The sequence below is a fragment of the Panthera leo genome, chromosome A1, assembly GCF_018350215.1.
Source record: "Panthera leo isolate Ple1 chromosome A1, P.leo_Ple1_pat1.1, whole genome shotgun sequence".
NCBI lineage: Eukaryota > Metazoa > Chordata > Mammalia > Carnivora > Felidae > Panthera > Panthera leo.
This window is the reverse complement of record NC_056679.1, coordinates 47,507,313-47,651,491: the sequence shown is the minus strand read 5'-3', so window position 1 is coordinate 47,651,491 and position 144,179 is coordinate 47,507,313. Positions and strand designations below refer to the sequence as shown.

At 40.0% G+C, this 144,179-nt stretch overlaps 1 pseudogene; it reads left to right on the top strand.

Moving 5' to 3' along the window:
* Nucleotides 1-32,509: 32,509 nt before the first annotated feature.
* LOC122229322 lies at nucleotides 32,510-142,187 on the top strand (annotated as a pseudogene).
* The last annotated feature ends 1,992 nt before the right edge of the window (nucleotides 142,188-144,179 follow it).

Below are 144,179 nucleotides of genomic sequence, written 5' to 3'. Positions count from 1 at the left end.
TGAGTAAGGTTTATCTATATCACGTTAACGAAAGGGAGCCATTTTAGGGCTTTAAGTAAGAGAGTATGGAAAGTCCTACTGGGGTTTTTGCTGCTTATGGGAATGGTCAGTTTGTTTCCATGACACTGAATTTTCAGGAAACTCCTCTGAGGGAGGTTAATGACAGGTGTGCTTTCAGGAGGCTCTGCTTCAGTTAGATCAGGGAAAGTTCTGGTAAGATTTCTATTTGCAGCTTCTGTAGATCAAATATTTTCACATTAAAATCATCTTTATGCCAGGGTGCCTGGCAGACTCATTCGGTAAAGGGTGAGACTCTTGATCTTGGGTTGTGAGTTTGAGCCCCACATGGGGTATAGAGATTACTTAAAATCTTGAAATAAAATAATCTTTATATCAACTCTAGGGGCCCAAGTGGGTCCATGCGCTAATATAATAGTCTGTCAGGCAGGGAACAAGGATAGCAAATATGGATTGCATTCAAAATTAATTCAGACTAGCTTTAAATAATCTGCACATACTAACAGTGATTAGTTCCTAGTTAGTATGTTTGAAAGTCAGCAGTGGCTCTCGCATTCTCTATAACCTATATACAGTAACATAATGTTTGTTAATGTTTGGCCCAGAGGAGGTGTCAAATACATATTTATTGAATGAATAAAAGAATCATTGTAAATATTAAATTGTCTTGTGCTGATCTAAATACATAGTAGGTTTCCACATACTTATCGCCATCACTTGAAATATTGTTTTGCTCATAATCCTCACCACTCGAAGCCAGTTAGGTAACTTTAGGGAAAGATTTCTGTTCTCATACGTTGAATAAGAGATCAGGACCAGCCAACCATTTTCAAACACCCTTAGCTTCAAGCTCAGTGGCAGGGTTATCGACAAACCACAGACAGGCGTCTGTGTCAAGCCTCAGCCAAACTGCAGAGCCGGTAAACTCCACCAAATCATCCCCATCCATGTACTTGGCTTCCTCAGGCCCTCTCCCCAAATTGTTCTCTTCCACCTCCCCTGATAGCCATCATTTATTCAGTTGGCGGCAAGAGCTGAAACTGGTACTCTCCCCACCCCACCGAGAAGCGTGGATGTTCACAGACCTCAAAGACCTACCAGAAAAAAAGCACTCCTGGAAGTATTTTTTCATTCTTCCATCAATTCGACAAATAGTTGCTAAGCACATACCATGACCCAGGTGCTAGGAAAACATTGCAGGGAGCAAAACATTGCAGGGAATAAAAAGTAACTGCCTACCCTCTTGGAGTTCACATTCTACTGGGCATTGCGGCCAATGTCAGTCACGCAAAAAGCACTTCAAAGTGACAATCGAAAGAAACATCAGGGGCGCCAGCATGGCTCAGTCGGTTAAGCGGCCGACTCTTGATTTCAGACCAGGTCATAGTCTCACGGTTCGTGGGTTCAAGCCTACATCGGGCTCCACACTGAAAGTGCAGAGCCTGCTTGGGATTCTCTCTCTCCCTCTTTCTTTGCCCCTCCCCAGCTCCTGCTCACACGCTCTCTCTTTCTCTCTAAAAATAAATAAAAAATACTTTTTGAAATTAAAAAAAGAGAGAGGAAGAAACATCAGAATGTCCAGACATAACTGAAAACCACGAATCCACAGAGCACCTATGTAAGAACGTAAACATGGACTTTGGAAGCCGACCAAGCTGGGTTCAGACCAGATCACTACTACAAACCAGCTGTGTGATTGTCACAGGCAAGCTGCTGAAACAGTACCTGTCCTGGGGCTCCTGGGTGGCTCAGTTGGTTGAGCATTTACTCTTGATTATTCAGGTCATGATCCCAGGGTCATGGGATTGAGCCCTGCATCAGGCTCCACTCCCAGCATGGATTTTCTCTCTTTCTCCCTCTGCCCTTCTACTTGGCTCAAGCGCTCGCTCTCTCTCTCTCTCAAATAAAATTTTTAAAAAGAAAAGAAAAAAAGAAAGCAATAGTGCCTGTCCTCATGGATTTTTTTTCTCTAATTGGTGACAGGGACAATATGTAAGTAAACAATTAAATAAACTTATCACTGCAGAATGTAATTTGTTCATCAAGTCCAAAAAGAGCCCCTCCTCATCTGCCCTTGTCATCCTTTCTGGTTGACAAAATCCAGATGGGGTTCCCTGGGGGTATCCTCTATTGACATCTCATCTCCTTTTTCTCAAACCTGTCCAATTCTATTTAATCCCTTCCCTCAACATAAACGCAGACCAATGGCACCATCCAGGGAATCACATGCCCGTTCTGATGGAAAGCTTGAAGCCTGCACTTTTGTACTTTTAGATAGTGTTCTGCTCACTGCAGGCAAGGGTGCAGCCAGCCAGCCTCACAGTGACCTCCATCACTGCTGCTCTCACCCCCACCACACTGCCCTGGAAGTTGCCAGGTGACCTCTCAATGATCACCTCTAACATTCCGGGGCTTCTGTTGCACTTGATTCTGCGGGTCATTCCTTCACATTCAAAATTCCTCTTTTGGGGGGCGCCTGGGTGGCTCAGTCGGTTGAGCGTCCGACTTCGGCTCAGGTCATGATCTCACAGTCTGGGAGTTCAAGCCCCGCGTGGGGCTCTGTGCTGACAGCTCAGAGCCTGGAGCCTGTTTCAGATTCTGTGTCTCCCTCTCTCTCTGACCCTCCTCCATTCATGCTCTGTCTCTCTCTGTCTCAAAAATAAATAAAATAAACATTTAAAAAAAATTTTAAAAAAACAAAAAACAAAAAAAACCAAAATTCCTCTTTTGGCTTCATGACCTTGTGCTCTTCTGACCTCTGTCTAGCTGACTCTTTTTTTCACCTTTTTTTAGGATTCTTCTCTTGATCCATTTCTCTGCTCCTATATATATACATTCTCCTAAGAAATTTGCTTCTATTTTTGGGTTTCGCTTCATTTAACCTGTCTTTACTATGCAGGTCCCTCCGTTGTGATGACCCATCCCCAACCCTTCCTTGATATTATTCTAGTCAAAACTACTCCAAGGATGGTCTCCTAACCAAAAAGAAAAGTTCTTTTTGATGGTTCTAGTCTGCATCATGCACCTTTACCCCAAATGCTGTAACACTGAGAGCATTTCTTAGTCTCTCCCATCTTAAAAACAAGCAACAAACACACTCTTTTGACCTCGTATCTCCCTCCAACTATAGCCTCATTTCTCTGTTCTGTATCATAAATAAGGTGACCATTTGTACCAGTTTCCCCAGAACACATCTATTTTACACCTGCTGTCCTGGTATACTGTCCGGTTTACCATTTGTTCCGGACTTTTTCATTTTTTAAAATGAGGCAGTATTACTAATAGTTGCTTCAAAATACGTTGGAAGGGGTGTGAGAGAGCCCTCGCTTCATACTTTAAATATCTGCCTTGGTTACAGTTATTGTATGTGAACCACAGGCACAGCCGACAATTTCACTTTAACACTTGGTTAAATCTCAAAGACAGCCTGGTAAATCATCCCCTTTGCCCTGACCCTTTTGTGATACAATGTAACTACCACCTTGCTTCAGGGGCAACGTGGGCTGGTAAAACAAAGATGCTCAGACAGCAGCAGATGGGGATAATTAATTTGGGTAACTTTGGAGCAGATATGTTCTAGGAATTGATTCTGGTGCTCCCATCCTTCAAAACTGCATGCAAAAGCCTGTGGTCATCTGCTGATCATAATAGAAATATTATTTTTATATTTACACAAAGTAACTGAACTAACTACTAAATATTGAATATACAAATTATTTCAGCAGAGCAGTAAATTCTTCTTCACTTTAATGCCTGACAACAATTGGAGTTCATAAGTATCTCTTTTTTTTAATGTTTATTTCAAGAGAGGGACAGAGAGCATGAGTGAGGGAGGGGCAGAGAGACAGGGAGAGAGAATCCCAAGCAGGTTCCATGCAGTCAGCCCAGAGCCCGATGCAGGACTCAATCCCATGAACCATGAGATTATGATCTGAGCCAAAATCAAGAGTTGCATGCTTAGAAGACTGAGCCACCCAGGTGCCCCAAGCGTGTCTTTTGAAATTCTACTTTGCAAATCAACCAAAGTGTCCTGCAATGGTAATGTGCTTTCTGTAAACAAGGCTTCAGAATTTGGGTTGTATTTTGTTTAGCATCAGCTGGAAGTCTTTAATCAAAGCAGTCAATACATGGGGCATTAAAAAAAACCTTCAAATTTTGAGCTTTCACAAATTGCAGCGATTGGAACCAAAGCTTACAGATATGAAGGCACTGAAACTGACCCTTACAACAGCAAACAGGAACTGAATATATTCAGTGATAAGAGCTCAGTCTTCATCCAAGATTTGATTGCATGAATCTGCAATTGTGTTTTAGAATTTCTTCACTTGTGGGGAGAATATTTTGATAGAGCTCTTTTTTGTTATTGAAAAAAATTCATGTTTTATACGGAAGTAAAAAGAAATTGAGAGAGACTATAATTTTATGGCATCAACATCTGTATAATAATCAAAATAAGCATAAATGAAGATGAGTGTATGAGAGGGCTTTGTCTTACAAAAATAGTAGAGAAGAAAGATAATTTGCGTGGAGGAAAAAAGACAATAAGTGTAAAAAAAAAAAAAAAGCTCAAATAGTTAAGCAGTCTACTCTCCCTTCTCAAAAAGAACAAATGAGAAGTGAGGCTGTCCTCAATTAACAGGATCTGCTCTAAGCTTACCAGATATCCCAGTGTTAGAAGAGAGAGAATAGTCTTCATTTTAAATATACTGTTTTAGAAAGAAGAATAAATAAAGTGTCACAATTTCAAATTTTAAATCATAAAATTCAACACTGAAAAAGATTGCAGGCAGTTTTATGAAAAAACTCCAGACAGTAAGAATACATTGGAAAAAGCACGTTCTTTAGAAAAATAATGGAGAGAAATACAGTAAAGGACTCCTTCCAATTTTGTGAACATATGCCAAGAATAATTATCTTGCTTATGTTGTTTTTATTGTTCAGAAAATCAATATAGTGAGGATAAAATTTTTTGTTACACATATTTATTTTTAGAGAGAATTTTTTTTTAATTTTTTTTTAACGTTTATTTATTTTTGAGATAGAGAGAGACAGAGCATGAACGGGGGAGGGGCAGAGAGAGAGGGAAACACAGAATCTGAAACAGGCTCCAGGCTCTGAGCTGTCAGCACAGAGCCCGACGCGGGGCTCGAACTCTCGGACCGCGAGATCATGACCTGAGCTGAAGTCGGACGCTTAACCGACTGAGCCACCCAGGCGCCCTGAGAGAATTTTTTTTTAATGGCTCTTGAAAGAAACTTTTACAAATCCACCAGGTTTGCTAAAGCCAATTTGCTACCAAGTAATTATTTCAAAAGTTATGTAATTTCATTCATCAAACTGTGTGCCTGAAAGGATAAATTATACAGTATATAAATTACGCTTTGACAATCTGATTGTTTTTCATTACATAATTTGATTTATTCTTAACATACCCCCCCCACACACACTGCACTTCAGTCTCAAAACTGTCCAGGTTTGGATGGCAAATTACACGTTTACTTTTTGTAACAAAAATCTTAAGGGGCACCTGGGTGGTTCAGTCAGTTCAGTGTCTGACTCTTGATTTCAGCTCAGGTTCCTGAGTTTGAGCCCTGCGTCAGGGCTTAGCGTGACGCGAAGTGTGGAGCCTGCCTGGGATTCTCTCCCTTTCTCTCTGCCCCTCTCCCACTCGCACACTTGTGCACATGCACTCTCTCTCTCTCTCTCTCTCTCAAAATAAATAAATAAAAACTTTTTTAAAAAGGGAATCTGTCAAACCTTCCTATTCTTTATTTTTTTAAAACGTTTATTTATTATTGAAAGACAGAGACAGAGGGTGAGCAGGGGAGGGGCAGAGAGACGGGGAGACACAGAATCCGAAGCCGGCTCCAGGCTCCAGCTGTCAGCACAGAGCCGGATGCAGGGCTTGAACTCACAGACCACGAGATCATACCTGAATCGAAGTCAGACACTTCACCCACAGAGCCACTCAGGCGCCCCCAAATATTCCTATTCTTAAAAAAAAAAGTCTTGGGGCGCCTGGGTGGCTCAGTCGGTTAAGCAGCCGACTTCGGCTCAGGTCATGATCTCACGGTCCGTGGGTTCGAGCCCCGCGTCGGGCTCTGTGCTGACAACTCAGAGCCTGGAGCCTGTTTCAGATTCTGTGTCTCCCTCTCTCTGACCCTCCCCTGTTCATGCTCTGTCTCTCTCTGTCTCAAAAATAAATAAATGTTAAAAAAAAATTAAAAAAAAAAAGTCTTAAAAGTTTCTACCTTAAACTTACTGTCTCCATTTCCCCATGTCCCACTTTTCTCTTCACGCACATCAGTTGAACTTTCAACTCCATCACTCCACTAAAGCCACTGTTTGCAAGACATCACTGATGTGCATTCTGCCAGGTTGGTGTTGTATTGTCACTTTACTCACCTCTCTCCACTATTCAACACAGTTGACCAGTTTCTCTCTCAAAACTTGTCTTCGGTTGGCCTCCTCACCACCAGAGAATTCTTTTTTACCTCTCATCCACGGCCCACTCCTTCCTACTCTCTTTTGCTCAATCCTCTTCCTGAACTGTAAATGCTAAAGTGACCCAAGACTCTGTCCCTCTTTTTTGCCATTCTTTCCTTAAGTGACCACATCCTGTTCCACTGCATAAAATACCGTCTATATTTGGATGACTAGCAAGCATATATCTGGTCTAGACTTCTCCCCTGAGCACTTGAATTGCATGTCCCCCTACTGTATCTCTCCAATAAAGCTTCTCCTTTGCCTTTCTAGTGCAATAATAATAAAACCAAGCACAAAATTATTGACTCTAAGACCCTGTCTGATCTGCCCCTCTCTTACCTCTCTTATCTCATCCCATATCTTTACCTGTCTCTCCTTCACTCTGATTACTCCATCCACACTGGCCTTCCTTTCTTTCCTTGAGCCTGCCACATTCATTTCTACCACAGGACCTTCACACATGTTATTCCCTCTTACTGGAACTCTTTGAATGGCTGATTCCTTCCCATGATCCAAGGCTCAGCTCAGTATCTCCTCCTCAGAAAGCCTTTCTCCAACCATCCTACCTAAGGTAGCCCACCCACCTCTTATCCAGCCACACCCCCTCTTGCAGTGGAGTGAATCATTGTACCCCCCAAATTATGTCCAAGTCTGTGAAGTTGACCTTATTTCGGAAAAAAAGTGTTTGCAAATGTAATTAAGTTAAGCATCCTGAGATGAGATCATCTTAGATTTAGAGTGGTCCCTAAATCCAATGGCAGGTGTACTGATAAGAAGAGAAGACACACAGACACAGAGAGAAAAAGGCAATGGGAAAATGGGGGCAGAAAAGGTAGTTATGCTCCTATAAGCCAAAGAATGCCAAGGATTGCCAGCAACTAGCAGAAGCTAGAAGAAAAGCATGAATCAAAATGTCCCTCAGAACCTCCCGGAAACCTTGATTTTCGATTTCTGGCCCCTAAAACTGTGAGAGAATACATTTGTGCTGTTTTTAAGCCTCCCAGTTTGTGATAATTTGTTACAGCGACCCTACAAAACCAATACACCTCTCTAACATGACCCTGCTCTTCTCCTCTCACAGCACTTCTCAATATTTGAAGTCATCCATTTAATTATATGTGCACTAGTTTATATTCTGTCCTCCACCCCTCACATAGTCTCCATGAGGAAGCTTCTTTGACGTATTTATGCCTAACTACACTGTCTATGCCTAACTTGGAAGACACCTGTAAATACATGTAGTAAAAACTTAATACTTGTCAAATGAATGAATGTTGCTTTAACACTTACATCCTATAGAAACAATTTATGGATCTTTCTCCTTGATTTCACTTACGCTCTTTGGTAGAAAGAAGTTGTGTCTTTATTACCACTTTACCTCCCATCACAACCAATTAGTATAAGGCATAGAATATGTTTGGGGCATCTAATGTATCCTAGGCAAGCCTCTAAACACAGCCATTTCATTTACTTCTTCTTCTTCTTCTTTTTTTTTTTTTTTTTTTTTTTTTTTAGTGTTTATTTATGTTTGAGGGGGGGGAGGGGCAGAGAGAGGGGGACAGAGGATCCGAAGTGGACTCCATGCTGACAGCAGAGAGCCCGATGCAGGGCTCACACTCATGAAGCATGAGATCATGACCAGAGCCAAAGTCAGATGCTCAACTGACTGAGCCACCCCAGATGCCCCTCTCACTTACTTCCTAGAATAGTATCTATCTATATATACGAGATACATATAGATAGATATATACATATATAGATACATATATATATATGTGTGTGTGTGTGTGTGTGTGTGTATAATTATTATCTCCAATCTACAAATGAGGAAAGTGAAGTTAAGAACAGTTAGGTAAATTGGTTAGATCACCCAATTAATAAGTGATGGAGTCAAGATTTAAACCCAAGACTCTCTGATTTCTAACACCAAGCCTATTCTACTGACCTAGCGTCCTTAGCAATAAACGTCTCTGTGCAAGATAAAAATAAAGGACGAAATATTAAAAATAAATTAAAATTTTAAAGATTTAAAGATTTTAAAAATCGCTTCCCTCACTCAACTCCAAATGCCCAGTATTCCACAAGGAGATTGGTTTCCCTCTGTCCTAAAACAAAGAAAAGCATTTGCAGTATCATTGGTGGCACTCCCATTAAATCACACCTGTGACCTACAGTTCAGAAGAGCAGGTTTGTCAGCAAAGCAACATAAACCTCTGGGAGTCTGGAGAGGTTATTAGCTCAGTAGTTGTCAGAGTTCAGTGTGCAGAAGATCCTGGGGGTGGTGTTGGGGGGTGTGGTCAAAAATGCAGATCCCTGGACTCCACTCACAGATACTCTGACTCAGTAGATCAGCCAAAGCCTATGAAATCTATTTTGTTTTTTTTTTTTAATTTTTTTTAACGTTTATTTATTTTTGAGACAGAGAGAGACAGAACATGAAGGGGGGAGGGGCAGAGAGAGAGAGGGAGACACAGAATCGGAAGCAGGCTCCAGGCTCTGAGCCATCAGCCCAGAGCCCGACGCGGGGATCGAACTCAAGGACCTCGAGATCGCGACCTGAGCTGAAGTTGGATGCCCAACTGACTGAGCCACCTAAGCGCCCCTATGAAATCTATTTTCTTAACGATTGATGGCAAGTGCACTATTGCAGGTGGTTGTTAAGCCTTTTGAGGAACCACCTTTAAGGGACAGGGAGAGCAGCACACACACAAAAAAAGAAAGGGGGTACATACGGCAGGAGAATGAGCCAAAGTCAACCTCTGCCAACTTCCCGGCTGTGCCACAGGCTGGCCTAGTGAGGAGGCATAATTAGTGTGGGTAAAGGGGGTTGGTATCTTTGGGTGGAAATTCATGTGAGCATGCCAAATATCAATATTGTGTTTTATCTGAGATTCTCTGTTAGCTTTCTCCTGCCACACCTTTTAAACTGTGGTGATGGGAACAATAACAAGCCTGTGCTATTTGGTTCCAGCAGAACTACTTTTTTTTTTTTGGAAGTTTATCCATTTATTTTGAGATAGAGAGAGAGAGCGAGCACATGCAGGAGGGGCAGAGAGAGAGAGAGAGAGAGAGAGACAAAGAATGGAAGTAGGCTCTGCGCTGGGGCTCAAACTCACACACTGTGAGATCGCAACCTGAGCCTAATCAAGAGTCAGACGCTCAACCGACTGAGCCACCAAGATGCCTAAGAGCTACTTTTTATACATCTAAAAATCCTGTATTCATTGTTATACAAACTTAAATGTATTAGCATGAAGTGACTGGGAAAACAATGGTAGATATTTACTCTTTGGCCTTGCTCCACGATTATCCTTTTTTTTTTTTTTTTAATTTAACTTCAAAACTACACCTTATATGGTAAATTTCTAAGTAGCTTACAGTGCCTCACGTTTTTTAAATTGTTTTTTTAATGCTTATTTATTTTTGAGAAAGAGACAGAGTGCAAGCAGGGGAGGGGCAGAGAGAGAGGGAGACACAGAATCCGAAGCAGGCTCCAGGCTCTGAGCTGTCAGCACAGAGACAGAAGCAGGGCTCGAACCCATGAACCGTGAGATCATGACCTGAGCCAAAGTTGGACACTTTAACCAACTGAGCCGCCCAGGCGCCCCCAGTGCCTCACATTTTGATGTAACTCTCAACATTAACGTCCATGAGTTACAGGTGGAAATTGCAAACATTTTCATTACTGTGGTATCTCCATTTTATTAGTAAGCAAGGTAGATCAGAAAAGAAAAAGATTAAGCTTGTCTCTGAACCTGGGATAATCCCTTTATTTATCAAAGAGAAGTGGTGAAGCAAGGTAGAAGGGGAACTAGATAAAGAATCTCATCCTGGTGATGCCTCTGGCCGCTCAGAGAGCCTCTCTGAGCCTCTCTGGAATAAGATGGAATAGCTGAAGCGGACGAAGGCTAACGCTCTCCCACAAACTAACGTTGATAAGTCTGTGTGATCACATCGCTCCTTCAAGAAGAGTCCCACAAAACACTGTGAAATAGAAGTGCAGCCAATTCTTCATTATCTCTCCTGAGCGGAGGAAGTGTCTCTGTAAGTCAACCAAAAGCTGTGTTTGTCTGCCTTACCCTCTGAGGGTGTCACGAAACTACACCTGGCAGATCTAACACAAAACGTTCTGAGAACCTGCCCCATCTCTCCATCATTCAAAGCATAAGGCTGAACTGAGCGCTGCTGTCTTGGTTTGTCTTTTACAGCTCAAACCGAATCAGGAGGGAAGGGGTGTGTCATGAGGCCAGAGAAATAAGTGGGTATTTTGCTCTCGAAATTCTTTCCCGTTGGCCGAATTGAACGTAAAGAGAGAGCCCCAAGCCTCTTTCTAATTTTCTACTGGATTACAGATTGACCAACAGATAATCAACCAATAAATGGATAAGTACAGTATTTATGGGCCAGCTACACGGAACTGAACTAAGCACCGTAGGGAATTCCAGAATTATACAGGGTCCCCTAGCTTCACGGAATTTACGATCTGTTTGCTAAGGGAAAACACTAACACACCTAAGGATAGGCAAAGAAAAATTGTTAACAAACATGCCTTGGTGCAAATATTTCTAGATAGAGAAAAGGAACTAATGTCCATAAAAAGACTCTACTTGTACAATCTACAAGGTGAACTGAGATTTAAAGAAGAAAATGGGAATAGAACCTCCAAGTGGGGTACACCGCTTGGTCGCCTCCCATCTCCGTGCTCGCGCTGTCTAAAAGCGAGATCAGGGCAACCACTGTGAGGAAGGTAATGTAATGCTATTCAAGATTAAATTTCAGAGGCGGCTAGGAAGAACAGTTTAAAATTCTGATTTCCAAGTTCCCAAGGGGAGTCAACTTTTTAAGAAGAGTCCTTTAACATGTTTTTGAAATCTTTTGTAATCTCTAAAGAAATATTTTTAAATTGGACTGGACAAAGAACAGAGATTCTTAATGGCAGCTTTGCATTGTGCCTGAAAATTAGTTAGGAAAATGGACAAATCCTATGGGTTTTGTCTTCTTAGAGATTTTTTTTTTTCCGTAAACAAGAGAGAACGTCCTTACAACGGAAAACTAGTTCCAAGATATACAACTTAAGAGAAATATGGGGAAGGAATTATTTTTTTCCAAAATACTTCCCTTCCTTCTCATTCTAAATGATTATTACAGTGTGTTTTTTTTTCTGATAGAACAATAGACTCTTATTTCCACAAAACAAATGGTATAAGCAATCAAAAACTACTTCTCTAATGGAAGACAGATAAAAAAGAGAGAGAAAAAACCCACTGTCTAAAAAAAAAAAAAAAAACAATATCTCCAGCATTATAGTTGATATTCAAATGGAAGAAAATAAAATGAGCTTTTAACATAATGATTTCACCGTTTAGAGAGCACCATCCCATTTTCGCATTTCAAAACACGTGCCAAACAACTCAGAGGTACCGGAGGATGTGTGAGGAAAATCAGAGAACAAGTACTTCTTGGCATCCCGGTCCGACTGTGCCACAGGCACAGAGGATTATGAAATAAAAAAGTTGTTCCGCAAGTGGGAAGGTGTGCCTGTTTTTCCCTTGAAAATCAAGACTTCTGTTTGACTTTTGTTTTCCGCTGGATGATCGAAATGTCGAAAAGCAGATCTCGCTTCAGGGGAAACTGCGAAGTAATAAGTAATCGCCCTATGTAGTGAGCGCCAACTATATAAGGTGCTTCATGCAGTATACAGGTAAGTCTACACAACAATTCTCCAAGGGAATATAGCACAGTCTTACAGATTTGGAAACTGAGGCTTACAATGCCCTAATTAATTAATTAATGACCCATGGTCACACAACTTATCAATGGATCCAAGATTTGAATTTAGTTACTTCTGGCTCAAAAACCTTCATTTACCTGCCCTCTTCCTCACCATTACCATGTCTCCCGTGAAGGGGTTCAGAGCGCACCTCTGCAAAATGCCACTTTGACATACTAATTCTTTTGAGCTGAAGGTACTTGAGAAACAGCAAATGAGGGAAGGGCTTTCTGAACTTTCCCTTCCTACTTAAGAGCAGGTAAGCAGATTTCCCATGGGAAAGGTGCCCTTCCTGTGCCAGGAAAAGAAGAACGTTCTTATCACTGAAGGCAAGGAGTCCATGCCAACGAGGCCTCGTACAAACAGACCTACTAAAATAACCCCTATCATCCATTAGTTTCCCCCGTATGTTTCCTAGTCTCTATCCCACAATCTATTGACCTGAGCCCAAACCCCATTGTCTTGTCACATCCCCACGGTTTATCGTTCTTTGCTCAAAAAGGTATATAAGCTTCAGGGCCTAATGGCTTCTTTGGGTCTTCATTTTCCTTCGGAGACTCTTATGTGTACACAAAAATATTAAATAAAATGTGTATATTTTCCCCCTGTTAATCTGTTTTAGGTCAGCCCAATGCTTAGACCTGGCCATGGAACATAAGAGGTAAAAGGAAGTTTTCCCCCCAACCCCCGTCCCATCTACCCAGAGTTCTCAAACTTCTCTAGGGTCTTCCTGTGATGGAGGAAATAAAAACAATTCACATAACTTGTTAATGATTTAATGTGTTATCTGTCCAAGAATCATACTGGAGAGAATAATATTTAAACTTGGGTCTCCAGTGGCAACATTTCAAAGCATCTGGAAAGAAAGGATTTTTTAAGGCTGAGGTGAAACTTGGTCACACCTTTCAAACCACCCCACATGGGACCACTGTGTTGCACAACTCCAGGGTCAGGTACATGGGAATCCAAGAGAATGGAGACCTGCGGACTTGTGTAGGGCACTGCTGACATGGCTGTGTGGTCATGGGGGACCAGACCCCACGTAATTATCAATTGTTAGCAACTAAAGAGGCCATATTGATCATTTTAGGCAATGTCTGCTTATGTTACAGAATAGAATATTGAACTCTAAGAAGGTAAGTAACTGCTCTATCTATATCAGAGCTGGAACTATCGGTGTGGGAGAGGAAAATGGCAGTAGGGGCAGGGAGGAGGAAACCAAGACATGAAAGAGATGTCTGTTAGTCTTTCAATTGGGTCTTATAGTTGATGCTTGAAAAAAATGAACCCCATCAATTTCCCCTGCCTCCACTTGGCAACTCAAAAGGTTAGGGATTGACTCCTGTAGATCAAATTAAATTTATCTTGAAGACTGGAACAGAATGGCCATCCAGTTATAAGCTTTCCTTCTCCAAAATAAGTCATGGATATTACAACCTCAAACTTGCCAACTCTAATATCAATCTTCCAAGCTTCGCCGTCCAATTATTCCTCTAGTTTAGAGGGTATTTGTAACTTTTAGAAGGAACAGAAAGGTAAACAGTTTGGAAATTCTTCTCAGTCTTCCAACTGCAAAGTTCTAGCTAGAACTTTGCTGTAGTAGCTTTCAAACTGTGACTGCTTGGTTTGCAAGGAAGAGATTCAAGAGTTCTAGAAAACATTTGATTTCCTGATCACCAGATGACAGAGCTCAGGACAAAGAAAAGCTAAATCACCAGGGGAGTCAACATGCTTGAAAAGAAGTTGGGGGCTGGTTGGCCCACTTGCTTATTGTCAATTTCTTGGGCTCCTCCACCCAAGCCATGACCTAGCTATAAGGTTTACCTTCAGAATAGGTTCCACTCTTTTAGAAAAAAGTCTGTGGAATATCAAGTTACATGAAGAATCCTGTAGCTCCCAAAAGCTGCAATAAGCTTCCTGAGAGAAGTTTCAGCATTGAGGATTTAGCAGACTGCTCAAGATAGCAATCATGGTCACACTTGCTTTGAATACCCACTTTAAAATTGCTGTGCAGGGGCGCCTGGGTGGCTCAGTCAGTTAAGCGTCCGACTTCAGCTCAGGTCATGATCTCACGGTTCGTGAGTTTGAGCCTCTTGTTGGGCTCTGTGCTGACGACTCAGAGCCGGGAGCCTGCTTCGGATTCTGTGTCTCCCTCTCTCTCTGCCCCTTCCTGGCTCACACTCTTTCTGTCTCTCTCTCAAAAACAAATAAACACTAAAAAAAAAAAAATTGCTGTGCAAAACATGGACAATTGAGGCACTGGCACTTCATCAAAACAATAGTACTTTGTTAAAACAAGGAAATCGATTCTAGTATGAGCTCTACTAAGTACAAAGCTTAAGAGCTGAAACTGAGGAATCTGGATTTATGAAGAATTTTTTTTTTTAATTTTAGGGAGAAAGAGAGCATGAGTGGGGGAAGGGCAGAGGGAGAGAGAGAATCTTAAAGCAGGCTCCATGCTCCCAGCATGGACTCATCCCATAGCCCTGGGATCATGACCTGAGCCGAAATCAAGAGCCAGATGCTCATCTAACTGAGCCACTTAGGTGCACCAAGAATTTTTTTTTTAATAATTTGAATTTTGCTTTTAAAGTATTATTTTTCTGGGAGGCTATTGACTAAGATTCTTTCCTCTACAGCACAGAACTGTGGAGGGTACACATTATTAACTGGAGTCTAAAATCACTTTTAATCTTCTTTGCTATGCTTCCTCAATGGGATGTCAGTACCAACTTTCTTACTGAAAGACAAAAAGGCAAGAATGAACAAGATTTTAGAAAGATATAAAGATGTTTTACCTCCCAATCTTAAAAAGTGGTATATATAGAAGCCTGCATGTTCTATTCAGGCATTTCTCAAAAATGGGTCACAATGCCCTGGGGGTTGGAGAAAGTTTTCCAGAGCATATTCACACTGAGGGGGTTTTCAGAAAGCTCCCTTCTTTGTCCTGGAGGCCAGCACTACCTGTAGTACCATTAAGAAGGGGGCGGCTGACTGGCTCAGAAGAGGTTGTGACTCTTGATATCATGAGTTCAAGCCCCATGTTGGGTGTAGACATTACTAAAAAATAAATAAATAAAACTACAGAACTACAAGACAAGAGAAATATTCCACCCTTGCACTCATCTCCACACCCATTGCCATAAAACTGTTGTGTGGAGAAAAGGCAGATTAGCATGGTAGCCTGATGTTAGCCTGGTGTTTTAAGTCTATGTTGATGGGGTGGGCACAGCTGACAGAATCTATGAAGTCAGAAATGTTTTCCTGAACTAGAAAGAAATTTGAGGTAAATTTCATGAAGTCTCACCCCAACACACTTTCGCAGCACCAAAGGTAACAGGGGTATGGTTGCACCGATGGCGATTCCCCCCCACCCCCGACACTCGTACAAAATAAGACTCCATCTTAGAAAGCAGAAAGTGCCGAAATCATCTGTGACATTGCTCATTTCTTAAAGGAAAAAAATCTTCCAGTGACTGTGCAATTTGTCAAATTATTCAAAGATTTCAAACTCGTCACCAAAGAGCACTGAGCGTAACTGATGCCCAATTTGAATACAGTGCCCAACTATTAGGCAATCCCTTCCTAGAAGTTTGAAATTCAACCTTTCCTCCTTTCAATCATTTTACAGAGAGGGTTTCTCTAGTTAACTTTTTTCAATTCAACGGTCAACTCAACTGGCCATATAAATCAGGTACACAGGGAGATATGGTCCCTGCCATAGAAGGGAAATGAAAGTTGTAAACAAATATATTATCAAATGTGTGAAAAGTGTTATGAGAAAAGGAAATACAGGAAACTAGAGGTGAGACGGGGACAGAACTATTGAGTGAATTTTTTTAAACCAGTTTTCTAAATAAAATCCCTTTCCTAAAAGAATACTCTTTTAGCTATTCGATACCAGTTACTAGTGGAGTTCCTGACGGGCATACTAATTTCCTACATAAACCTTTCATCTAAACATCCAGATTGTAAATGAGTGCATCATTCAGTCATTCGACAATCACTTGAGCACCTACTATGCGCGCAGATAATTCAGCTTTCAATTTCTAGAGCATGAACCAAGGATGGATTAATGAGTCTCACACTATCCCGAAAATCCCAGTCCTTGAGCAGAAATATCTGAGGCTTTCGCTTGTTATTCTTTGCTCAGCTCCCTGGAAAGAATTTGACAAGAGTCTGGGTGAGACAGCTAAAATAAAAATAAAAACCACGTTACCGATCCAGGGAAATTTTTACATCAGCATATCAAATTATATCCAAATAGCCAATATGAAAATTACCATCCACATTTCATAGCATAATCAAACAATAACAAGAAAAAAAAGTTCCTTCAAAATATGATCTAGGTAAGATAACCACCAATGTTTATCTTCCCCTGAGCTATTGTGATGATTAATAAGATAATGTTCACAAAGGACTTTGAAGGAGTAATGTAATGTACTTTGAAGCATTATCCTTTTTTTTATTAATGAGTTTTGATTCTGACAGCTGCCAATTGCAGCGCAGCCACGGTAAACCTTCGGTCGTCCCCACAAAGGAAGGAAAATATGATCCAAAGGAGCAGATAGCGTGTGACGGCAGATAATACTTGCTCCAGGAGAAAGCCAAATCCTGTGAGAGACAGAAGCTTTAGGGAAAGCAACTAGAAAACGATCAGGAGGGACAGGTACTGTTAGGATGGGACCAAAGCAAATACAGAAAGAAACACACTCCAAATGCACATAGAAAGAATGTAAAGAGATAACCCAGTGTTGCCCGTAACAACCCAAAGTTAATTGCGTTGCATTTATTCACTTGTTCATTCACTCGTACCCTTATTCCAGATATTAAGCACCTCCATATGCTAGGCAAAGTGCTTAGTGCTAAGGATATAAAAACAAATAAAAGAAATTCTGTCTTCAAAAGGCTTACTCCTTACTCAGGGGTGTAGACGAGAAGGAGGTAGAAGATATGGACACTTGGGGCGCCTGGGTGGCTCAGTCGGTTAAGCGGGTGACTTCGGCTCAGGTCATGTTCTCACGGTCTGTGAGTTTGAGCCCTGCATCGGGCTCTGTGCTGACCACTCAGAGCCTGGAGCCTGTTTCAGATTCTGTGTCTCCCTCTCTCTCTGACCCTCCCCCGTTCATGCTCTGTCTCTCTCTGTCTCAAAAATAAGAATAAAAAAACGTTAAAAAAAAAAAGTAAAAAAAAAAAAAAAGATATGGACACTTAATATTGAAGAGTTATAGGGAATGTGAAAGAAATATGAAATACATACAGGGCAGAGGGAGGCCAAAGAGGAAGAAGGGCTCTGTTCTCAGGGAAGGGAAATACTTAGAGATATCCAGGAAAAATGTATCTTAAAAGAAGGACAAGGCAGAGAATGACACTTCAGGCAGAGGGAATGTCAGTAACACAGACTCCCTGTGAACAGCACCCCCCTTAAAGTTATACCAGCGACCACTCCAGATGCAGTGACCCTGGATAGGAGTAAAAGTTTAAGGGGCCCACAGTGAAAGATAAGGCTTGGTCAGAAGATAAGGACCAGCTCTAGGAATTAAGATTTATCCTAAAGGCATCGAAAAGCCTTTAAAGTTTTTTAAGCATGTAAGTAACATGGTCATGTTTGTGGTTTTGAGAGATATCTCTAATATCCGCATGAAATTCGTATTGGAGAGAAGTCTGGCAGGGGCTGGGGGGGAACGTCAGCGAGGAACCTGTTGTAATTATCCTTGTGAAGGATTCCAAGGCATAGAGGAGAAAGGACAAGGGAGGAAACATCAGACTCGGATACTGCTAAGAGTAGAGACGGAGAAAAGGAAGTATCACGAAAGTCATTCACAGGTTCATGACTTGGGTGGCAGAATTAATAGCCCAGAGGAAAATGAGAAAAGGGAAAAGCAAGTGGGGCAGAAAGTTTACATTTTCCTTCTTTGTATTCTTCATCTTGGTGACTGACCTCACCACTCATCCTGTCCCCAAGGTTTTTGTACACCTCAATTACTCATACAGCCAGAAGAGAAACACCAGACATGAACAGGAGCTCCAGAAATCATTCTCTCTCCTAATTCTCTCCCCATTTTATTGCTTGCTAATGCTACTCTGGAATATGCATTCAAAGGTTAAAGTCATTTTAGAGGCAAATTTCAGACAATGTTTCTGTCAGTCCCCTTTCAGAGTCCTTAATGGCACCTAAATGAAAATAAAGGTTCAAATGAAGTTCAGAAAACTTAAAAGCACTTCTTAATGGTGGAATTTTGGCATTAAGGGTTTATTTCTTACTTTGTTTCATGTGTTAAATATTAACTTGAATTTTGTAAGAATTAAAAGTTTTAACAAGAAGTATTTATACTGGCCAATTAAAAATGTGTCTATAGTAACAAGTATCTCAAACATCCTCAAAATGACAAATATATTTCCATGACATAGACTTTAGAACATGAAGAAATATCCCAATAGAATTAGTGTGCCATAATTACATGGGTATTCTACTTTTAAACAAATCGAATGTCCAAATTAAAAAAAAAATTAAGCCAAAACTTTGGGGTGTCATTCTATAAGAATTTGTCATGTCACTTTCATTTAAAAAAACTAGCATTTGACAGGGAGCTCAAAATGCGATTTGCTAAAATTTCATTTAGTATTCTCTAAAGTAAAAAAAGATGTGAGGAAATCATAGTAAACTTAAAAACGCCAAGTTCTATTGTGTTAAAATATGATTTTAAATGTTTAGGAAAAAAAGTTTAAGTTCTGTAAGAAGTGGAAGTCAAGTTGCAAAATACTGAAAGAGGTTAACCAAGAAACTCCAAATAAAATAAAGCATGTAGCACAGCTACTCTGTGAATACCCTAAACTCCCTGTAAACATTAGCTTCTCACCTACCTCTCCCTACCCATCCAGGTATGCAAATACATTTACTAGTTAGCTGGAGAGGACAACAGCTGAAGGCCAAGCCTCGTTGCCACGGTAGCCAAGAGTTCTGGAATAAGCCCACCATGGGCAACCAGAACGGTTGGAGCTTCTTCATTTTGCCTCATGTACAGTTCCACAATAAGAATAAAAGGACACAAGGGTTTCAAGCCCATGAAAATAAAAAGTTCTTTTGCAAAAAGGGATATAGAGAAACAAGCAAGAGGGAGAAAGATCTAGAAGAAATAGAGTTAAAGATACCCTTCCTCAGATAATATTAAAAGGGGGAAGCAATTAATGCCTTCTCTTTAGTAAGTTCTGTGGTCCTAATTAAAAATGCTTAATAACTATCGCAAAAGCATCATGCCCTCTCTAAGCTAGAACTAAGAAACTAAGCTAGTTTCCGCTTTAGGAAAAACTTCAAGGCAACTGAAGAATGTTCTCTATTTAGCCCAGGTAAGGAAGACAGTATCAAGTAGTTTTTAAAAATACTATAGTGACAAAGGTGTCATTCTGTACCAACGTGTCTTGCTGGTTTCATGAACCTTCTCACATTATTAGTGGTATACATATAAAAAATTTCTCTCTTATTGACTGCTGTGTTCATTTTTGAAGGCTGCTATCACAAAATCCCACAAAATGGGTGGCTTGAAACAATAGAAACGTGCTCTCTCCTAGTTCTGGAGGCTTGAAGTCCAAAATCAAGGTCCAAAATCAGCCGGGGTTCAAAACTGATTTGAAGTCCAAAATCAGCAGGGCTATGCTGCCTCTGAGACTGGATAGAGACCTTCCTCGCCCCTTCTAGCTTGTGATGGTCGTTGTCAGTCCTTGGCTTTTCCTGTGCTTGCGGCAGAATCTCTCCAATCTGTGCCTCTGTCTTCACCCGCTTTCTTCCTGTCTCTCTGTGTCCAATTTTTCCTCTTCTTATAAAGACCCCAGTCATATTGGATTAGGGTCCACCTTAATTCTATTAAGACTTCATTTTAACTTGATTACATCTGCAAAGACCCTGTTTCCAAATAGGGCCCCATTCACAGGTACTGGGGGTTAAGATTTCAACAGATATTTTGGGGGAGACAATTCAACCCACACTGCTGCTGTTACCGTAAATCATCAAATCCTCCTTTCTTACTGGATGGCAGCTCCCTGCAACGTTCGATTCCCCTGTCACCAGGCACTCACATTCATCAATCCAGTTCCATTCAGGTTTGTAAGGTCCAGTCCAGTTCATGTAGTTGCATGTCATCTAAGCTCACTCTCCCACCCCAACTCAGTCTGTTCCGCAGCTTGCACAGTCTGCTTTCTCTCACACCCTCTCCTTTTCCCAGAACTTACTCCTCTGGTATTCGGTTAAAATGGAGGGAGAGGTGCAGCACCTGGTGGCTCCGTCAGTTAAGCATCTGACTCTTGATTTCAGCACAGGTCACGATCTCATGATTGGTGAGTTCTAGTCCGGTCTCAGGCTCTGAGCTGACAGAGCAGAGCCTGCTTGGGGTTCTCTCTCTTCCTCTCTCTCTCTCTCTCTCTCTCTGCCCTTCCCCCCTCATTCTCTCTCTCACTCTCTCTCTCTCTCAAATAAATAAACTTTTTTTTTATGGAGGGAGGGGCACCTGAGTGGCTCAGTGAGTTGGGCATCCAGCTCTTGGTTTCAGCTCAGATCATGATCTCACGGTTCACGTGTTCAAGCCCCATGTCGGGCTCTGCACTGATAGCATGGATCCTGCTTGGGATTCTCTGTCTCCCTCTCTCTCTCTGCCCCTCCCCCTCTCACCCTCACTCTCTCTCAAAAATAAATACTTTTTTTTTTTTTTTTTTTTTTAATGGTGGTGCCTGGGTGGCTCAGTCAGTTAAGTGTCTGACTTCAGCTCAGGTCATGATCTCATGGTTCATGAGTTCAAGCCCCGCATCAGGCTCTGTACTGACAGTTCAGAGCCTGGAGCCTGCTTTGGATTCTGTGTTTCCTCTCTCTCTGCCTCTCTGCTGTTCATGCTCTATGTATCTCTCTCTCTCTCTCTCTCTCTCTCTCTCTCTCTCAAAAAATGAATGAACATTTAAAAAAAATTTTTTTTAACGGAGGGAGAGGCAAATATTCATTGCCCTCTCATATGACTGCACATGATACATTGGGGTGGTCTCCTTGAATGACCAAGCCTATGAATGGGCTTTTTCACAGGAGTCCCACATGGGCTCAAGGAGGACATGAGGTGGCCATGCCACTAGATGGTGATGGCCTCTTTTGAAATTCAATTACATCTTCTGGGTGAGTCTCAGCTGGCAAGAAAACACATCCCTCTGCTGGCAAATCTCCATGCTCAGTGCTGAGGTGGTTCTTAGCAAGCCTGGACTCCCATTCTCATCAATGTTCTACAGTGTCCACCTTGGGGGCACCAGGGAAAGGAAAAATTCATTTTGCATACATCTTGGAAATAAGAAGCTTGAAGTGGATTACCTTTGTCCCCCGTGGCTGACAAAGGGAACTGTCTGCATGTAGGGAGACCTATTTCCCGCTTCTTCCATGGTAACAGAACTCCAATTTAGTGAAGTAGCCAAGAGACCAACTACATACTTTTCTCCCCAGCCTCCGCAACAGCTCAGGGTCACCATTTGACACAGTTTTGGCCCGTGAAAAGTAAGCAGAGGTGGGAATTCTTAGATAGCCTTTGATTTTCTGGTGAAAGGAAACACTTTTGGCTGGTGCTTACCTTTCCCATTTGTCTACCTCAGAAGCAGCCATTGTGTTTAGAAGTACAGCAGCCATCTTGTGAGCATAAAGTACAGGCATGGAGAATCACCAAGTGCCAGCCCTGATATCATCCATTCATGGAATCAAAGCCAGTAGCAGCTTGCCTCCAGAAGTCTTATCATGTGGGAAAATTAAACCCTTATTTGTTTAATCAACTATTAGTTGGGTTCTCTGTGACTCGAAGTGAAAGCCTGTCTGGTTTGATTCCACCACAGCTGGTTTAGCGGATGTTCTTTTCTTCCCTTGGGTGGCTCTGCCAGATCAGGAAGAGCTATAGCTGAGAACACATGCAACAAGGAAACAAATGATCAGTCTCTCTTCTTGCAAGTTGAAAAGTTGTCGCATATTGCAAATCAAAAACCCTTTTGGTCCCTGAATTTAGTTTTTATATCCGTACCCCTTGTCAGTCCAACTCTCCAACCTACTTTCAATGACCTACTACCATATTTTCCTGATGAGTTTTATGACTGTTTTGGTGAGTTGTTGCTGTTTAATCATAATAATAATCCAGGTCCCCTTACATCTTTATTATAGCGCAGGGTCCTGAAAAGCACTCCCTTGGCCTGTCTGAACAGGAAATAAAATTGTATAGACAGTATGATCACATCCATATAAAAGCTCAAGTTAAATGAGTGAACAAACAAAAAACCGTGGAAGGAAAATCTACCAGAATATTAAGGTTAGTTATCTTAGGACAGTGGAAATTTTACTTCTTGTCTATTTTTCCTGAGCTATCTATATTGTTCATGCTTTTTCACAAAGGGCAAAAATAAGATAAAGTAATCTTTTTAAGCTAAGAAAATAATAATAAATAATTAAAACAAGGATTTTCCTCCCATCTCAAGTGCAAGAACATACACAATTTGTATGCTGGTGCTACAAATCTGGGAGAGAATATTACACCATATGTTAGAAATTTACTGCCTACAAAAATGGGGACCCACGTGCTTCTGTGAGAGCAGGTCACTAAAGCTCCTTCAGATTCCCTCCTCCACCCACCAAAGCCAAATCTTTGGTAAGTGCTCTAATGATGTACCTAATTCCCAATCACCTTAGGCCCTTCTGAAGTTAACTCTTCTTATCTTCATTTTTCTTGATGATATCTTATCAGAAGAAATCTTTGAAAATTTATCTTGTGAAATTCATCTATTTCGAAACCTTCTGATTTGGAAAGCAAGGAACCGGAAAGCACCATTGCTTCCCCGCTGCCTTTTTACCACCGTGTTCTAAGGGTGAAAAAGCTTTGAGAAATGTTTTCCAAATTTTAGTTCACAAAAACAATGTAGTGCTTCTGTAAATATCTTATTTTAATTTACATTTTGAAATATCTATTTGTGATTATGAAGAAAATTCGTTAAATGGTACAAAAAAAATTTGAAGATTTGAAGTGCATGTCTGCCTTCCACCTCAGATAACCCAACCCACCTCCCAGAGGTAAACTCTTTTTTTTTGGGGGGGGGGTGAGCACACACGCATGCGCATGCACAAGCCAGGGAGGAGCAGAGGGAGAGAGAGAGAATCTCAGGCAGACTCTGCACTCAGCATCAAGCCCGATGGGGGCTCGATCCCAAGACTCTGGAATCATGACCTGAGCTGAACTCAAGAGTCAGATGCTCAACTGACTGAGCCACCCAGGTGCCCCCAGAAGCAATACTATCAATAGTTTGCTGTGACATTTTTCAGACAGATGAGTATTGCACACAGATATGTATCTTTTTTTTTTTTTTTATCTCTCACGCACAAAAAAGAGGGTTTTGTACACAACTATTCTCTACCTTGTTCTTTTCACTTAATGAAATATCTTGGGAATCTTTCTAATCAATACATACAGATATATTCATTCTTTTAATCAAGTATATATTAATCTAAAGCATACGCATATGTAATTTTTTTGAATATTCCTATAGTTTTGGACACTTAAAGAGTTGCTAATTTTTTGTGAGTGTATACAGTGCTATAATTGAAGTCAGTTTACATATATAATTTTATATGTATCTGGGGAAAGTCCCAAGACATGTGGTCGATGGATCAAAGGATATGCATATTTAAATTTTTTTATTAAAACTGCCAAATTTCTCTCCAAAATTCCTACAAAAGTATGTACTCAAAAACAATGCAAGTCAGTGCCGATTTCCCACATCCTTGCCAAAGCTTGAGTTGTCAACTTTTATCATATGTGCCAATCTCAGAAGTGAGAAATGAGAATTCATGTTTAAAGTTACATTCTTTTAAGTATTTTTAAATTACAATAGAATCAATACATAGTAAAAAAAAAAAAAGCTAAATGCCAAATTTTAACACATTAGAGATCTCGAACATGTTAATTTATCCTGCACAAACCTACAAATGAAGCTTTCCCTGATGTTTTTGTGCATTTTTTGAATTTGTGCATGTACCTGCACATTAACTCTTCATTTTTATAATTCACACTTTCAGATGCCATTTATGTACAAACACAGTACTATAGCTGTTATGTTCTTGAGTCAACCACAGTTGTCACAGGTATCACCCATTAGCCTCTGTGCTGATCTTGGCATCAAATTCAATGGTGCCCCGTGTCACATAAATATCTTAGTATATAGAAGGGTTTTGCTCCTATGGTAGGTTTGAATGATTTTAATTTATCTGCCTTATATCTATGATAGGTTTCCACACTGCCTCTATTACCTGCTATATACATTGGGGTTATACACGAGATTTTGGGTTTTTTAAATAGCGTTCTTAGAGTTCATGATAGAACAATATGAAAACAACTTTAATATCCATCAGTAGAGAACTAATTAAATTAATTCAGTTGCTCTACTAAATCTATTATGTGACATTAAAAATAATGAGGTCAATCCAAATATGAGACAATAAATACATCACCAAGTCTATTGTTTAACTGAAAAAAGTGAAGTGCAGAATAGTTTTATAGTGTTCTCCCATTTGTGTGTGTGTGGTTTTTTTTATTGTTGTTTTGTTTTGTGTGTGTGTGTGTGTGTGTGTGTGTGTGTTTTAAGTTACGTGAGATTGGCAAAACAATGTTTGGCTCTGATGAGGAAGTCTTGGTGGTGGACAATAGAGATGGAAAAAAGGTTACTTTTTACTGTATACACTTTTGTACAGTTTTTTCCCTATATATTTGTAATCTTTTAAAAAAAAACACCATGTACAGTTTTTAAAAAGCATATTTATGAATACAGGGGAAATAGACCTTTGAGACGCGAGCAGCTATACACAAAGCCCACACTTCCGTAAAAGAGATTGGGTCACATTCAGGTGTTCACGCCAAACACTATTTATTATTTAAGACAGAGGATTAGAAATTAGATACACCTATAACATCCACAAGTAAGAACAACTGACAGCACAAAGAAGAAACAGAAACTATACGTTAAAAGCTAGGAGATCTATAAAAATATAGCAGCCAAATGTGTTTTTTTAATTGTGGCATAAAAAAACCACAATATAAGTTTATATAAACTTACTTTCAATGATTTTTAAGTGTACAGTACAGGATTGTTAATATATGCACATTGCTGCACAATGGATCTCTAGAACTTCTTCATCGTGCATTACTGAAATTCTACCCCACTGAGCAACAGTTCTTTGTTTCCCCGTCTGCCAGCCTCTGACAATCACCATTCTAGTCTCTGTTTCTATGAGTTGGATTACTTTGGACAACTCATATAAGGAGAATCATGCTGCATTTGTCTTTTTTGTGACTGGCTTATTTCACTTAGCATCATGTCCTCATAACATCCATGTTGGAGCACATGCCAGAATTTCCTTTTTTTTTTTTAAAGCTGAATAATATTCCACTGTATACATATACATATGCATATATATATATATATATATATATATATATATATGCCATATTTTCTTTACCCATTTACCCACTGATGGACATTTAGGTTGCTTCTACATCTTGGCTACTGTGAATAATGCTGCAATGAGCATGGATGCAAATATCACTTCAAGATCCCGCTTCCATTGGCTTTAAGCTTGCCTTTCTGCCAGTACCATACTGCTTTTTTCTTATTTTTTTTTAATTTTACTTATTCTCAACCTAGTTAACATATAGTGTAGTCTTGGCCTCAGGAGTAGATTCCAGTGATTCATCACTTACTTACAGCACCCAGTGCTCATCCCAACAAATGCTCTCTTTAATGCCCATCATCCATTTAACCCACCCCCCACCCCCTCAACCCTCAGTTTGTTCTCTGTATTTGAGAGTCTCTTATGGTTTGCTTCCCTCTCTATTTTTATCTTATTTTTCCTACCCTTGCCCTATGATCATCTGTTAAGTTTCTCAAATTCCACATGAGTAAAATCATGTGATATCTGTCTTTCTATAACTGATTTATTTCACTTAGCATAATACCCTCCAGGTCCATCCACACTGTTGCAAGTGGCAAGATTTCATTCTTTTTCATTGTCGAGTAGTATTCCATATTGTGTGTGCGTGTGTGTGTGTGTGTGTGTGTGTGTGTGTATACATACCACATCTTCTTAATCAATTCATCAGTTGGTGGACATTGGGCTTTTTCCATACTTTGGCTATTGTTGATAGTACCACTACAAACATTGGGGTGCATGTGCCCCTTCAAATCAGCACTCCTGTACCCTTTGGATAAATTCCTAGCAGTGCAATTGCTGGATTGTAAGATAATTCTATTTTTAATTTTTTGAGGAACCTCCACACTGTTTTCCAGAGTGGCTGCACCAGTTTGCATTCCTACCAATAGGGCAAGAGGGTTCCCCTTTCTCCACATCCTCGCCAGCACCTGCTGTTTCCTGAGTTGTTAATTTTAGCCACTTTGACCAGTGTAAGGTGGTATCTCATTGTGGTTTTGATTATATTTCCCTGATGATGAGTGATGTTGAGCATCTTTTCATGTGTCTGTTTGCCATACAGATATCTTCTTTGGAGAATTATCTATTCATGTCTTCTGCCCATTTCTTCACCAGATTATTTGTTTTTTAGGTGTTGGGTTTGGTAAGTTCTCTATAGATTTTGGATACTAGCCCTTTATCTGATACATCATTTGCAAATATCTTCTCCCATTCCATCAGTTGCCTTTCAGTTTTATTGATTGTTTCCTTTGTTATGCAGAAGCTTTTTGTCTTGATAAGCCCCATAGTTCATTTTTGCTTTTATTTCCCTTGCCTTTGGAGACATGTCAAGTAAGAAGTTTCTGAGCCCAAGGTCAAAGAGGATGCTGTTTGTTTTCTCCTGCAGGATTTTGATGGTTTCCTGCCTCACATACTTTTTGCTTTTTAATGTTTGTTTATTTTTGAGAGAGAGAGAGTGAGAGCAGGGGAGGGGCAAAGAGGGAGGGGACAGAAGATCTGAAGAGGGCTCTGTGCTGACAGCAGAGAGCCCAATGGGGGACCCAAAGTCATGAACTATGAGATCATGACCTGAGCCAAAGTCAGACAATTAATCAACTGAGCCACACAGGTGCCCCCTACTGTTTTGTTTACTGTAGCTTTGTCATGTGTTTTAAAATCAAGAAATGTGAGGCCTCCAGCTCTGTTCTGTCTCAAGATTGTTTGGATATTCCCAGTCTTTTGTGATTTTAAATTTCAGATAATTTTCTATTCTGCAAAAAACTCCATTGGTATTTTGATAGGGATTGCATTGGATCTGTAGATTGCTTTGGGTAGTACAGACATGTCAACAATGTTAATTCTTCCAATCCATAAACATGGGATGTCTTTCCACTTATTTGTGTCTTTTTTCATTTCTTTCAGTAATGTTTTGAAGATTTCAGTGTACAAGTCTTTTGCTTCCTTGAGTAAGTTTGTTCCTGAGTATTTTTTCTGATGCTATCATAAATTAAATTGTATTCTTAATTTCCTTTTTGAATTGTTTATTGGTTTTGTATAAAAATACAACTGATTTTTGAGCATTGATTTTGTATTCTACAATTCTGCTGATTCATTTCTTAGTTCTAACAGTTTCTTTGTGGAACCTTTAGAGTTTTCTATGTGTAAGAAATGTCATCTGTGAAGGAAACAATTTTACTTCTTCCTTTTCAACTTGGATGCCACTTTTTTTCTTTTTTTCTTGCCTAACTGTAATGGCTAAGTTTCCAATACTATGTTGAATAAAATTGAGAGAATAGTAATCTTTGTCTAGTTCCTGATCTCAGAGGAAAAGCTTTCAGTTACTCACCATTGAAAATAATGTTGGGCACCTGGGTGGCTCAGTCAGTTGGGCAACCGACTTCAGCTCAGGTCATGATCTCACGGTCCATGAGTTCGAGCCCCGCATCAGGCTCTGTGCTGATGGCTCAGAGCCTGGAGCCTGTTTCAGATTCTGTGTCTCCCTCTCTCTCTGACCTTCCCCCATTCATGCTCTGTCTCTCTCTGTCTCTAAAATGAATAAACGTTTAAAAAAATTAAAAAAAAAAAAGAAAATAATGTTAACATTATATTATGCTAAGGTTATTAACATAATATGTTGGGGTAATTTTCTCCCATTCCTAGTTTGTTGAGCATTTTTATCATGAAAACACATTGAATTTTGTCAATTGCTTTTTGCATCATTTGAGATAATCATGTGATTTTGTCTTTCGTTCTGTTCATATGATTTATCACATTGATTAGGTTTTGTATGTTGAACCACCCTTGCATCCCAGGGATAAATCCTACTTGGTCATTGTATAATTCTTTTAAGGTGCTGTTGAATTTGGTTTTTAAATGTTTTGTTGAGAATATTTGTATCAATACGGGTTTGTAGTTTCTTTTCTTGTAGTATCTTTGTCTAAAGACCCAAATGATTTTCATTATAAGGGAAAACATACTTCAGCCCATGAGAGTATCATGTTATTATACCAGTAATAAATGAGGTCTATAATAATGGCCCTGAATTATCAAAAAAAAAAAAACAATAGTAAAATAAAATAAATTATGTTTATGTGCCCCTTAAAGAGGCAGAAAAGTACATAGCTTCTAACAATAATGGTTAATTTTTTAAGGTTCATTATTTTTTTTTAAGTTTATTTATTCATTCTGAGACAGAGAGAGAGAGAGAAGAGGAGAGGGGCAGAGAGACAGAAAGAGAGAGAGAGAGAGACAGAGAGAGACAGAATCCCAAGCAGGCTCCACACCATCAGCGCAGAACCCCACAAAGGGCTCGAACATATGAACTGTGAGATCATGACCTGAGCCAAAATCAAGAGTCAGACTCTTAACCACCTGAGCCACCCAGGCGCCCCTAAGGTTCATTATTAAAAGGAACACTTGTCTGCTACCTGGAAAGGTCTTCTTAATGTTAGATTAATAAGCTATAACCATCTGTGCTTCTCAACATCATAGTAGTTTTCCTCTGCAATTCTAGAAACCAAAGAATGCCACAGAAACCAAGCTTATAGTGTGTGGTTTTAAGCCTAATTCATGTAAGATTAAGAGAGCTGCAGACCATAACACATCATCTTTCACTGTGGAAACACAGCTTCTAACATAGTGGAGAGCAGTGGCAAAGCTGTCCAAGGAAATCTACCCGTTTTGATCCTGTCCCTTTGGAGCAGAGAGTGATTTCATGCACTTGTTTAGAAAGTATTATATAGAAATTACCCATTAGTCCTTTCATCTAAAACTGCAAGATCAATTTTGGAATACAAAGAAAAGAAATTTCTTTGGCTTTTGAAATGAATTTTTTTCCCCCTCTTCACTTAATATTTGTTTTGCTAATTCTTCTGTGTCTCTGTTGATGGTATTTACTGTTCTGTTGCTAATGTAGTTTTTGGTCTTTAAAGCTTTTAACCTTTCATCTTCAGCAATTCAAGTGGGTTTAAGAAATCTCTTTCACTTTCCCATGTCTAAAAATGGATTTTCAATCAAATTCTCTTTCAGACGACCTAAACACTTTGTTACCTGTGGCCTTGGAATCACAGAGGTCTTTATGAACTGTCTGTTTAGTGACCTTTTTGAAGTGCTGGTTATTGTTATTTTTTTTCTTTTTTCTTTTTCTGGTTAGTATTCCTTCCATCCTTCCATCCTCCCTTCCTTCCTTCCTTCCTTCCTTCCTTCCTTCCTTCATCCTTTTCTACTCCTTCTTCTTTTTCAGATAGTATTAGGGGTCAGAGATTTAAATAGGGGCTGTCGGATTTGGATGCTGTGTTACAGTCATAGGAAAAAGGCAGATTTCAAGAAGTCATAATTAATTCTTTTCTTCTTTGGTCAGTTGGTTTATTACTTCTTAAAGAATTTATCCATTCAAGTCTAATTTTGAAAGCTTGAAATGTCTGGGCTTTTCAAATGGTTATTCACATCTCTAAAGCATCAAGGTAATCTTTGCTACAAATTATGGTAAAAGTTTTAACTGTTATTTCCCATCATGGCAAACAGCTTCATTGAGATGCTCGATTATCCCCTCAGCCTTCAAAAAATTCCAGTGTACCAAGATTGAATCCAATTTAAATTCCTTTGCGTGATAAATTCTTCCGTGATGTAACAATATTATCTTATTTCCAATGATGTAGAAGGTGTGGAAACCCATTTTTTTTCTACATCTCTCCTTTAAAAAAAAAAATAAACCTTCCTTCCAAAATTTTTGCAGCACATTTGCTCAAATATAGCATCCTTGGTTGTTTCTTTGGGGTTTTAATTATATCAATCTTTTTATAAAAGGATTTTGAGGTAGAGCCTAGCACATTCCATTCACGCACTGCAGTGATTAATTCCTATTGCTGCTCAGTCACTTGTTACTTTATTTTTAGGGGCAAATTTATAGCAAGTCCTGGATCACATGTACAATGGTATTTGAAGTATCTGCAGCTGCTTACATAGCAGAAGTTCCAAGCTACATTCCTGTTGTGAATCATAGGTTTGTGAGGACTGTGCCACAGCAGCAAGAAAAAGAGTTAGCCTTATGGAAATGTGCATGCACTCACACATACATATACGAGTCTCCGAAGAGTCTCAATATGCAAAATTAAGATCATCCTTTAAGTGTCTTATCAAGAAGATGTCACCTTCAATGAATGCTATTTACATCTAGTCAAGTATATTCTTCAATCAAGAATCTTTGATACTCCTGCATACATACATACATGTATATCTGTCTATATGTCACACAGAAATACACGTATGTCATATAGATGACCTAACCATTTTTCCAGTTTAAAAATTCTATGGTACAATATTCTCTCCCATATTTCACCATGGAGCTGTCATTGGGTGATTTGTATCGAGGACATCCCAGTGAGGTGCTGCTACCTGTCATATGGTAATTTATCTAGGCCTTTTTGGGCCAACCACCGAAACCCACTCTGCTTTCATATGGATTTAACTCACACAGAAATCATCACAAGTCACAGTGCTCATAATGGAAGTTAGGCATTCAGACTCTGGAGTTAGACTGCCTGGGTTTGAATCTCAGCTCTCTTTCCAAACTGGATGGCCTTGGGCAAGTACCTCCATCTCTCTAAGCCTCAATTCTGTCTTCTGCTTACCTCTGAGGACTGCTTTACGGTGAAATGAGATAATGCACATAAAAATGCTTAGGACAATTTGGGCTCTTGATAAGCCCTCAGTACATATAAGCTATTTTTGCTATTCTGAAGAAGCAGGAGAGAGGACCAGTGCTTAGGTAGTGCTCTTAACTGAGTTGAGTGGAGAGGCCACCGTAGGAACAGGTGCATTGTGGAAATGAACATGTGTCCCTTCAAGTAGTATCCAACAGAACACTTAAAATTCCTTAGTGATGGTACAATCTTTGAGGATGAAGGCCTCTTGACCAAAAATGGGCTCTATCTCAAGGAGAAAAGGATAATTGTCTCAGATGGAGGCTGGCTAAAACAGGGAAGAAAATACTTATCTCGACTTCCTTGGGACTGATTCAATGTTTCCTGAATTCAGAAGTTATGTAAGGAAAAGTATATGCCCCCTAACAAAAATTATCATGTGTCTCAAAATACAAAAACACTTACAATGACTATAAAACATGCTGATAAGTTCACCGTAATAAATCTAATATCAATCAACTATAACATAAGACCATAAGGGGTAGAGAAAGTTGTCGGTTATGTTCACAGATATTTTCTGGGGCTAGTACATGGGAGACACTCAGTAAAGTTTTACCGAATGAACCAATGATGCGTAGGCTTTAGGGGCCTGGCAAATTCGATCATAAAGTGACATTCTAGCATGTCTGATTTTTGAACCCTGATTTTGAGGACGACGATTATATAGATCGAGATATGGAGAGGGTTGTTTTTTAGGACTAAGGAATGGCACAAAATTAAAATGAATAACTTTTACATAAGAGAAGGAAATTTTTGGTTGGGTTAGCATTGTCCTACTTTAATGCTGTAAGCAGTTATACTGCAATTCCTGCCTTGTGACTGTTCCCTCTTGTTAGATAGTGTTAGCGTGGCCATAGACTTTTGGGCAAATCTGTCTAAGGCAGTGGTTCTTAAAGGCGAGGGGAGTGAGAGTGATTTTGCTCCCCAGAGGATGTCTGGCCATGTCTGGAGACCTTTTAGGTTGTCACCACTGCACATACATTATCGGAATCTACAGAGTAAATGCTGTTAAACAGCCTACAATGCATAGGATGGGCCCCCACAGCAAAGAACTACCTAGTCCAAAATGTCAGTGTAGCCATGGTTGAGAAACTCTGGGCTAAGGAGAGCTTGAGTGGAGAATATGTTCGGTTTGGATTTGGTGGGTATATTTTTTTATTTACAGTCACATCCCTCCTTGTGTAGAAAGAATGTCTGTACCTATGAATGCCTTGTGTAGAAAGTTAAATCCACTGTAGCTATGGACCCTGTGTAGTGACACCCAGGGACCAGACCAAAGGTTATTTTGCCCTATAAAAGTAGAAACGAGTCCTAAGATGTTCTTTTTGTAGGGGCCTAGGGCAGACTGCCCCAAGATGGACCACTTTGGCATAACAATTATTTCAAGTTAAAAGTAATCAAAATGCAGCAGATGCAAGAAAGCTCTCTGCCTCCCCCTCAACTGCCTAAATTTACATTGGAAAGGAGAGACTGTACCAGAAAGAGAGCGATTAGCAGAGACCCCTTCCCCCCTTATCCCCTTCGGCTTTGGCAAAAGCTTTAGACCCCACAAAATCACTCTGGGATGTATAGTTTGTGTTTCAAAAGGATTTATCTTTGTGAGAAAACCCTGCCAATGTGTGTGCGTGTGTGTGTGTGTGTGTGTGTAAAATATATGTAACTAATCTTTCCTTTTTCCTCTTTCCTTTCCTTTTCTTCTTTTCTTGTCTTTTGTTTTCATTTCGTTTTGTTTCGTTTCATCAACTTCACCCAGACCTGATCCTCATCAACCCTGAGACTCTTACAGTAGCCTCAGGCTGGCGTTCCTGACCCAGAATACATGCCCTCACACACCGTCCATCCTGCAACAACCTCAGTCCACTGAATGTTCATGAAATGCTGCTGTAAGCACACCACACAACGACAAACAAAGAGAACCGCCCTGGACAGGGTGCTCCCTTGACAGCCTGTGCATCCCTCTATCCTGGCCTTATTGCTGGGCCTGGTAACTGTCTTCCCCTCTAGTCTGTGGAGTCCCAGAACGACATGAGATCTTCATCTTAAAAAAAAAAATTTTTTTAATGTTTTATTTATTTTTGAGACAGAGAGAGACAGAGCACGAACAGGGGAGGGGCAGAGAGAGAGGGAGACACAGAATCTGAAGCAGGCTCCAGGCTCTGAGCTGTCAGCACATAGCCGATGCGGGGCTTGAACTCACGAACCGTGAAATCATGACCTGAGCCGAAGTCGGATGCTTAACCGACTGAGCCACCCAGGCGCCCTGAGATCTTCATCTTAAAGTGACTACAGCCGCGCCTGACTCAGAGACGGGCAACAGTTTGGTGTGTCTACTTCACATCTATTTCGTCGACAAGGAAAATCATAAATGCACATTATACTTGAGCCATCACAGCTTGCTATCCAGAGCCCTACACCTTTGCAACTGCTCTCTGAAGAGCCTGCTGCAGTTTGCAGTTCAGCCTTTTCCAGGTAACAGTGGCTCGAGCCTCGTATCAGGTCAAAGAGAATGGAAACACAGAGCCTCCTGCCGACTGGCCGTCAGGGACAATTGTTTCTTGGTCACCAACAGGACAGCCTCAGAGCAGTCCTGCCCTCCTTGCTAATGACAACCCCACCGCTGCCCCGCAGGCAACAGCTGTCTGCAAGCTGGCTGTCGCCCTGGCTCTGCCCTGGTCGGGAAGTGCGGGGCCACGCCTGGAGGAGACCAGGTCCCCTGCGGGCGCAGGAGCGGCGTGGGGGAAAGGCCCGGGAATTCAAGGTCGCGCAAAGAGAAGAAGCGGAAGTGACTAAGAAGGAATAAGGAAAAAGACTTTTCAAATAAGGCTGGGAAAGGACCTGTGTCAATGCACCAATTACACATAAAAGGAAAGCTGTTAACATATAATTCTTCTGCAGAATTAAAAGGCTGAATTCCCCAGAGGTAATATCTACACACACACACACACACACACACACACACACAGTTCTCTTCGTTGCTGGGGGCCACATTTGAGCAATCAGCTATAACGTGAAAGAGCAATCAGTATATTCATGAATTCCTATATTTACCTTTAAATTCCAAAAGCTGTTTATTTGTTTTGCTAATAGATTTGGGCCGTGATGATAGGCTATTGAGAGGCATTAAAAGGTGCCCAGATTTTACAAGTTTGTTTAAATTTCACAAGTCTGGAGTGTTAGTTGAGGAAATTCAAGCAGCCAGTGGTTTCAAATGCTAACACTTCCAATAAAGGCCCGAGGCTTTATTTAGATTAACCAATTAGCAATTATAATTCAATGGTAAACAGAAAGTGAGTTCATTAATTTGTTAATTGTGCTGCTGAACTACAGACATTAGCTTTTCAAACATACTTTTAACAGATACGTTATTTTAAATGTTCGGAAATTGTCAAAGATCTGTGTGAAAAGGCAAGCCCAAGATGTTTTCACAAAGAGCCAGCTCTTGACCTTGCCAGCAAAATCCTCTTTTTAGCGATACATTTATTCATAAAATTGATTGCCTTAACATCTTCTTGAGTTTCTGAAACTTACAGCAATGTGCATTTATTATCCAGGATCAATGAGACCGATAAAAAATTGCAATAACTGAAGAGAATATAATACTCTCTTTGAACTTTATTGTTGCTTTCCTTGACCCTCTTTCAATTTGACATTTTAACAACTAGGAGAAATATAGATTATAGAGGCTTGGCCGAAACAGCAAATGTTTTCTCAACTAATCCCCTAAGAATTAAACCATTTAATTTTAGTGAACAGAAAAAGTGATAAATTACTTGGGATTATACCTCAAAGGTATAAACCCTGTGCAGATGGGTTGCAAAATGATTGTGAGAGAGTAAATCTGAACTGCAAATATGCAAGATTATTCAGGCACTGACCTTCCTTATAGGTTAGGAAAGCCATGTATGCCTAAATGTCTATTTCAAACTTTAGTTGGAGGCAGTGAAATCAATTCACGTCAAAGCAGGATGAAATCTGATTTTAAAAATCGAATTATTTCAGTGATTTGGCCAAAGGTCACTAGTTAGATACGTTGAATAGCTATGTTAAATATTATTCATCTCATGATAGGAAACAACTTTAATCTCTGTTTATTATGTATGAACTACTGTAGCCAAGGACCAAAGGTATAAAAATCCCAAGGCCAAAAGCATGTCTAGTGAACGGGCATAATAAGCTATTTCTTTAATAGACTTGATAGCCAAATACAATAAAACTCGAATTTCCATCTGCACTCAGCTCTCAGGATCAGCAGGGAAATTCTGTGGATGGGCACAAGTGTCCAGTGTTTTGTAATCCTTGACAAAATGTGCAACATGCATTACTGCTTTTAGTAAATTCACTCCAAAGCCCAAGCTTACATCATCATATTGCAATATATACATTTTTTAAGAAGGGAGAGAGAGAGAGAGATGCACCTAATTTCATTTGTGCTCAGGGGTGAGTTTGGGGCCAGGCTTCGAGGCCCCACTCATGTGGGAAGAGCTGTATCACAAGCACACAGGTCTCCCTGTATGTCCTTTATCAGTTCTCTCATCCCCAGGCCACGCCAGCCTGTACCATTTGTTGTTTCTTTAAAAGGCTATTCTTACGGAATACAAAATATAATTCACTTAAAGCTAATTATCTGCATAACCAAAATCATTTTGTAACTCCCTCCGTTTTAGAAAACACTGAGAAGTCTGACTATAGGTTAAACAATCGCAGAATGTGACACTAAGCTACAAACTCTCTTTTTTATCTCCCTCATAGTACACAGTCTGATCAGTGTTTGAATTCGTTAAGCTGCTCTGCTTTCATTTTCCTATAATTAAGTTGTAAAATAATTACCATGATCATTAAGCGTCCATATAAGACTTTATACGTTCAAAGTGTTTCACAATCATTTATTTTACAAAGTATATCGTTCTGTAAATCAAGCTTTATCATGTCCTATGTTAGTCTGACAACCATGTTCTACATGATCAGATTAACAGGTGATATATCAATTTTAGAGGCAAAGGTTACTCTTTATTCAACATGCATATCCATTATTTATTTGTGTCCTTTGACCTTTGTGCAGCCTAAACACGCTGTTTTTATTCTATCAGGAGTCAGAAGGATCCTAGAGAAGACCAAGAGAGGTGCCTTTTCAAAGTGCCATGGAGAGAGCTGGTGGAGCCCCACGAATAGGTCTGAGACATGTCACCATTCAGGGCACTCAAGCATCAGTATTTGCCACCCTGGCTCTTCTGTGTTAGAAACTGGACAGTTATTATAAAACCATGAAATAAACCCAAGTACTGGACAAGTATCTACAGGGGAGGTGCTGATGTTTCCATGTGACAGAGATTGTATATATGGAAATGTCAGAACCTCTCCTTTATTGGTCCAAAGGTATATCTCACTAATCCTTCCTGCAGGAAAGAGGGGTGCAGATCCAGGAATGTATTCTTGTCTCATTGTGTCTCCTACCTAGGGAGTCTTCTCAGCCACTGCTGCCACATGGGTCTCTAAACATTCTCCCTCCTAGGACTGACATCTCTTGTCCATGGGATCCCCCAAAGAGAATAAAGGCAGATCTGGATAGCACAGAAAAAACACAATGAAAGATGGGGAGGGACGGACAGATAGACAGTTGGTAATTGCTCAAATCTGTGGATCCAGCCATTGAAAAGCCACAGATTCCCTTTCTACTATGCCTAATCCGAGTTTGAGTTCTGACAATTTAGAACCTTATTACTGGATGAGGCTGGATATAATCCAAATGCCAACAGTGGCAACCATGAACTTTGTGTTTTTGCTTTATCTGTATTTCCTTGTTCTTTCTTTTTTTCTTTTTCTTTTTTTTTTTTTTTTTTACAATGACTATCTTTTATTTGTGTGATAAAAACAAGTAATACATAAAAGTGATTGAGTACAGCTGGGGCAATTAGAGAAATAGGTGATTCGATGGAATACCCTGAGCTAGATAGACTCTACCATAACACTTCTTGAATTTGATTCTAGCAGCTGTGCTCTTCCCTGCCTTATCTATAGACAGCAGGTTCCTAGGGCAGTGGCCAGGTTCTATTCAATGTCACAATTCCAGAACCCAGCACCATACCTAACACAAGTTACCACGAATTATGGTTTTGTTGACTCTCTGACTTGAAGCCACTCAAGATACTTATAATCTAATTGGAAAGACAAGAAACATGGAGAAGGGTATATGTTCCTTTTAAGGCAACACAGCGTCTTTGCCCAAATTTGGCCATTTTAGTGCTTGCAAAAAACAATAGAGTAAAGGAGAAAATCTGGTGAGGAGAACTATCCCCACTGCTTTCCAGTGCTACGTCTAGAGCAGTGCCATCCAACAGAAATATAATTCGAGCCACATATGTATGTCTAAATATTCTAGTAGCCATGTTAAGAAAACTAAAAAGCAATAGGTGAAATTAAGTATGTTTGGTGGTATATTTTATTTGATCCAATATATCCAAAATATTATCATTTCATCATATAATCAATGAAACATATCATTGAGCTATTTTACATTCTTTCTTTATATTAAGACTTTGAAATTGTGGTTTGTATTTTACATTCACAGGCCATCTCAGTTCAGACAAGCCCCATTTCAAGTGCTCAATAGCCACACGGAGCTAATGACACAATACTGGAGAGCAGAGGTCAACACAATTAACTCCCAGAATATGCGTATTGAATAACCTGTCATTCAATGACCCAAATGACTGCCCCAAGTAGCTTATTGAAATCTGGAGGCCTACTTCTAAAAAACCTGCTGCCTTTTCTCTGCTGGAGACCTGGAGCTAAAGGGTAATCAGTGAGATGCAGATTCTATCCCCAGATGCAACAACCCAGAGTGAGGGCTCAATACAAGTTAGTTCAGTGTTGAGCCACTACTCTCCCCTTTCCCAAAGAACTTGGTCTTATCAAACCACCAACAGTTCTCCACACCTTACTATAATTTTCAAAAGGAAATTCGAAGAAATAGAAGCAAACAAGGAATCTCTGGAACCCAAGTGAAATGAGAAATCAAAAATAGGAAGATGCATTTTCAACGGTCCTTGAACATCTTATTTCAAGACTGCTTGAAAATTAGGAGGCAAAGTTTCTTTCAAATAGAGTAACATGATTTCACTGTCAAATGGAAGAATGCAGTTCTCTTCTCAGAAATCCCTTTATTCTCACTTAGCACCACTAGTTGGAAGCAAGAAAGGGGAAGAGCTTTCCTGGCCGTCATATATGATCGCTGGCATGCAGGGCTGCATCCAAGCCCAATCGGAGTGGTCTTAGATGCCTTCGAAAAAATCTTCATGCCAACGTTGGAGTCCCCACTTGGAAGATTTCTGGGAAACCATATATCCAAAAACAACCATTCACATCATTAACAGCCTCCATACCTTCTAGGCCAGGTGAGGGAGGCAGCCCACCATCCCTGCATGCACTGCCACCACAGAAGGCAGATACAGACCTGCTGTGACCTCAGAGAAGAGCTGGACCTTGTTCAGGTGAGTAATCCCAGCCCACATCTCTCTTTCAGGTAAGAGGAGACATTCATAAAGGGACAAGAGACAGATGTCCTACCATTCATTTATCACCCTTGGGTGGTTGACCAAGAGGTGGAAAAACAGAGAATGAAGGAGAGACAAGAAGCTGTTGTTTCCCATCACAGAATCAGAGCTCTAAGCTCTGGAAAGAATCTTGAGAGCTCAGCTGCTCTCTCCCTCTGGCCACATGCAAGACCATATTTAAATCATTTCAAATTGATGAGACCATGTTATTTTTTTAAGACCTCTAAAGAAGCAGATAACATTCCCTCAGCAAAGTATTCCCTGACTCAACAACTCTCATGAAAGCAGTCTTTAACTTGACATGACTGAAATCCTACCACTGCTCTTTCCAGCCCTTCTGTGCCTTTAACACACAGTCGCTGGGTTCCCAGCAGGTAGGAGGCCCGCACTAAGGGGATCCAAAGGCGAAAGAGGCAGGCTCTGGGCTCCCCACACTTGCAGTTCAGTAGGGAAGATAAGCCTTGTACATAAATAACTGCAATCCAAGGTAGAAAGTGCTAAGTGCAATAAGATAATGCTCTGGGACAGATCTGAGGACGGAACTCTTTGTCCCTGGGAAGAATGGAGAACAGCTGGCCTCCATCCTCCTTGTTTGTCCTGGGTAATCTCTCCCTTCCTCACTTTTTATTTGCTCTTCTACATCATTTCTTAAGGCTGTCAATATTTTGAGACATATGGAAGACACTGTATGAGGTGGGAATATACCCTATCTGATAGTAGAATGTTCTGTTGGGGACATTCTGGCCAACTGCCCAGGCAGCCATCCCACCTGTTCCAGAACTTTCCTTTCTCTCTCTTGCCAATTATGTGTCCCACCTGCTGTATTAAAACTGAGATCAGAGATCAAAACAAGTACTAAACAGTGTATTTTTGAGCTCATTTAATGTTAAATCAACATCCCTCTCTTCTCCCACTGTCATGTGTCTTTTCTGACCTCATAGGAGTGCCATAGAGGGTCATTTCTCACATAGGACACTAATGTTCTTACATTGTCTTGTGTGCTTGTCTTGCCTCCCTGGTGGGTTATAGCCCTTGAAAGCAGAGTTTAATTGTTCCTTATCCTTTTCTGGTTTTCTTGCTGCCAAACTATGTGGCTCTTAATGGAAAAAAAAAAAATCTTTTGTCACAAGAAATCATAAGTAAAGGCTCTAAGAAATGAAGTGACTTATTCAAACCCACACAATTACTAGTGATGGAATGGGGATTTGAACTCAGCTTTTCCGTATCCTTTCTTCTTTCCATTGTGTTGTTTCCTATGTGCCCATCGAATCTCCTTGACAACACTGTGAGCTCCTAGGGCACAGAGACTATGTCTGATTTAGCACAGAAAATAAGAAATATAATTCTTGTTGAGTAGTTGCTTTGACTGTTCTGGTATAGATTCCTGGAGATGAGTCTTTATATTATTTTATTTACCACACTATGTCCTTTCCCCTTTGGTTGAGTGTGGGAGTATGCATGCACGTGCACATGCATATGTGTGTGCTTTAACCTACATGGAGAACAAGATCAGATGTGGAAGGTGCTGGGGAGAAAAACAGAAAGATGAATACAAATACCTGTTCCATGTACAAATCTAGAGCTCCTGGATTTCTAAACACATGAATGTTACTTTCTACTTCTCTCGAAATAATATAGTAGAGAACTAGGGTTTAGCTGTTTCCACAAAAGAGCAAAACAAACAAAACCAGCACTGATGATGGCAAGTGTTAGCATACCAACCAGTGGAGGAGAAGCCTACCAGGTCTGCCTTCCCTTCAGACCCTGACCTAGACCCTCTAGATCAGAACAGGCTGACAGACCGGGACAGGCCACAAAAACCAATGGAACAAATTCAAGACCTGTTTCAGTTTTGGACCCAGTGTCAAAGTTCTTGAGGAATAGAGAAGATTTGACATCATTTATGGTTTGTATTCTGGGTGTAGAGAGAAGGGCTGGCCAAGGCAGAAGAAGTTGACTTAGGTGCTTTTGATGCCCAGGGAAGACATAGAATGAATGGAAGGCTGGTTCCGCCTAAAATAACAGCTCAAAGAAAGCAAAAGATATCCCATAAAAGAGTAGTAACTAATAGACTTGATAAAAATGACTAGGTCTAAACAACTGTTGTTAATGAAACAGTGAGACTTAACACATTTGTTTGAAAAGATGAGGGGGCTTCTTGAAATTGAAAGTGCTTGATATATAATAATAATATGGAACTAAAACTTCAGGTTATTTCCACAATTTCTGGGAATTGCAGAGGTGTGTTAAATTTCTCATTTAGCCCAAGGATAATCCAGACATTTTCATTCTTAATGATGAAAAAGAACTAGGTTGATATATATGTATACACACGTGGTTCCCCACCCCCCCACCCCAACCCCCACCCCCGACCCCGCTTAGGTTTACCCTAGCCATAAAAAGCAGAATAGAATGTATAACTTTGAATTACTTGAGACGAATGAAAGGAACAAAGTTTAATGCGACAATGGGGTAAAGCATGTTCAATTTTCACTTTCACTTATATTCACTTGTATTAAATTTGACAACAATGTAGCTTTCATAATTTTCTCATGAGATTTTTCTTTTCTCATTCTTAAAGATTTTTTTTTTAATTTTTGTTTTTATTTTTGAGAGAGAGATAGAGCGTGAGCTGGGGAGGGACAGAGAAAGGGAGACACAGAATCCGAAGCAAGCTCCAGGCTCTGAGCTTTCAGTACAAAGCCCAAGGCAGGGCTCAAACTCACAGACTGCAAGATCATGACCTGAGCCCAAGTTGGAAGCTTAACCAACTGAGCCACCCAGGTGCCCCCATGAGATTTTTTTGATATAAGATAAAGTAGAACATTAAAAATATTTTTAAATAAGATGAGACAAGACTTTTAAAATAATGACAATACCAAAAGGTTTGCTCCAAAGAAGGTATGGTTTTCTCTGCTTTCAATTCACATAATTTGGGGGCGCCTGGGTGGTTCAGTTGGTTGAGCTTCTGACTCTCGATTTTGGCTCAGGTCATGATCTCACAGTTTGTGGGATCAAATCCCACTCTGTTAGCACAGAGCCTACTTGGGATTCTCTCTCTCCCTTGCTCTCTGCCCCTTCCTTGCTCACATGCATGTATGTGTGTGCGCCTGTGTGTGGGTGTGCACGCTCTCTCTCTCCACATAAACTTAAAATCAATCGATCAATTCATGTAATTTGGAAGGAGGGACAAGGGATGTGCTGCCAGGGAAGACTGACCACAAATGCCAGAGTTCTTTACAGGGAAAAAAAAAATGTCTTGTTTGCGAATAGACCTAGCTGAAACGTTAGCTATAAGTTGAGATCCTGAAGAGATGCCCAGGTGAAAGGCACGACTTTACCAAGATAATTAAACTCTCAAGTAAGAAAGAACAAGATTTGAGGGGATGGCGCTGCGGCCAGAGGAAAGATGGGGAATAAAGAGAGGGGGATCACAAACCAGGCGGCTGCTAAAACAGGTAGAGAGTAAAAAGTTGCCAAGGACCAAGGAGTTTTAGCACTGCAATATTACATATTTAACTTTAATGATGCTATTATTTAAACTTCTTTTAGTTAATTAAACAACTCAATTGCCATGAACTTCAGTGAATGTCTGCTCTACACACAGCCTCGGAATGTGAGAAGAAGGACCTGGGCAGTGTCCTTTGTGGGGCAGAGAATGTGTAGTAGCAACAGCATGGTTAGCCATGGACCAAGCCAATCAGCAGAAGTAGGAGTCCAGGGCTAGGAGAGGCCACGAGAAATGGAAGTGTCCTGTCCCCTATTGCCTAAGACATTCAGAAGCACTGAGGCTCTCACCACACATGGGACAAGGGATTTAAGCCAAATCTCAAAGGACCGGTTGACCTGGAGTGACATTTTGGAATACAGAATGTATTTTCTCTCATCAGGAAAACTGGAGGTCAAAGCGTAGGAGTCCAAAAGTTGGACTTCAGAGATTTTCTGTAACAACAGCACATTTAATATTACTATATGAAACATAATGATCCAAAAGACTTTTTAAGTGAAAAAGAGAAACTATAAGAAATGGTTGTAAGAGTTTACATGACAAGTTTGTAAAGAAAAGTGAAGAATCATAGATTTCTAGATAACTGTAAAGCACAAAGTCTTCAATCCAGAAAAATAAAAAGATATTAGTGCTAAAAGGTTCAAGTTATGATATGGAATAAAAGCCTTATTAATTAATGAATAAATATAATCTTCTGTTGGAAATGATTTTAAAACAAGTATTTTAAATCCAAAATACAGTTGAGAGCAACTTAAAGGTTAGATGAAAAGAAAACAGAAAGCCACATAAGGTTTAGACCTGATAATACAGGGGTTCCTTTCCATATTTCCTGGTAAAGGAAATGAATGAGTCAAAAGAAGAGGAATTTCTGGTTGGTGAGAGATCAAAGATGAATGTGATTTAACCAGTCAAAAGAGAAAAACAAACAATGAGAAAGATTGCATACAGGTTCTGAAATCAGAGCAGATCTTCTAAAAAGCCTTGAGCCACCATGTGATGAAGAGAAAACAGAAAAGGAAGAATAGTATAGTAAGAATCCTTCCTGATGATTCAGGTAATGACTAGAAACCACTTCAAGATTCCAACTCTTACTAAGCAAAGGGCCCTCTGGAATGGCTAAAGGGAGAAATTCTCCCACCTCCACAAACCAAAAAATCCAGAAGACTCCTCCTACTCCACCAGTATGTGATAGGCCAAACTCTCCTCATGGGCAAAGGTTTGACATGATTCCTGTTCACACAGGAGCCTTAGAAGCCTGGAGAGAAAGTTCCTTTTCTTTCTGTCACTTCATAGGGTGGCCATCTATGTTCATCCTGCTTATAATACCACCGAATACCTGCTTTATATGCATCAAAATTGTCAGGAAATGTGTTCAACCCATCCTTATCTCTTCCTCACTGCACCAGGGTCAGTATAGAATATACTTGACATACTCAGTAAATACTAAGAGATAGCTTTTTACATGTTCAGAATATTTTTAATTATCATTTCTTCTTACTCAAGATGCGAAAAACCAGTCAAAAATGCTTGTTTACTCTGGGTCATGCTTAGAGATTTCCACTCATCCCTTCGCCTTTCTGAGCCTTGATTCCTCATCTTATGGAAAGGAAATTTGACCAGTGACCTCCAGTGTCACCTCCCACCTTCAACATTCTGGGACTACCTCATCTTAAGTATGCAATGGCATTTGCCCCAAGACATATTTCATCAGCTCCCTATTTCCAGTCAGAAGCAAGAGAGGAGGAGGAATGAGGTCTGGATGCACAGTACACCAGAGAAATTGCACCTTGAAGATCAGGGTCTGGTGTAGTCCTGCATTTATGCTTCTCTGTTTCTTCCCTCTTGCTTTGTTCTTCTCTCTGAACTGGCATTTTCTACATCTGATTCTCTCCCAGTCCTGTTCCTTCCTGTCCTTTGATTTGTACCTTCAATAGAGGCCAAGGAAAGTTTGTTCGGAGAGAAAGGAAAGATCTCCTTAGAAATGGCTGTCTTCTGCGCACTCCAGCCCATTCCAATGATCTACCTGGAAAAGCACCACTTCTGCACTTGACCAAACCCCCTTCCCCATTTAACTGTTGGTGTGCATGAGCATTTGCAAAGGTCTATTATTAAAAGTGCTGGAAACTTTTCAAAAATCTTTCCTCCTCCCCTGCTCTGGGCAAATAGCCTGTGTCACTTGCTGTGGGACAGGGAAAAGGGAGGGTAGATTAAAACTCAAGCCAGCCTACTATTATTATTTCCAGTAACAGGGCACTGACTTCCACCCTACTTAGAGAAAAGGCAAAGTTTCACTTAATGAAATGCTCATGTTATCTGTAAAGCTCAGTATTCATGTTCATTTCTGTCTTCCCTCATCAAAGCATCTATTAGAGGCCCATTTGTGCTTAATCAAGAGTTAGACACTCAAAATTAACTAGAAATATTCTAAGTTAGCTTTGTGAATCACACATTCATGAGGTCTGAGGCCTGAAAATGACAGAACTGTAGGTGATAATGTAAGTGATACTGGTTTTTAAACTATTCAAGTCAAAATTGTACAATGCCACCCTACTGAGTTGCAATGAATTCTTCCTCAGAGGTTATGAATGGATCCCAATGGACACCTATTAGCCTTTTAAAATAGAAGACTGAACTGAAATGGAGATAGGAACATTGCTAATTACATAGGTATCTTTTGCAAGGTGAGGTCTTTGGATTTGGGCCAACTGATGCTGATTTCTGCTGTTCCATCTCTACTAAAAAGGCTGTAAAAAGCAGACCTCCATTACACCTCATAAATTGACTTTAGGTTGATACTTGGGAACATTTTATCATTTATCTCAGGCATTGGTATGCATTTGGTGTTTTTGTTTTGTAAGCACTCAATAAAATGATATATAAAGACACAGGAATGTCAGCACAACAGATAAGTTTGTTTCTAGAATATATCAGATATTCTACAAATATGATCATTTCCTTTTAAAATGGAACACAATAATTGCCTCTAAAGAAAGCTCAAGCCAGATGTCTTTTTTTTAATGTCAGTCTGCTGTGCAACATCACCCTATCTAGTGAAACTTGAGAGAATTTCAAGGTTTGCTGTGACAGAAAAACAAAGAACCAAATCTACTCTGAGAACTCTAGAGCCTTCTTCCCAAAATGAATTGAACCATATTGTATGCTTAATTATTTCTATTATACCTTTACACTAAAGAACTATAAGAGGGTTTTGTTTTGTTTCTGCCAGTTTACATTAGGCTTTTGATGTATGGTCTTCTGTTCCCTTTAATAAAATCATGCTACTCCATTTAAGGAATATTTGCCACGAAATAAGTGTTTCATCGTGTTTTTGTTTCCTAAAATCTTAAGGGTCTGCTCCACGATTCCCATTATTCATACCCTTGGAATAAATTACTACAATCAGACCACATACGAAGAAAAGTTAGCTCCTGATTACAAAAGGAATCAGTCCAAGAGGTAAAGTATTAATCAACGATACTTCTTAACAATCCCATTTTCCGTGTAGGCATGCATCCTTCTGTCAGGCCATGTTAAAACAACATTGGCATCAGTCATTTACTCGGTTACTATTTGGTTTCTGCTGAAATCCAGGGTCCCCCATGGTTAATGCGAATGGCTAACCTTACACCCATCTCCAGTGTCCCCTTGATAGCTTTATCTGGCTATTATAATTTGTCATTGTCAAGCCATTAGGCCTTTGGCTTTGGTCTTATTTTTCCTGCAGGTGTCAAAAATGCAAAACCACAATTTATAAAACACAACATGACAGAATCCCATTTGCACTGGTTTTGAAATGCCAGAAGGTAACTTTATTTAAAATATCACAACCTTCTTTCCAAACCAGTTGCCTGAGTTCCAGGGTGGTCTGAAGAGTTGATTCAAAAAATAAATGCCACCACAGCAACTTATAATTCCTAAGGCCAAACATCCAGATGTGTCAATAATCTGTATAAATTAGAAACAGATGTAAGCCCTTGTTGAAAAATAATTATAATAGAATTATTTCCTCTTGCCTCCTTATGCTTTCACACACTTGAATTTATTCCTTCCACATTTTTTTCGAGTTGGTTCAGTTGGTTCTAATTTAAAAACAAAAATCATTTCTATTTTTCACACGGGGGTGTAGCTACATGTGAAGTTCTCTAGAAAAAGAAAAGAACAGTCCATTTTGTGCCTTGTTTCATGCCCAGTGGAGCTAATCCAAGCACAGAGGCTCTCTGGAGTCAGTTGGTGATCCACAATCCAGCCGAATGTTCTGGGATATAGTCTAGATTACTACTGCCATGTGTAGTAATTGCCACCATGAAACCCACTCTTTGTTTCCATGAGGTTATCCCAGTTATAAGACAAAATAAACATTTCAAATATGATAGAACCTACATTACCAACTACTTTGACTTATCTTCATTTGATGTATTGTAACATTGTTGTTAGAGTTAAGAAAAGGTTTTTTGTTGTTTTAACCTTTTTTTTAGAAATGAACTTGCTACTTAGGTCCCATTGTGTGTGTGTGTGTGTGTGTGTGTGTGTGTGTGTGTGTGTGTCTGGGTTGGGGTGAGGGACATGTGTACCTCTAGAAATTTTGTGAGAAGAGATAAATGACTATTTGGCAGACAGAGGATTGCAAGATAGATATCAGTGGTTTGTGATCTTTAGAATATAAATACCAAACCAACTGCAAAACTGTTTATGACACCATTGACATCAATTAGAAAAGTTCTAGTGACTACAGAGTTCTATTCTGGATCCCCTGGGGCCATTCCATCTCCATCATATGGGATCCAAGGAGGTAGATTCAGCTACTTACAAGCTCTGAGAAAAATAACTTTACACAAAATGAGCCAGTTCCACATTCACCTCCTCAAACACCATTCAAAATAATAATAATAATAACAGTAACCTTCTTGCAGGAAGTACAGTCCTATAGAATTTTGTGATCTGTCAGTAACAATATTCAATTCTTCAGTGATCTCCAAATTTTCTGTAATTGTTGGCCCCAATTACTCAGCCCTACCCAGATGTAGTGAAATGCAGTGTATTGACTATGTAATGTCCAGGGCTAAACTGTATTAACAAAAAGGCAACATTTGTACTTCAGCTTCTGAAAAATTTGACCTTAGCTAAAATAATAAAATAAGCATGGGGGCACCTGGGTGGCTCAGTTGGTTAAGCGTCCAACTCTTGATTTCAGCTCAGGTCATGATCTCACAGTTCGTGAGATCCAGCGCTGGGTTGGACTTTGAGCTGACAATGCGAAACCCGCTTGGGATTCTCTCTCTCCCTCTCTCTCTGCCCCTCCCCCACTCAAGCATATGTGTGTGCAAGCACATGCTCTTCTCTCAAAATAAATGAATAAACTTAAAAAAATAAATAAATAAAATAAGCATGGTTTGCCTTCATTGCTGTCAATCTATTGCTCCCCCACCCACTCCATTATGACAATGACTACCAGATTCTACCCAATGATGTTCTCCTCCGTTTCCTTATTAGCAGAAGGACTGGGAGGGAAGCAGCGAGGAGGGAAGCAGGTGTTTGGGTCAGAAAGCTACCTTCCTTAGGCCCTTTGAAGATAGGCATGTTAGTAAGTAGGGCTTCAGGAAGAGCTCTTTAAAGGGAACTGTCTCAACTAGCAGAGCTCCCTTGCCCAGTCTCTCCCTCTGCTTTTTTTCTACCTGAGTCACGGATGTGATGGCTGGAGCTCTAACAACCATTATATAAGCCTGAGAATGAGAACAGAGATCCTAGCCTCTAATGACATCAAGGAGCTGCCATATAACAGATCAGCTTGTCTGCTTCTGGACTTGTCACTAAATGAGTTAAACATAAACCTTACTCTTGTGGAGGACGCCATTTCACAGTCCCTATTAGCAGCTGCAGAATGTAATCTCTGATACGCTCTCTGAAAAGTTTCTGCCCTAAGCTTTGCCCGGGTTCCACCTACCCAGGCACCCACCAGAGAGTCAGTCTATCACCTGCTTCTGCCTTTCAGAGCATTATTATATTATTATATTTTCCCTCCAAGTCTCCAATCTTGTCTTTGCCAAACTTTTCGCTAGTGAAGAAATTGTTTTTATCCTCTCAGAGATCACTTTGGTGCTTTCACTATTTTGTATTTATCTTGGAATGTATTTATAAGCCACCTCCTTTTCAAAAGATTTACATAAGGCAGTTTATCACCTAGCTGATCTGATTACTTAATATGGGTTGTTGGGCAGATAGAGAGGTCATGGTAGAAAATAAATAAAAAGTAAAAACACAGAGATGGTTGTACTATGCCAATGATAGCCAAAGGGATATAAATAGAATTCTTTCCTACCCAAGTACCCTTCTTTAAACAAATACACAATGTTTTAGATTTTAAAACACACACACACACACACACACACACACACACACACACAAACACACACACACATTTGGTGAGGATGGTTCAACTGGAGTGGGATTAAATAACCACAACCAATTAAAGAAACCATCCATTTTTCAGAAGCCAAAGCACAGCAAATCAAAAGAAGTTTAGAACCCTTCTCCAAAACATGGCTTTCTCCTCTTGAAAACCCATCCCTTGCCAAAGTGGCTTCTTCATTTGCTCTGTTTATTGTCACTACACTATCAACAAGTTGGATGAAAGGCACTTACAAACACGTGCAATTGTTTGGGTTAAGCTGCAGCTGCTGGAGGGCTGTTCACACTGACCCCATCTGGAAGGCTGGCTCCCGAAGCAGCCCTCTTTCCAGGACTACTCTACTGTCTTCTTTTCAAAGGAAAATCGCTCCTATCTGTACCTGATTCTGCTGAGGACCCAGACGACTACTTTTCTGCAACTCTCCTCTTCAGAGCTATTCTCTGTTTACCCTCTTAACTTGGTTAAGGCTTGGTTAAGGCTTGAGGAGTGGGCTCCAAATCTTTCTTTTAGCTTTCCCTTGCAATTCTGTAAACTGAGTCTCTGTATTTAACAACCTATCCATTCACCCTTCTGCTTCCCCCATTGGGAGCTGAATATCCTGGGAGGGTAGGGTGGAAGAGAAGAAGAAAAAAAAAAAATTGTGCCTGCAAAACAAATTTGCTACTACTGAGTCAGAAGGATTGCATCCAAAAAGTGACTCACTGCACCAAGTGACATTGTCTTCTTAATAAGTAAAGGCAAGTAGCCAAATACACGCCTGCCCACAGGTAAGAAATTTAATTGTTCCCAGGATTGCAGGTACCGTGAGCTTAACATGCAAATCCACAGCCTTGATTTTGCACACTTGCCTGGCAATCATCTCAGGGAGATTTCCATCCCACTCCACCTCTTGGCTGTCATTTCAGCAAACATGTGAGGAAACGGCAATATGCTCAGGGAAGTTAGAAGCTGATGGGTCAAGAAAATCAACTGCTCCACTGCCTCCTTTCTGAAAACTTCCAATTTTTCTTTGGACGATTCTGATATGCAACTCTGTTGATGTTGCATCTTTAATTTCTCTTGTAGGACATTTGCCTAAAATAGGTGTACTCTGATGTTCCAAGAAGTGTTAATGTATCAAAAGAGGCATTGGTTGTAATTATTAATGTTATTTCCATTTTAATTTAAATTATTTTATCACAAATTTATGAATTGACGGGATGCCTGGGTGGTTCAGTAGGTTAGACGAACGTCCGACTCTTGATTTCGGCTCAGGATATGATCTTGCAGTCATGGGATCAAGCCCTATGTTGGGCTTTGCACTGGGCATGGAGCCTGTTGGGATTCTCTCTCCCTCTCTCTCTGCCCCTTCTGCCCCTAAAAAAATTTATGAATTGTGTACTGTAAACACCATCCCCACTTTGCCATATGACAGATGTTTTTACTAATGGCGCTAAAAACTCAATCTCCATGCCAGATCACTCTTTTTCAAATCCATATGCATGAAGCAGTGATATAGCTCAGTGATTAAATGAAGTTTCTGGGATCAGACTCCTTAGGGTCGAATCCCAGTTCCTCTACGATCTAAATATATTATTTTGCATAAATTACTTAATCTCTCTGCCTGGTTTCTTCATCCATAAAATGGGGATAATACCATATTTTTACCAATTCTAGGAAGGACATTTAACATCTTTGATATCACGATGTGTTTTACAATTGATGGCACCTTAGATTGGATTAAATAAACTAGCAATAGCTGCTTGGATGGTTGTGAGGATTATATCAGTTAAAATATACAATTTACAACAATATTTGGCATCTACTGGGCTTTCAATAAATGCCAGCCAATACTATTGTATTAAGGGATAGATCTTTTTCAATTTTTAGGCATCTCAAACTCATGTTTCCTTCAAACATGCTCATTTTCCGTATTTCTTAATTGTTTAATGCCAGTAACATAAGCCAGAAATACGGAAATCATCACCAATTCTTTCTTCTCCTTAACCCTCTGCATCCAATCACTTAACAAGTTCTCTTAATTTTACAGTGTGAATTCAATATCCTTCAGCTTTCCTCTTCTTGCCAGGCCCACTGGCCACTCCAGTCTGGAACATGGCAGCCTCTAATTAAAACTTTGCCTTTTTTGGGGGTTTGTTTTCTTAATCTGTTTATTTTGACAGAGAGAGAGCATGAGTGGGGGAGGGGCAGAGAGACAGGGAGAGAATGAGGATCCCAAGCAGGCTCCCCAGTGTCAGCACGGAACCCATCGTGGGGCTCGAACCCACCAACTGTGAGATCATAACCTGAGCCAAAATCAAGAGTTGGAAGCTTAACTGACTGAGCCACCTTGTAGAATCATCTTTCTAACATGAAAGTCTGATCATAGCCCTCCCTGTTTCTAATTATTCAGTGGCTCCCCACCACCTAGAGAATGAAACCTCAACTCCTTGATGTGGTACCAAAGTCCGGAGTTCTGAGAGGGGCCTGCAGAGCTTGATCATCCTCCTTTCTGCCCCAATCCCTCCCTCATCCTAAACTCTGCCTTTACAGGACACTTACCACTCCCTGAACCCTTTGGCTGATTAATTTCTCAGGGTTCTTCCCTCTGCCTGGGGCAATCGTTCTCCTTTGATCTACTTATCCCTATCCTTCACATGCAGAAAGCTGTGAAGATCTCTCTCCCTTTTCCTCCTCCTCTTAGACAAACTGGTCCTTCTTGATGGTCCCATACAACCTTGTTTCCATTTATACTCTATTTCTCTAATTCTTACCCTATTTATCTCTTCCTAATTGACACTGAATGTTTTAAAATAATATTTCGTTATCCCTAATACCTGGCTTTTTCCTGTCACATAGTGAATAATCAATATGATTGGGGTTTTTTGTTTGTTTTAATGTTTATTTTTATTTTTGGGAGAGAGAGAGAGAGCATGAGCAGGGGAGGGGCAGAGTGAGGGAGACACAGAATCCGAAGCAGGCTCCGGGCTCAGAGCAATAGTCAATATGATTGTTAAATGAAGAAAGGACTAAATATGACAACATGCATGGCAATGTATATGACAATGTTTTGAGGAAAATATATTGAAGAAAATCATGAGAAAGGATAATATCGAGAAAAAAATCCATTTACAAAATAAAATATCCAATTACATCTTTCTAATTAGCTGCAAAGATCAGCTCTTTCTTCCTCCATTATGCTTTCTTTTGTTTCCCTTTCCTACAAGGGGCTCCAGTAAAGAATGGATGTTCTAATGCCCTCAGGCCAGGAGACTGATGCCCCTTTTCAAAATATTGGCAACAATATCCTGTTTGGGTACCTGATAAATGGATATTATTTTTATTCCAATTGCAAGACAACATCCTTTAATGTACTGCTCTGTTTTTGTTGAAAAGGTGACAAACTATCGAAATGTGGTTAGGAATAAAAATTGCATATGTGGCAATGATAAAATAATGGAAAATGTGGACAAATGGCAAACTTCAAGTGCATTCTCTGAGTCTGCACTTAAATGATTGGTACTTCCTGTGAAAGGCACATTGCAGAAGCATTTTCACAGACCTTCAACACATTGCCAACCCCACCCTGACCCCCACGTGCACTCCCCAGGCAAATCCTGTGTCAATATGACAGAAACAGGGTACCAGAAAAGTTCTTTTATTAGCTACACTTAAGGATTCTTTTGTGGCATGGAACAAACACTGGGGGCAATGCATATTTGGCATCTCTTTACCCACAGCTCACCATGATGCATTTCAGTTAAAAAGTTGGCCCAACGGGTGCCTGGGTGGCTCAGTTGGTTAAGCATCTGACTCTTGATTTTGGCTCAGGTCATGATCTCATGGTCATGGGATCCAGCCCCAAGACAGGCTCTGTGCTGGCCGTGGAGACTGCTTAAGATTCTCTCTCTACCTCTCCTTCTGCTGCTCCTCTACTTGTGCTCATGTGTGCATGTGCACACACTCTCTCTCATAAATACATAAATGAATAAATGAATGAATATATATATATATATATATATATATATATATATATATATATATATAAAGTTGGTCCAAAAGTGTAACTCCAACACATTGGAACAAAGTCTTCTCAATTCATAATGGCCAAAGGTCATTAGAGAAAGTGCCAAAACGTTCAAATTATTGACACTTTCCTTGCACAAGCCAAGAACCCATATGCAGCAATAAAACGACAGAAAATCATATCTAGCCATAAAAGCAGCAAATACATAATATACCCTCCTTGGTTTAGAGGGGAAAAGAAGATTAAATCCTGCCTATTGCATCTTATCAGACCTTCATTGTGTGTATATATTCTTTTAGTTGATAGCAGGGCAATGACTGGTAGGGGACAGAAGTGGTGTCACATTGGTTCTTAGGAACAGAAAGGTGGATATTTAAATCTACCTAGTAACTAACTGAAGTGTAATGATATTCTACTGCAGTAGCCTGTGATTACTTTTCAAACTGTGTGTCTTATCTCAGGGTCCCGCACCAGAGGGAGATAATTAAATGAGAGCCTCACTATGGTATCATCCTCCAGGTCCAGCCTCAGAACTGCTTTCTCAGCAAGGCAATACTGTTACCAAGTCCCTCTGGCAGTTTAGAACTAAGAATCCCCACCCCTTGGAAGGAATCCAAGACAGAACCTTGTCGTATCAAATTCCATTGCAGTAAGTTGTGCCATACTTTATTATACTTTAACTTGTACTAATTACATTACAAAAGCAAGATTCCATTTATACTCAATGCAGTGTTCATCAGATGGAGAAGAAAAATTTGCCTAAAAAAAATGTTGGACCAGATTCTTACAACCACTAAATACATCACCTCCTAGAACATTACTAGGACTCACCAATGTTTCCCATTCTGTTCCTATCTCTGAACATATGACTCCCAGTCGGTGAAATTGAACATGACCATTGGACTTGTTTTGGCCAATAGATTGTGAAGTGGAGGTGATATACATCACTTCTGAGCAGAAGCCTCCAGAGTCAGGATGAGATTCTCTGTGCTCTTTTCCACAGCCTTAGTGATCGTGAACACAAATACTGAGATGCAGGTACCCTGAGATCAAAGGGCCTGCAAGGTTGGGCCACCAACTAGTGAGTCACCTGAACCAAAGTGGACTTGGTGTGACAAAAAAATTTTCTATTGTTTGTCACCATAGCATAACTTAACCTATGTGGATGACACAGTAACTTTAGACCTTGGGGAGCAAGGTAGCTTCTATACTAGTCATCAAGAAAATGCTAATGCTTTCAAGATTATATAACTCCCAGACAGAAGTTTATATTCTGTTTCATCGAACAAAAATCAGAATCTAGTGTTTCCATTAAAATTGAGTTGTAAGATGAAACTGGATCTATTTTTACACCATACACAAAAATAAATTCAAAATGGATGAAAGACATAAATGTGAGACAGGAAACCATCAAAAGCCTAGAGGAGAACACAGGCAGTAACCACTTTGACATCAGCTGTAGCAACTTCTTACTAGATATGTCTCCGGAGGCAAGGGAAACAAAAGCAAAAATAAACTACTGGGACTTCATCAAAATAAAAAGCTTCTGCACAGGGAAGGAAACAATCAATGAAACTAAAAGGCAGCCTATGGAATAGAAAATATTTGCAAATGACATATCTGATAAAGGCCTAGTATCCAAAGTCTATAGAGAACTTATGAAACTGAACACCCATAAGACAAATAATCCAGTTAAAAAATGGACAGAAGACATGAATAAATGTAGTATTAGGTATTTACCCAAAAGAACAAAAATACTGATTCAAAGGGATACATGCACCCCAATGTTTATAGCAGCATTATCAACAATAGCCAAACTATGGAAAGAACCCAAAAGTCCACTGACTGATGAATAGGTAAAAAAGATGTAGTATAGGGGGCCTGGGTGGCCCAGTTGGTTAAGCGTCTGACTCTTGGTTTCTGCTCAGATCATGATCTCACGGTTCCGTGAGTTCGAGCCCCTCATCAGGCTCCATGCTAATAGTGCGGAGCCTGCTTGGGATTCTCTGTATCCCTCTCTCTCTGCCCCTCCCCCACTCACACTGTCTCTGTCTCTCTCAAAATAAATAAATAAACTTTAAAAATTACCACTAAAAAACCCCATGTGATATATATATATATATATATATATATATATATATATACACATATACACACACAATGGAATATTACTCAGCCTTAAAAGAATGAAATCTTACCATTTGCAACGACATGGATGGAGCTAGAGAGTATTATGCTAAGTGAAATAAGTCAGTTAGAGAAAGACAAATACCATATGATTTCACTCATATGTGGGATTTAAGAAACAAAACAGACGAACATATGAGGGGAAAAGGAGAGAGGGGCAAACCAGGAAACAGACTCTTCACTACAGAGAACAAACTGACGGTTACTAGAAGGGAGGTGGGCAGGGATGTGCTAAATGAGTGAAGGGTATTAAGGGGGGCACTTTATGTGATGATCACCGGGTGTTGTATGTCAGTGATGAATCACTAAGTTCTATACCTAAAACTAGTGTTACACTGTATGTTAACTAACTGGAATTTAAATTAAAAAGTTGAAGAGAAAAAAAAATAATGAGTTGCAAGAATACAGTGAAATCTTTTGCCATAATGCATAATTTTCTCTCTAATTAATTAACTACATGTTATTATAAGAAAATCAAGCCTTTGCGTAGTGTGATTGCAATTATGAAGGGAGTTTAAGGTTATAGTTAATTTAAGTCACAGAACTTCCTCAACAATATCAATTTGGCCTCTGAATTATAAAAGTCAAAACTGTAAGAATTTATGCAAAAGTGCATTGGGCTAATTGCTTAACAAATTGTTTAATATGCATCATAATATTCCAAGAATATAGAGAAAATATTTTCCATTACAAATATGAAAAGTGGATTATCTTAGTATTCCCCGTGCCTCTATGGCCTTAGATAAAATTAAGACATCTAAAAATAGTTGTAATAAATATTGAAATTTTAGGCCTCTGGGTAAATTTTTTTTCAGAAAATTCTTCCTTATTTTTGATAATTCCTTATTTTTGATAATTCTGAAAATAAGCAGATGATGAGGAATCCATCTTTTGTGGAATCCAAAGTCTACACAAATAGGATTTTGTGGAGATTCATACAAATAGTATTTACTGAGCATTTTCTATGTGTTCAATGTGCTTGCTCCAGAGATGAAGTGATGAAAAGGAGAGATGTGGCCCCTGCTCTCCTCAAACTTATAATCTAGCAACATCTGCTTCAGGGAACGTATTCTTCTATTTTCTCTCCAAGTTTTGAGTTGTGAACATAACATTGTCATTCTTAATACCAATATAGTAGATCTTAATTTATCTGGAAAGCTCAGTTATCTGGATGACAGCTGAGAATCAGAAAGACAATAATGGTAGTCTTTGAGAATTCAAACATTTCACACATTAAAAAAAAAAAAAAAAAACTAACTAAATGTTACAGAGTAGATATTCTGTGCTATTTACTTTGCTAACTGGTTTATACCAAATACCTCATTTTTCATAAAACCTCATGATGGGATACTAGTATTTTTCCCTGTTTATAAGTGAGGAAATTGAAGTTCGAAGAAGATCAGAATTACACTCACCTAGGGTATTACAGCTGATGGAGCTGGGGTTTGAATCCAGACCTGCCTAACTCCAGAGCTCAACACCTTTTTTTTTTTTTTTGAGAGAGGAAAAAAAAAACAAAACACAAGTCGGGGAGAGGCAGAGGGAGAGGGAGAAAGGATCTGAAGCAGGTTCCATGCCCAGTGTAGAGCCTGCCGTGAGGTTCCAGATCATGACCTGAGATGAAATCAAGAGTTGGATGCTTAACTGACTGAGCCACCTGGAGAACCCCGAGCTCAACATCTTAACAACTACCCTACACAGTGTTTTTGCAAAGACTGGGCACTTAAATTCTTAATCTCTACTTACAGAAGAAACCCTAAAGCTTTGTTCTAGTTACTATTGTTGCATAACAAACCACTCTGGACTCTGTAGTTCGGGAATTTGGAAAAGGCACAGGGGAAACTGTCTCTGCTTACTCCATGATGTTTCAGGCCTCAGCTAGGCCTCAAGGGAGGCAGGGGGAGGGGATTCAGGAGAAGGATTCAACAGATGAAGGCTGGAATCATCTAGAGGTGTGCATCACAATCACACAAGTACCTGGAGGTCAATGCTGATCAGCTGGACCTCAGCTGGAGCTGACAACTGTACTACCTTCATGTGGCCTCTTTATGTGACTTGGGCTTCTTGATAGCATGGAAGTCAGATCTCTTATATGATGACTCAAGACTCCAAAAGTGAGTGACAAGGAAAAAAAGTGCATTATCTTTTATGATTTAGTCTTAGAAGTCAGATAGTTTCATTTCTCCAATACTCATTACAAACCTACCCAGATATAAGGGGGTAGGATACAACAACCCCATATTAATGGGGGTCAAGTTCACAGTGTTGAAGTGGATGTGGTATGGAAGATTGTTGGCAGGCATCTTTGGGAAGTGCAATCTGCCACAATCCCTCCCCTGAAGTTTGATTGCTCCTTTGTCCTATCCAATCCACGTTGGGAATATTCAAACATTTCCCAAGAAGAGAGAATACAGTAAGCATTGTATAGACATTGCCCAGCTTCAATAATAACCAATAATCTGTCAATCCAAACAATAAATATCAAGGATGGCTCATAGGGCAGGAATTAAAAGTAGGAATGTCAGGGGTGTTGTTTTTGTTTTTTTTAAGATTTTTTATTTTTAAATAATCTCTATACCCAACATGGGACTCGAACTTACAACCCTGAGACCAAGAGTCACATACTCTACTGATTGAGATCGCTAAGCACCCCAGGAATGTGTTTTACTAAAGACAGAAACACGAAAAGAATGGCAACAGATAAGAACAACTCAAAAACTACAGACTGCAGGGCCTACCTTTCCATACAGCTCAGTAACCCCACAGGCATTCTTGCAATGAAAATTAAGTTTTTTAATTACGACAATACCCATCTATATGAGATTATATTCTGTCTAGTATATTACACAATGGAAAGTTGTAAGGTGTGTGATATATTTTTGTAATGATTTGCATTTGAAAGAAGTATTTTCGGAGAGTAAACACATTTATCTCACATGGAGCTATTCATTTCTCGGTGCTCGTTTCTGGATTATTACCGCTCACATAGAAAACATAGAGTTTTGGATGTCTCTGTTTGGATGAGAAAAATAAAAATAAAAATACTGCAGGTTGTGTTTTCCAGAGCTAATGCCCACATTCCACCCACAATTACCAAGCTGGCAAACACTGCATGTTCACATAGCTATGTGCCGATGCATGCACACATTTGCAGACAAGCACCTGTTGTGGATATTTAATTTTGATCCTTATCTCTTAAAACTATTTTTAAAAAATAAAATAAAAGATCTCCAATCTTTTATTGGACCCTGGCTTTGAGTTCCAAAACCAGCAAAAACCAATGGAGTAACTGGAGATAGTTCCAAAGTCCATATACCATTCACCATAAGGAAGACCTGTAGTCATCTGCATTGGATTTTTCCCAGCAAATTTGCTTCCCTTATTGACATAGATGCACATATGCATAGATGCATAAAATATCAGTTTACATTTCTTAGCTGACAGATGAGAAGAGCCAATGACAGGTAAAAGTCTGGATAGATCATCTGGAACACTGGCACTAAAATTTACCAAGGGAGGACAATATCATCTTATGGGATTATTATTTCAAAGAGAAACATTTGATGGTATTTTTAAGTTTGGTGCTGATCTTTTTGAACCCCTGAATACTGTGAAGAATATCTAAAAAGAAGTCTCTTTTCCCATGGCTCCTGTTCACCCACCAACTTCAACTTTTAATTCTCACAGTGACTTTTCAAAAATGGTTTTCATTGAGCAATGGAAAATTTGAACTATTTTATAATGTCACCAAACAGAATAAGCTCTTGAATAAGCTGCAACACAGAATTCTTTAGACTAGGAACAACTGATGGGATGTGAAAACCAGGCAAATAAACAGGAAATCAAAGAGTACAGGGAGATGTGGCAAAACACACAAACAAAACAGTAAGGATGTTGGTCTCTTTGATTGTTTAAGAAAAGTTCTGGGAACTTTAAAAATCTCTCTGTCTCTCTGACCCTCCACCTCCATCCACCTATGAGCTTTATTTCTTTTTGCTTATTAAATACCTGTGACACAAAAGTGTACTTGTTTCTTCACGCTAGTTGCTAGAGCCTGTGCATTGTGAGTGGCTGTGAGCTGCCATGTCATTGCTGGCAAGATGATGGGTGATGGTTAAAGTAGAGAACAGAGGGAGGCTGCAGCCTTCGTGCACAAGGCCCAGGACCTCTAAAAACCAGACAGCCGGAGACATACCCAGACAGGGTGAGAGAGTGCAAACAGGAAAAAAAATAAGAGAAGAAAGGGAAATGGTTATTAAATCAGATTGTGAGGAAAAGTTATAGTGTTTTCCCTTCTTAGCAAACATATCTCAAGACAAACACCATATAAAACCAAAAGTTTAGGGGTTCTTTCAACAATCAGACAATTACTATCAACAAATAATTGATATATTTTGCAGTGTGGGGAGTCAGGACCCTAGCTTCTTCATATTTTTGTTATTAAGTTCACCACTGTGCTCTGGCTTTATAAACAGAGTGGCACATTACACCAGATTAATATATAAAGATTATATCTTCTGAAAAGATAGAAAAATTTCAAGTATTATCATTAAAGAATAGAAATGGAACAAACAATCTTAAAATTTAGATGGAACCACAAAAGATTTCAAATAGCCAAAGCAAGCTGGAAAAAGAAAAACAAAATGGGAGGTATCACAATGTCAGATTTCAAGTTATATTACAAAGTGGTAGTAGTTAAAACAGTATGGTACTGGCATAAAAACAGACACATAGATCAATGGAATAGAACATCAAAATAACATGTTTTTGCACAGTGAAGGAAATAATCAATAAAACTAAAAGGCAACATATGGAATGGGAGAAGATATTTGCAAATGACCTATCTGATAAAGGGTTAGTATCCAAAATATATAAAAAACTGATATAACTCAATACCCTAAAAATAAATAATCCAATTAAAAATGGGCAGAGGACATAAACAGATATTTCTCCAAAGAAAACATCCAGATGGCCAACAGATACATGAAAAGATGCTCAATATCACTCATCATCAGAAAAATGCAAATCAAAACTACAATGAAATATCACCTCATACCTGTCAGAATGGCTAAAATCAATAAAACAAGAAACAACAAGTGTTGGTGAGGATGTGGAGAAAAAGGATCCCTCATGCACCACTGGTGGGAATGCAGCCATTATGGCAAACAGTATGGAGGTTCCTCAAAAAATTAAAAACATAACTACCCTATGATTCAAGAATTACACTACTGGGTATTTAGCCTAAAAATACAAAAATACTAATTCAGAGGGATACATGCATCCCAAGTTTATAGCACCATTATTTACAATAACCAAAGTATGGAAACAGCCCAAGTATCCTATTGATAGATGAATGGATAGAGAAGATGTGGTATATATACACAATGGAATGTTAGTCAGCCATAAATAAAGAATGAAATCTTGACATTCACAACAACATGGTTAGAGCTAAAGAGTAAAACACTAAGTGAAATATGTCAGTCAGAGAAAGACAAATACCATAGGATTTCACTTTTTTGTGGACTTTAAGAACCAAAACAAATGAGCAAAGAAAAAAAGAGAGAGGGGGAGAGAGACAAACCAAGAAACAGACTCTTAACTATAGAGAACAAACTGATGGTTACCAGAGGGGAGGTAGGGAGGGCATGGGGGAAATAGAGGATGGGGATTAAAGTGTACACTTATCATGATGAAAAAAAAAAGAAGTAAAATTAAAAAAAAAAAAAACAATAGAAATGGACTGTGACAAACAAGACAAATTGTAAGTTAAAATAAGATGGTAAGGGGTGCTTGGGTGGCTCAGTCGGTTAAGCTTCTGACCTCAGCTCAGGTCATGATCTCATGGTCTGTGAGTTTGAGCCCTGCGTCGGGCTCTGTGCTGTCAGTTCAGAGCCTGGAGCCTTCTTTGGATTCTGTGTCTCCCTCTCTCTCTCTCTCTCTGCCCTTCCCCCACTTATGCTCTGTCTCTCAAAAATATGAATAAACATTTTTAAAAATTTTTAAAAATAAGATGGTAAATATAAATCAAAATATATCCCAAATCACAATAAATGTAAATTAACTGAACTATCTAGTAACAAGACAAAGATTGATTGTTATTTCTTTAAAGATATATGTTCCGGAGTGACTCAGTGGCTCAGTTGGTTAAGCAGCCAAATCTTTTACATTTTTTTATTTTTTTTAATGTTTTTATTTATTTTTTTTTTTATTTTTTTTTTTAACGTTTATTTTTGAGACAGAGAGACAGAGCATGAACGGGGGAGGGTCAGAGAGAGGGAGACACAGAATCTGAAACAGGCTCCAGGCTCTGAGCTGTGAGCACAGAGCCCGACGCGGGGCTCGAACTCACAGACCGCGAGATCATGACCTGAGCCGAAGTCGGCCGCTTAACCGACTGAGCCACCCAGGCGCCCCTGTTTTTATTTATTTTTAAGAGAGGGACAGAGTACTAGGGAGGGATGGGCAGAGAAAGAGGGAGACACAAAAATACTAACAAAATAACAACTGAGGCCATGAAATTTACCTATGACAAAATAGCAGACTTTAAAGTGGAAACATCATTAAAAAATAAAGAGGGTCTTTACTACATATAGTTTTTTAAAATATTAAGTTAACCAGTATGGTATAATAATTCTATATTTGTATGTACCTAATAAAATGAATGAAGTAAAAATAAATTGCAAAACATATCTATCATTGCAGTAACAACTTTCAACATACCTATCTCATTATTGACAAATAAAGCAAACAAATTTTTTTTTAAATGATTTCAACAACAAAATCAAGGGCACCTGGGTGGCTCAGTCAGTTAAGTGTCCAACTCTTGATTTCAGTTCAGGTCATGATCTCACAGTCATGAGATCGAGCCCCCTATTGGGCTCCATGCTGCATTTAAGATTCTCTCTCTCCCTCTCTTTTTGCCCCTCCCTTGCTCATGCTCTCTTTCTCAAAAAAATAAAAATAATAAATGTTTTAAAAAATTAAAAAATCTGTGAATTTGAATTCATAGGCAGAGACAGAATTCTAGATCAAACCAGTAAAGAATAAATATTTTTCTGAAACACATGTGAGAAGTTGACCAAAAACTGTCATAAAACTTGTTTCAACATATTTCAAAGGATCAGTATATACAGGCCTTATTCCCAGACCACACTATAATCAAGTTAAACACAAAAATAAACAAGTTAAAAATCCATGCAATTGGAAATTCAGAAACACGTCCCCCAAATAATTCATAGGATGCAGAAGAAATCATATTGGAGTTAAAAAAAATACTTAGAGTGAAGAAAAACAAAGATATTGTTATTGAAGCAAAAACTCAAGAAGAAATACATAGCCTTATAACATTTTCTGTTATACAAGAAGAAAGGCAAAAAGTAAATGAGCTTCCAGAAGTTTTGTATCAACTTGACAGAATACACATCCACACTCATCCACACTCTAGACTCTAGACTCCCTTCCCCCAGTTCAGACTTCCAGTAACAGTGCTCCATCACCCAACGAGACTCAGAAATAGTAATTGATGACGTGTGGTCTCATGTGACACTGAAACACAACCTGGCCCTAAAGTCACACTCCAAGGATTTCTTGGCTTGCACTTAACTCTGGGAGAGAAAAAAGAGGGAAAATAGGAAGGATTTAAAAAAAACAAAAAACAAAACAATATGAATAGGGAGAGAACTGGGAAAATGATTTTTCTTTGATCCTTAACTGAGCTATCATTAATCTCCACCACAGTCAACCACGCATAACCATCTAGTTTATAATTTTGGAGCTAGTAAAAACGTAATGAATCGTATGTCACATCAGCCATAACTAAACTCCTAACATTGTCTCAATTACCTTGTCGATGTAAAGTCAGTAAGCAATGAGTCTAGGAAAAATCACTTAAAATACCTCAGTTTCTTCATTTGATCCCTTCAAAATTAAAATTGTATACATTTCTCAAACGTTTTCTGGTGAAGATGAGCTGTTAAAAATTACATAGCACAGGTCTGGTAGTTACTGCTAATAGTTACAGTAGTAACTACTTCTCAGTAAATGTCTTCCTCAGAGAGACACCTTGTAAAGGAAATATCTAGAAAACATTGACATCAACCTGGATTGAAGGTTTTAGATATCAGAGGGAGACGTCAGCTGAAATGTTGGTCAGCCTTGAAATCAGAGGGGGAAAAAAGTATCATCAAAGCAAACATCAACAGTGCCCGTAAGAACACTGTCCAGGATTTGTCTTGTCCAGTAGTGATAGCTACATAACTCTACCATGAATGGATCATGCTAACCAACCACAGGCCTCCCCGTTTGGGTGGCATTTTTGGTAGAGTCAGAAGGTTCCACCCTCCCTTCAACATTTGTCACAGTGTGGGAAAATCTAACAATAACAACTGGGTCTTGCATTCAGGCATTGTGTCTAAAAAGACCCTGCTAGGATATAAATGCTCTTTGTGAAATAGATTTGAGTTAAATAGTTGTGTTGCCATTAATCTGAAAGAATGGGAAATGTTACGGTAAAATTTTAAGTAGGAGAAATTTCATATAATGTATGAGTTTGAGCTTCTGACCTCAGTTAAAATTTCTATTGGTTGTGTGACCTTGGGCAAGTTATTATGCGTCTTGAGGCCATTCCTTTATGTGTAAAATAGGGACAAAAAAATAGCTACCTCACAAGGTGAGGTGAGGTTTAATGAACACTTGTGTAGTGTGGCACACACTAAGCACTGGATGAGTGGTAGTGATTATTCATGAAAGGAAAAAGAGTGGGCGTGGAGCCAGGCCTGGCTGAGGAGGATAGGCCTGAATGGGGAGCCATTGTGGGAGAAATGGCACAGGTAAACACATCATAAATATTTGGGGTACCTACTGAGAAGTAGCATGAAGTGGGGGTAAACAGAGAAAAGAATGGGACCCAGGTGACTTATTTCACCACCTTCCCAGTGGAGTTTCAGACCAGGTCCACATGGGAGAGAATGTTCTCCCCTCAGAGTGAAGGCAGTTCAGACATGGGAAGATCTAACCATGTAGGGTTGCTGATTAAGCCCCTGCTCAAAGAGCCCCAGCCCATGTTGAGTCTTGGCTGCCAGTGAAAAGCAAATTGCTTCCCATTGCATACCTCAAATTTCCCAGGCAAGACCTACCTACTGAACATTATACATAAATTCCAGATGAAAGCAAGGCATCTATTTCACAGTAATGTAACTTTCCCAAACACTGCACACACAGATTTATAGTAACATTGGGCAGCCATGCAAAAGGTTGCATTGTGTTCAGTAGTATTGCTTCTAATTTCAGGAGGATTTCGGTTGAGGACCTTTGAAGTGGGAACTTGAATCATGCATCTGTAAATTCCTCATTTTCCACAGTTATTAAAACACCCGTCAGTGCCAGGGTATCCCATTGTTCATTCACTCCTTTGGCATGCCAGTGTGGGGGTGGATGCCAACCACACAGCAGCCACAGAGTCACAGACAAATAGTAGGTGAGGCAGGCAGGCGTCGTGGAGACTAGAGACTGCATGCCAAAGGGACACATGCTTGGGACCAGCCATACTGTCACCACTCAGAAGTCCTTTAACTCCCTGTGTGTGTTGAAAAATCCTTCTGAGCTATGTGACACAACATGGAAACAAGCTGAGTTCATCAAGAGATGAGCTTCTGCATCCAATAAAGTTTTGATTCTAAATAATAATAAAAGCACTCAGGCATACCAAGATAAGCAAACATTTTCTTATTGTTCTTCATCCACTACATTTTGCCTGGCCACACTCCACGGGTCAAGGAGAGAGTACCCAGCTGAGTATCCCAAGGTCATGGTCAGAAGGCATATTTATAGGTTAGGAGATCAACCCCAGCCACAGAAATATGAGTTAGAACCAGGACAACATGTTTGCCTTAATTAGTTCTTTTCTTTGGAGTACAACACACTATATATAAAACACTTTGTTCCCCCATACCCCAGATCACCACCACTAATTATCATCATAATGCTTTAATAGTAATTTTCCCATACAAAGAGTTCAAAACTTCTCACCTACATTATCTCCTTTTTCTTCAAAATATTCTTATGAAATAGCTGGGGGGAAGCTATTATTATCTCATTCCAACATATAAATAAGTGGAAGCAAAAACCTAGATATTTAAACAGGGCCAGAAACTAATAAAACTAATTTTTAGGTGTAGCTTGTGGGATCAGTTTCATTATGCTCATAGTGACACCTGTCAACTCACCCATAATCATCTGTTTTCAGTAATGTTACCAGGACCGACTGCCCTGGCCTGAGCTCAGAGGTGACTATATGGAGGCAGCATTCATTCTAAGAAGGGTCAGCAGACATGTTACCTGTCACCAAAATCTACCTATTAGCAGGCAGATGGAACAGCCTTTAAAAATTGCCTAATGGTTATTCAATATCAGCACTACTGACATCTTGGGTTATTTGGTGTGGGGGTGGGGGGGATGTCCAGTGCATTTTATGATGTTTAGCAGCACCCCGGCTTCTACCCACTGGATGCCAGTAGCATCCCCAGTTGGGACCACCAAAATGTCTCCAGACATTGCTGAAAGTTCCCTGGGGAAAGAGGAGGAGGTGGACAAAACCATTTGTTACTGAGAAGTGCTGGCTTAATCAATCAAAAGCAAGTAACAATTGAACACTACTCCCAGTCTGGCAGTGTATTAACCAAATGCTAGAGGATAATAAATAACATGGTCTTACCTTCATGGGATGGAGGTAAAGATGGAGTTTACATTCACAGAAAATCAATGGAGGCTGGATATGAAGAATCAAATTAGGCAAAGGGAATTTGAAATGGGAGAATCACAGTGGGTCAGAGCAGACTTCATGTAGGAGTTTGAATTAGACCTTGAAAAGCATATAGAACTTAAAATATTAAGTGATGACTTTATGGCATTGCTGAAGGGGAAATATTACAAATATGGATCTAGGTGCAAAAAGGAACACAAGAAAAATCGGCCACCTGAATGGTGGGTGCTGGGGAGTGGTCTCCTAGTGCTGGAACAATGCCAGCAAGAGGGGAGTGCCAATGACTGGTCAGATCTCCACCCTGTTTATCAGTTGTCCTTGGTTAGAAGACACAAGTTTTCACAATCTACATATTCAATGCAATCCCTATCAAAATAACACCAGCATTCTTCACAGAGCTCAAACAATCCTAAAATTTGTATGGAACCAATAAAGATCCCAAATAGCCAAAGCAATCCTGAAAAAAAGAAAACCAAACCTGGAGGCATCACAATTCCAGACTTCAAGATGTATTACAAAGCTGTAATCATCAAGACAGTATGGTACTGGCACAAAAACAGATGCATAGATCAATGGAACAGAAGAGAGGACCCAGAAATGGACTCTCAAATGTATGGTCACCTAATCTTTGACAAAGCAGGAAAGAATATCCAATGGAATAAAGACAGTCTCTTCAGCAAGTGGTGTTGGAAAAAACTGGACAGCAAACTGCAGAAGAATGAACCTGGACCACTTTCTTACACCATACACAAAAATAAACTCAAAATGGATGAAAGACCTAAACGTAAAACAGGAAGCCATCAAAATCCTAGAGGAGAATGCAGGCAAAAACCTCTTTGACTTCGGCTGCAGAAACTTCTTACTCAACACGTCTCCAGAGGGAAGGGAAACAAAATGAACTATTTGGACCTCATCATAATAAAAACTTCTGCATAGCAAAGGAAATAATCAGCAGAACTAAAAGGCACTGAACAGAATGGGAGAAGATATTTACAAATAACATGTCAAATAAAGAGTTAGTATCCAAAATCTATAAAGAACTTATCAAATTTGGGGCACCTGGGTGGCTCAGTCAGTTGAGCGACTGACTTCAGCTCAGGTCATGATCTCACAGTCCATGAGTTCAAGCCCCACGTCGGGCTCTGTGCTGACAGCTCAGAGCCTGGACCCTGCCTCAGATTCTGAGTCTCCCTCTCTCTCTGTCCCTCCCCTACTCATGCTCTGTCTCTCTCTGTCTCAGAATAAATAAACATTAAAAATATTTTTTTAAAAAAGAACTTATCAAATTCAACACCCAAAAAACAAATAATCCAGTGAAGAGATGGGCAAAAGACATGAATAGACACTTCTCCAAAGAAGACATCCAGATGGCTAACAGAAACATGAAAAGATGCTCAACATCACTCAGCATCAGGGAAATACAAATTAAAACCACACTGAGACACCACCTCACACCTGTCAGAATGGCTAACATTAACAACTTAGGCAACAACAGATGTTGGTGAGGATGCGGAGGAAGGGGAACCCTGTTGCACTGCTGGTGGGAATGACAACTAGCACAGCTGCTCTGGAAAACAGTATGGAGGTTCCTCAAAAAATCAAAAATAGAACTACCCCATGACCCAGCAATTGCACTACTAGGTATTTATCCAAGGGATACAGGTATGCTGTTTCATAAGGACACATGCACCCCAATGTTTATAGCAGCATTATCAACAACAGCCAAAGTATGGAAAGAGCCCAAATGTCCATCCACTGATGAATGGATAAAGAAGAAGTGGTGTATATATGCAATGGAATATTACTTGGTGATCAAAAAGAATGAAATCTTGCCATTTGCAGCAATGGATGGAACTAGAGTGTATGACACTAAGCAAAATTAGTCAGAGAAAGACAAATATCATACAACTTCATTCATGTGTGGAATTTAAGATACAAAACAGATGAACATAAGGGAAGCAAAAACAATATAAAAAACATGGAGGTGGACAAAACATAAGAGATTCTTAAATACAGAGAACAAACTGAGGGTTGCTGGAGGGGCTGTGGGCAGGGGGATGGGCCAAATGAGGCATTAAGGAGGACGCTTGCTGGGATGAGCACTGCATGTTGTATGTAGGGGACGAATCGCTGGATTCTACTCCTGAAATCATTACTGCACTATATGCTAACGAACTGGGATATAAATTTTTAAAAATAAGTTAAAAAAATAGATACAGGCTTTCAAATCAGCTGATGAAATGAAGCTAGAAGTAACAGTGAGTACAATGGATAGCAAGACCAATCTTCAAAAAGATCTTAAGCACCTGGAGTACTGGATTGAACTTAATAAAATGTTATTTAACAGTGACAAATGTAAGGCTTGTGTTTGCATCCAATAAAATCACCTGCAGAAATAGAGTATAGAGGTAACAAGGGGTAATAAGAGTAAATGTAAAAAAAAAAAAAAAAAAAAAAAAAAAAGAATTCCAGACTTTGTCAGAAGTGTATTTAATGGATATCAACTATAAAATATTAATGTCCCCTCTCTGACACCCTAAAAATGTAATAAATTCCTAGCTTCCATTAATAGAAGCCTAACATGGGGGAGGTGACAGATCCCTTCTGCATATGCATTTAGAAATCCACAGGTGGATTTCTGTGTTCAGTTCTTTAAAGCTTATAGACAAACTGGAATATATACAGAGAACAGCAAGCCCAGTGAGGAAGAAGTTTGAAATCATACCACATAAAGAATTGGCATTTTTAATCCAGAGATAAGAAAAACCTGCAAACATGATAGCTATTTTTGCATATTTTAAGGCCCTTAGTGGTAGGGATAGAATTAAGACCAGTTAGCAGAAGTTACATGGAATTAACTTTTGGATCAAACATAAAAAAATAACTTTCTTATGCTCAAAGCTGCCCAAAGATGTTACTTTTAAGAGGAAGTGAGTTCTCATCTGAGATCATTTTCCAACATAAGCAAGATGACAACTGAACAAGAAAAATAAAATCTCTATAAACTTCCATTTCTTCTATCTATAATTAGAGGTAAGAACAAAGAGCTTTATGAGATAATATATGGCAAGAGGTCGGCATCTAGAAAGTAGATTTGTTTTCTCTAAGCAACCCCTCTCTACCAGAGAACTGCAGGTGAATCAACTAATGTATGGAATTTCCAATATCCTTAACTGTTCTTGGAAGGAGAATCAGGGTCAAAAAATGTGTGGTTACAGGAATTCTAAGCCTAGAACTCTGATTTCTCAACTACAGAGGTTAGGTAAGAGGTGACGTGGCGTTTATTGCTTTCATGATATTGTAACCACGCAGCATAACCAACTTCTCACATTTCCCAACTTACCTCTTTTATTAAAGGCTTTTGTAATGGCTTGCTTTCATACGCAACGCACGTGAGCCAAGCTACACTCAGACTAGTGTAATTCAGAACACTAGTGTGTTCACATGTCCTCCCTCCCTGGAAAGGTGGGAAAATGAAGTATCACTCCCACTGACCGGTGTGAGTGTGTGCTCCACAAGCCCACACAGGAAGAATGCTGGGGCCTTCCCACAATCCTCATTTTGTGTGACTTTACAGGCAGCGTTGGTTATATTAACATCATAGCAAAATGTCTTGAATGTTTCCTCCTGTCAGGATCTGATGTGGGTCTAATCATGAAATGACTAAAACACTACTCAGAATCTCACAATGACCATGCCAGAATGAATGTGATTTGTCTTTGGTGCATGATCTATAAGAATTCTGCTAGTTATGGGGTGCCTGGATGGCGCAGTCAGTTGGGCCCAGGTCATGATCTCATGGTCCGTGAGTTCGAGCCCCATGTCAGGCTCTGTGCTGACAGCTTGGAGCCTGGAGCCTGCTTCGGATTCTGTGTCTCCTTCTCTCTCTGCCCCTCCCCAGCTCATGCTCACACTCTGTCTCTGTCAAAAATAAATAAACTTAAAAAAAAAAAAAAAAAAAAGAATTCTGCTAGTTAACAACAAACTTTTCCTTTGGTTGAAGGATTGCCAGACTGTTATGTGGAGCTGGCCTACGATGCTTCCTTCTTGGCATATGTGGGAGCAGCCTTCTGTTTCTTTACATGAAATTAGTAAAGCCAACATCCCACCCTTGCTTACCACCAGCTTCCTTCATGTATCTTTTATCCTAGTCCAGGGCTGGGACTCGGGTTAGGCAAATAAGGCACTAGGGCGCAAAATTTCTGCATTCATCCCACACTTGCCAGCTCCTGAAACTGAGTGCCTTGTCCTTTCCAGCTTTAATGTCCTACTTTTCTCCCACTCAAAGAATGAGTTCAAGCTCTATCTCCTTTCAAAAGGCCCCCACTGTGTGTGTATCTGGAGGCCACCTGTCCCCACTGAATTCACACTGAAACCTACCTGAAGCTCCCTTGAGGCACGTGAAACTGTTTACCCTGTTTTATAAATACTTGTACGCTTACTAGTGACAGAAGTTGTTAGTTTCCTACCCAACATCCACTTTCCCCTTTGCTTTAATAACAGAACCTTGATAAATGGCCAGATACATCTTACCCCTCTATAAGACCATATCTCCCAGCCTCCCTTGAAGCTAGATCTCTAAATCTTGACCATTCAATTATAATATAGTATAGAATGCCCAGAAAATCTCAATGAGAGAGAAAGGGTACACTCTTTTTCTCCCTCTTCCTCTACCTTTGTGTATGAAAAATGGATGTGACGTTGGAAATTCCAGCAGCTGTCTTGAACCTTATGATCAACGCCCTCACTCTAGGCAAATGAAGAGGAAAGCTAGAAGATCCTAAAACACTAATGATATCACAGAGCTTTTATGCCAGCTCTAGACTGCCTCCCCCAAAACTCTTTTACTGGAAGAGAAATAAACATGCATCATTTAAGCCACTGACACATGCACCCAAACTTAACCATAACTAATATAGATGTTGATAACAAAAGGGGGCTGCTGCCTAGCTAAAATGTGGGATTCGTTTAAAGGAGATGGTTGAGTGGCATTAACAAGGACAAAACTGCTGCAGCCTGGAGAGCTGGCATCCTGGTAAAATAGTGACTAGCAGAACGCTGGAAGGTACAAAGGCTTGTGGCATTAATGAAAATTGTGCAAGATTTTTATTTATTTTATTGTGGTATTTATTTTGAGAGAGAGAGAGCATGAGCAGGGAAGGGGCAGAGAGAGAGAGGGAGAGAGAGAATCCCAAGCAGGCTCTGCACTGACGTGTGACTTAAACTCACAAACTGTGAGATCATGACCTGAGCTGAAACCAAGAGCCAGACGCTTAACCGGCTGAGCCCCCCAGGTGCCCGGAAAATGGTATGAGATTTTTAGAAGGTGGCATGTGTTGGCTGATTCTTGACACTGTCGATAATATCCTACAAAAGAGGCGAACCTGGGCTAGAGCTAGCCAGTCTGCCAGCAGAGTCAATAGCTCACAGACTAAGTTAACAGAGAGTCTAATGTGGAGCCTTTTCAGGCTGGAAAAACTTACTACTTCCTTACTTCAAAGCGAAGCTATTGTAAGCCATGGCCAGAAGCAGGAGCAAAAGCAGCCCTCATAGGAGATAAGACCATGGCCCGTGCCTCTTTCAAGTACTTCCTTCAAGAGTTTTTTTCTGTCAAATGTGGAAGCAGTTAATTACAAGGGCTACCATGCCTATTTTTTCAAATAGTCTCAAGTTAATCTGGGGGAGGGGGAGTTGGCAAAGCACAGAAGCCTGTAGGTAGTACATCTTTAGCCTCAACAACCTTATCAAGACAAGATCTCTGATTCTGGTTACTCACACATGGAACGGAATGGCAGCAAGTAAACTGGAAGCCCCCTTTGGTTTTTAGGGAATTGTATTGCTAATGAACCCCCATGCCTAGCCAACAGCATCATGACAGTCCAATCTCTAAAACAATTTCTGTGTCCTCAAACTTAACCTCCCAAAAGGGTGGACTAGGAACATAGGCCCCAAGAAGAGTCTACTTTCTAATGCCTACCTTGGAAAGACCATTGAGGAGAATGGACCAGGAAGAGCATTCCAGAGCACAAAGCCATGGGGTGTTAAGGCCAATAACCATGGACATCACTCCACTGCCTGGGCTGGAGTTGTCACTATTCTGGCCCAACATGATTTAAAAGTTGTTGCGGCCTAGTGCTTGATTTTCTCCTTTTCTGCATGGAAGTTATACTGCAGTCATTATGTTCCTACTCTGCTCGTGAATATTGGGTATGACCGGCAGAAATTTTGTGCCAGATCATAATGATCCACCCTGAGTTCTGAGGAAGCTGACTGCACACAGGAAGAGATCCTTAACCTTGAGCTGGAGACTATAACTGTGTTGCATTTTGAGGAGTCTCCACTGGGGAAGGGGTCTATGTATGAGAGGAAAGGGGCACATGCCTACTTGGGGAGTAAGTGGAGCAGACTGGCAGAGACGGATAGCTTGTTACTCACCACCTCTTCTTCTTGTAACAGAACCCGGAATTTTATTTAGGTAGGCATGTCGTTTATTGAACAGGCACTGGGAAACACTTAGTGCTTTTTATTAGAATTATGCTCTAGGAAGATTACTCTAAAACAGTAGATGGTATTCGTGAAAGGAGGAAAAACAGATTAAAAGAAGGGATTCTGGCTAGAAGGCTATTGCCATATTCAAGGAAGAATTGAGGAGACCCAAATAAGGCTGGATGCAAGGAAAATGAAAGAAGATGGGGACAGACAAATGCAGAGGTAGATGCTGCCTAATTTAGTGATGAACATGAGAAGCAAAGGAAAATGTCAGACATGACTCCCTGGTCCATTTAGAGTATATGGCTTAGTCAGTGGTCACACCAGGAGCAGACACAGAGGAGGCAGGAGGAAGGGAGGACTGTAACAACTAAAATAAACTCTGGTCTGAATATATAAGCGTGCATTGCTGGCAAGACACCCAGGTCGGCATCTGACACAAACTTAAAGTCATTGAGAAGAGACAGTGGTAGACAGCAGACTGGAAAATTATCTGCCAAAGATAGTAATTAAAACATACAAGTAAAAAAGATTATCAAGAGAAAGTTTTTAGAAAGAGTAGAAAGCCAAGAACTGTCTCACAAGATTGGGAAAGGTTTTCACAGAAGCCATTTCCCTATCTTGCCAGTCAAGTCCAGTGGTTCTCCAAGTGTGGGTCTGGACCTACGGCCTCAGCATTACATGGTGTTATGGACTGAGTCGTGTCTCCACCAGACTTCATGTGTTGAAGCCCTAGTTCCCAGCATCTCAGAATGTGACTGTATTTGGAGGTAGGGCCTTTAAAGACATAATTAAACAAAAACGAGGCTATTAGGGCTCTAATCTAATATGATGGTATCCTTCCAAGAAGAGGAGATTTAAACACAGAGACACACCAGGGATGTACATACATGGAGGAAGTGCCGTGTGAAAAGGCAGCAAGACAGCAGCCATCTGGAAGACAGGAAGGGAGATCTCAGAGAAGTCAACGCTGCCAGCACCTTCATATTGGACTTCCAGTCTCCAGGACCGTAAGAAATACATTATTGTTTAAGCAACCCAGTAGGTGATCATTTTGCTACAATAGCCCTAGTGGTCTAATATAGATGAGAACTTGTAAGTAATGCAAACCTACCCTACTCTAGAAACTCTGGGGATGAGGCCCAGAAATCTGTATTTTAACAAAATCTCCAGATGATTCTGATGTACGAAGTTTGAGAACCATGGGTCTAGGATGTTCTAGCTCAAGAACAGAGGAAGCCAAATAAATGATATTTTTTTATTTTATCAAGAACTCTTTAAATAAGCAGAAACAGGCTATAAGAATGTCATAAATAATCAGTTCTAGTTTGTATTAAAACTACTTCAGGTAATAATATCAGTATCTAAAGCATTCACTATATTGGCTCCTCTACTGTACAATTATATAGGGAGTTTTTTTAAAAACACAGTTTCTAAAACTTGGATTCTACTGGTCAGTGTAGAGTCCAGGACTTCTATGTTTAGCAAACATCAAATAATCTCCAATTATGCTCCAATGAGTAGGCATCGGGAAGGCACAAACTGTGCTTCTCTTGTTCAGTCAAAGAGCAGAAAGACGAGAACAGCTATCCAGATGTGTTGACATGGCTATAGAAACCAAACAAAAAATTTTATATGGCTTAGAAGGAATCCTCAAAATGCCACTCCAACTACTTCTTGGTCTTCTCAGACAACCTTTTTCTCAGTCTACTCCAGGTAATCATAATTGCAGAGATTCTGTAAGACCATTCATTCACCCTGGGAATAGGGACTTCAGAGTCTGAAATTCAGGTAACAGGAGCTGACTAATGTTCCTCAAACTCTCCCACCCCTTCTGGATGTCACAATTTTTCTTCTAGTTCCATCTGAAGAAGCCACATCAAGGCAGATCACTACTGGAAACATCAAACAAATTTGATGTTTTTGGATCTCATTCCCAGACCACTTCCTGTCCTCCAAATAAGGAGAGTTAGTCATCTTTCTTTGTCCTCTATTGAAATAAAATACAAAATTTTACTTTTTTTGTCCAACTACCACCATGTCAAATAACACTAGGGGGAAATGCTCCATTTTACCACAAACCGAGTTTTAAACATGTGTTCAAAAACAGAAATAAGGTATGCAATACATTTGGCTAAATAAAAGTCACTTATGTTAAAGATACAGTTGACCCTTGAACAACAGTTCAACAGTTTGAACTGCACGGGTCCACTTATACACAGATTTTTTCAACAAATACAAAACAGGTTTGTAAATGTATTTTCTCTTCCTCATAATTTTTTTAGTAGCATTTTCTTTTCTCTAGCTTTCTTTATTGTAGCAATGTAGTATATAATACATACACAAAATATGTGTTAATTGACTATGTTATTCATAAGGCTTCTGGTCAATGGTAGGCTATTGTAGTTAAGTCGGGGGGGACTTAAACATTTTATGTGGATTTTTGACCCCACAGGATGTCAGTCCCCCTAACCTCTGCATTGTTCAAGGGTCAACTTGAACAATTATTTTAAAATAATCATGTATTCCCCACATGGCTATAAGTATGTAAGACAAAAATAAATAAATAAGAAATGGATTAAGAGCCTTTTGTTGGTAATAGTTCTATCCTGTTTTTCCTCTTAGATAGTGAACTCCAATGAGCTATACTTCCTTCGGTTTTTCAGATCTTACAATAAAAACACTTTCGTTGAAACATTTAATCATTTTAAGGGTTTCTTTCTATAACCACTACCTTCTCATAGACAAATTTTCTATTCAGAACTTCAAATGTAACAATGGAGAAGCCCCTAAAACAGAATTACCCACTGATCTCCAGGGAACCTGACCCACATGCCTTCCTTCCTGAGAAAAAGCAGCTTGCAATGGTTCACACAGTCAGCCATGTTGTTGCTGTTTTTGTAACACACCCGTATCCAATGAGAAAACCTGACATGAAACATTAAATATTAACAAAACTAATTTGACTTTTTTAAGAGGGTTGGATTCATTTGGACAAATAGCTACTAAAAATGACAAAATTAGCTCAGAAACAAATAAGACGATTAAAATTACACAGGACAAGAAAAGAGAAGCTGAGGGGGGCTGATTCACCCTGTTTCTGGCTTTGTCAAAAGCTCTTCACTAAAAACTGGAGCTGGCCCTTTTTGCCACACAAATTTCATGTGTAACCTTGCTTTGTGGGTAAAGGGAGAGTCACATGAAACTATATTATGAGCTCCATCCCATGCTGGGTGTGGTAGTTGAGAAGCCAAGTCTCACAGTGATGGCTAAGCCATCATATAACTAACTTAACTAACCCACAGGAGCCTAACTCCTTTTCCAACCTCTCTGTGTCCCCCTACAATCCTCTCTAGTAGGACATGCCTAGTAGTCACCTGGTGAAGGATATATCACCTCTTTTTACAGTCCTGGTCCCATTTTTGGCTAGCCACTTCTTTTACATGAGCTGGATGCCAGTGGGCTTCCTAGTGACTCCTTATGAAGGGACCTTGCAGGTCAAGGTCCCACTAAGAGGAAAGAAGCGGGTGGGGGCTTTAATACCTGTTCGCCAAGGCTACTAAAGTTAAAGCCACTTCCAATCTAGTTTCTGTGAGGACTACTTATTCCTCCTGTTAAAATGACTTCCACTTTTCTCCTTGGAAAGGGTAACCCTGGCCTTATCATGCTATACTGCACTCACCATTTTCCCCATCTAGTTTTTTCATTAAAGAGATTCTCACAGACACTCCCTCTGTCTGAGCCTGAGACATCCCAATAAGAGGCACTAAGGTCACACAGTATCTTCCTACTGTCAAGTTTCTCCCTTAATTGCAGGGAGGGGGAGATTTTTGTTAAAAACCAAGAATTCCAAAAGGAGTTACTTTTCTTGCCCATTGTAAAGCCATCAGTCTATTCTGGAATAGGAACCATGCAATATGTGTTAGAGGAAGTGGCTCAGACCCAGTGAATGAGCCTGCTCCCAAGGCAGGGAGAAAGTGGAGACACTGCACTGTCACCTCTTATGGAGAGAGGTGATCCTGAAAACTCCTAACAGAGGACATTATGTTCTTGTGAAAGACAATGGATAAAGAAAGGCTGCTAGACTAGACTAAAGAAGAAAAAGTACTGTGAAACTGAAAATAAAGATGCTAAAGGAACAGAAAGAATGAGATCTAATGGGCATGATTATAAAAGGTCTATAAATAAATAAATAAATAAATAAATAAATAAATAAATAACTACAAAGCAAATCTAATTGTATTTTGTTTAAGCTATTCTATTAAATTCATTATATCAGTCAGTACATACATATTAAACTCCAATAATTGGGTTTTCTCCTAGATAGCAAATCAGATAAGCACACTCTTGGCCGTTGAGAAGATTACAGTCTTGAGAGAAAGAGACATTAAAAAATAATGATCCAAGTACCTACATAATGTCAACAAAGAAAAGTACAAGGTGCAACAAGAGCATGTAAGCAGAGTAATGGCTTGAGGAGCGTGCAAGGAACATCTCCAAGAGGAAGTGACATTTAGACAAACCACAAGTGGGAAGAGGTGGCATGGAGGGGACAGGAGAGGATCTCGCAGGAAGGGTCTCAGGAGCAAGAAGCTTGGTGTGTTCCAGAAATTACAGCAAGGCCAATGTGGCTGGGGAAAAATGAACAAAAGAGATGGAGTTGGGGGCAAGAGCAGGAGAAGCAGATGATCAGGGCTTGGAGGACTCAAGAAGACTTGGGTCTTTGTCTTAAAGGTACTGAGAAGCCATTCAGGTTTTAGCAGGAAACTGGCTTCAGATTTGACCATGAGAGCAGCCGTGTGGGGAAAAGATTAGAGAAGGACTTGGGAGGATGAGGAAAAACCCATGAAATGGAATTCAGGTGAGAGGTGAAGGTGGCTTGGACAAGGAAAATAACTGAATGGATTCAAGAAATACTACATAAAAATGTAATTTAAATCATGAGTTCCTTTGCTTTAAAACCATTTAATGACTTTCCATCACACCAGAATAAAAAACCAAACTCCTTACCATGGGCTCCAAGGCCTCAGATAATCTGGCCCCCACATATCTCTCCAACATTACCGAGCCTGCTCAACCCTCAGCTCACTGTGCTCTAGCCCATGGATCTGTGTTTAGTTTCTTGAACTCTCCAAGCTCCTTTCTATGTATCTGCTGCTGCTTCTGACTAACACACTTGTCCCCCCTATCTCCTCAAGTCTAGTTCATTATTCACATCTGCGCTTTAATCTCATGTCCTCAAGGAAACCATTGCTAGCTTCCATGTCTCAGATAGATCCCTATTACCTTCAATATTTTCTCATTCATTCAGTCATTCGATAAATAGTTATCAAGCATCTACTGTGTGTGAAGCACTGGAAGATATATTGGTGGACAAAACGGGAAAAAAATCTCTACCTTTAAGGGAGATTCTACTGGAGGGGAAAGGCAGGTAATAACAAAATATCCAACTTAATACATAGGTCTTAAGTAAATACAGAGTATGTTAGGTCAGAGTATTATGTTAGAACATTAGAGGAGATAAGAAAAAAGAGAAGAGAAATGGGGAGTGAATGAGGCAGAGGGAGCAGGTCGTAATTTTAAATAGGAGGGTCAGGGTAGGCCTCATTAAATTAGATGACACTGGGTAAAAACAAAGAAAGTGAGTTACCCTGTGGAGACCTCCAAGTGTGTTTCCCTTACAGCCTTTATTACAATTTTTAATTATATTTGCTTCTTTGCTTAGAATGTAAGTTCCATTAGAGCAAGGTCTCTTGTCTGTCCTGTTCATTCTTGCATCCTTAGGCCTTAGTACAAATATTTTGTGTGATGAGTCAACACATGAAAGGAAGCAAATGTTTAAAGGGCTCTCCTATCAACTTCTATACCAATCAAGTAAAATCAAGTTGCCTGATCTTATCCAATGTTGATGATTTTCCAGTATACCCAGCATTTATTTGGCAGAGAACCATGTCAGCTAAGGTTTTTGTCTGCCCACCACACACTCTCCTTCCCCATTTCCCTGGTAACAAACTCTTCTTGATTGTGGGCATTCTACTCCTCTCACACCAAGTGAGCATATCCACAGATAGCCAAAGTTCCACACTACTGTGGCTACGCAATAAATCCCAGGATGGATGTGTGACACAAACAGTGCTGATGAGGGCCCCTAGGGGCTGTTGAGCTTTTGCTCTTTACAAACAACGTAAGCTTCCGGTGGCCAACTTTGTCCCCATGTACAGAGATCCTGCCTAAGAATGAAGTCAATGCAGAGAAAGCAGTGATAAAAGAGGAGAAATAGAGATGGCTTTATAAGCACTTGATAGAAACTTTTGGACCCATTCATTTCCAAAGCCAAGTTCACTCCCTGAACTTCCCAATAAGTGAGGGGGGAAATGTTTTTAATCTGAAGTGACTTTTTTTCTGTCATTCACAACTTAAAGTCTTTATTAAATATATCTACCCAGGAAAGGTTTAAGGGGATGTGATCAGAATATGAGAAGGTTTTTTTTTTTCTTTAAACTATCCATCTTCCAACTAAACAAGTAAGTGTTGCATTAATAACTAATGGACTGATGACAATAGGACCATGATTAATTCTATACAAAATGTTCATTCAATTAATAAAACATATAGTGAACATTTACCATATACTAGATTCTGTGCTAGGAGCTGGATATAGAATGTTGACATGACCACAAAATTCTTGTCCTTGTTTGAAGAATATAAACAGTAGTAAATTTCATATGAGGTAACACAAATGAAGAAGCTCAGGGTGTAATGGAAGTTCAAAGTAGAGAGCCCATTCTAGTCACCAGGGGTAAAGGCCTGGGGTACTCAGGGCAGTCCTCAAAGGAAAAGATGCCTAAGGCAAGACCCAAATATTACTAGGGTTTTGTCAGGAAGGTAGAGGAAAGGGAAGAAAAAGAATTGTCGTCAGAGAGAAGGGCAACTCAAAGACCTAGAGGCAGGAGGATCTTGGTTCTGAAATATTCCTCTGTGACAATATCAGCAGAATCTCAGGGAATGTCTCCATGGAATCACCTGTCACATGACCTTGTAAAGGTCACACATTCCAGCTTCAGCATTTACACCTTAATGACACTTTCTCTTTGCAAAACACACACACACAAGTTTATCCCACATTCTATCTTTTCCCATTCTTTATTAAACAGACACCATTAGGATGGGTCATTTATTACTATTATTTAGTAGTCTCCTTACAGAATAATACACATGATCACCTTTCTAACAAATGCTACAGATAAGTTAACATTCAAACTGTATTTATAACTTTATGGAAGCAATTTCTCTATAATCCTGAAGATGAGGTTTCAGCTGCATGGCATGTAGTCTCAACTTGACAAAGGTTATGCCTTACACCCTCTGTAGAACATTATAATCATATATTTCAATAATAAGTTTCTGTAGAGATGAAGTGGTTGTTTTGTATAACAAGATCATATATCTTCCAGCTGGAATAAAATGAGACTTTGAAAACAAAGTTATTATATTGTTAAATGGGACATAGAAAAGACATTTCTCCTCCTCAGAACGTTTGTTATGAATTTAAACAGAAAATATTTTTATGGGAACAGCAATAATAACTTATGAACAATTCTATTTCACCAAGTTTTTTTTAATGAATCAATATTTTTGGTTACAAAGAACATTCTTCTAGCTTGATATGTTAATGTTACACAAAACATATTTGAGTTGAAATATGGCATCACTCATGACTTTTCATTTTGCCTAGCGAAGGCCAAGGCATGTTAGTTTTGTGCAAACCACACATCTGTTTTATTATAGAAGATAACTATTTCTCACTTGCTAAAAATATATACAATAGCAAAAAAAAAAAAAAAAAAAAAAAAAAAAAGCCTCCCAAAGTCTAAACTGGTACACATTTAGCCCTACTACAAACAATCTATGGTCCTTGAATTGAGCAAATCACCAACCAAACTAGCAAATGTTAATATTGCTGTCTGCTTTTCATAAAGAAGAGTGTTTTGTTTCTGTTGGACACATTTTCAGGAAGTGAGGTAATGTTCAATTTTCCCCTAGGAAAGTAAGCCTGAGGCATGCTCAGAACTGGCTTGATAGGGCCATTGTTTGAAGGTAGAGGCAGGTGGTGGGTGGTATGATGAAACCAAGATAAGATTGAACTCAAAACCAGTGAGTATGAATGTTCAAAGTCATTGACGTCAATTGGACTTTTACAGAAGAAATGACTATAGTGTGTGGCTTCAGGATTAAAAAATCATTATTGATCATAGAGGTCTTCCTTCCCATTCCCTCCATCTGACCTTTCATGTAAAAGTTACCCTCTCCTGGATAACTTGAGTTGCCCTCCCCTCCAAAAAAAAGGAGGAGGGGGAGGAAAGGAAAGGAAAGGAAAGAAGGAAAGGAAAGGAAAGGAAAGGAAAGGAAAGGAAAGGAAAGGAAAGGAAAGGAGGAAAAAGGGAAGGAAAGAAGGAAGGAAGGAAGGAAGGAAGGAAGGAAGGAAGGAAAGAAAGAAGGGAGGGAAAGTGTTTTCAAATATTTCTCTGTATTAGTTATAAAACATGAACTGAATGTTCTTTAATATCTACTGCTCGAAGGCAGTAAAAAAAAAATGTATTAAGTGAATTGACAGGATGTCTTCATTAATGTCCACATTTCATACCATATGATTATGGTCACAACAATTTTGCCTAAGACTGAAGCTCCTGTTGCTTCCCTGAAGTTGTAGTTTTGGGTTTTTTTAATTTATTTATTTATTTTGAGACAGAGAAAGAGAGAATGAGCAGGAGAGGGACAGAGAGAGGGAGAGAAAGAATCCCAAACATGCTCCATGCAACTAGGGTTTTAAACCCTGACCTCACCAACCGTGAGATCATGACCTGAGCAGACATCAAAAGTATGACACTGAACCGACAGAGCCACCAGGCACCCCCGAACTTGTAGTTCTTAAATTGGGAAGGGAATAATATTCCATTCCTTGAAAGTTCTAGCCATTTCCCATTCACCAATTAGGAAACTTACTAAAATCCTGGGCCTCCAGAACTTCCTGAACTTTCCCCTAATACCTGAGAGAGAAAGTAGCCCCCAAAGGGACTAATTCACAAGCAGGCAGAATTTAATCCCTGGGAGAAATTTGGCTTAATGAAATCACTCCAGCATGTCAGAAATGCCTGGGAAATATTTTATTATTTTTATCACTTATACAGCTGCCAACTATTTTGTAATAATTAATTAGTTTATCCTCCCTCAGCATCATCTCATTGCTATGCCTCGACTGAGGTTCTGAGATGCATTTTATCCACTTTACATAGGGAAACTGTGATCTAGAAGAAGTCACTGTATTCAGTGTTATCCCTGTCATGCTGGGGAAGGAGGCAGCCCTGAGCCTCAGCTGTGGTTGTGCTTTCCATCTGGAATCTCTTTGAAAGAATAACAATAATACCTGATATTTACAGAACACTTTTACAGTTTACCAAATGCTTTCACAGGTGTTATCTCATTTAATCTTGACAATGGCCCCCTGAAAGACATATCACAGACATGATCCATTCCCATATTCAGAGGAGAAAAATGAGACTATACACAGACACTGTGTAAGAACCCTGATCTAGGTCCAAGTCAAGAGACTTAAGACAGGGAGTGATATAGCAGAAGGTCTGAACAACATCATCCTCCAAAAGAAAATCCAAACGAATCCACTTTTGGTCATCTCCATGGTCTGCATTATGGCCCACATCGTTGTCATCTTTCACTTAGACTCTCGCAAGTCTGATGTGATTTTTTTCCCTTCTAGCATGCACCACCAGCTGAACTTTTCATACCATTTATAGATCATGTCACCGCCTGCTTGGAACCCTCAGTGGCTTCCTTCTCATTACAATGTACGATGAATCTGTAACTCTTACCTCTGCTCTACGAAGCCCTCTGGGATTTTTCTCCTCAGCACCTCTCCAACTGCAAGATGGTTCCAGCCTCATGGGCCCTCTTTGTGGGCACATCAAACTCATTCTACCTGCCCTTGAATATGCTCTTGTCTTTGCCTAGAACATTGGGCTCCAAGTCCATTTCCCATGTCACTTCCTGTGACTTCCTTGACTAAAATAGCCTGTCCAATCACTGTATTTTACCATATCGCCTAGTTTTATTTCTTGATACCATAACTATTTGAAGTAATCTTGTTTATTTTCTCTTCTCTATCCATACACTTGCTCTATGAGAACTGTTACCTTGACTATTCTGATCCTTAATATCCTTTATCCCTAATATCTTAACTAGTATATAATTGACAGCCAAAAAAATCTTCTGAATGAAATAATGAATAACATACAGTTGGCTTTTTTTATATCTATACTATGGATCTACTAACTAATTATATGGATGCAAATAATCTTTAATTTCCTACTGAGAGACAATTGGGGTATTTGCAATTTTTCCCATTGTAAACCACACAGAAACAAACGACTTTGTTCTGATACCCTTGTGTTTTTGTGCATCTTTCTCTTTCTTTCTTTCTTTCTTTCTTTCTTTCTTTCTTTCTTTCTTTCTTTCCTTCCTTCCTTCCTTCCTTCCTTTCCAGTAGGCTCCACCCCCAACACAGAGCTTGAACTCATGACCTTGAGATCAAGACCTGAGTTGAGATCAAGAGTCAAGCACCTAATTGACTGAGCCATCCAGGTGTCCCATGTACAAATATTTCTATAGGGTCAATAGGAATGCAGGTTTTGGATTTTGATAGCTACTAACAAATAAGCAATGCAGTTCTTCCTTTAATCTTCCTTCGGTACTATCACGGCCAAATATATGGTTGATTTGTTGTTATTTTCTAGATTTGTAGATTTCCCCCACTATGTTCCTTTTGTAAAATCTCCTATTAATACCCACAATGAATGAAATAGCGCTATCTCTATAAACACGGAAGATAAATCAACTTTCTATTTTATCGTGTGAACAAAATTCCACAGTGACAATTAATAAATTTCAACATAATTTCGTGTCTGCTCAAGGATAGCACATACTTCTTAAATACTGTGCAAAATTAAACATGCTACCATTTTTTATCAGAATAATGTAAAAGAATTTAGACATTTTCAATAGACTACTGTGGCTCTAAATCTTGGGGTTCATTATGCTGCCCAGTCATCACTTTAAAATCATTTGGTAAGACTTGTAGCCTATAAATCTGATTTTTTTCCTGCTTTTATAATTACCTCCCAAACTGGAAAAGAAAAGAAACTGTACTACTTGAAGAATTAACAAAATTGACTCCATTATCTTGCCCAATTAACTCTTCTTGTTTCTGCAGCTGAGAAAGCCTCAAGGGCTTTGTCAATCAGGTTTAAATCTCCCAGGTAAATCCAAATTCTCGTTTAAAGTATTCAAAAGAAAATTAAGCCTCCATATGGCCTCCTACTTGTCCTGCTGGGAGAGCTGGCACTCTCAGATTTCGGTTTCTCAGCCTCTTTTCATGAAAAGTGTTTTTAAATCTCAGAGTAATATAATCTTTTGTGATTAGATTGATCTCACTTTTGAAGAAAGTTCTCTATAACTTGGCTGAGGTTGCCTGCCAGCGCCAAAATGACAATCACCACACCTTCACTCTTCTTCCCCTGAATAGGGTTCACTTTTGATTATATGCTCGGCACACAGATGGACGGATGGACAACACCATGCTGAGAAGGAATTTGTGATAAAAACATCATTGCTCACACTGCAAGTTTGAAGTTAATCAAAGTTCCAATCAACTGACTGTTCCTCTTTAATAACTAACTAACTAAATAAATAAATAACCAAAATTTCAGTGCTGAATATTTGGTTCCTGAGATAGACTTTTTCTTTTTTTACCTTGAATTTTTCTTAATTTTCTCATAAAAGTGTTGACTCATAAGCGACTTAGTTATTATTTTTTTAATGTTTATTTTATTTTTTATTTTTTGAGGGAGAGAGACAGAGACAGAGACAGAGACAGAGCACGAGCGGGGGAGGAGCAGAGAGAGAGGGAGACACAGAATCTGAAGCAGACTCCAGGCTGTGAGCTGTCAGCACAGAGCCCAACGCAGGGCTTGAACCCACAAACTGTGAGATCATGACCTGAGCAGAAGTCAGATGCTTATCCAATTAAGCCACCCAGACCCCCCATAAGTGACTTAGTGATAAGACACAAATTCATATTACAAATTAGTAAGTAATCTAGTTATTCTCTTAATCTTCCTTTGGTATATCAGGGCCAAAAATGTGGTTGGTTTATTCATATGTTGTTTTTTCTCTAAATTTATACAATCTATGCTAGAAGTAGCTATTTTAACCAAATTAAAATGGTTATAAATTGTTTTGGCCTTCTATCATTATATGCTTTGAATCTTATTCTTTACTGTTGGATGAAAACAAAAATGGAAATAAATCATGGGTCACCCCAAAACTGCCCCATAGGCAGAAAAGTTCACACTGGGGCAATCCCAATAAACCAGAACTATCCCGTGTTTAAAGACTTCCTCTTGGGAAGTTGGGAATTAGCCACAACAGGGAAAGATGTGAGCTGAATTTCCTGTTGTCACCTAAGATTAGTTGACCATTTCAGAGCAATACAAAAATTCAAAGAACAAGTTCCTTGGAATATAATAATACCAGTGTTTGCTTCGGCAGCACATATGCTAAAATTGAATATAATACCATCCTCCATTTATGAAGAAAACCCAAAAATTGACCTTTTTCTGTCATTCCAATTCTGACTGAGTTTAGAAAAAGATCACTGCTTATAGTCTAGAGAAACCCTAGTTAATTTTTTAACAATATCCCTGAAACATGAACATTTTTATCCTTCATTTGGGAATCTTCTAAAGTTGTTTTTTTTTTTAAGTTTATTTGTTTTTGAGAGAGAGAGAGAACATACACACACAGGGAAAGGGCAGAGAGAAAGGGGGAGAGAGAGAGAGAGAGAGAGAGAGAGAGAGAATTCCAAGCAGGCTCCACACTGCCAGTACAGAGCCCTATGCAGGGCTCGAACCCATGAGCTGTGAGATCATGACCCAAGCCAAAGTTGGACACTTAACCCACTGAGCCACCCAGGCACCCCCATTTGGGAACCTTCTAAGAATTGTTGTTTCATTCATCATGAAGGTGGACGAGATGACTCTAAGATTCTTTCTGGCTCTAATCTTCTATAATGTGAGTTTATGTTCATCCACGCAGCATTTATTGTGCAAACAATGCAGAGGATGTCTTGAGTTATTCAAAAAGAGAATGTCCTTGAGAAGCTTACTCTCTGTGTTCAGGACAATTTTCCCTATATATACACAACATGAGTATATGCCTCCTAAATTTCCCCAGCTTTACTGGTGGTCTACACTTCACCTACAAGTTATCAAACAACTTTCCATTTTCCTTTGCCCAAAAGACTTGATATCATCACTGACTTCTAAGTCTTTACTAATTGCCTATATTATATCAGAGAATATTGACTTTTTTCACTGTTCTTAAGACACTTCAGGTTGACTTTTTAGGTAGGAAAATTATTGAGAACTTACCATCTGATCCTCACAACAGCACACAAATTCTGGAGTTAGGTATCCATTCATTCATTCACTCATTCATTCTACATCTTCAGGAGCTTTTTATTCTGAGATTATAGTATTGGTAGGGCTGATAGTCTAATGGGAGAGACAGGTACTTCTAACAAAGTAGATCCAATAGGAGCTATGCTGCCAGAGAAGGAAGCCCTGTTCCAGAGGAGAACATCATGAGCAGGAGAGGCTTTTGGTGGAATTGGACCCGAGCTGAGGTGGGAGCAAAAAGCATGCATGGATTGACAACATGGAAAAGGGTGAGGAGAAAAAGCGAAGGTGCATTCTGGACAAAGGAAACAAGAGTTACTCAACAAAGACTTGTGCTAGGCACTAGAAACCCCGTGGTGACAATAGAATGCATTAATTATATTTGTGTCCAGGGCTGTGAAGACAAAGAACAGGGTATAGCATAGCGATGACTATTTCTGAATCCCACTCTGTTGCCAGGTGATGTTCTAAGTGCTTTACTTATTATAACTATTTCTCAGAACAACTGATGAGGAAACTGACTCAGAGAGGCCAAGTTGCTTGCTCATGATCGCATAACTGTTAAGAGACACAGGCAAATTCAAACTCAGGCTCTGAACCATGAAAGAAGATAGTAGCCTCTCCTCCCAGACCAGACTGAAACCAGTAGTATGTGTGTGAGGTGACAAGGAAGGGGTGGAAATATCAGGGAAAGGTTTTATGAAATGGTTCCTGAATAATTAGTAGGACTTAGATAAGGAGATGGGACAAGTGTGTGCCAAAAAGAAGTATAGCTTTGGAGAAGTAAACCCCTTCTCTGACCACTGCACCCTACCACTGAGTCTGTTATAGAAATGTTGCCCCAGGGGCACCTGGGTGGCTCAGTCGGTTAAGCGTCCGACTTCAGCTCAGGTCACGATCTCATGGTCCGTGAGTTCTAGCCCCGTGTGGGGCTCTGGGCTGATGGCCCAGAGCCTGGAGCCTGCTTCCGATTCTGTGTCTCCCTCTCTCTCTGCTCCTCCCCCGTTCATGCTCTGTCTCTCTCTGTCTCAAAAATAAATAAACATTAAAAAAAAAATTAAAAAAAAAAAAAAAAGAAATGTTGCCCCTGAAGTCATGGCAATGAGGCTGCAGAGCTTTTTGGATTTTTATTCTAAGAGCAAAGGGAACCCAGTGAAAGGTTTTAAGAAGAATATATTTTAAGAGATCACTGTTGCTGCTAGGTAGACAATGCACTGGATGGGAACCAGAGTGAGTATCAGGAAACTACTTGAAAAGCTAATTTAGTTATATCAGTAGGATGTGATGGTGGCTTCCATGAAGGTGGTGGCATGAGAAGAAAGTAGCCAGATTTGAAAAAAATATATAGGAAGCAAAAAAATTAGGAGGTCACACGCACACACGCACACAGGAGGAGAAGTGTGTTTGCAAGGGAGTGCACAGCATCATCATGTGGTTCCACATGACCCCAGTGAAGGGTGTATAATGTGGTGTGGGCAGATTTTTGGGCAATGGAGTTAGAGAGAAGGCAGGTCCCAGTCCATGAAAGGCTTGTTCTGTTAAGTTTCTCTTAAAAGCTAAGAGATGCCACCAAATGTTTTCTTTTACTGTATAACTTGATTTTTTATATAATTTTTTAAATTTTGAAGTAATTTTTGAGGCTCCTGGGTGGCTCAGTTGGTTAAGCTTCTGAGTCGATTTCAGCTCAGGTCACGATCTCATGGTTTGTGGGACCGGGCTCTATGTGGGGCTCCCTGCTGTTAGGGCTGTGGGACTCTCTCACAAAATAAATAAACAAACATTTTTAAAAGTTTTAGAGTAATTTTAGATTTACATAAAAGTTACAATGGTAGCACAGAGAGTTCCTGTGTACCCCTGACCCAGTTTTCACTGACACTAACATGTTACATAATCATAGTACTTTTGTCAAAACTAAGAAACCAACATTGGTACATTACTACCCACTAAACTCCAGATTTTGTACAGGTTTCACCTGGTTTTACACTAATGTCCTTCTTCTGTTCCAAGATCTCATCCAGGATAGCAAATTATTGTTTTTGTAATCTCATCTCCTTAGGCACCTTTTGGCTGGGAAGTTTTCAATTTTTTATTGTTCTTAATGACCTTGACAGTTTTGAGGAGGAGTGGTCAGATGTTTTGTAGACTGTCTCTCAACTTGAGTTTGCATGATGTTTTCCTCATGGTTATACGGGACCATTAAAGGATGTTAAGAATGGGGAAAAGACAGGCTCAGTTTTCATTTAGAAAGATCACTCTAGGGGCGCCTGGGTGGCTCAGTCAGATAAGCGTCCGACTTCGGCTCAGGTCATGATGTAATGGTTCGTGGGTTTGAGCCCCATGTCAGGCTCTGTGCTGATAGCTCGAAGACTGGAGCCTGCTTTGGATTCTCTGTCTTCCTGTCTTTCTACCCTTCCCCTGCTTGTGCTCTGTCTCTCTTTGTCTCTCTTTCTCTCTCTTTCTCTCTCCCAAAAATAAATAAACATTAAAAAAAAAATAGAAAGATCACCCTATGTATCGAGACAAAACAAGAATGTTGCTTCCTAATCTAGTGATGATAATTTCTGCCAAATGAGACTGGAGTTGATTTCTAAACTTTCATCTTTGTAATGCTTTTATCTTGTTTCAATGTTTTATATGGAATGCAGGTCATTTTACTTTTAGAAAACAAAAGAGTGATTTTTCTTTCAAAAGAAAAACTGGCAGCAAATAAATAATATGTCAACAGTGATTAATTCTGGGTGATTAGAATATGGACGACTGTTATTCTCTTCTGTCGGGTTTTTCTCTATCTTTAAAAGTTCTAAAAGTAAGAAAAGGTAAATTTAAAAAAGGAGAGAAGGAAAACAAATCCTAGAAAAGGGGAAGGAGGAGGACAAGAGGGGAAACAGGGGTACCAGGCAAGAGACTAGAGCAGAAAACAGTTCAGATAAGGGAGATGCAGGAGGCCTGAACTTGGTAATGAAAAAATGGAACAAATTCTGTAAATGGAGTCTATGGGCTGCAGTGACTGGCTGAATAAAGGGCTCAGAAAAAGAGAAGAGTCTTTGGGTTCTGGCTTAGCAACTTGGGGATGGTAATGCCATTCATATAGCAAAGGAACCCCAAACACACAGCAGGTGTGGGAAGCAAGAGATGAGTTTAGCTAGATACATGGGCAAAGGGGTATCACATCTAACACCACTGCCTTTTCTTCAGTTCTTTCTAACCTTAATGCTTTTTGGTGGTATTATTTCTATCTTTTCCCCCACAATTCTCTGACCACTTATTCAGTATTTTTTTTTCTAAAATTCTTATTTATGCCTCCTGTACTACCCAGGAATACTACCCTGTATTACCTAAAATAGGAATTGCTCAGATTGTCCTCCTTTGTTTTTAGAGTCATGACCATGGTACAAGTGTTAAAACTAAGAACCAACATTGGTATATTACTACAAACTAAACTGCAGATTGAATTCAGATTTCACCAATTTTTAAAACAATGTTTTTTTTTCTGTTCCAGGATCCCATAGGTTTCTATAGTTCCCATAGGAAAAGCAGAGCACAAAGATCTCACTCTACGTTGGCAACTCCCCAGCAACCTGAATTTAGGACTAAAATTAAACACTCTGAAGATGTTTCTTCATTCACGAAATGAGAATGATCATAGTATCAGCTCTCCTTTGTTCAGAGTATTTTTGTAAGAATTATAAATGTAGAGTATAGGTACTGGGTGGCTTAGAAACAACAGAAATTTATGTCTCACAGTTTTGGAGGCTGGAAGTCCAAGATCAGGGTGCCAACCAGCCTGGTTGAGAGAGCCTTCTTCCAGGTCACAAATCTGTGGTATCCTCATATAGCAGAAGTGGGTGAAGGAACTCTGCAGGGTCTCTTTTAGAAGGGCACTAAAGGGCCCCTGAGTAAGGGCTTTGTCCTCGTGACCTAATCATCTCCCAAAGGTCCCACTTCCTAGTACCAGCACCTTAGGGGTTAGACTTTAATATATGAAGGTGGGGATGGGGGGCAAATTCAGACTGTAGCAGGTACTGTGAAAGACCTTAAAATGCTTTTTTTAAGTTTATTTATTTAAGAGAGGCAGAGACAACATGAGTGGGGGAGGGGCGGAGAGTGAAGTAGAGGGAGAAACCCAAGTAGACTCCATACTGTCAGTGCAGAGTCCGATGTGGGGCTTGAACCTACGAAGCCATGAGTTCTTGACCTGAGCAGAAACTAAGTCTGATGCAACCAACTGAGCAACCCAGACGCCCCAAGACTTTAAAATGTTTAAAGTTACACAAACATAGGGCTTACTTTTTGTTAGTTAATGCTGACCGTCATCCATCTATTTCTAATAGAAATAGAACTAAGATGTGGATGACTGACTGATCAAATAATCAAAACATTATGTAGAGTTGACTTAGAAATGTATTTGTGAATGGATAAAGAAATTGTGGTTTATATACACAATGGAATCCTACGTGGCAATGAGAAAGAATGAAATATGGCCTTTTGTAGCAACACGGATGGAACAGGAGAGTGTTATGCTAAGTGAAATAAGTCGTACAGAGAAAGACAGATACCATATGTTTTCACTCTTATGTGGATCCTGAGAAACTTAACAGAAGACCATGGGGGGAGAGGAAGGAGAAAAAAAAAAGTTAGAGAGGGAGGGAGCCAAACCATAAGAGACTCCTAAAAACTGAGAATAAACTGAGGGTTGATGGGGGGTGGGAGGGAGGGGAAAGGGGGTGATGGGCATTGAGGAGGGCACCTGTTGGGATGAGCACTGGGTGTTGTATGGAAACCAATTTGACAATAAATTTCATATTAAAAAATAAAATAAATGTATTTGTGAAGCATGTTTATATTTAAATACGGATATGTCTAATATCCTGGCAATTTTGTTCAAACAAAATACTCATGCCAAACTGAAGATCCAATCCTGAAAGGGGCTGAGATATCCAATCTCTTCTTTCTGACCCCCTCCTATTCAACTTCTCTCTGCAACCAGTCCATCCTGGGAATGAACAACCCAATCTCCACTGTCCTTTACCACCAAGCACACCTACTTTTTCTCCAGGGCTCCTTCAGACAGCTTCAATATGTAGGTTTCCAAAAAACCACCTAGTGAGATGCAAAGTAATAGAGGAACAGCATAAAAGGTTCACAAAATCTTTACCTCTATGAGCATGCTCCTGGAAAACAAATGAAGCAAAGTTTTACATAAGCTGGTAAGAGACATGACAGCAAGATGTGCTTGCGGCAATAAAGTGGAATATCCATCCGAAGAAAACCATTCAAGTCAGCCTCCTTGCCAGCTACCCTTTCTCAGACTCTGGCTGGCAGGATATTTCCTCTTAGATGTCTCTATATAAAATAAAACAACAATATCTAAAAGTTCAAGCCAATTTACAGGCAGTCTCTAGCAAGGATAAAAAATTCATAGTACTTGATTTATGTTCTAACCCCTCTTGAGGCTTCTCCTTTCCTATTTTCTTATTTTCCCTTTGACTCATTTTTCTTCAACCTAAATTGTCACCTATTTTGATCTTGTAATATATGTGCCTTCATAAACTAGCCTTATACACCACTTTTTCATGATATGCATCTTTGCAAACTATCTTCATAAAGCCTTTCTGGAATAATATGAAGAAAAAATAAGTAAGTGCATAAAAATAGATGATAGATAGACAGACAGATAGACAGACAGACAGAGAGATAGATAGGTAGGTAGGTAGGTAGATAGATACCTCTATGTTCATTTTTTTAGAATTCAGCAATTCACCTTCCCCAAAACATGAGCTCTACCTGGATTTTTGTGCATTCTTCTCTGCTTACCCTGTCCCTCCAAATATATATTTATATACATAATTTCCCACCAGAGTACTACGTACCTGTCACCTTCACCAATGTTATCTCATTAAACCTTCCCTCAGCTCCAAAAAGTTAAATGTTGTGTCTAAGTGCATTCAGGTAATAACCCAGAGCCCAAATCAGAACCGTAGTCTATTTGATTTAAGCTCTCATGGTCTTTCTGGCACTCCACTGAACTTTCTGGTCTCTGTGGGCTTGGCATCTAACAGGAATGAGACACCATAAGCTTCTTGTTATCATGTATTCCCACCACCATGCTAGCTGGTGCAAGCCTGAGCAGTACTTCTTCAGCATGTCTCCTTGTCTCCACAAATTCTATGTCCAGCTCTCAACTCTGTCCCATTACAGGCAGAACAAAACACTTGGCCAAAATAAACGTTATCCTTAATGATCCGTGGACTATTCAATTCCTATTCCCGGGCTATTTTCTAACTTAGCGCTATCAGTTTAAACTTAAAAATGATTATGAAATGTTTTACTCTAACTCTCAACTCTCTCTTGAATTTTCAGATCTTGGTGGGCTACCTCTACTTACTAATTTCACTCTTATTCTAAATTCCAGGTCTCACTCCCTAAAAGTAATCTCCCTTCAATTATTTTATTTCTGTCAGTGAGGTGATATCTCCATTCTCCCAGAAAACATATATTCTTCTTTCACGTAGACAAAGGGAATTATAGAGTTTCAAAACATATTTTCAATAGCCATCTTCCTCCAACACTAGTCAGAATAGACTTCCAGAATATTATTATGAAAAGGAATGAAGTACCCATATATGCAACAAGGTGGATGAAAGAAGCCAGACACATTATGTCACAAATGATATGATTCCATTTTGTGAACTATCTAGAATCAATAAATCCATAGACATAGAATACAGGCTGGTAGTCATCAGGATCTAGAAAAGGGGGAGAAACTGCTTTTAATAGATACGGGCCTTTAGGGGCACCTGGTGGCTCAGTCGGTCGAGCGTCCGACTTTAGCTCAGGTCATGATCTCATGGTCCGTGAGTTCAAGCCCCACGTTGGGCTCTATGCTGACAGCTCAGAGCCTGGAGCCTGTTTCCGATTCTGTGTTCCCTCTCTCTCTGCCCCTCCCCCACTCAGGCTCTGTTTCTCTCATTCTCAGAAATGAATAAATATTAAAAAAAATATTTTAACAAATAGATAAGGGCTTTTACTTTGGAATTATAGAAATGTTTTGGAACTAGAGATAGTTGTACAATACTGTGAATGTACTAAATGCCACTGAATTGTTCACTTTAAAATAGTTAATTTCACACTATGTGAACTTCACATTGATAATTTTTTTGTTAAGATTTCTATCAAGTCCATCAGCCTCCAATATCTCCCTATTCCATTCTATTCTATCCCCTGCTGACAGATTTATCTTCCTGGAACACCACTCTCACTAGGAACCCACTAAGGTTTCCCTTTTCATCAAGGTTAAACTCATCTGCCTTCAGTGATCAGGGTCTCCAGGCTCATTTTCCATAAATATCACTATACATCGATGCTCGTCTCCTCAACATATTTCAAATGTGAGCACTCGAGCTCATCTCTTGGGGCTAGGAGTCTAAGAGCCCACCTAAGTGTCTTCAGTGACCATCTGGAAGCTTTCTTCATCTTGTTCCAGCTTCTGTGTGCATCACTAATATCTCTCTTACCTGAATGCTTTATGCATTTGTGCAGACACTTCTAAAGAAAGTAGTGCTTTCATGTAATAAGTCAAATAATATATTACCTAACCAGATCATAAGCTCCTTTAAGGCAAAATATCACATCAGAGACATCATTGATTCTCATACTGCCTATGTCACGTTTGGGAATGCAGGAAGGATTCAATAAATGCTTCACTGATTACTCACTAACTACTATTCAGGAAAGTTCATTATCTGTTTCTCCCACTCCTTCTGTTAACTTATAGTATACCCTTTGTCTGGAACAATCCCCAACCTGCTCTGTGAAGTATTCTCTTTCCATTCCATCATTTAGCAAGAAAATAGTTTCTCTAATTTAGGGGAAATTGACTATATGCCATCTAACAAAGAAGTACCATTAATATGCACAGTCCCAGGATCTATGAGATAGGACAAATATGGTAATTTACATTAGCCATCTTTTTTTTCACGGGGAATTCCTGAAACCAAATCCCGTATATTTGTTTTCTATAGAAAGAACAGATAGTCAGTCGTAGATGGAAAGGCTGATAAATATCTCTGGAATGATGCTTAGGAAAAATACTTCAATAGATGCTCTCTCAACTAAAACACACAAAAAAATAAATAAATAAAAAATAAATAAAATAATTAATTGAAAACACTAAATCTTTTGTCCAACCAGCTAGTCTTTTATAGCCCTGTTCACCCTCCCTTGTCCCACATATTTATCATGTGGCACAAGAGAAAAGGCATTAGTATGCTGAAGCTTTTGTAAGAGGTTATGGGTGGGTAAAAGGGGGGCACACAGAAATCAGTTACATTAGGAGTTCAAAGAGTAAAGCTGAAGATGGAAAAATTTTGCCCCTAGACTTGGGACATTCCAATGAATGCTTAAATGTTTTATAAACCCAGAAAGAATAAAGACAAACCAAACAGGCCTTACCATTTTAAGTAGCCTTCCCTTCTAAGATGCAAGAGTGCAACGGTATATAACAAAGGTAGAGGTGGATGGGTGTAGAAGCAAGATATAAACATATCAACACCCAACAGACATAGGTCCAAACACAGCGGAAATCTGATAAGAGTTAAAATTAGCATAGTCAAGAGATTCCAATTATCTTTAATATCAGAGATTTGCCATTTCATAACATTACAATTATATCATTGTGTTTATATAATAATGCTGGTCACAGCATTAGTCCATGAGCTTTGTTGTTTCATACGTTTACATATGTATTTTTTCCATGGTTGTGGTTCTTTCCTTTTTACATATTTTTATGTTATATTTTCATGAGCAATTCCAATTTGGCTTCAGAACAACATTTTTCCACCCACATGGGAAACCCTGCCAAACCTTCAAGGTTTTGCAATATTCTTTTGTAGTATTCCTTTTATCAGGGAATCAAGCAAATATTAATTTTTTTCTAAAGAGAGAAGTATGCTTTCCTGCCAAGCGCCCAAGTTACAGTGTGATATAATACGAACTATCAACACATTCTGTATGTTCCCCAAAGACTTCAATCGAGATACCTCAGTAGCTGTTAGCTTCAATGAGAGGCATATGTGTGGAATTAAGGGGCCAAATGTGGCTCAGAGCTCTGAGCCTTTTCATGAACAAATACATAATTTAAGACTTTTTGCTATCTTTTTTCCTCACCAGTTCATATGATCAATCACTTCATTTTTCACAACCCCGGGACCCCTTAGGTGCAATGGTTCTTAGACATCATGCAGTGGGACTCTTTATTCAACACAGAATATACCTTTACCATAGAAAACCACACAAGTTTTAAAGCAGTGATGACCTGGTCTCAGTTCACATACAGGGCATTAGCCCTACGAACTACAAAGTGGTTTAAATACATTTCTTGAGGTTTAAATACATTTAAAAGCCACCATGGCAGCAGTGTGAAAGAGAAGAAAGAGGAGAGAATAAAGAGAGCAGTGAGAGAAATAGAAAAAATCAGAGAAGAAAGATGGCCAAGGAATTCAGTCTCTAGGACACACTTGAAGCTTCAGATATCACACGCAAGGTTTACATCCCTCTGAAAGCCCTGGATGGAAATGCATCTGTGGAAATCCTAACTCAGATGTGCCCTTCTGGAAGTCAATGTAGCTTAAGATTGTTTAAGTTTTAAATACCAGCAACATCAAACCAAAACCAACTAGCAACTAGAAAAAAAGGAAATGAGATTCATTGGAGGAAACCACAAGTGCAACACAACTCAGGGCTTACCGAGGAAAACATAATTCTCCCACGATTTAGACTAACAGATCCATATTCTACAAGTTTCCTAGTCCTTTAATTAAAAGAAGCCCACTTGGAAGATAGAAGTATGTCTATGCATAATGAGTCATCCCATAGCATATAATTTTAAGCCTGTAACTCATTATCAATTTAAATCATATAGGATCTGGAATGCAATGATAGATGCTAAGGCTGGCAAAGGAATAAAGCCTCACGCTATATGTGTGTCGGTGTCTGTGCACGCGCATGTGTGTGTTGCATCCATGAATATAGTAGTATTGACGAATGAGGCCATATGGAGCATTCATTTCCTGAGGTTCCTTGTGATCAGACCACAGTGGTTGTATGATCAAACCATCATAGGATCCCTATTTGCCAATGAGGAAATCAAGATGAATAATGAAAGCCCTCTCAAGATCACACATACAAACATGTAGTTTCCCTGCAGAAAACGAGCTCAACCTTGGAAAGGAAGAAATCACCTAGCATTTGTCAGTCTCATTTACCCATTCACTGCAAAATTCTTGGTATGCACATCCCACCAGAGTATTAAGCAAGTATTGGCCATCCAGCCACCAAATAACCTGGCCCTACATGCTCAGAAGGAAATCTTTCTCAAAAATGGAAGAGCTGGGGGTTACTGAGTGGAGCTTCAATGCTCCTGACCAGTAACTCTGGCCATGAAACTCCTCATAAAAGAATCAGTGGACAAAGTTGAAGGCAATGCAATTCCTTCTGTTTTTGGAGATCAATATGAATTACCACTTGACCATCTACTCATTTCCTAAGAGTTACACATTCTCCCAGGAAAAGATAGAGGGTTGAGCCTGCCTGACCAGGGGGCAGACTGGCATCCTTCTCTAAATGAAAATGGAGTCCAACTTGATACTATTTGAGATGATTTGTTTAAACATTGGAAACTTGTTTCATTTAATATATCTCAGTAGTCAGTGAGTTCACGGCATAACACTCTGAAGAGATCATAAATTCTATTTGGTAGATGAGGAAAAAAAGAGAAGTAACTTGTCTTTGGTCATAAAGTAAATCAATAGCAAACTCTATGCAAATAAAAATGTATCAGTAATGTTTTAATTCCACTCTTTTCGATGTAAGAAAAAGTCTAAATCATGGTCATAACCTCTTAGATGTTAGGGCCAAATGTATTGCTATAATAGTATTCTCTCTGTCAGTTTTCCCCAGTTCAGATTTTTATGAAGTACTCCATGGCTATCACATGAAGGTAAGCAAATAGACCATATGTAAAGAATCTACTAACCACCACTTTCAGGGGCAGCTGAATAACCATTTAAGCAAATATTCACTTATTTGAATTCAAGACAGTGGATTAACAATACCACAGTAACATTTTGCTAAACGGGTGTACAGATTTAAAACCTAAAACCGCAAAAAGAATTGGGGGAAAGAGAGAGAGCATCAACAAATAAGTCGAACAAATTTATGGGAGATTGTAGGCATAGCAAAGGTAACCAATGCAGCTAATTGATTTTCTCAGAGAGGTTGAAGTATATATTAAAATCATAAAATAACAATAGGGTACTATGGAAAGTGAAAACTAAGAAAATATGAGCAAGGTCTAAGAAATCAAAATATAACCAACAATCATATGACCCAACAATTCCACTCATAGATATATATCCAAGAGAAATGAAAACATGCGTTCAAACTAAAATTTGGACATGAAAATTCGTAGCAAAGTTAATATTATTAAAAAATAGTGGAGACAACCCAAATGTCTATCACCTGATGAATGGATAAACAAAATGTGATATGTCTGTACAATGGAATATTATTCAACCATAATAGAGACAAAGTACTGATACATGTTACAATGCAGATAAATCTTGAAAACACTATTCTAGATTAAAGAAGCCAGACACAAAAGGCCACATAGTGTGTGATTCCATTTACATAAAAATTTCAGAACAGGTAAATCCATAGAGACAGAAAGCAGATTAGTATATTCCAGGAACTGGAGAGAGAGGGAAATGAGGAGTGACTGCTAATGAGAGTACAGGATTCCTTTTGGGTTGATGAAAACCTTCTAAAGTTCCATAGTCGTGATGGTTGCACAACTCTGTGAATATACTAAAAGCTACTGAACTGTTCACTTCAACTGGGTGAATTGTATGGTATGTGAATTGTATTTCAATAAAGATAGACATAGAGATAAAGATATAAAATCATCAAGCATATAATCCAGAGACTATCTCCAAGCTGAAGAACAAAAAAAACGCCCTCACCTAAATATGTCACTGGGAAGTTTCCAAACCCCAAGGAGAATGGGAAGATTCTAACATCTTACAGATTCTCATCTACAAAGGAATGAGACTCATACTGGTAAAGGATGTCTCATCGGGAGCTCCGGACACCAAAAGGCTTCAGACATTGCTTTCAGTGCTGGGGCGGGGGCGGCGGGGGGGCAAAGGGGGAGATGATTTTCAATACAGAATCTTTTATCAAAACCAGACTATAAATCAAATGAAAATCAAGGAAGGCTAAGAACATTTCCCTCCCATATGTCCTATAATAGGAAGTTTCCTGAAGATGCACTCCCACAAAATGTGGATAAAAAAACAAAAAGTAAGAAGATAAGAGATTTAGACAACAGTAAATTCAACCAAGTAGGAAACAAAAGAAAGAAGTCCCAAATGCCAGCTGTGTAACAGCCTTATGGGGAACAACCATCCACACTATAGCAAGAGGCCAGAGGCTCCTGGAAGGTATCCAAAAATATTTCCTCTATTCCAGGGACTGGATGCCATCTTTGAGAAAGAAAAGCAACTTCAACATGAGATAAAGGTAAATAAAGATGTAAGTTTAAAATATCCTCATCTCCCCTAACAGGCACTTCCCATAACAGAAAATTAGCAGAAAATGTCTAAAATAAAAAGGAAATAGGGAGCTAAGTATATTATTTAATGGAATGAAGGTAACCATTAGAAGAACTTAAATCAAAAACAATTACAAATTAAATGTGCTTTCCTCTGGTAAGCAAGTTCAGCGGTAAAGGTGGAGAAGGGCCTATTGCTTTTTTCATTATAAATCCTTTATGGGCTTTTTAAAACCATTATTATATATTATTTTCATTCAAACCGTTGAATATTTAAAAATAAAATATATTTTGGGGTGCCTGGGTGGCTCAGTTGGTTAAGCGTCCGACTTCGGCTCAGGTCATGATCTCACGGTTCGTGAGTTCGAGCCCTGCATCGGGCTCTGTGCTGACAGCTCGGAGCCTGGAGCCTGCTTTGGATTCTGTGTCTCCCTCTCTCTCTGGCCCTTCCCCTCTTGAGCTCTCTCTCTCTCTCTCAAAAGTAAATAAACATTTAAAAAGTAAATAAATAAAAATAAAACATATTTTTTTGATAGAGAGAGAGAGGAGTGGGGAGAGGCAGAGGGAGAGGAAGAGAGAGAATCCCAAGGAGGTTCCATGCCCAGCTGGGAACCCGACCCTGGGTTCAGTCTCACAACTGTGAGATCATGACCTGAGCTGAAATCAAGAGTCAGATACTTAGCCAACTGAGCCACCCAGGTGCCCCAAATGTAAAATATATTTGCTTACTGCTCACTTATCACTTGTAAAGCAGTATGTCAAGGTACAAAGAGAGAGACAAAGCTGAATAATTTAGTTTCTATGGGGCAAAACCAAATACACACATCGACTATGAGACTTGGCAAGTTGAAATAAATATTATGAGATGTTACCTCTCTTCCTCAAAAAGGTGCAATGGGTGCAATTCTGCCTAAAAATAAAGCAAAGTTGTGTAAAAGAGGTGGCATTTGAACTAAACCCTAAACTATTGGTAGGATTTTGATAGATGGAGAAAGGAAAAGTATATTCTAGTTTGTCCTAAAATACATTCCACAAAAGGACAATCATTTTTAGACATTCCTAACCAAAAGCCAATTGCACCTTCCAGGAAGGAGCTGTTATTTTTGAAATACTCATCTGAAGAGGAGAAGAAATATTCAGAATATTTCATGCTAAGCTCAGACTTACCTGTACCAGAAAATATTTTCTGAGCTTATGAGTCACTTAGTTACTTAAAGAATAAAATCCTGAGAGAAACAAGATTATATTGTGTGTCAGTGACCATGAAGATTAAATTCATTTACCTAGAACGGTTTCTGTTGACTTAAATATGCTTTAAGTTGACTTCTCTAATTCTGCAATAAAAATAGCAAAGCTTGTTTTATGGGAAATGTTCCCACTGAAGCACGCTTTGAGTGTTTCGTCCTTTTTCTTTTTTTTTACTATTGCATATTTTGGTAATTTTTAACTCTAAACTCTGATATTTATGGAAGCTTAGATCTAGAACTATATACATTACTATTTATGACAACCAACTTGGTCTAAGTATCTTATTTACCATTGATTTTTTTTTTTAAGAAATGAGAATTTTTCCATCCAAAGTCAACTTGGAGTCAAATAGGTGATATACACTAAAATTCAATGAGTTTGCTATGAAGCCTTTTGGGGGGAAAAATCACAAGCACTTTTTGGCTAAAACAAGTGTTTTTGTTGCTGTCAAATATTTTAAAAATAATTATTCTACTTTTTAGCATCTGTGTGCCTTTTACTACTCAAATATACATCAAACTGTTAAGAGGATGAGAGGGAGGATCTGAATATTTTAAAAGCTTAAAAAATAGATTTAATAGGGAGTGATGATTTTTCTTTAAGATCATAAACTTCATTAAAATCTCCTCTGCCTCCTGTTTATTCTTCCACTTTACCTGCTTAATCTCAACTGCTTTCACATATCAAATTCATTTACTCAGGCAGAGATAAGACTAGTGGGAAAGAAAAAAATGTACCTTAATATTTCAAGTCGACAAATACTTATTAAGTGCCCATTTTGTACAAAGAACTATGCTAGGTGCTCTGGAGAAAACACAAGTAGTATGATACCCGATCTCTGTTCTCAGTCTTATATAGAGAGATTAAATGGACGTGAAGTTGCAAAATAACGCAACATGGGACTATGTGCCAATGGAGGAGGCATAGACAGCAATGTGCAGTCTTTTAACTTCTTTTTTTTTTTTTAAGTTTATTTATTTATTTTGAGAAAGAGCATGGGAGAGCATGAGGGAGGGGCAGAGAGAGAGAATCCCAAGCAGGGTCTGCACCAGAGAGCTCTTTGTGGGACTCGAACCCATGAACCGTGAGATCATGACCTGAGCCGAAGTCAGACACTTAACCAACTGAGCCACCCAGGCACCCCTCATTTCTTCTATTTTTAAGTCTCTTTCAAGTAGCCCGAACTTCCCTGGAATTTTGTTCTAACTCACAGGCTTCCTCTCTCATCTTTCCAAAAACACTATCATTCGATAGCCTCTGGGAATCTTTCTGCCACACATCAAAAAGATGAGATTTCCCCCCAGGTGATCATTCCTTGGTGGTTCCCTCTTAGCTCATCAGTCCACTAAACCCACTCATCCTTTTCGTTGTGTAAAACTTGGCTTACTTTTGGGGCACCTGGCTGGCTCAGTTGGTGCAGCATGTGACTCCTGACCTCAGGATTGTGAGTTCAAGCTCCACATTGGGTGCACAGATTACTTAAAAATAAAATCTTGAAAAAAAAATTTTTTTAAATAAACTTGGCATTCTTGGAAATACCCAAATCAGGACTTCTCCCCTTTCGGGTGCAAGTGCATGTAACTGATAACAGTAATTTGTGACCTAGTGAACCCAGTCTATCAGTTTCTATAAAGGCGCTAAAATGGTACATGGAGGCAGCAGCAGTGAGGTATTCTCTAAGAATTTTGAACAAGAACATTAAGATTATCCTGTGAATACTGAAATATTTTTTGCCTTGTGGTTTTTTTTTTACTTTTTCCTGATAAAAGGAATAAATTTATTGTAAAACAAGATCCTGTATTTAAAAATCAACACAAAAGGAGGCAGAGTAGCTATTATTTTGTGTATCCATCCCTCTTTCCTTGTCCTCCTTATGTTAACAGATACTACCAACCTTACAAAGGGCTTTTACACAACTCAGTTTGGAGTCTTATCTCCTCCTGACACAGCAACTGGCCAAGGATGGGCACGTGAATGAAACAGAACTACTGTAAGTCTTCCCAGGATTTCTTTACTGGGGATACCAAGTGAGGAATTGCTTGTTTCTCAAGTCAGTAAATTAAAGATTGCCTATGGGCATGTCCACATTTCCCCCACCCCCTCCATCATGGAGAGAGCCAGGCTCCCATGGAAGAAAATGGAGCTGGCTTCAGAGGGAAACAGAGACAAGACAGGCAAATAGAGAGACCTGACATTATTGTGGTCTCCTCTTTGGTCATCACTAAGGGGGGGTGAGACCCTTGCCCTTCCAGATGGTTACATTTTTCAGTACCTTTCCTTTTATTGTTTAAGCTAAAATGGGCTTTTATCAGCACAACCAAGAGTCCTGACAATTCAGGATAAAAGTAAAGACATACCAATTCAGAATCCTGGTATTAATTGTTGGCTTTGGAATCACACAGACCTGGGTTCAAATTCTAACTCTCGCTCACTATCACGTGACCTTGGATAAACTACTCAACTCTCAGCTTCTTAAGTCTCAAATGGGAAGAGATAGCACTTATTTTTCATATTAGTGGGGATTCCTTGATAAAATATATATGGCAGTTGATGGCACCAGTAAGTGTCCAGTAAAGATTTGTTGTTGCAGTTGTTGTTATTATTCTTATCACTAGTGTCATGATCTAAGAGAGTAAAATTGCTTTAGGGCCAGAACAAGACTTGACCATAAGCTTAGATATCATATATCTAGAGAAATACTATGTTTATCAGAAGAGAGTTTAATCAGAGAGCTATACTTCAGCTGGTCCCTGGCAAGACAACATAAATATGGAGTCCTCCTGGAAGATAAACACATGAATTTCTCTCAAGGAGTGCACTATTCTTTTGGTTCACATGAGCCACTCCCTTGCTCTGATCCCATATTCACCAAAGTGTCAGGCCATTGGACGATTCCTCTAAGACAAAGTGGAGGCTAACAGGACTGGGATCCCTTTCATTGCTGCCTTTGCATCTGGTTTTCAGTGTTGCCCTATCTTTTGGCTGTTTGCCTCCAAGGAAGATGATGTCCACTGTGCTCCTATCCTCCGGGTCTGGATTGCCCACAAGGGCCAGGCAGGTAATGCAAATGCAAAGCAAGCTGGGTGGGAGTCAGAAATAGAAGGGACTTGCCCAAACATAGAATGCTTTATCTTCTCAGTTTCCAGCCAATTGCTACATATAGTAACACAGACCCAGTATTGACAGTTGCCTGATTTTAAAAAGAAGCTGGACATGCAGGTTTAAAAAATAAATAAATAAATAAATAAATAAATAAATAAATAAATTTATAGAATAAGGCTCTCATTAAAAATTTTAAATGCTGTGTAGGCCAGACAATACCTGCTTACTGCACAGCTACCAGTTTTAATATGGTGCTCTGAACACGGACAACGTCTGTCAATAACTTCCCTGCCATATCTTCCTTCTGCACTCCACATGCAGGACCACATGATGCAGAGGAGTATTTAATAAAAGTTCTTAATTTTAAAAATCCATTTAGAGGTAGAGATATGGCTCCACCGTCTTTCAAACTCAACCAAAACAATAGTAAAGGGATTTGTTAAGACATAAACTCAAAAGGACAATGAAAATGAGTGATATGATGACAGCTACTAAATTTTAGAAACTGAAGAGCAGAAAGGTTAGTGGTAAATGACTTAGCAGATCTCAGAAAGCAAACAGTGGGGAAGCCAAGGATTAATGAGATTATACTACAGAACCCCCAAAATTTTGGAAATGGACAACACTGAGTAATATTAAACCAGGGATGAAAGTAGCACTACAAGCCAAGAGGACAGGTTGGAAGTATGATTAAAAAGCAATTAAAATTCCCATATTCCTACCCTACCCCAAGAGAAAACTGAAGGCTTACTCTCTGGAGACAGTAGAGAAAGTCTATGGATCAGAGGGCACCAAGCTAAGTCAAGAGCACTGGGACCATTCTGAAAACAAAGGGATTAAGTGAAAATGTACAAAATGAACGCTGAAACCCTGAACCTCCTTCCACCAACTCCTAAAATGCTGACAGCCAGAATTATATTCCTCAGGAAAGAGATCAGCACTGATTTGTTTGGGAGAATATAACCAGGCTTAGGTAAAAGAATTGAAGATTCTGACACTATGGGTTCTCCAATAAAATGTCCAGTGAAGCAGACAGTGGGAAAAGCCTACCTCCATGCCAAGAGACTCCAAATAGTTTTTAGGGCCCTACTTTTAAATATGGACACACAACCAAGGATCACCAAACATTTGAGAAGGCATCTAATGCAAAAGACAGTGTGGAAACTGAGCCTGGGTGGCTCAGTGGGCTAAGCATCCAACTCTTGATTTCCTCAGGTCACAATCTCACAGTTTGTGAAATTGACCCCCACACTGGGCTCTGTGCTGACTGCATGGAGCCTGCTTGGGATTCTCCCTCCCAGTCTCTCTGCCCCTCCCCTACTCTCTCTCTCAAGACAAGTAATTTAAAAAAATAAACGTTAAAAAAAAAAGTGGGGGCGCCTGGGTGGCTCAGTTGGTTGAGTTTCCAACTCTTGCTTTCAGCTCAGGTCATGATCCCAGGGTTGGGGGACTGAGCCCTGCCTCAGACTCTGCACTGAGAGTGGAGCATGTTTAGGATCCCCCCTCTCTTCCTCTGCCCCTCTCCCCCACTCACAGGCTCTCCCCCCACTCTCTCTCACTAAAATTTAAAAAAAAAATTTTTTTTTAAATAAAGATAGTGTGGGAAAAAGAATGCAATGAGAATAAATGTTACCAAAAAGCACCATTAACATCCTAACAGAGGTAAATTAACAGCAACAACAAATCAGGAAATAAAGAAAGAGGCTTTGGAAATTAAAAACTAAAAGAGCAGAAATAAAAAACTCAAAAGAAGATTGGAAGGTCATCTTGTGAAAATATTCCCTAAAGAAAAGCACAAAGGCAGTGATGGAAAATTGGGAGATTAGGTCCAAATCAGAGGATTTGTTCAGCACATTCATTTTCCAAATGATAAAGTTCCAGAACAAAAGAAGAGAGGGAATGGATGGAATTAAGTCATCAACAAAATAATTTAAGAAAATTATCCAGAACTAGAAGGTATGATTTTCCTGATTGACTATTTGAGGGGGTGGGGGTACTTAAATATTTTTATGTACAAATAAATTAATTGATTAATGATACATATTAATATTTATTTCAATTAATATCAAAGATAGATGTATCAATTAGAGATTTATTCAATAAATGAATGCATTTAATTTATGGATAAATAAATAATGAATCAAAAAAAGAATTTACAAAAATACCATCAAGCTCTTTTAACTTTCAACTTCTAATATTTGTTTATGAGCCAATTCCTATCATCAATCGTTCCTGGCACAGAGTAGATATTAAGAAATGTTTGTTTTTTGAATGAACATCAGAATAAATGTCATAAAAGAAAATACTCTCATCAGTCACAAAATTTAGAGTAAAAATTTATTTTCACTTTCCCATGAGGTCTCCCATTCACTTGCCATTATCTGGCACCCATACTGCTTTAATTTCTTTCTTACATTCTTCTTATTGTTACATATTCACAAGAATCTTAATTTAAATTTCCTTACTACATTCTGAGTGCCTTTGCATTAAAACAACAACAACTTTAAGAAATGATTAACAATTTCTAATTCAAGATACCACTTTCTCCCAACCCCAGGGAAGGGATGAGACAAATGTCTCAAAATGGGATCTAGATAAAAAGACAAAGCAGATTTACTTCAGTTGGTTCAATGCATCAGTCTGAGATGAGGCTGTGTGTCCAGAATACAGCAAAATGGGTACAGCAGGTAGGCTGGAAATGAAAAGAGACAAACTAGGTGCACTTGAGAATATCCCCACCCTGGGTCTCTCCTTGGGTAGTTAATTCACTCAGATTGGAATGCCATAAATTTCCAGAACACCAGACACGCCCAGGTTCCAATGCAAGTACAAAAACATACTCTGTCGCCAAATCCAAATTATTTTTGTATCATCTACCATTTGAGACTATGTCCTGTTTTTCCCTTTTTCCCCAGATCAGATAAGCAAGGGTCAACTCTGCAGTCATCAACTAAGAAAAAGAAAATGGGAGTAATGGATTCACCAGAAATGCTGCAGGGTCTCAACAGACTGATGAATAGAAGAATTTGGTTTCATACCATATCCCCAGCTCAGTCACTTATGCAATAGGGTAACTAACTGCTTACATCAATTTCACTGTTAGGTGAGAACAACATGTCTTTCCTTCTTCCTAGCATGCTGTGAAAGCTAAGAAGATAACATCTGAAAATACTGAAATACTCGGAAAAAAACGATACCATAGAAACATGATCTTATCACCACACTCCAGTGTAGCGTGCATTTTCTTCGTACACAGCACAAACAAAATTCTTCCATAACAGACACAAAAATCTGAAAAGCAAGGAATTGCAATCTGCTTTGTGCACAAATCTTTTATCGGGAGGGTTAGAGAATATACATTTCTATCCTCAGTCATGTGCACTTGTTTGATTTCAGTTAATGGCATATGTATTCAAATGAGAGGAAAACTTGCCCCGTAACTTTACGGTTTGGAATTCAGTCTTCACAAATGAGGTATAAATGTTCCCTGAAGTTTGGAGGAAATAGAAAAGTATTATTTTAGGTTACTCTTCATTCCAATTTCATTCAGAAATTTCAAGCCACTGATACCTTTAAAAGATAACATTTTTAAAAACCTTACCTAGAGGGCAAATATGATAACATGGTCCTTATTTCGTAAGATAAAGGACATTACTGGCTAGTAGGAGCCCACGCAGGAGATTGACATTTTAACTTCCAAGCTACAAGTCTAGATCTATTGATCCCAACGGCAAAATTCCAGGAAGAATTCCATGCATGTGTTGTAGATAACTAAATATGCATTAGGTCAGAATATAAAACGCGTTTCAAGTTACGTGCCAACTCCAACTAATTGTTTGTAGTTTCTAGAGCACCTTACTGAAAAAATTCTGAGGCCACATCTAGCATCAATGATAGAGGACTATGATCAACCAACAATGTACCACAGTCACAGGAATGGGAAATGATGACATGTGTGATATGTGCCGTCTCTGGGATAGAAAGCAAATGTCCCCTAACATAGTGACTTTCATTATTAGTTATCACTGTTTAACTTAGATGGTACTAATATTTTTTTTGCTATTGAGAACGCACAAATTGCCAGTCACCATGCTTTTGACATTTTCCCAACAGAATTATCTCACTATTTCTCACAATAATCTTCTGATGAATATATTATTATCCACTGTTCCCAGATAAGCAAATGGAGCAAAGATGTTATGCAACTTTTCCAAGGCCAACAGCTAATAATTTGGGGGAAGTTGAAACAGATAAAAACTCTAGCCTGTTGACTCCCCAGGTCCATCAGGTGTCACCCAACTTGGAGTACAGGAACATGCAGCTGAAAAAACTCTAATGGTCCTTTTCTGCAGCAAGATGACTTACGCTTGTCAAAGGATAAAATAAAAAAGGTTGGCTCAGTGTTTCCCCCATCTCAACTGCTTCTAAGAGCTCTTCCCTACAGAGTCTGTTTAAAACCTCCCCCTTACATTGCTCTTCCCCCTCTGCACACAAATATGCACAGATCTCTTCTCTTCTATACTAGACTTGAACCACACAGGTATTTCTCTACCAAACCTTCCTGATTCCTCCTGACTTCTGAGGCTCTGCCTCTGCTCCCTCACCTCCTGCTCTCCTGCTCCACTCCTCCCACGGGATTCAAAACTCATAAGCGATGGCAACAATACAAAACTCCATGTCCTCTGCTCAGGGGCCTTTCTGTACTCTCTTGGCATCCCTTGAGACAGACCCTTCCCTCCCTTGGCTTCTTCCATGAGGCTCCGGTACATTCCCTCTTCCTTTGTGACCACCCATTCTGTTTCTTTCAAAGGAGTCATTCTCACTCTGTGCATTCTGTGCCCAGAGAATGTCTCCCTCCATCCTTTACACGAGATTTCAGCAAACTTTCCATAAAGGACCAGATAACAAATATTTTTACACCTTGTGGGCCATCAGGTCTCTGCCACAAGTACTCAACTAACCCCATTGTATCTCCAAAGCCGCACAGATGATATATAAAGGACTGGGTGTATCTGTGTTCTAATAAAATTTTATTTATGGACGTTAGAATTTAAATTTCATATAAATGTTAGGTATTAAAGAATCATATTCTTTCTCAAAAATTTTTTTCCAACCATTTAAAACACCATTCTTAGCTCATAAGTCCATACTGAAATAGGCTGCAGTCTGGACAGTAGATTGTCAACCTCTGATCTGCACAACAAAATCCAACCCATCTTTAAAATCTAGCTCAAATCCAACCTCCTTCTCAAAGCCTTCATTAAGGATCCCAGATTAAAGGGACAACTTCTTTCTCCAAGTAAATACATCTAATCAATTCAACTGGCAACTATCATTATAATCTTATTTCATTATTTCTAGTATTACATGAACACCACCCCCCCCAAAAAAAGGTATTTTACTGGTTTTACACTTTCTATATATATAAATCCTATCTTTCTAAACAGACCACAAAATCCTTAAAAACAGAAACAATGTCGGGGCGCCTGGGTGGCTCAGTCGGTTGAGCGGCCGGCTTCGGCTCAGGTCATGATCTCACAGTCTGTGAGTTCGAGCCCCGCGTCGGGCTCTGTGCTGACAGCTCAGAGCCTGGAGCCTGTTTCAGATTCTGTGTCTCCCTCTCTCTGCCCCTCCCCCGTTCATGCTCTGTCTGTCTCTGTCTCAAAAATAAAAAAACGTTAAGAAAAATTAAAAAAAAAAAAAAAAAAAAAACAGAAACAATGTCTTTGGATGCCCGGGTGACTCAGCCAGTTAAGTATTTGACTCTTGATTTCAGCTCAGGTCATGATCTCATGAACCAAGAGATCGAGCCCAATGTTCTGACAATGTGGAGCCTGCTTAAGATTCTTTGTCCCTGTCTCTCTGCCCCTCTTCCACTAACGCAGGTGCACTCCCTGGTGCGCACGCTCTCTCTCTCTCAAAAAAATAAATAAACTTAAAAAAAATAATAACGTTTTAAGGTAACGTTTAAGGTTTACCCCCTACAGTGCCTTGCAGGTTGTAGATATTCTATAAGTGTTTGTGATATAATGTTAACATTAACAATATATTTTAGAACCTTTTTTTTAATGTTTATTTTTGAGAGAGAGAGAGAGAGAAAGAGACAGTGTGAGTGGGGAAGGGGCAGAGGGGGAGACACAGAATCTGAGGCAAGCTCCAGGGCTGAGCTGTCAGCACGGAGCCCAATGCAGGGCTCAACCTCGTGAACTGTGAGATCACGACCTGAGCTGAAGTCAGATGAACATTAGCAGTATATTTTAAAAGACTATATTGTTACACAAATGAATTAATAGGGATCTAAATGTCAGTTCTATATCAGGCACTGGCTAAAAGCTTTCATACACATTAATAATTCTTTCAATTAACCCTCACAACAGTATAGTGATATAGATAGTATTATTCCCATTTTACCAAAGAGGAAACTGAGACTCAAAGGCAATTGACTTGCCCATGTGATCCAAATCTGCTGACTTTATACCCCATACTTCTACATTTGCTTCACTTCAGAGACTCTTTTTTTCAAATCATGTTTTACCATCATCCCTGTCATGGATGAAAAGAATGGAACCAAGTATAAAGTTTGCAAACACTGGATGAGCTTATTTTATCCAAGTTCCTCTATCAGAAATCATGTCCATCCTTGACCCTTCCCTGTTCTTAACCCTCAAAATCCAATCTATCATCAATTGTTTTTGACTCACTTTCAGTTCTCCTCACTTAAGTCTTCCTTGCTGAATCACTTCAAGGCCTCCAACTCATTTTCCACTCTACTTCAGAGATCTTTCTAGAGCACAAATTTGCTCATGTCACTCCCTCATTAAGCCATCCAAAAATGTCACTTTGCCCTTAGAAGGAGTGTACATCTCCTCGAGTGGTATATAAGGGCCTCCCGGGGCACCTGGGTGGCTCAGTCAGTTAAGCATCCGACTTCAGCTCAGGTCATGATCTCTCAGTTCATGAGTTTGAACCCCGCGTCGGGCTCTGTGCTGACAGCTCAGAGCCCAGAGCCTGCTTCAGATTCTGTGTCTCCCTGTCTCTCTGACCCTCCCCCGCTCGTGCGCTCGCGTTCTCTCTCTCACACTCTCTCACTCTCTCTCTCTTTCTCAAAAATAAATAATAAACATTAAAAAAAATTTTTTTTAAAGAACCTCCACCATGTGAACCCTGCCTCACCTCCAGCCTCACCTGCCACCACATGTGCCCTCCTGTTCTGTGTACCAACTTATTTCAATTGTTCCATCAGGACACAGCCTCTGTACTCAGCTTGGCCACTTGCTCTCTAGGGAGGTTTCTGTTGCTCTCTTCAGCAAATGGAAAGAAAATGGAAAACCTGGAGAAACTGGAAGACATGGAGGGCCATGACAAAGATGCAGGATCCTGTGCCATGGGCCCTCTGCTTAGAATTCTCTTCTTCTCCCTCTTTACTTGGCTAATCATCATGTACCCTTCAAGACTCATCTTTCGAGTATATGAAAGAATGGTACCTTCCTCTCCTTTGACCACAATGCATCCTACAATGGACATCTCTTCCTCAATATTGTGTTCCCTATCTGCACCTCTCTATTACCTTGTTTTGCAAAAAGGTCTTCTGCCTCTATACATTTAGTCACCCCATTACTAATCTGATCTCCCAATTGACACACCGACAGCTAAAGGGGCTGTTCAAAGCTTCCTCCATCTGTCCACTGTCCACATTCCAAGATAACCAGATGGTGCACATCAAAAAAGTTGAGAAGAAAAACCTTGAATTTACATCTTCTATACACAGCATGACCAGTCTACCTACCAATTGTCCATAGTCTTTACCCAGGACACTCCCTTATAACTTCCCCCACAACTCCTAATACCACCAACACTTCAGTTTCCCTTCAGGATCCAGGCAGGCTACCATCTGTAGAAGACACAGAGGTGCACCACCGAATCTCTTTTCAAGTAAGGATTTGCTGCCCAGCCACAGGGGTGTGATCAGCAGACAGACAGCTATTAACTCTTCCTGCAGAGAATGCCTTTGACTGAGGTCAGGCCCTTCCCATGAAAGCCCACATGTGTTGACTAAGAAAGGTAGAGATATAAAGATGCAGTCATTTAGACCTAACATGAAACAAGAATGATTCACTCCAGAGCTCCCCGCTGGGATGGCCAAAGTTTAATTAGATCTATATTCCAATTTGACCTCTTTCTCTGCCCGTTCTTGCTTTCTGCACTTTCCTTCCTCAAGTATTAATTCGTAATAAACATCTCACACACTAACTTTCACTCAGAGTCTCTTTCCAGAAACAGACTGGAGGTTAAAACACAAAATGAAGGTATGTACAGGGCCATGCTCTCTCTGAAGTCTCTAGGGGAAGATCCTTCTTTGCTTCTGCTTATCTCCTGGTGGTTGCCAGCAGCCCATGTACCCCTTGGCTTGAAGCTGCTTCTCTTCCATCTCTGCCTCCATCATCAGCCTTCTTCTGTGTGTGTGTGTGTGTGTGTGTGTGTGTGTGTGTTCACATGGCAGTCTCTTCTCTGCATGTGTCTTTTTCACTCTTCTTATAAGGTCACCAGTCATACTGGATTTAGCGTCCATCTTGCTCCAATACGACCTCATCTTAACTCACATCACAAAGGCCCTATTTCCAAATAAGGTCACATTTGCAGGTACCAGAGGTTAGGAATTGAACATAACCTTTTGGAAGACACAATTCAATGCATAGCAATACTATACCAATACAACCCGAAATTCTTTTTTTTTCTTAAGTCTATTTATTTATTTATTTAGAGAGAGCGTGTACATGAGCAGGGTAGGGGCAAAGAGAGAGGGAGAAAGAGAGAATCCCAAGCAGGTTCCATGCCATCAGTGCAGAGCCTAATGTGGGGCTTGATCTCACAAACTGCAAGATCATGACCTGAGCTGAAATCCAGAGTCGGAGGCCTAACTGACTGAGCCACCCAGGCACCCCCAACTTGAAATCCTTTACTGGATACAATTCACATATTCTCTACTTACTAATACCATTGATAAGAGGCTCTTGGAAACACACACACACACACACACACACACACACACACACACACACACATTTTGGCATCTGCCTAAAAGACTGACCAATTAGAACTAGAATGAGGGAGAAGCTGGTTTCAGAAAATTTCTAACCATACTTTGCTAATACTAATAACCATATAACCTAAAATGTTATAGTAATCTCAAGTTTCAGAATCACACCCATGAGGGGCACCTGGGTGGCTCAGTCAGTTAAGCGTCCGACTTTAGCTCAGGTCATGATCTCATGGTCTTTGAGTTCGAGCCCCGCGTCAGGCTCTATGCTGACAGCTCAGAGCCTGGAGCCTGCTTCGGATTCTGTGTCTCCCTCTCTCCCTGTCCGTCCTCCACTCATTTGCTCGCTCTGTCTCTCTCTCTCTCTCTCTCTCAAAATAAATAAACATGTTAAAATATATATTAAAAAAAATAAGAATGTGTCTAAAGAATCACACCCGGGGCGCCTGGGTGGCTCAGTCGGTTAAGCGTCCGACTTCGGCTCAGGTCATGATCTCATGGTCCGTGAGTTCAAGCCCCGCATCGGGCTCTGTGCTGACAGCTCAGAGCCTGGAGCCCGGTTCAGATTCCGTGTCTCCCTCTCTCTCTGCCCCTCCCCTGTTCATGCTCTGTCTCTCTCTGTCTCAAAAATAAATAAACGTTAAAAAAATTTTTTTAAAGAATCACACCCATGACATTGTGTTGAAATTCATCATGCCTATACTTATAGTCCTTTAAATCTACCTGTCTGGCTTTGGTATAACTAAGGAACCTACTTAAAAATATATCAAAAAAGTTTTTTATATTCTTTTTTCTTTTCTCTTTTTTTTTTTTGTTTGTTCGTTTCTTACAAACCATATAAGTTTAAAAGTTTCCTGGTACAGTCTTCCATATACAAAGACAAAGCTTGACTTATCACTAAGACTTGTATTTGAGCTGTTTTCGTAGTCAGCACTGATCCTCCACACTGTTTCTCCTGGTTGGCCTGGCTCAGAGGTGGGGTCTCAGGCCACAGCATAGAGTAGAACTGACTGGCCTGTGGTGACCTCATCTGTTCTACCCTCTCACACCTGAGTTATTCAGACTTGGATTAGGTTGTGTTCTCTTTAAGGTCACATGTGAAACTGATTCTCATTTGAAAGCACTTTTGGTGTATAACACAAGTGACATGTTTCCTTCAAAGCACAGCAGTGTAAACATTATTATCAAGACTTGTTTTTTAAAGCATTCCCTACTGGTAAGTCAGGTCACCGGGTTCCTACCTGCTGGTCTGAAGTTCAAACAAGCCGTGACATATTTTGCTTTGCTTTAATAGAAGAACATATCTAGAGACATGAGCATTCTATGTGATATGGTGACAAAATAGCATATTTGTTATAGTCTAGGTGCAAAACAGTACTATTCCCTTTGAATATGTTTTCTAGAGACTTCATTTTATCTCCCTAAACCTAAAATAATGGACATTTCTAAGACCAAGAATATCGGAGGGAATAGATTTGTTATTTTAATATTTACAGAAAAGCTGGTCAAGAAGTACCATAGACTAACAATAGTGCTTATTGTAACTCTGTGCATTTAAATTTTCTTCAAAAGCAATCTAATTTGGGATATAAATTACAGCTGGGAACCATCCAAGAGTGGATAGGAATTAATTAGTTATTGATCATGCCTGGGTTTTCATTTCTTTATATATATACATATCCCGCAACCCTGAGATCATGATCTGAGCTGAAACCAAGAGTCAGACGCTCAACTGACTGAGCCACCTAGGCACTCCTAGGTTTTCATTTCTAAATTTTTTTTAACGTTTTGTTTACTTTTGAGAGAGAGAGAGAGAGCACAAGTGGGGCAGGGGCAGAGACAGGAGGACAGAGGATCCAAAAGCAGCGAACCCAATGTGGGGCTCAAATTCGCAAACTGCGAGATCATGACCTAAGCTGAAGTCAGATGCTCAACTGACTGAGCCACCCAGGCATCCCTAGGTTTTCATTTCTAGAACAGACTGGTTGTGTATGCACACTGGCTGTACCACTAACTACCAATATGGTCCATGGGCAATATACTTAACATCTCTGTGTCCCGATTTCCTCATCTGCAAAATGGGATAATAATAGCATCTTAGAGGGTTAATTGAAAATGTTAAGAGTTAATAGATGGAAAAGAGTCAAATCAGTGCCTGGCAGATAATAAGTACTCTGTGTTAACCACCTCCAGTGAAGGCACAGATCTATATTATCTTGTTCACAGCTCTATAGCCAGCACAGAGAACACTTCCTGTGCATAATAGACTCTTGATTAATTTGGTTTTTTGAAACTTAATGGATATTTGACTTTTATTAATGTTACTAGCAGTTAACCTTGGATAATAATGTCCTAATAGCATAAGTACATAAAATATTCAACTTTCCACATCAACTGTTTTTCACAATAAACATTTCTTTTACTAACTCTTGCATATAAGATCATAACCTAACACGGTGTCATCCATCACAGTAGATGTATGAACAAGACTTTATGTCAGGGATTTTTACATTTTCTTCTCTGATGCCTATTTATGTATGTACGACTGCCTTGCTCCAGAGGAAATTTCAGACAACTTCATAAATATTTTACTTTCAGTTCTGCATTTTACTTTCAACCTGTGTTTTACTTTCGGTTCTACTCTAAACATTTAAATGATGTGAAGACATTCTCCTGCTTTATAGGGAGATCTAAAACTTGTGCATGTCTTTTTTTTTTTTTTTTTTTTTTTTTTTTTGCTTTTTAGAGAGCTAAGATTTGTGGAGACAAGAGAGTGGTGACAGTTAATATTTAAGAACAGAATGAGCAGAATATCTGGTGCCATTTGATAGCAAAACATGAATCAGAAATGACATCGGGGCACCTGGGTGTCTCAGCAGGTTAAGTGTCCCACTTAGGCTCAGGTCATGATCGCGTGGTTCATGAGTTAAAACCCTGCATCGGGCTCTGTGCTGACAGCTCACAGCTTGGAGCCTGCTTCGGATTCTGTCTCTCTCTCTCTCTCTCTCTCTCTCTCTCTGTCCCTCTCCAGTTCATGCTCTGTCTCTCTCTCTCTCTCTCTCTCCCTCAAAAATAAAAAATATTAAAATTTTTTTAAAAATTAGGAATGACATTAACAAACCATGTATCTCTGAATGATAGAACAGGCTTCACATAGAATGAGGCTTACAGAAGCTAACCCCATAGGTGGAAAAAGATACACAATTTTTTTTTGCCCTTGCCAAGATGTGAATCAGAAAATCCATGGCACACTGAATAACTGGTTGATGAGGAAGATTCTTTCTTCAATGGAGCATGGATTTTAGAAAAAATTACATTCTGTCTATGCTAAATCACTCAGTGTTAAGTGATCTAGAACAATACTACAAGGAATGAGGTCATTTCTACACAACATGTATAATGCAGGAAAATTCTGAGGTCTGTTTGCTTTACACAATGTCAGAAGTTTCCAAATACATGGGAATTTAGCTTTACTCTGGTGATGGACCGGATTTCTCACCTTTTCCCCTGGTGTCCCGACACTCCGTGTAGATGAGCATTTACTGCCCTTCCCCCCTTGTTCTCCCTCAGTCCCTTCCTCAGTGGGGCAATGCTTGTCCAGATCCCTCTCTTTAACCTCTCTCTCCTCTTCCTCCCTCTTGAGCGCTGAAGTGGAGAATTAGATGTTTACTAAATTACAGACAAACTTTATTTGGCAAATACTGACCTAGATGCAGCCCATAGTAGAACAACAGGTGCACATGTTTTGAAGTAGAGTAAAAATAACAACAACAACAACAAAAACCCACATTTTTTAGAAGTATTCTTTGTTTCAAATCTCCCTGCCCATAGCTGAGAAAATATGAGGAAGAACACTAAAAGAAAACTCTAGGCTATAAGGTCAAATTCTTAAAAGAGTTTAGGTTCATTCTCGGTCTCAAAGAATAAATACAGAATTCTAGAGTTAGTTTTCTATCTCTCATTACTCCATATTCAAATGCTTTTAGTTTTCTACCTTTGGAAATGTTTTGTAAAATCATGGCGTCTTCCCTTCAGTGATTTTTCTGCCAGAACATTTTCACCACCAAACCCTTCTAAGATGTTAAGATGTCCTTTTCAGTGGAAAGGAACTGAAGAGCCCATGCAGGATACTAAGCATCAGGAAGGAAGAAGAGACCAAAACTTGCCACAGAATCCAAGTCCAGACGCTGCTGCAAGAAAAGAGTCAACGTTACTGAATGTTGCTGACACCAAAGCCAACGGAGAGTTCATTGGAAGGCGATTTGTCACTTAGGAGTTAACTGCTGAACCACTGAAAAAGCAGCTTCAGTCATTGGTGAAGCCAGAAGCCAGATTATAGTGCATTGAGAGGTAAAGGGAAAGTAAGAAAGTAAAAACAATTCAACAGCCATTTCTAAACCCTGTCTCAACCGTTTTTTTCTATGAGATTTCTTTCAGAAAGCTTCCCTTTATAGGAAGAGCCATCACAGGCAGATATTTAAAATATATTTATCTAGCTAGTGGGTTAGATATAAGCATGGCAGGTACAAGAAATCGATATGATAGAAAAGATAAGACAGAAGGTAAGAACCTTACGTAAATTCAAATCATGTTAACATAGGGGCATAACAAAATAAGAAAGGGACTATTTTTAAAAGTCTCATTTTAATTCCATTGCCATTATCACATGTTTACGCCTACTATACGTTTTAGCACCACATTAAGTTAAGGACTGCTGAAAAAAATAAATGATTCTGTCCTTTAGTGTTATCCACAGATTAAAAATGTCAAGGAATACCATGTCATTCTAATACTATCATGATAGGTACATAATAAAATATAAGCAATTGGGGTGCCTGGGTGGCTCAGTCAGTTAAGCATCCTACTCTTGGTTTCGGCGCAGGTCATGATCTTGCAGTTCATGAGTTAGAGCCCCATGTCAGGCTCTGTGCTGGCAGCATGGAGTCTGCTTAGGATTCTCTCCCTCTCTTTCTGCCCCTCCCCCACTCGCACTGTCTGTCTCTCTCAAAGTAAATAAACAAACTTAGAAAAATGTTAAAAGTAATAATAAAATGTAAGCAATCATACATTAACTTTTATGTGAATCTTTTGATAAATTCCTAACTATTAAAACCTAACTTCGAAAAGGAAGGAGGGGGTGAATGAAAAAATAAACTGTGGTGCATCCAGACAATGGAATATTATTCAGTACTAAACAGAAATGAGCTATGAAGCCACGAAAAAGAAAATGAAGGAAACGTAAGTGCATATTTCTAAGTGAAAGAAGCCACCTTGAAAAGGTTACATACTGTTTGATTCCAACTATAAGGCATCCTGGAAAAGGCAAAACTATGGAGAAAGTGAAAATGTCATTGGTGACCAGGGGTTATTGGAGGGAGGGATGAATAGGTGGAGCCCAGAGAATTTTTAGGCCAGGAAATCCACTCTGTGTGATAATATAAGGGTGGATACATACACTGGTCCAAACCCAGAGAGTATGCGACACCGAGAGTGAGCCCTAATATAAACTAGGGACTTAGAGTGATTATAATGTGCACTGTAGGTTCCTCAGTTGTAGCAAATGTACCACTCTTGTCAGGGATGTTGATAATGGAGGCAGCTATCCATGTAGGGGTAGGGGGTACATGAGAAATCTCTCATTTCCTCCCAATTTGGCTGTGTAGCTCAAACTGCTCAAAAAAAAAAAAAAGTTTTAAAAAAAGGGAAGAAGGTTGGCACTTAGAAGTAAAAACCTAAGGATATAGTTGAACTATCATATCAAAATATATTCAATCAGTTGAATTGTTTTTGTTTTTGTATTTTTTAATTTGAGAGAGAGAAAGAGAGCATGAGCGGGAGAGGGAGAGAGGGAGAAAGGGGGAGAGAGGGAGGGAGAGAGGGAGGGAGGGAGGGAGAGAGAGAGAGAGAGAGAGAGAGAGAGAGAGAGAGAGAGAAAGCCCAAGCAGGTTCCATGCTCAGTGTAGAGTCCAACACAGGGCTCAATCCCATGACCCTGGGATCATGACCTGAGTCAAAATCAAAAGTCAGACGCTCAATTGACTGAACCACCCAGGTGCCCCAAATTGGTTTGTTTATTAGCAAAGGTGGTTCTTTCCCACCCATCTCTGTTCCAGCCACTGAGCTAATCATAATGGGGGGATGGGGGAGGAGGGAGGCATGGAAAATATAACAGTCTTTAAACTTAAAGTGCCAGGCACTTTCTAAGTTATATGTATGTATTATCTTTTTAATTCCCATACTAACCCTATGAGATTGGTATAGGGACTGGGCAGGTTTTGTGAGGCCTAAAGCTTACATAATTTGAGAAGCACCCTTTAAGGAAAAGAATTAACCATATTAGCTGCTGCAATAGCTATTCTATTGATCACTCTCCCCAAAACAGTTCACAGTCTGGGCAGGAAGAAAGACTAAATAGATAGCTAATATGTGCTTTGAAAGAGATATTTATTCAACCAAAAACATCGATGAGCACTTACTATGTGTGACACATTGTTGAAGGTGTTGAGATAAACAAAAGTCCTTGCCCTTGTAAGTATTCTATATTAGCATGGGAGACAAAAAAGTAAATGTGGCAAATAAACAAATGATAGGGCATATTAAAAGTTGATAAGTACTATTTCAAAAAAAAAAAAAAGGACTGAAGGATAAGAGTCAGGTATTGGACAGGGGCTAGAAAACAGGTTGTAGTTTAAGGAGCATAGTCAGGGTAAGTCTCATTGCAAGGTGATATTTGAGCAAAGATTCAAAGGGGCCAAATGTAAACACATGGATCCCTGGGGGAAGAGGGTTCCATGCTGAGGGAACTGGTAGGGCATGTTTCATGCGCTTAAGAAACAGCAAGTACGTGGTGAGCCAGTGCGCACGTGATAGGCGAGAAGCAGGAGATGAGCTGTGAGAGATAAAGGGGTGTGGAGTTGTAGAACCATGTAAAGAATTTGTTGTTAGCTCTGAGATAGGGAAGCATTGAAAGGTTTGAGCAAAAAGGTGGCAGGATCAACCTTACAACTTCAAAATATCATCCTGGCCACTGTGCTGAGTTTTTGGTAGCTGAGACCAGAATGGTAGCAAAGCAGATGGTGAGAAATGTTCAGATCTTAGACATACTTTGAAAGTAAAGCCAACAAAATTTGTTGGAGTGTGACGATGGGGCATGAGACAAGGAGGAGAGTCAAGGATGGCTCCAAGGATTTTGACCTAGGCCACTGCAAGGTCAGATTGCCTTTGAATGAGATGGATAAGGACACAGGAGCAGATTGGGAGGCGAGACAGGAAATCACTCATTTGAGATGTCTACAAGATACCCAAGTGAAGATGCTAACTAGGCATTTGAGCAGATGAGTCTGGATTCAGAAGGTGCCAATATTGATGGAGTATCAAGGAAAAGATGAAAAGGATCCTACCATGGCCTCCTCCAGAGATCAGTGCAAGCTGCCTGCATTAGAGGTGCCCAATCTGAAGTTTTTCACATGAAAGTCTTCCAAAGAGAAGTTTCCTAGAATCCCTAGAAGTCCTCACACCTGCCAGTCATTAATAATAAGGAATATGTTAAGTACAAAATAACATGTTACTCAAAAATGAAAGATGTGAATGAAGGGGGAAATCAAGAGTCCTGAGAGAAGAAAACCTGAGTTGGCTGTTTTCAGACTTTACTGGCTGGCAGGAGGATGGACATACACGTCCTTGCCACATGGAGCTCATCTGCCGTCCCTGGGCTCTCCACCACACCTCCCTTCCCTTTTCATGAGGCAGTCTTTCAGAGGTTCCACAAGTCAGGACTCAGGAACTCTCATCTGCTCCCATGGAAGGAAGAAACAAAAACCCCTGGTTAAGACAAAATGCAGGGGCGCCTGGGTGGCTTGGTCGGTTAAGCGTCCGACTTCGGCTCAGGTCATGATCTCACGGTCCATGAGTTCGAGCCCCGCGTCGGGCTCTGTGCTGACAGCTCAGAGCCTGGAGCCTGCTTCCGATTCTGTGTCTCCCTCTCTCTCTGACCCTCCCCCATTCATGCTCTGTCTCTCTCTGTCTCAAAAATAAATACACGTTAAAAAAAAATTTAAAAAAAGACAAAATGCAAAATTCAAAGACAAGAGATGCCAAATGAGTAACTCGCAACCATAAATAATCTCTAATATAATGGAGACTGGAAGATGGTAGGGCTCTTGCCCTACTTCTTCTATATACTCTCTTCCAAACCCCACAGTCTCTGCCAATAAACCTGAAAAACAGGCCTTGTGACATTTGTCGCTCAATTCTTTTTCCCCTATGTTTGCTGCACGTGATCATATTGGTATCCTTGGTTACTTTTGCAACATTCAAGAGACCCTCCCATAGAACACAACAAGCCAATAAGTAGATACAGCTACAAGTAGCTGTCTGTCCTATGATTTCATCTCTGAGACTCTAAGCAAGCATCCCATTTATTTGACCAACATTTATGGACCATTTTCTAGGTTGTAGGAACTGTGTTAGGTCCAGAGATAGGATTCAAAGGTGAACAGGACACACTCTTGCCCCTGAGGTCCTTTCAGGGCAGAGACACTATTTTTCTCAAGCTCCATGCCTGCTATGGCTGCCTTTACTCAGGTCATAAACCCTCACCCTGGCTCGGCAAGTTTCCAGGCATACAAAAACCATGCCTATTGCTACATCTTCCATCTACTTTAAAGCATAGGTCTCAACTAGAGATGATTTGCCCCACCCTCCAGGGGACATGGGGCAATGTCTGAAGACACTTTTGGCTTTTGCAACTGGGGGAGGGGGTAGGGATGCTACTGGCTTCAAATGGATGGAATCAGAGATGTGCTGCACTGCACAGGATAGTCCCCATCCTCCAAGACGAAAAACCATCTAGCCCAAAACGTCAATAGCACTGAGATTGAGAAACCTACTACAGACAGTCTTTATTTTAACCACTGGTCCTTATATGCCACGTTATTCTTCCATTTACTGTCTCTGCAACAATAGCACTAAGAAAGGTTTGTGCCTGTCATCGATTAAGATGTGGAAACTAGGAAAAAATAAAGAAAGTAAATCCACCTCCCATATCTTCCTGTAGCCAGCTAGAGGTCTTGCCAGGATTCATTTTCTTCTCTACACAGGTCTAGAAAACTATAGAAGAAAGCCGAGAATGTGGTCTAGTAATTGTATGGCAAACATATATCTTTATCTTTCCCTCTATTCTTTGTCATCTCGTCCATAACCAATGATGTATTTTTGTCTTTTCATGTTTCACTTGCTGCATGGCAATTTCTTCTTGTTGCTCATTTTCACCTAACCAAATTCAACCGCTCCCTCAAGATCTTGTTCAAATGTTGAGTCATGCATTTATTTCATCTATTCCAGGCAGCAGTGATAAACCACCCCTCCAGCTTACCCCCAAGCAAAACATACTCTTACCATAGCTACTCCGTCCCTCCCTTGGTAACTAAAGTGTTACCATTATTTGTGACTCCCCCACTAAATTATAAGTTCCTTGAGGTCCAATTCCTAACTAGGAAGAATATGGACACTTTTTTCTTAATCCTATTTGACTGAAAGTCACACGATCCTCTAGCACAGATGAATGGAGGAAAGTGATACTACATTTCAGAATAATTATTGTGATAAAAAATAATTATTGCTATAAATGTGTTATCTTTGGGGAAAAAAGAGCATTGGTCTAAAATGTTCATCAATTGATGAATGGATAAAGAAGATATGATATATATACATATATATATATATATATATATATACGTATATATATATATACGTATATATATATATATATATATATATATATATATATATATATATAATGGAATACTACTCAGAGATAGAAAAGAATGAAAGCTTGCCATTTGCAACAATGTGGATGGAACTAGAGTGCATTACAGTAAGCAAAATAAGTCAGTCAGAGAAAGACAAATATCATATGATTTCACTCATGTGGAATTTAAGATATAAAACAGATGAACATAGGGGAAGGGCAGAAAAAATAAGATAAAAACAGAGAGGGAGACAAACCATAGAGACTATTAAATACAAAAAAAGAGAGAGAGAGAGAGACTCTTAAAGACAGAGAAAAAAACTGAGGGTTGTTGGCAGGGTGTTGGGTGGAGGGATAGGCTAAATGGGCAGTGGGCATTAAGGAGGACACTTGAAGGGATGAGTACTGGCTGGTATATGTAAGTGATGAATCACTCAATTCTATTCCTGAAATCATTATTATACTACATGTTAACTAACTTTGATTTAAATAAAAATAAAAATAAAAAAGAGCATTGGTCTAGAAATCTCCCAGAGTCAGCGAAGGCAACTTCAGATACCAGGTTCTGAAAGAGTTCTTTTTCCTTAGGCAAGACTGAAAGAGAAAAGAAACAGTCCTGCCTCTAGGTAGGTAAAGGAATTTGAACAGTTTCACTTAAAATGTAGACAATTTAACAGATTCATTTAGAGGTAGGAGTGGGTTGTAAAAAAAACAATAGATTTTTCTGCAAAAAAGAAAAAAAAAGATCTGCTTTGACTTTATTAGAAGTAATGACTCACCATTGCTCCCCCTTAGAGAAAAGCAAGATAAGTCTATATATCACACATTATTTCCTTTCTATCCAGATGAGCATAGAAGCTCTTCAGTTTGGTAAGCATATACATTTTCACCATTATTGCCAGCCATTCATTATCTTATCATTGAAAAGCCAGGCCCAACCCAAAAAGACATTTCTATTCTTCTGCCTTTTTGATGTTACAACCCATGAAAGCAGACACATCGGTGACCACCACAGGGACTCCATGTAGAGACAGCCTCGGGCAGGAGGTAAACCACCCTGGGCTGCACTGGTACATCAGCTAATTCCTGGCGATGAGCACTTGAGCAAGTTATTCACCTTTCTTCACCCAGGCTCTGGCTATTCCACAAAGCTTATCTAGGATTTAATGAGATAATGTGCCTGAAACGCTTAACAAAATGCCTGTTTTCTAATATAGGTGCTCAGGAAATGCAGAGAAGAGTAGTCTCTTCCCTTCAAATGCATTTGCTTTTGCCCTCAAATCTATATGCCCTTCCCATATTTGATCAATTTTCCTCAGGCTCTCTAGATATAGAATGCTTTCCCATTTGTTAACAACATCCTTTGTCCCTCATACTGAGGACACATTTTGCTTCCTTTTCGTTGTCCATGTATGTTTTAAAATACACCTTGGGAGACATGACGTATTTAAAATGCAGTGGAGTAACCTGCTCATAAGCTCCAGGTCTGAACAAAGTGAGAACATGAGGAATGAACATGAATTATTCACTGAGTCGCACCGAGAGTTCCGGAACAGGAAAACTGACCGTGCTGGGTGCGGTTCTCCAATCATATAATGTGGTTTACAGCTTAAAACATCATCTATAAAACCCCATCTCGAAGTGACTTTGGGTTTGGCTGTAACCACAGCAAAAAGAAAGCCCACTCACACTAAGAATGACCTTTACACCTGTTTGGGTTTCTTAGTAACTTATTTTAACAGATTGTCTATACAAGATGGGAGTTTTATGACTGGTATCAGTCCAAAGGTGGAGAAAACATGAACAAAGTGTCTGGCCGTATTTTTCAGTGCGTTCTAGTTCTCGCGAAATTTAACAGCAGATGGATTCCTGGCACACGGAATTGTCTTTCTTCCTTTTTTTGGATAAAATAAGTACCCAACTAGCAGAGACTATAAAATGAATGTAACGCTTCTTCCAATAGTCCCAATAGGACAAATAGTCTTTAAAAAGTATTCGCTGCAGTTAAAAAGCAAAAAATTAAGCACTTGCACCAAACCATTTCCTTTCCTCAAAAAGTCCCATTTCCGCTGCCTGTTCATGGTTCGGCAGCCTGATGGGCCTTTTTGTACAAGTGGAAGCATGAGATGACAAACGGAAGGTTGGATCCACCCGTGAATGTGAAGATGCGAGGAATCAGGTTCTGTCGTAGGGGAAAAAAATCACATCCGGAGATTGGAAACAAGGACTCTCTCATCCTCCTTGAGAAAGATGCATATAAATTGGCTACCCGTTAGATACGGGTTACGGTTGGCCCATGTACATTTCAGGAAATTAAACATGGATTCAGAAAGACCTGAGAGCTGGGGTGCCTGGGTGGCTCAGACAGTTGAGCATATGACTTTGGCTCGGTCATGATCTCACAGTTCGTGAATTCGAGCCCCACATCAGATCCTCTGTCTCCCTTCTCTCTCTGCCCCTCCCCTGCTCATGCTCACATTCTCTCTCTCTCTCTCTCTCTCTCAAAAATAAATGTAAGAAAGAAAGAAAGAAAGAAAGAAAGAAAGAAAGAAAGAGAAACAGACCTGAGAGGAGGAGGAGACTGGCCCCAGACAACACTCTTTGTCCTCTGGGTAGGAGCTCTTAAAAGCGAGCAGCTCTCACAGATCCACAGCTACCTGCAAGGAAAGAGTAAACCAAGATGGGGGAAATATCTGACTTCCTCCAATGTGCTCCTGCTTCTCTCTGGAACCCTTCGGGGGAGGGGTTTTTCATCAGCCCTGCTGGCATCTCCCTGTTTTATATCTGCCAGCCTCTGTACCCTTCCCCTGACGTGGAAGTTCACAAAGTACCAGAAGAATGTCAGGGCTCGCAAAGTCCCTATCTGCCCAAGAGAAGGAAGCAGGGAGAGTATCACACTGGTGCTGGGATTTTGGAAAATTTGCAGAACAAAGAGAAAAAAATAAAACAGTAAGGATCAGATAAACTCCAATTAAGCAGGCAAGCTTTATAAGCTTTATCCAAATTAAATCTCTTAACATTGATGTTTACCCATCATTAATTTTTATGTAATTACATTAGGAGAAGAACACCTTCCATCAGTGGCTGCTGATGCTGGCTTTACGAAACCAGGCTACCTCTTCCTCTAGCAGGTCTGCAGCACGCTAGGACTGAGGCTTAAATCAGTTCTGCAAACCCCCCTGGTCAAATAGAAGCCAGAGGACAATTCTGACAGAGAATCAAGGACCAAAGAAGGAAATCTGAAAAGGATCAGTTTGAAAAAAAAACTTGAGAGCCATCAGGACTGTGAGATCCAGAGCAAGGAGAGATAATAAGGGCTAGAAAAGCCTGTGATATTTTTTTTCCCCTTTGTTTTCTGATGGGGACATCACGCCTATTGTCTGTGCAAGTGGCACCCTTGGCTAAAATATCTAGAACTGCCAGGTTGAGTGTCACATGCAAATGATTTCTTCTTGGCCCCACTTGCTCCATTGATGCCCTGCTCTGGCTGAGCCAGGGGAGAGCAACCCAAGTGTCTTATGAAAATAAGACAACCCGGCCTCCCACTTTGCCCCACCGATTTCCATATCCGGTATGACAAGTTTTCCTGGGACAGGCCTGCAACCATAGGCACATGTCTCACCCTGTTAAGACTCCGTAGCAGGTAAAGCAACCTGAACTCCTCATGGAAGAGCCAGGCACACAAACCTACGCCCACGTACCAAAGTAAGAGAAGCCAAAGTGGGGAAAACTTTCCACCCATTTGCTTCCAAAGCACATATTACCGGGAGCGGGTGAGGAGGGCAGCGTACAGAGGCATGCTCAAACCTTTCCACTTGCTTTCTTGTCTCCGGCCCCATGCATACCAGCAGGAATCTGAACAAGATGGTGGCTTAAAAGCAACACTTTGGAAACTTCCCAGAATGAAAATCTACCTTCCCTCTAAAAGAAATTCCTACTCGGTTTTTCTTTGGGGGCACTTTTCTTTACTCTCGCCTTTTTCTCAAATCCACTGCCCTCACATTTGGAGCTAATCCCCGACACAGGTAATCCCTCCATCTCTTGTTACCCACACTGAAGTTTTCTCTTCTCTTCCTGGTTGGTGAAACCGTGATTAATTCCAGGACATTAGTATCGTCTGATTCCATTGGTCACATTTTAATTCTTGATGGAATCGTGAGGCCAGGTTGAGAAGGGGGGGTCCTTGGTTAACTACAGTCTCAGGCAACAAACCATAATGTATAGAGATTAACATCTTGTTAGGACAAAGAACAGAAATGGTTTCACATCCCAGGCTCATCACTTTACTAGCTCTGTGGCTGTGGACAAATTTATGAACACCTCTCAGCCTTAATTTCTTCATGAAATATGGACAGAATATGTTGTTGTAAGAATTAAATAAGGCAATGTATGCAAAGGACCACAGTGTCTGACATACAGTGAGCTGAGGAATGTTGGCCATTACCAGCATCCTCATAATCATTCTTGTTATTAAACTACACAACTTCCCAGGTCAGACAATGGGAAAGAAAGATGAATAAGTTTCTAACTTGGAGGTGCTTATGGTCAACCCTTAGAGATAGACATGTAAACACATAATCACATAACAGTAATCCCAATCTGACCATGTGCCCCAACTTTTCTGAATTCCTTATATTCCAAAAGGTACAGAGCCAGGCCTTTGAGTCAAACAATGAATCGAAGCTGAATATTTTTTACTCAACATAGTCATCAAACCTCTAGGAACTTAATCTGCAAGGTTCTCTTGATGAGGTTCTGACACTCTTCTACTCTTAATTCTCCTGAATTGTTATTGTTTTGTTTTTCTCCTGGATAGGTACTACCCATTTCAAAAAAAAAAAAAAAAAGAAGGAGGAGGAAGAGTAGGAGGAGGAGGAGAAAGGACAGCTGTAGAACTCCTAAGAAGCTCATTCTCCTGGTTCAAATGAAAACATTAAAAATCAGAACAGCAGATTCAGGACCCCTTCTCCCTGCCAAGTACAAACGAACATGAACAAGGCAGCTTCTAAACATCTGACATTAGTGGCCAACATCACTGGCTCTCAGAATTGTTAATCACATTAGCGAATGAATCATTCACTAAAGAGATCAGGGCTGGTATTCTGACACTAATTCCCAAGATGCAGAATACATCTGAATCATATCTGCCCTTTTTGGGGCGACTGTGACAGTTGGTTGTAAAGAACCAAGTTTTGACAAAACACTGAACTTCTTTACTCTATGCCTTGCAGTTTAGCTGGAAACAAAATCTTTTTTTAAAAAACATCTGAAAATTTTTTCCACATCTACATGCTCCAAATTTTTGTAGAAGTCTTTATGACTGCTACTTTGATGTATATGCCAAACAGGATAAACCCTTGAAAGGCAACATTGCTAATGGACACAAGGATCTTTAGGTAATTGTAATAGCCAGTTTGGCTAGTTTTATGGGTGTGTGTACTTTTAATTTTGAGTTGAGCAATAGCCAATTTGGCAATGAGCTAGAATAATATGAGTCTTTCTGCTTGTTTGTTTTAATTACTAACAACCAGAGAAAAACTATTCACAGCAGCCAAGAGAATTAAAATCAGAAATGCACTCCATTACTTGCAAACTGCCCATTAGCATGCCCAAATGGATGTCACTTATTCAGGAGGTGCAAGAGACAAGAGGGGCAAGTTTGGAGCTGTGATATGTGAGGAAAACATAAAGATAGCTGTTAAGTTTTTTAGGGATAAAACAACTTTCCTTCAAAGCTGTGGAGGAAGTCCCAGTAATAATCATGCATTCAGTACTTTTTACTGCCTGTTCGTGGGCCAGGCCCTGTTCTAGGTGCTGAGGATACCACAATGAACAAGTAAACAAAATACTCTCTTCACAGAGCATAAGCGAGCAATAAACACGGTAAACAGATAGACAAACAAAAGTATGATTTTCAGGTAGTGCTAGGTGCCATAAAGATAACAAGATAGCGAACCAGAGAAGGGCTCTCTGAGGAGTCGGTATTTAAATACAGATTTGAATCGCATGGGGTCAGGGGAGTTGGGGGGAAGTATGCAGCCACGCTAGAATCCGGGAGAAGAACATTCCTAGCAGAGTGGCCAGCAAGAGTAAAGGTCCTGAGGCAGGAATACACTATGACTGTTTAAGAAATAGCAAGAGGCCAGTGAGCATAGTGATCAAGAGAGAGGTGAAAGGTAAGATCACAAGTCTTGGCGGGGGGTGTTTATACAAGGATGTGTGAAGTACGGAGAGATATTTGGATTTTAATCTAAGTGTAATGGGAGCCGCTGAAGGGTTTTAGGATCTGACTTCTGCTGTCATGGTATCACCCTGATCTTGAGAATAAAAGTCATGAGGCTCTGTTAAGAGGCTACAAATGGAGTTGGGCAAGACATAATGGCATCTCAGATCGAAGCACTCCGCAGGAACAATATAAAAGGGTCAGATCCAAGAACTTGAAGATTGAGCCAGCAAGCTATGCAGTAGACTATGTTTGGGCATGACCATTTTTCCTAAACAATGACTGTATCTGCTGTACCTAAAAAGATGCTCAAAAATATTTGTTAAATGAACAAACTGTTCCGAGAACCCGAAAACACAAACTCCAGTTCCACTCATTTACCATCTACCTAACGATTCTTTGCCTCGGTCTCACCCCAGACATGTGGCGGTGGTCAGGAACTTCTCCATAGTGAGGGCTGGCATTGGCTGCCACAGCCTGCAATCTGCAGTCACAAGTCTGGCAGTGACTGTGATAGTCCAGGTTGAGTTTATACAGAGGTCAAAGTGAAATAAAAGCTGCCCTTTCAGGGCGCCTGGGTGGCTCAGTGGGTTGAGCATCGGGTCATGATCTCACGGTTGGTGAATTCAAGCCCCACACCGGGCTTGCTGCTGTCAGCGCAGAGCCTGCTTCAGATCCTCTGCCCCCTCTCTCTCTGCCCCTCCCCTGCTCATGCTCTCTCTCTGTCTCTCTCTCTCTATCTCTGTCTCTCTCAAAAAAAAAAAAAAAAAAAAAAGTTGTCCTTTCTCCGGAGCCCAAATTTTTACTTAGATCTTATTTAATAGGTCCCCCATTGCCTACTGAGTAGAATTTATACTCCTTGGACTGGCATTTAAAGTCTTCATTGATCTATCTCCCACTTCCAAATGTTCCTCTTCATATACCCTACATCCCAGTCCAAATGAATTGCTTATGTTTAAGCCCCATATTTTTTTTTTTTCTACTTCCATATCTTTGCTCATGCTAGGAATTTCCTGCCTGATCATCTTCCTTTCATCCCTCATAAAACCCAGCTCAATCTTTATAATCTTTTCCTCAACAACCTTCCCTTACTTCAAATCTCTCCATCAAGGCTACACTCCTAAAATCTGCCACCCCAGAAACTGTAGGGCAAAACCCCAGCTCCCAGGCGTTTCACTGTGTGTGTACTTTCAGGGCAAAGAGGAGCCTTGCACACATCATTGGCCAAAACATGTCAGGAAAAGCCCAGAACGTGGGCTCTTCTCTCTTTACTATTTCTGTCCTAGTGCCCAGGGTTTGGATCAATGCTTCATTAAACTCCACTTGTTTGTGCAAAAGTTAGAATAAAACAATATTTAAGAACAACCACAGACCAGTTTTCCTAGCCTTACTGAAGTCAATGGGTCTTAGCATAAAGCACAGGTTTAGAACCAACCACATCTGCTTTCCAAACAAGTTTTTTCCCAAAGTTTTTAGCTGCCTTTATGATTTTTATAGTTACTTGACCTCAGTTTTGTTTTGTTTTTTTAATTTATAAAACTCATGGTAAATCATTATAACTGTCTCACAGGGTTGTTTTGTGGATGAAGTTAGTTAACACAGATAATAGTGTCTACCATATCTGTTGAAAGTTATCATATACGTCTGGTCTTTTCTGGAAGGGGAGGAAAGCCATGTAACTGACTCGTCGCAGTTGTTGAGACAGATAAACAGCCTATCTGCATGGTAGTTAGACATTGTCCAGCCTCGGAGGATGGTGGGAACCACCTAAACTTTGTCTTGTATCTCCACCTCACCCTGGGTGCCAGCCAGTGATGATGGACTTAGACACATCACACACGTCTGTGAAGCCAGCTACTTTCCAATGAGTCCAAATGCCCAGCCTACTATTGCTGCTGCTATGTAAGTAGGCACTGCAAACGGGCATCCCCAGTGACTCATCAAACACACACACACACAAACACACATGCACTCCCACACGATCAATCAATCAATCAGTCAAAGCAGGGTCAGAAGATCAAAGGGAGAAACTAATGCTTTATGGCTTCTATAGTAAATGGTTCTTATAGGCCTGTGGCACTCTTGGCAGAAGTCCCCTAACCAGAAGATTCCCACCCCACTCCTGCTCCTTGGAGCTCTATTGCCAGCATTTCTTCCCTCCACCATCCCATTTCTGTACTCTGGAATCCTACGTGGTGCGCCACCTTCTAGGAGATATGTCTAAGCCACGAGATAAGAGTTATACCCCCATGTATGAGTCATTCATATTATCTTGCAGCAGGGAATCCTTTTAATGGAGGCAGCCCACCCTCACTGCAGGGAATATGTATTGCCTGACTTAGTTCTTTTGCTTTTCCATTTAACTTCCTCTCATACCTTAGGCTCTGAGAGTTCTTCATTCTATATACCCATTCCTAATGCCTGTTCTTCACAATCCTGCTGTTTGAATGATGACCGTGATAATGATGATGGTAATGACACTGAAGGCCTGCTATGAGCCAGACCGTGCTCAGGGACTTATAGATATAACTCCTCACTACAACCTAATGAAAAAGGTATTAGTGTTCTCTTCATTAAACTCAGGAGGAAACTGAGGCTTGGAGATGGGATGTAACTTGGCAAAGTCACATAGTTAGAAAGTGACAGAGCTAGAACTTAAACCCAGAACAATCTGCTCAAGAGCCCATAACTTTAACCACTTTGATGGTTTCTCTCCTTTATTTTTTTTTTAATTTTTTAGTGTTTTATTTTTGAGAGAGAGACAGAGACAGAGTGCAAGCAGGGGAGGGGCAGAGAGAGAGGGAGGCACAGAATCCAAGACAGACTCCAGGCTCTGAGCTGTCAGCACAGAACCCCACATGGGGCTCGAACCCATGAACCGTGAGATCATGACCTGAGTTGAAGTCACATGGTTAACCAACTTAGCCACCCAGACGCCCCTACTTTCTTTTCTTTAAATGACCTGTTTTGGGGGTGCCCGGTGGCTCAGTCAGTTAAGTGTTTGACTCTTGATTTTGGCTCAGGTCATGATCTCACAGTTTGTAAGATTGAGCCCCACATCAGGCTCTGCACTGACAGCACAGAGCTTGCTTGGTATTTCCTCACTTGCTTTCTCTCAAAATAAAGAATAATAAATAAATAAACATTAAAAAATAATAAACATTACAAAAATAAATGACCTATTTTTACTCACATCTTGATCCCAACCTGCCTGCTGACACTTCAATTTTCCATGTCCCTCAGTTTGAGAATACATGGCATCCTGAGTAAGTTCTCTTGAATCTAACCCAACAAAGAAGCCTAGCTTCTGACTTCCCCATGAGGGCAGATGGACCAAAAAATGAAGCAGAATTAAAAGTTGATTCAGAGGGGCTTCTGGCTGGCTCAGTTGGAAAAGCTTGCGACTCTTGATCTCAGGGACGTGAGTTTGAACCCCACATTTGGTATAGAGATTACTAAAAGAAAATAAACTTTTTAAGAACATGTATTAAGAAAAAGAAGTTGATATAGAATATTACTTATAGTTATATATATTTATTCCTGGGCTATTTTATATTGAAGATTGGCTAACTAACAGTTATATCTAGAATACCTCTCTTACCCACTACAGAGGTAAACAACAACAACAACAAAACAAAAACAAAAAACAGAAAACAAAAACAAAAACAAAACCCTATGTAACTCTTTCCCAGCCCCTTTTCAAACAAGAGTGAACATATGACACAGTTCTGCCCAATGAGAAGCAGGATGCCTACAGGTCAGGGGTGGACAGCTTCTAAGAAACATTTATTTTCTTCAAAAAAAAGGAAAAAAGATCACCAGTACTGACCCATTCCACTTGTTGCTGCCATAAAAATGTGATGCCTAGAAACAATTCAGCAACGTTGAGACGACAAGAAAGCATGCCAATACATTGAGGATAGTGGAGAAGAAAGTTAGATTCTTAGACTCTGAAGACATTGTTGAACCTCTGCTCACCCACTTGTGTGTGAGATAATTAAGCATCTCTAGCCACTTAGCATACTTGCAGCATAAAGCATTCCTTACTGATATAATAGTAACAATAAATGGTTTGCATTACATAGTATGGATTCAATCATTCTAAGAAATCCTTTGCTGGCTTCTAAATATATTAAGTTAAGTCTCTAGGAATGGTCATATAGGCTCTGGGGTAGGAGGAGCCTAAGATCCTTACTATGAGGACTCCAGCGCCAGAGAAGGGAAAATCCTGTAACCAGCCACACACAGAAGGCAATACATTGAACTGTATATGATACACTGAATGAAGCAAAATAAAAGATCAAACAAAAATAATCACTTCTATGAATTCAAGCCAGACAATATCAACACAGGGGGTAAAAATAGCAATAATATCCACAGCTCAGAGTCAGAAACCTGTGTTCTGATCCTAAGCTTCCTACCTTGGACATATCATTTAAGCTCTCTGAGTCTCAGTACCCTCGTTTGTAAAATGAGAGAAGGGACCAGATAACTCTTCTTTTTTTTTTTATGTTTATTTATTTTATTTTGAGAGAAAGAGAGGGACAAAATGCTTAAGCAAGGGAGGAGTAGAGAGAGAAAGAGAGAGAGAGAGAGAGAGAATCTCAAGCTTTGCTAACAAGTGCAGAGCCCGACCTGGGGCTCAATCTCATGTACTGTGACATCATGACCTGAGCCAAAATCAAGAGTCAGGTGCTTAACTGACTGAGCCACCCAGGCACCCAGAACCAGATAACTTCTTGATGCAAAGGCATATCTAAAACATTTTCATTCTTTGATTCCATATATTTTCCCACTTAAGGTGAAAACATATGACTTAGGGGTCAGTAAACTTTTCTTTTGCGCACGAAGAGCATGGAAATATAACCTTATACCTCTGCTTTCTAGATACATTGAGTACAAAGGTAATTATTCCTTAGCAAATTATGTGGTAAGAATTATAGCAGAGAATCTGCTGACAACATACATCATTATCCAAAGTTCAACCAAATCATAAGACAGAATCAGTGTTTACTTCATGTAATGTTCTTGGTGACATAGGGCAACCAAGGGCTTCCGTTGTTCCATATCAAGGGACTCACAGAGAGGACCCATATGAGTGAGAGGTTATGTAAATAAAATAAAATCTGCTCAAAGGCCAACTTAGAGAGATCTTTGCTTTTCCTCTTTTCCTTTGCTACTTTGCCATGTTATCTATCCTCTTCCATTCTAGATATACCGCCCCATTGTTTGCCCCCAACAAAATTAATTTCATCTCATATTTTGATCACTGCCCCCTGCTTTTCAATGATTAGACATGATTAGATTACCAAATAAGCCAATCCTGTGTTACTTCATCGAAAGGAAAATTCTAGTCTCACAGAGAATATTAAAGGGGGGGGGGGCGCAAAAATGATGGGATTTACCCTGATTGATAAATCCAGAAAATTTTTAAATCTTGAAATTCTAAAATTTTGTCATTTAATTCTTCCATGTTCCTTTCTCATATAACATACCACACTGAGCTTAATAAGTAGTGATTACAGATGTTCTAAGTTGAAAGTGGCACTCTTGACACTATAAAAACTCACAGGTAAATAATACGTTCTTTACTCTCAAGGAGCTACATAAATACCTATAATATATGGCAGTCCAGTCCAAAAAGCAATATGGAAATGTTAGGAAGAAGAAATTAATTTCAACTGAAAAAGATTTCAGGAAGAATTAAAATGGAGACATAGACAATGGCTCATGTTTATGTTCTATTCTGAAATATTCTTTCTAGATTCTGAAGTGTCAACCTGTCCAGAACATAACTTAGATCAAAAAGTGAAATACCGGGGCGCCTGGGTGGCTCAGTCGGTTAAGCGTCTGACTTCAGCTCAGGTCACGATCTCACGGTCCGTGAGTTCGAGCCCCGCATCGGGCTCTGGGCTGATGGCTCAAAGCCCGGAGCCTGTTTCCGATTCTGTGTCTCCCTCTCTCTCTGCCCCTCCCCCGTTCATGTTCTGTCTCTCTCTGTCTCAAAAATAAAATAAACGTTAAAAAAAAAAAAAATTAAAAAAAAAAAAAGTGAAATACCATATTGGCTGGCTAGGATCTTCAGTGCCATAGCAAGATGAACTCTTAAGGAAGTGGATTCTACCTTCCTTACAGCTGCGTCCTTCTCATCCCCGTCCCACGTAACCAAGATAAATAAGGAGAATGTGGAATCCAAAGTCAAGAGCACCAACGACAGATACAGAGCCAGAATATGCTTCTGCCAATGATGGTGCCATCCTTTCCGCTGTCACCTAATCCTACCCGTGAGAGAAACCTCCCAGGAATACCCAGGTCCCCAAAAAAATCTCAACTGCAACAGCAATTCCTTCCATTCACAGATTTCTTCTTCCCTCAACTCACACCTCCTACCATCCTCCACCCCCATCATAGTCAGTATGCTGGCCTTTGCTTCGACATGCTTCCTCTCAATGTCTCAGTGGGTCTGTTTTGATAAAAAAAGAACATCGTGTTATAAATGGTGCTGTCTGACGCTCAGGCTGTGAGCAGCCAAGGAACTATAAAGATCTGTTTAGAATCATGACCACTTAGCAGGCACACGGCCACTAGGACTTTATGACCATTAATTGGTTTATCCTCCTTGAATCCCTCCAAGGCATCTCTTATTATCTCCATTTGACAAATAGAGCAAAACTAAAATGCAGAGAAATCGACTAATTGACTGAGTTGCCATAAGGGGAAGAAGATGGCAGCAGACTATTAAAATCAAGTCCTGTCATGAAACTTGAAGATCTTGAATACTTGCCTGCCTTTCTGAAACATGTTAGTATCTGAGTTTTTTTTAATTCAGAAGGAGATTCTTGGAAACTCTCTAATTCCACCTCCACTTTCCAAACCAGAAAATTAGGGCCCACTGAGATCAAGGACTGGGTCAAGGTCATGTTGTGACTAAAAAGAGAAGTTAAGACTCCAACCCAGGTATCCACGCCCCAGATGCAGTGCTCTATCCACACTGAGGAAACCCAGATCCAGAAACATGAGGTCACACAACTTGCCTATGGTAGTGCTACACCAGAGTCCTAGGAGAGGTATAAGAACAGGTGTATCCTCTGTGCACTGTGCAAAGTCCTATGGCCACGGAGCCAAGTGGAGACTAGAATCCAGCCTGTACCCTCTCGGCCAAGCTCCGTGCTTTGGGGCAGGAGTAGCCCCATCCAGAAGAAGGGACACCATCTGTCCATAGCCGCCGCCACTCACAGAAGACCCTTTCTTCTAACCTGCACTACGGCACCATACAGACCAGCAGCAGCTCTGAGACCAAGTCTCTTCACTCCTCATTTAGTGCTGAATAGGAAGAATGAGTTGTCTTTGGAATATGGAAAAAGGAAACCAAGAATTATATGTGGCTTCTAATATCTGGGATATTATTGTATACCAAGAAGAAGGCAATGTAACCAGATTGCTTGGCTAAAAATGTGCCAGGGCACTTCATTCTCGTTATAACATAACACACTCTAAATGTAGCACAGTTGATTCAACTCCATATTAATTAAATATGTTTTGGATTTTTTAAAAACACTTTTTGTCAAATGTGTGCAAGTGGTCCAAGTTTTGCACAAAGGAGGATGCCAGGGTAAGTCTTCTAAAATTATAAGGGAGCACAGTCTCCTTTGTATCTAACCTGCCCCGACTGCCACTGATCCTTCATCCCACTAACACTGGAGGTGGGGAGAGGGGACAGAAACCGATACTCATTCTCTCTGGAGGTACAACTGCCAGAAGAAGGATTTTTCCATCTTGGCTAGAGTCCTAGCCACTCCATTTTTTTTTTTTTTTTTTTAAGAACAGATCAGTGTTGTAGTTGTAACACTCACCGGGCTAGGCCTTCTACTACAGCTGTATTAGATCTCCTGGCATCCAGCAGCCCTCTCCAGCGCAGCCAGGACAGGCTGGCAGCCGTGCTACCATGAGTGAGCAGTAGGAGCTGTTCAACATGGGGAGGAGAGTGAAGGGAGAATCAAATGAATCTGAGATTTCTAACTTGTCCAACTGTGTACAGGACAATATCAATAACCAAAACGGAGAAAGGAGAAGGAGGGGAGATTTGAAGTCCAAGAAAATGAATTCTGCTTGGGAAATATTGATAGGCAGCTATAAATAAATGTCTGAAGCTCAAAAACATGCAGGGTAGGGGCAGAGGTGCAAGAATCAGGATGGGGATCATGAGGCTTTCTTCTCTTTGTCTTTGCATTGCCCAAAGAGCCCATTATATTTGCCAGAAGGTAGAATGGGAGGGTGGGAAGCAGGAAGACCATTTCCAACCCTTTCGATGATCTATTATTGCATCACAAATTGCCTCAAACTTAGTGGCTCAAAACAACAATTTCTTCTTTTTCACCATTCTAAGGGCTGGCTGCTGGGTGATCCTTCTGCTTTATGTTGTGGTGACTAGGACACCAGGATGATGGGGACACTGAAATGGCCTCATTTCAAATGGTTATCAAGGGGTAGTGGATGCCAAAAGGTGAGGACAGCTAGAGCCGTTAGCCAGGTGACCTCACTTCTCCTCCATGGACTTTTCTCTGTGGCTGCTTGAGCTTTTTCACAGGTGGCAGCTGGATTCTAAGAAAGAGCCTTCTAAGAGAATAAACCCAAATGTGCAAAAGCTTCTTTAGCTTCCTCTTGCATTATGTCTGCTGATGTCATAGTGGCCAAGGCTCGTTAAATGGTCAAGCTTAAATCAATGTGGAGGGAAGTACACAGGGCATGAATACTAGGATGTACGGTTCATTACAGGCCACCAAGGACATAGTCCACCACGCCTTCTGGAGGAACTGAGGGCCTCTATTGTACATAATATCACAATTAGACTTCTTAAACTAGGATTTGGGGCCGCCTGGGTGGCTCAGTCCGTTAAGCATCCAACTTTGGCCCAGGTCATGATCTCACCGTTTGTGAGTTCAAGCCCCGCCTCAGGCTAAATGCTGTCAGTGCAGAGCCTGCTTCAGATCCTCTGTCTCCCTCTCTCTGCCCCTCCCTCGCTTGCATGCTTGCTCTCTCTCTTTCAAAACTAAATAAACATTTTAAATAAATAAATAAATAAAGTAGGATTCAAAATCTGATCTAATCTCCTCACTCATGTTTCCACACGAGTTCTCACTCTGCATAGACTAGACTTCTTTGAATCCGAGACTCTGTGATAGGAAAGAATCCTAACATGGTTCCATCGTATACACACACACACACACACACACACACACACTCACGTGCACACAATCACTGCCAGTCCCACCTATGAGGCTTTTCTCAGACCCTTCTCCTTTTTTTTTTTTAATTTAAATTTAAGTTAGTTAACATACAGTGTAGTCTTGGCTTCAGGAATAGAACCCAGTGATTCATCTTTTACATATGACACCCAAGTGCTCACCCCTAAAAGTGTCCTCCTTAATGCCTGCCACCCATTTAACCCATCCCCCCCCACCCAGACCCCTCTCCTTCTTAATGCTCCTTCTGAAATCCAGTCCTTTAGTTTCTTGTATCTTGCTCCAAGACAAAAACCCTTAACCACACTGCTTTTTAAAGGGACTTGACTTGCTCCAGTCTCTCTGATTTCACACAAAATTCATTCTGCTCTTAGGGAATAAATAAAGGAAATGAGGAGAAACAGAAAGGCAGATTGTGATGTAGCTCTGGCTCTGGAGACAGGCTTAGGATAGAATCTGGGTCCTGCCGCTTGCTGACCTGTGACTCTACACTGACGTTTTGTTCTGGTCTTTTCCTTAAGCCTCAACGTCCAATGTGTAAAATGAAGATTATAAGAGTTGCTACTTCCAATGACTTATTGGGCCTAACTATGATAATGAACGTAAAGTCTTTAACATGTTGCCTGACACAAGGTGAACCCTGGGTACCTGTTAGCTCTTATTTTCTAAAGGACACAATATGCTGTGAAGTCAATGACATGTGAACAAAAAAGTTACAACAGAGCCCAAGCTCTCAATGCAATCAGATTTAAAAATAAGGGGTGTGGCGTGTGTGTGTGTGTGTGTGTGTGTGTGTGTGTGTGTATGGGGGAGGGGGTGTAGCTGCAGGATTTACTGGTTCAACAAATGAAAAGTTCAGGTGCAGAACAGGCTGAAGTCAGAGTTTAAATCTTCATCAAAACTCAGGTTTTGTTTGTTGTTTGTTTTGTTTTCTGTTGTTTTTGTCTTCTGGCTCCACCCTGCTTTCCTCATGGGTGTCATTGTGAGGCTGCCCAGGGTGGCAAGACAGTCTCACCAGTATCTCTTTCTTGACCTCTCCTTTGTAAACCCTTTGAGGAAAAAGTGTGAGTCTCTCAGAAGTCTCAGCCAAACACTCACTGCTTCTAGTCGATCAGTTTAGATCGCCACAGCCAATTGCTGTGGGCAGGGGAATCCTGTGATTAGACAGAGGCCATATGGTCAGGTCCAGAGCCGCTCTGGAGTACATGGCTGACAGCGCGAGAATGTGGGGCCCAGAGAACATCAGGCTGCCACTCTCAGAAGACCAACTGGGGGAAGGGGCAAGTAACATGCTCCCACAATACTGGAAACCACGGCATTATTTCTAATGGTAAAAACCTAGGAATTGCCCACAAAAGAGTTAAGTGAGTTATAGAATATACATATGGGAATCTAGGAAAACAGTAATTTTCAATGAATATCTGAATCATGTGGGAACATTAACGCTCACTATGTTAAGTGAAAGAGGCTGGAACAGAAATACACATGCACATTGTACACAACACTACAATCCTTCAATGCTAACAGCGAGCAGGAAGTATGGCCACGGTAGTACGTGCGTACCGCAGCTAGTGTGACTGAACCAGAGCAGACGGGACAGGACCGCGATGAGGGGGAACGCAAGGATTTTGTGCAAGAACACAACACTGTGAGTTAATCACCACAGAAATAAACAGTCCATTCAGAGATAAGTCTGTTTTCTTTTGCCCGTCTGCATTTTTAACACTGTCATAGTCAAAGAAAACATCCAAGACCTGCTTTAAGCATGTATCTGCCTCTTTCTTATCTCATCCTCTGAGAGAAAACTCATGGAAAACATCAATTTCTATGTCAGAAATAGCCCCCAGGTTTTTATTAAGGGCAAAAACCACATGCCATTTCTACAGGAAAGTTCGACACTATATGCTAAGGAATAAAGCAGTGAAGACACAGGGGGATTAATAAAGAATTGAGGATGTCCCTAGACTGGTGTTTGTCACCTGTCTCCTTCTGAAACCTTTCAAGACTCTTCCTTACACTCCCACACAAAAATCTCTCTTCTATTACCTATTGATGGGGGATATATATAACAAGAAACCACTGTGACTTCAGTAACGCTTTTGATCGCTTGTACTTTATTAATCACATCTACAATATTTATTCTGTCAAAAACACCCATACGGCTATGTGCTTGGCATACATGGAGGTCCCTAGACCCTTGGCAGAGTCCACACTATTGGGTGAAGCTGGTAATGCCTATGCAACTCTCATAGATCAGGAAAAGTGTTTTTACAAACCATACACAGTAAATGATCCTAAAAGTCCTCTTTAGACACCTCTCTCCCTCTCCCTTGACTTCCCACTCACAACATCCAGTAAAGCTCTTTCCCTCTTCCCGTATCGGTCCAGCACTCCTCTGTTCCCCAGAGGCACAGACCCCCCGCCCTGTTCATCACAGTGTGTGGCTATCTTGATTTTTATCAAGAGGGCCAGCCCCTTGAATTCTCATGGAGGAAACAAGTCCTCCACATCATTTCACTTGATTTCATTCTGGTTTCTCTCTCATGGACACCTCCCTTCAGTTACAATGTCTCAGCTCTTCCAGGTAGGCAGGACAGGACGGCAGGACAGGACGCATCTCTCCTTTCAAGGCCCCCACTGGGTCTGGGCGATTGTCAGTTTCTTCCAAGCTTCCTCAGGATCTATGCCTTCTTGTTTTCCCAGTCCCCTGCCCAGGTGACAACCAAGCAGTCTCTAATTGTTTCAACTGTTGCTCACCAGCAAAGGAGGAAAGGCTTTCCAAGAATGGGAGGGGAGGTCTCTTTTTTTTTTTAGTAGTTGACCTTCTGAAGACAAGATTCTACCCCTTCCCCACTGCTTTTTTTTTTGTAGAAACCCAGTGGATAACTCTTACAGTGGAAATTTCAAACCAGGAAGGGATGGCAACATCTTGAAAAAGATGCCCTTTTAGACTCCTGTCAAAATCAGCCACCAGATCTTCCTTTTAGAGATTTCTTGACTCTATTTAGAGTTTTAGATTTGTTTCTTTCTTTCTCCCAGTAATTTTCTTGGGTGAATTTCCTCATGACAGCCCTAAATCCTCCCTCCCCAGGTGTGGCTGCTGACTCTCTGACCCGCATCTAACCCAATATCAAGAACTATCTCTTTTGTTGATTTGAATTGGAATTAGTCGTATCTCTCAGGGGTAGTGTGATCAGTTAATATACTGTCCAGATAAGAACATGTTAGAATGTTAGACCACAAGAGAGAACTTTTAATAATTCAGCTGGGACAACAGGCATAAACCAGGCCTCCCCTTATCAAGTCCTTATTGAGCAAACCCTATATGATTACCCAAAGGCCTTAACACAGAGGCCCGTCCCCAGTAGATGCTCAGTAAATATTACTTCACTGATTGGGTCCAACATGTGTCATTTTTCTGATGTTAATGTCACAGTACATTAAAAAAATTTTTTTTTTAATGTTCATTTATTTTTGAGAAAGACAGACAGAGTGCAAGTGGGGGAGGGGCAGAGAGAGGGGGAGACAGAATCTGAAGCAGACTTCAGGCTCTGAGCTGTCAGCACAGAGCCCCACGCAGGACTCAAACCTATGAACCATGAGATTATGACCTGAGCCAAAGTAGAACACTTAACCAACTGAGCCACCCAGGCACCCCACAGTACATTATAAAGTTCCATCTTTTGCCTTTTCTTTCTTCTGCTGTATAACTCCAGTCGTATGCAGTAAGATATGATACCACATTCTTCCCTGAACAATCTTCAACTGTCCCTACCAAACCTTTTTCTGAAAAGATATTTTTAGCTCTCTTTTCTCATGCCAAAAGGAGGCAGTCCTCTTTTGGTGCCTAGCATAGCTACAGTTCACGGTCCCAAGAAGAATCTGATGCGTGTAGCCGCTCCAAAGCATTAACTGCTGGACAAACTGACTGGTGTGTTTGCCTCTTGTCCATCTACTGGTCGCCATAAGTGGAGAGAATGTCTCCCTCTCATCATTTTCTTAAGGAAAAGACTTAAGTATGGCCTAACAGGAGATGAAGTAAAGAAGATCTGTATATAGTGTTTTATTAAGATTGATGGCAAGGTCTCAGAGCACCTGGGTGGCTCATTGGTTAAGCATCCAACTTGGGCTCGGGTCATGATCTCAAGGTTCATGGGATCGAGCCCTGCATCTGCACTGACAGTGCAGAGCCTGCTTGGGATTCTCTCTCTCCCTCTCTCTCTCTCTCTGTCCCTCCCCGATTCATGCTTCCTCTCTCTCTCTCTCTCTCAAAATAAATAAATAGGGGCACCTGGGTGGCTCAGTCGGTTAAGCGGCCAACTTCGGCTCAGGTCATGATCTCACGGTCCGTGAGTTTGAGCCCCGCTTCGGGCTCTGTGCTGACAGCTCAGAGCCTGGAGCCTGTTTCAGATTCTGTGTCTCTCTCTCTCTGACCCTCCCCTGGTCATACTCTGTCTCTTCCTGTCTCAAAAATAAATAAAACGTTAAAAAAAAATTTTTTTAAATAAATAAATAAATAAATAAATAAATAAATAAACTTAAAAATAAAAATGATGGCAAGGTCTGAACTGATATAACCTCCTCTGCTGGTTTTATTGACATCGTTGGCATTAACAAGACTGGGGACAATTTCTGCTTGATCTGTGACACCAAGGGTTGCTTTGCTGTTCATCAGATTACACCTAAGGAGGCCACTTATAAGTTGTGCAAAATGAGAAAGATCTTTGTGGGAATGAAAGGAATCTCTCATCTGGTGCCACATGATGCTTATACCACCCACTATTCTGATCCCCTCCTCAAGGTGAATGGCACCACTCACATTAATTTGGAGGCTGGAAAGATTACTGATTTCATCAAGTTTGATACTGGTAATCTGTGTGTAGTGACCAGAGGTGCTAACATGGAAAGAATTTATGTCATCACCGACAGAGAGAGACAAACTGGTTCTTTTGGTGTAGTTCACATGAAAAATGCCAATGGCAACAGCTTTGCTACTCAGCTCTCTACCATTTTTGCTATTGGCAAAGGCAACAAACCATGGATTTCTCTTCCCTGCAGAAAGGGTACCTGCCTCACCATTGCTAAGCAGAGAGACAAGAGACTGGCAGCCAAATAGAGTGTTGGGTAAAATGGTTTCCAGGTGATGTGATTGGAGGTCTTCATACTGACTATACATGATCTTAGCCAAAAGGCCGAGAAGCGATGGAAGTCTTCATACTTAATTAAACATAATAGAGCGTGATTAAAATAATACTAAAAAATAAAAACGCATCACAATGTGTGCTGTGCATGGTAGGGGGGTACAACCACGAGCACAGCGGATACTTGGAGTCCCTGCCTTCCCAGAACCAGCAGGGCAGGTCCACTGCAGGGCATGTGCCTGCAGACAGGTGATTACAATGAACACAGAAGTGCTTTGATGGGAAATAGAGCATGCAACGGACGCCCCACACTCTTCCTCCCCACACTGCTTGGTTACCTATTGCCCCTCCCTTCCTTTCCCTTCCCCACCACAGAATCCAGCACATCACTAGGCTCATTCAATTCCACTTCCTAAATAGCTCTCAAATCTCTTCAATTGTCTTCTTCCCACAGTCTTTCTTCCTAGGAAAGGAAAGCTGAACCATTTTTAAGCATTCACAAAATTCTAAAACTCTGATTGCAGGAGATTATTATAGTAATCTGTGCTTGAAAAGATAGACAGCAGAGTAGGGAAGAGATAGTGAGGATGACATGGAAGGAGAAGGGGATAAGACATTAGAAAGAGCCCTGCAGAAACCCAATGTTGAAAAGAAATTACAAAGTAGATTGAGAAGTGGAGAGAGTTAAGTAGAAAATCGGCAGAGTGCACTGTCATGGAAACCAAAGGAAGAGTTTCCAGCAGGAAAAAATTGGTCAACGGTGTCAATACTGCCAAGAGATCAAATAATATAGGAGCTGAGAAGAGAACAGTAGATGCAGCAAAGTTCGTCACTTGAGATGAGTTTTTCAAAATCCAAGTATTGAATGCCTATTAGATGTGGGGGAGCCTCTTTAAAGGACGCAGAGATTTGCAGATCTGAGTTGCTGTTTTCCAGAGGCTAATCATGGAGTTTACAAGCAAAATTGCAAAGGCACCAGAAATATCCCCTCCCTCTTCTGTAGCCAAAAAACTTGTAAATACTACAGTACATAATGAGCCAAATGAGTGGTACAGACATATCCTGTTCTCTGGAATGAATACTATAAATCAGGAGAGTTGTGGTTTTTTCTGATATCTGTATTTTAAGGTCATTGTTAACACCCTGGAGCACTTCCAGGTAAAATAGCCAAGATGGAGAATGATTTAGAAACCATTTTGATAGAAGAAGCAACTGAAAAATAAGGGTTACATTTGAATTAGTCCAGGTAACTAGGATAGCACTCATCAAATATTTGAGGGGTTTTTATATAAAAGAAGAATGATATGTCTTTTGTATTGCTCCTGAGGACACACCAAAAACAAGTAAGGCCCAGGGAGTCAGAAATTATCTTAAAATTAGAGAGACAGAGACAGAGGGAGAGGAAGAAAGAAAGAAAGAAAGAAAGAAAGAAAGAAAGAAAGAAAGAAAGAAAGAAAGAAAAGGGAGAGGAAAGAAAGGGAGAGAGAGGAAGGAAGGCAGGAAGGCAGGAAGGAAGCAAAGAAAGACATTCTTACCAGTAAATGCAGTGAGCTGCCATGTTTATGTATTCCCCATCTTGGACATGTTCCAGAAAAGGTCAAAGGGTAGAAAGTTGGACTCAGCATCTTCCAAGATGTCTTCAACCTCTAAGATTCTGTGACTCCAGTTCAAAAATGGTCACTTCCTTCCAAGGTCGACAGAAAAATCTTTGTGGAACAAGTAGGATATCCAATCTAGACTTGGAAGATGGTCAGGATTTTGACAGATGAGCAAGAGAAGGAAGGGCACATCATGTAGAAGGACAATAAGCTAGCCTTGCTGGAGGTGACTTTTCACATGAGGGTCCAAAGTCATCACAACCAAACTGACAAAGCTTTCATTGCCAGGGTGAGGGATTTGAGCAAAATATGTTAAGCAGCAAGCAGCCATCAAGGAAGGATTTTTTTTTTTTTTTTTTTTTTTTTTTGC